This window comes from Passer domesticus, chromosome 4 (assembly GCF_036417665.1).
Source record: "Passer domesticus isolate bPasDom1 chromosome 4, bPasDom1.hap1, whole genome shotgun sequence".
In the NCBI taxonomy this organism is placed as follows: domain Eukaryota; kingdom Metazoa; phylum Chordata; class Aves; order Passeriformes; family Passeridae; genus Passer; species Passer domesticus.
This window is the reverse complement of record NC_087477.1, coordinates 62,886,916-63,031,094: the sequence shown is the minus strand read 5'-3', so window position 1 is coordinate 63,031,094 and position 144,179 is coordinate 62,886,916. Positions and strand designations below refer to the sequence as shown.

Below are 144,179 nucleotides of genomic sequence, written 5' to 3'. Positions count from 1 at the left end.
GTCCCCACAGTGTCTTTTCAGAAACATTGATCTCTGTAGCTCTTGCTGACTTTGCTTTCCATCTAAATACTGATTCTCTCCTTTGCATTTCCTCTAGAATCTTGGTTTATCCCAAGTTTTCCCACCTCCATAGCTGTTACCTACCACACTGAGTCACTGCAGAGCTGGAGAAAGATGCAAATAAGCCTTTGTGCCAGCTTCCTCTTATCAGCTCAGCCAAAGTAAGGCTGAATGCCAGAAAAACAAGAAACAGGAGGCAAGCAGGATAAAAGACTGGAACTGTGGGCAGAATACTAAATATCTGAAGCCAAGAAGGTAGAGAAAAACTACAACTACCCACACCTTAATTTGTCTTTTCCCATTTTCTCATAGCCATTTGTATATTTTTTTAATTCCAATCTAATGAATGCTTTGTAACACTGGAGGACCCAAATAATGTGTTGCTCTTTTTTAGTTCTTTTTCTGCAACCCATAGGTCAGGAAAGAAAATATTATTGGGGATGAAGGAAAAAAAGGAACCTTGTTATATTATGCAGAAGCAAAACCAACAGGTGAAAGTTCAAGTACTTCATTATCAAAGCAATGATACAGACATCCTTCCATACTTTTGCTGCCTTTCCAGTATCCATGTCCATGGACAGAATTTTCTCTTATTCTGAACTCAAATTCAATTAGAACTGGAATGAATCTCGAGGTTTTTCTAGCTCCTAACCTCTGAACTCTTCAAATGAGGGACAAAGAGGCCCTACAAGCTAAGACTTTTTCTGCTGCCCTTAGGAGCAATGATCCATAACAGTTACATAGCAAGATCCATGCTTGCTCCTAACAACTCAATTTCATTGGAAATTTTATTTTATGAACTTTGTCTACATTTCTTCTCTTTCCCTGCATGGAACTCCTCATGCTGACAATAGCTCACTCCACTCAAAGCATCCAGCTGTTCATAAGAAACCCAATGGAAAAGACAAGGCTTTAGCTGCAACCTGGTGTCAATATGTGCTAGATTTATTCTTAGGCCTGATACAGAGGATACATGGAATTTGCATTGATGTGAATGGGAGCAGAAATTATTAAAAGTGGTTTTGTATATCTGTGAGAACATATTTCAAATAATAACTCAACTGTTATATTTTTTTTTACAAAGCAAAATTTAATTGAAGAAGACTATATCAACAAATTTTGTACAAAAGTATGCTAGACTACAAAAATATGTATTTATTATGTAAGATGAAAGCATGGCAAGAAATTCTTCTGAACAGCTTCATGTCAATAAAGTTCTGGTGCCTGTGTCCTTCCACAGCTGTCAGAACAGCAGAATTGCCCTGTCTCACACACAGAGACACACAGATTCCTTGTGGCACAGCATGCTTTAAAGGAATGTGACTTGGTGTACAGAGTGGAAAAGAGTCATGGGGTCAGAGTGGTAACAATTATTCTTTGACGAATCCTTGTTAATTTCAGATGCACTGCATCCCAGTCAGCTGCATTTTAGGAGAAAATCAGAAATGTGTTGGATATTTCCCAAGGCAGGTAAAAGGTTGAGTTCAGTTTTGTCTTGCTGAGGTACTGAAATTCACAGCGGTGCTGACAGGGATAAATGCTCTGCCTGGAAAATGACAGACCACACAGAGATGTATTTGCCATTAGAATTATCCAACTGATCATTTGTTAAGTGTGAAGTGTGCCCACCTACTTCTAAATATCAACAACACATTTATGAAAAATGGAAATGTGTCTGGTTTTATGTCAGTGTTTCATTTTCCATAGAGATTAGAGTAAACAGCACCATAAACACAAGTATCCTTTGCAGGGTTCATTGTTAGTAATTTAAGGTATGGCATCTAAAATTGTAGAAACTAGTGAAATATGATTAATATTATATAACTAGCAAAACTAGTTTCTGAAAGAGTAGTTTTCATTCTCTTCCAAAATAATAAACATATTTTGTATGTCCTTACATAGTTGTTTATTAAATTAAAAACACAGTGTGTGTGAAAATTTAATGGAGTGAGTAATTTTTTTCCCCTACTTGTAATGATTCATCATCAGGATCTAATAGAACACAACTTTCATCTCTCCCAGGAGATTTCTCACTCTTTACACTTGCAAATACCAGTATATTAAACTTCTCAATTGTGGAGGAGTGCAGGCTATGCTGTACAGGAACAAAAGGATTCCTGCCAGTTGTGACATGAGGATTTATCATATCACTTTCATAAGATGTAGTAAAAAAATCTTCAAGAAGAATAAAATGAGAGTAAAGGAACTTGTTTCTCCTCTGATTCCAGAGGCACAAAATTTCCACAAAACCTCTTTCTTCATTTTCCAAATAATAAAATACAAAAGCATGAGATTTTTGCAATACATCACAGAATTCTTACACTGGTGGCTTTTCAGTTATTTCTGAGACTTTCTGATCATGAAGTATCATGGGCAGGGGCATACAACACACAGGCTCTCTTGGTGTGTATTTGCTGTTGTAGATGAAAATTCAACAGCACTTTTGTACTATTGCCTCTTTCAGAGAGCCCTTTCATCTTCAGCCTCAATTCTGATATTTTCTGTTCCTGGCATATACCTGACACCCGTCTGGTGCACCTAAATCTTTTGTCAACAGTTTCTGTAGCGGGGAAGTATTCAGCCAAGTAGATGGCTGGGTTTTCTGGGGTTTTCAAAACTCTGCATTCCCCTTGCCCAGGGTAAGTACAATAGAATATGACCAGGTTTGCCACTCAATCCTCAGCTTCAAAAACAGCTTAAAAGTAACACTAGACTGTGACCTGCCCATCTGCAGTCAGCCCACGATAACTTTAAGATGTGAGTTGCTCTGGAGTGCTGGGATTGGCTTGGGCTTGGGCTTGGCTTGGACTGAAAACTGATGGAAAGATGGAAACAGAACTAAACATATTCTGCTTTTCTACATAGCTTCATAAAGTCTATTAGTTCCAGTGAAATGGAAGTTAAATGACATGGGGAACATGTTCTAACCACTAGAACGACTTTAGCTTTTAAAAACACACATTCCTCTCCACAGAGTTTATTTCAACAAAGAGATAATAATTTTCAGCTTTTTTGTAAAATAAGGAAACAATTGTAGTGGGTCCCTCACAGGGTCACAAGTCCTGCCAGCAAACCTGTTCCAGCATGGTCTCCTCTCTCCATGGGTCTGCAGCTCCCTGCCAGGACCCTGCTCCAGCAGAGGCTTCCCAGGGGTTCACAGCCTCCTCTCAAGCATCCACCTGCTCTGGCTTGGGTCTCCTCTGCGAGCTGCAGGTGGATCTCAGCTCCAGTGCCTGGAGCATCTCCTCCCCTCCTTCTGCACTAACCTCGGTGTCTGCAGAGTTGTTCTTCTCACGTATTCTCACCCTGCTCTACTCTGACTGCACTTAGTCCTGTGCAATAACATTTTTCTCCTTTATGAAAGAAGTGCTGTGACCATTTCTGATTGGCTCAGCCCTGGCCAGCAGCACATCCATGCTGGAGCTGTCTGGCATTGGTTCTGCTGGATACGGGGGAAGCTTTTGGCAGCTTCTCACAGAAGCCATCACTGTAATCAAAATCAAGTCATATAAACCCAGCACAACAATGAACTGGTGCAAGACAGTCGTATAATCTTGGAAAATTATCTTCTGTATTTAGAATTATATATTTTGCCTTTATCTGTTTCTTAATGATATGAACAAATCAATGAGGCAGTACTGTAATTTTCAATGTGGCAATTTTTACATAGTGCTAAAAGTAATATGATTATGTGGCTATATAACTGAACGTATTTATTGTATTCAATATATTTAAACTGAGAAGTAGAGTTAATTATGATTATAATTTTTGGACAATCATTCTTCCTGGTTCACATTTCTACTTTCCAAACAGAAACTACTTTTGAAATGAGCTTTTAAGGGACCTTTCAGATACTTCTCTATAAGAAGAAGCTTTGATAATTACAAAAGTTCTTGCATTGTAGTCATTATTTAAGTATTAACAGCAAAATATTTGACTTAATATTCATTCATACAACTTTTTTAAATGGTATGTTATGAATATCAAGTGGAAATTTAAATAATTTTCTTTAATACCAATTCTACAAATTGTTTATCTTAAACTAAACCACAAAAGACAACACATTAAGAAATCTTCACATCCTGCAGTCACCCTTAGAGGACTGATTTATCAGGAAAAGTTAATTTCTTATAGCTTATAGGTATACTAAACTTGTCTAGCTTTTCCCATCATGCTTTCCCTATATTACCTGCTTGGTTTGGGAGTAAAATATACTGTAATATGTCTTGCCAACACCTGTTGCCCATCTCTCTGTCTCCTCTTCAATATTATATGAAATTTAAAATAAATTAAAATCTATCAGTGTCTTTAACAACAATGCTATGGATTCTCATGATTACAAAAAATAACAAAGTCAAAACAGAAACCAGAAGCATAAAGGAAAACCAAAATAAAATGCATAATTGTTGAATTTCAAACATCCATCTGTAGAATATCTGTTATCTGTTATCAATCCTTTCTTTTATTTCAGATGTAAATTGATCAGAAGAGATCTACAGATGCAAATGTTTCTCATACCAGTAACACAGAAGTGACACCCAGCTATCTGGGGTTTCTTTCTTTTACTGTAAATTTTGGCTGCTTAATTCTGTTCAATCTTGAAAGAAATACAAATTTAAAAAACAAGGATATATATTTTTCTAAAATTTAAAAAATGTAGTTAGGTAAGAGAAAAAAAATTAAAAAGTAGGATTTATAGCTAATTCTTGTATTAGAGAAATAATAATCTCTGTTGCTAATTACAAAAAATCCCTCCCGATCAAAAATATATAATAAAAAAAACTTGTCAAAAATTATATCTTCATGTAAAGCTCCTGATTTTAGTGAATTTTCCTTTCATTATCAAAGTATTTTCTGATTTACATTAACCACTCATGCCTATGAGTTCTGCAAATGACCTGGCAAACAGAAAAGATGACCCTGAAAACTTGAAGCGAGCAAATCATTACACTACTATTACACAATTTCAAGCCTAACCAGATCTTTGAAAAAGGCATCGAAGTTGTGGGATATTTTGAAGATTCACCTGTTATTCTAAACTCCTAATGAAAATCCTTCAGAAGAAAAAAAGCCAACCTTAGCCAAACCCGATAATTTTTCTGTGTTAGACAGACACAAAAGCCATTTTTACTTCCACATGGATTAAAGCATGTTGGCTGCAGACTCCCTCTCTACCCCGTGACTGCTGTTGTGAAATGTGGGGGAATGGCAACCTTTGCTATCAGTTATTTGCAAACTAATACTGATACAGTAATACACTCTTAAATTGTTTTAATAATGTATTAAACTTGAACCACTTGTCCCTCCTGGAACTCTTTTTTTTCTTAAAATAATAATTACTGTAATGATATGGTGTTAGCATGCTTAGGGCTGGCAAGGCAACCTGTTTCTTTCATTTAAAAAAAAAAATCCTTGCTTCTGAAAGCTGAAAATATTGTTCATTAATGGGGAAACGAAAATCACCCAAGCCAGTAGTATTTGCAAACTATGTAGTGTTAGATGTAAATAGAGGCTTGGATAGCCAATAGCCCTACAGTCAGAACTCTCTCTAGATAAAACATACACTGACTTATGTCTCTGCTGTTCATAATTCAGAAGAGAAACAAGGCTGTGGGTTTCCTATCTCAATACTTTCACCATTTTGTATCATCAGTGATTGGGTCTTTTTCTCTGGAAATAAAATAATTCCACTTTAACATGTATTCTTCCAATTATGTTTTGCAAGATGGACATTTTAAGTTAAAAGCTACAATTGTAAATGTCTCTGCTGGTGTTAACACTATCTAGAGAGGCAATAACTGTTTTTAAATTCCATTTTATGAAAAAACCCCAGATGATATATGACCTAGGTATGCGTTGAATTTAATAAGATGACAAATTAACAAGGAATGAAGCTGCATTCACTAACAATCATGTTATTCCAACACTAGATTAAGACACTCTTGGAAGGTTGTATGTTTCATTTCTCCACTGCTGTGGACTATTATTTCAGGACATAGCAGAACTTATCTACAACTTCTTTGTCTAAAGGTTTAGAGTTTCATGTTTGCTTTAGTGCTCTGCTACTCTGTTCCTTTTTTTGTTCCCTATGATGGGGAATTTACAAAAGAAGGATGGTGGGTTTTTAAGCATCAGACATAATTAGAAAAATGAGGAAAATAGAATGCAAATCCTGCTCTTAACCTTTGCTAATTTGACAACTGAAGTTCAACTTCAATAATTTGTTGACTTCCACAACGTGGTATAACACATCTAAACAATACAAGATTTCATTTGGTAGCTCTGTCCTTTACTCTTTGCAAGGGAGTACGAAAGCCAAAGTCTTTTTGGCGCAAAGTCAATTTATGTTCATTTGGTCCAACAGTTATAGCAGCATGACTGCACCACACAAACATTGCTCACTTGCTCATCTACTCAGGAAACAGAAATAATACAACATGACATCTCTTCAATCACTGAGCTTGAAGGGTGACTGCTGAATATCCAACACATGCTAAAACCTACTGAAAATTCTCAAAAGTAAGGAAATTTAAAGGAGTCAATACAATTTTCTGGTAGCACATTCAAGTAAATCTCTATCTACTCATTCTAGAAATTATGAAATGAGATTAGAGGTCTCATTCCCTAACCTCAACAGCTCGTGTCTAGCCCTTTTGCCTCTCTTCGGTCCTGCTGAGGCTGAGCTAGCCTCAGAGTCTTTTAATACACTAAAATATCTGCATGGACAAAAGATTTTAGGGAAGCTCTCATACTTTCTTTTCGGTAAGAAACTTCTTTCTTAATTATCCTTTAGCCAATGAAGAACTCTATTGTTTCAGTAATTTATTAATATAAAACTTCCACACCTGCAGTGTAAATCTTGCCAAAATATTTCAAAATGGTAAAGTTTCAGCTTTCTCTCTTTAACTTAGAAGCTATAGTGCCTTTCTTCACAAGGGGAAAAAAAATGCATAACATGCATAAATTTCTTTTTTTCTTAAACCCATATTTTCTGCTCATAATCAGCCTGAGTCGTTCAATGTATTGTCTCACTTGATCTCTTAAAATAGTTTCTAAGCCTTTTTCCGCAACTGATGTTCAACATAGCACACAGAAATAGCCTAGCGTTCACATAAGTCTTATCTTCAGTTAATTCTATACACTGGTGTTTTTTGAATTCTTAGGACACATTCCTATCAGTGAATACCTGCAAGAATTCCTCTTAAAACCTTTTCAATATTACTTTTCATGTGTATTTTTGTTCAAAGGCTATTTTCGAGAGATATAACTTTTTATTGTGGATTCATTCCATGGTCAATTAGCAACATTCATAGACCATAAAAGAAAAGACAGCAACTTTGAGCCCACACTGTTTATACCCTGGATAATTCTCCTCCCCTTTTCAGTACTTGATGGTATGCTTTTGCTATCCGTTCTCTTTTCTAAATTTTTTTCTTATCTTCATGACACAGTTGGCAATGGCCAACTGTGTTATAAAACTGTTAAGAGCCTCTGGATAAGAGTGAAGGGCCAACAAATAATGTGAATGACATCATAGGAGTCTGCTGTAGACTCTTAGTCAGGACAATGACACCGATAAATTATTTCTGTTTGAGGAGCTAAGGGAAGCTTCGAAGCCAATTGCCCTTGTCCTAATGAAGGGCCTCAACTTGGCGAAAATTAACTGGGAATATCACATAGCTGGTGCAAACCAGGCCAGAAGATTGCCAAAAACCTGGATAACAACTTTATAGAACAGGTCCTAAGGGAGCCATCTCAGAAAGATGTTCTTCTTGAGCTGCTGCTTGTCAACAGAGAGGATTTTGTGATTGTCATTTTGTTCACAGCGATCTCAAAGTAAGTGAGTTTAAAATCTGTGTTGACAGGAGGAAAAGTGCAAGGAAAAACTTAATTCTGGACATGAGGAAAGCAGACTTCTCTTCATGTTTAAGCTAAATAAAGTCCCCAGGGAAAAAGTTTTTGCAGATGCTGAGATCCATTAGTACTGGTCACTTTTTAAGCATTACATTCCGGGGGAACAGAACCAAGGAACTCCCAAATGTCACAAGTCAGGCAGATGAGGCAGAAGGCTGCTCTGGCTGTACCTCTCTTGGAAATAAGGCAAAAGAGGATGGTGTATGCCCAATGGAAGCCAGATCAGGTGACACGGGAAGAATACAGGGATGCTGCTTGCCACTGTAGGGAGAAAATTCATGCATCCGAAGCTCAGCTGGAGTTGAAGTTGGCCAGAATTCTGGTGGACTTAAATAAAAAGGAGTTTTTCAAGTATATTAATGGCAACAGGCAGTGTAAAAATAACATCAGCCCATTACACGATGAGATTGATCACCTCACAAACACAGACAGGGACAAGGCAGAGGTAATTAATGCGTTCTTTACCCCTGCTGCAACACAGATGATGGACCAAAGGGGTCTCAGTACCCTGAACTGCAGGACCGTGACTGTGAGAATGACCAACTCCCAGCTGAACCTGAAACTGTGTGGGATCTGCTGTTTGAACTGGATCCCTAAAAATCTTTTAATTTCAACATGGGAAAATGCTGAATTCTGCACCTGGCATGCTGGATGTACCTGAATGTACAAGACAGACTGAGGAATGACATGCTGGAAAGCAGTGACATGGAAAGGGATCTGGGGGTCCTCATTGATGGCAAGTTGAACATGAGTCAGCAGTGGCCTGGCAGCCAGGAGGAACAACGCTGTCCAGGGGGACATCAGGCCCAGCCTCACCAGCCAGGCAAGGGAAGCGATTGTCCTGCTCTGGTCTGCACTGGTACAGCCTCACCTCAAGTGCTGGGGCCAGTTTTGGGCACTACAGTGTAAGGTCATAAAGCTGTTAGAGTGGCCAAAGGAGGGCAGCAAAGATGGTGAAGGGCCTTGAGGGGAAGCTGTATGAGAAGTGGCTGAGGTCACTTGGTCTGTTTGGCCTGGAGAAGAGGACACTGAGAGGAAACAGCACTGGAATCTACAACTTCCTTGTGAGGGGAGGAGGAGGGGCAGACACTGATCTCCCTCCCCTTCTTGGTGACCAGTTATAGGACCTGAGGGTGCAGCCTGAAGTTGTGTCAGGGGAGATTTAGGTTGGGTATTAGGGAAAGGTTCTTCACCTAGAGGGTATTTGGGCACTGGAACAGGCTCCCCTACGAAGTGGCCACAGCACCAAGCTTGAGTGTTGGAGAAGTATTTGGACAATGCTCTCAGACACATGGTGTGACCCTTGGGGATGGTGGTATGCAGGAGTTGGACTTGATGATCCTTGTGGATCCTTTCCAGTTAAGTTTATTCTGGGATTCTGGGATTCTCTGACATATTAGTATTTTACAGTTATAGAGTAATACTTCACTGGCAAAAAGGAAAACATTTTCTTCCAGCTCAACTTCAAACATTTTAAAAGCTGTTAATATATTATTTCTTATTACAAATATTCATCCAATATAGCTTTGAAAGAGTCATTTGGATACAGAACAAAAATAAGCTACAAGAAGTTAAATAGGTTCAAATAAATATTCACACTTTGTTATGCTTATCTAAATCAAACCTCCAAAGCCTTTCAAGTTTGCTCAACATAAATTTCACTCCTCCCTGTAAACTGCTTCCTAAATAGGTCTTTAAATTGCTTCAGATAATTTTGGTCATTCAAGACATTCTGCACAGTGGCATAAAATAAAAATAGCAGAAAATATGAGACTGACATATCTACAAAATCCTATTTATGTGTTCAGTAATTCTTATTCCAGTCAGTCGTTCTCACAGTAACTCCAATCTGTCAAAATCTATAATTTTTGTTACAGTTTATCAATATGTATTTTTCATTTGATTTCTCATCTTACATACATTTATGTGCTATTCCTCTCTTCCAGAAAGTGAGTTCAGAATCATAGCTGTCTTCATAGAACATGCCATTTTGTGGTCCATTTTTATTAAGCTTTTTATTTAGCTTTTTCTTTCTCATCTATGTTCAGTTCCAGTTACCTTTATTTAAGCTGTTTATATTTAGTGTTTTGGCAAGGTGAAGTCAAAGTCTTCATGATGCTTTCCCTCAGTTATCTGCCTTAACATATACTTCCACTTTTTTCTTCCATTTAAATCAGCATTTAATCAGTGCTTGCAAACTTGATTAATCACAGGCCTTAAGGTCGCTGTACCATAGAGGTCTATGGCCTAAGTATCCTTATAAAAATCTAAACAGGTTTAAATAATGCAGGAAAATACAAACTGAAACCAGGTTTTACCTCTGCACTATAGAGGAGTAGATTTTCTTGAACACCTGGGTTTTAAGAGAATGTCTCTGGGTCCATAACCCAGATGATAGTCTGGGATCATAACCATCGAACTAACTATCAGAGGCATGAATTCTGCTTGGAGATGAGTGTCTAGTAGTGTATCCTAGAGACCAGCACTGGGTCAAGTCCTGTTCCACATCTCCATTAATGATCTGAATAATAGGGTAGAGCACACTATCAGCAGATTTGGGAACAACACAAAACTGGGATGAGTGGCTGATACACCAGAGGGACATGCTGCCTTGTCAGGCTGGAGAAATGGGCTGACAGAAACCTTTTGAAGTTCAGCAAAGGGAGGTGCAAATTCCTTCACCTGTGTACAAATAGCATCATGCATGGTACACACTGGGGACCAAGGAGCTAGAAAGTAGCTTGGCAAAATAGTTTAGGGGACCCTGGTAGACACAAAGTTTGACATGAGCCAGCTATGTGTCCTGCAAGTAAAGAAGGGAATGATATTCTGAGCTGCATAAGGAGGAATGTTGCCAACAGCTAGAGGGAGGATTTTCCTGCTTACAACTTAAAGCAGCTTTTGTTAATAAGGGAATTGCTTTGGTGAATCCCATTCTTAAAAGTTTTGCTTGTCTTCCTGTATAGTGTATCAAGGGTATAGATTCCACCAGGACATACATATTTGAAAGTGCCTTTTTGAGATCTACACTGTTTGATCATATTGTTTGTTTTCATTTCTGATCCCTTACAGTTATAATATCTTTGAAAAAAACAGTACTTTTCTTGAAATAAAATGAAAATGTCTTTGTAGTAAGTCTCCTTTCTAATGTGAGAGCCAGGAATTAAATTTTTTACATTTTGTGTTAAACTTGACAATTAACAAAGAGAATGAGTCACATACTAATAAATGAATTCTCTTATTAATCTGGAAGTCTAAATTAAAGACTGTCTCTGACTATGTAATTTGTATTTCTACAAATATGAAATAAAATTTTTAGGTTTATTTTTCATGAAGAACAATTGATATGATTCAGATTTTCTCATATGATTTAGTCTTTTTAAATGGTAGTTTTTAATTAGATGTTCCAATTAATGCATCAATGTTTTCAAGCATTTATCCTAGCACATACTGTGGTTCTTTTAAACTATCATTTTATTGTTCTGCTAGTGAACATCTTTCTCTCTAAAAAATATTTCACTTTTTTTTTTAACTCTTAAAGCTGTGGGAAATTATGAAAAGCACTTTCTACTTTCCATAGTTAGATTATAAAGAAATCTTATGTCAGGCTTTAGAATTTGTTAACCCTTTGTCATAGTCAGTGAATAATCTTGTATTGCCATGTCACTGAATATTTTGGAAAGATATTTCATAATCTCTTTCACAATGTTTTCATACCAATGAATTATTACCAGTATGTATTTCAAAGCAAGTAATTTGATTCTTTTCTATCTTACAAAATGTTGTAAAAATAGAGAGGATATGGTGAAAAAACATTGCTGGACTCTGCTTGCACAATAAATCTTTAAAGTCACAACTGCAATGATAACATCTATTTTTATTTATTTTTAAAAATTACACATTGGGATTTTTTTTTCAACTATTTTGCTGAAGCTGCAGCTGGTTTGGCATCTGTATCCTTTATTTGGTTTGCAAACCACAAAAAGTTATCTCAAAATACCTTTTAATTTTGCAGCAAAACATGGAGTTAAAAGGACACCAGAAACTGCAGGAATTTCTGGGTACAGAAGGACATCTCAGATCCATTGATTCAAGCCATTAATCTGACTGAAGAGAGCTCTACCCTAACATCAATTTCTCCTGTAAGAGTCACCTTCCTTGTCACTCCTCAGCTTCACCTTTATCCAGTTACTCAATGGAGTAACAGTGAAGTGAAAATACAATGTTAAGAGTGAGGGATAAACTCTTAACCTTGATATTTCTATAACTGCTCTAAAGGAAAACAACCCCAGGCCATTTTGCAAAGGGTGAGTTATTTGCACTGACTTTAAGGTTACTTAAATATTTAGTTTCATATTGTTCACCTACATGATATGAAAGTAAATAATGATTTACAAGTAGAAAGAGAAATCCTGATTTCTTGTTGTAAAACTAAGTAGTAGTACAATAACAGAGAGCATCTATACAAAATTAGCACAAATATTGGCTGTCTTGATATGTGAATTAAGATCGGCATCCTGTTTCTATGGGCAGAAACAAGAAAAAGACAATCAATAGGTAAAAAGAAAATAAAATACATACTTAGGGTAGCAAGGACAGCCTTACAGGCTCCTTGCATACCCTGCTACAAATCAGTAGCATACACATGGTACACAGGCAAAAATACAGACAGAGACATTTTGTTCACCCCCTTTTATCGGCACTGTTGTCACAGAAAAACTGCTTGCCTGTTCACCTCTGCTGTAGGAATTCATGTGTATCTGAGAATGTAATACGCTTGTCAAGGTGACAACAATCTTGTATTTGGTGCTTCAACATCTGAACAAAAAGCTAGTGGAAAATGTGAGAAATGTGTTTAAAAAAGCCATTTGGATGTTAAAGAAAAAATCCATCTGGGCTTTAAAAATAGCAGGTGGTCAGTAACTAAAAAGCTTTGATGTTTTAAGATTCTTGAATAATTGTTGGTAACATCAGATATGATCTATTGACCTGAATTTGATATTACAGCCAGCTAAATAATTTCCATATTTAACTAAAACTAAGTGCAATACTTGCTGCAAAGTAATAGTGCACGCTGCAAAGAGTTTTCTTGTCAGACATACTGGTCCAAATCCTAACCAGATACAAATTAAAATAAGTGAAAATATGCCAATCATGCCAGTACTACTTGCCCACCATCTTTGTTTCATCATTGCCACGCAGTACTTAAGCAGAAGACTTTTTTTAAAATGTTTTTATTTTCTTTTAAATTTTTTTACAGAAAGATTTATCAAATACTTTTCTTCGTATCTCTCCCAATAACACTTCCATCTGAGAGTTGGGATATATGCCCAGGACAGCTATAAATTGCTAAAACAAATGTCAACTGCAAAAATAATTAACTTGAAAGCAAGACATCCAAAGAAAAACCTGTTAAGTAGGGAATATGGAGCTGACACAAATACATGAGAATAGCTTGTTAGAAAGATCCAGTTGCTGTAGGTCTTCTGCCAAATGTGAACTGTAATGGCAGGAAGAGTCATTATAACCTTAGCTAAAATGATGATGGCTCTTTTGGGCCAACACAATACCAGCTATCATTAGCTTTTGGCAAGTAAAACTTTGTCAGCTACTAAGCCTGTGTAGGACACTGGGAACTGGAAGGAAATTGACTTAGAATAATTTTGTTGCTGCATCTTTTGACATTTCTCAGTAAGATATGAAAACAGTAGGTGGTTACAACATCCATATTACTCAAACAATTCATTAATCACTTTCTGTCTTACAGTAATAGGAAGGGTTTGTTGTTTTTTTTTAATAATGACTTCCATTTTCCTTCTGCAAAGTGCCTTTGGTTAAGTAGCTAGAACAATGTTCTCTAGTTTTGGGCCAAATGTTTTTCTTGTATAAATTCACTGATATGGTACAAAATCTCCTTGTTACAGGAGGAATATCATCCAAGTAATAAAATTCAGCACTCATGAAGGGATAGGAAAGTTAAGTCTGCTACGTTTCCCAGTATAGCATCAGGCTGTATTACTTCAATCTCCTATTTCAGTGGCAGGAACTATATTTTTATTCATCTGTTTCTGTGGTAAATATGAACCATATCACACAAGACTTATTAGTAAAGGACTTCAACCCTGCCAGGAGATTAAGGTGTTCCATTTCGATTATTAACCACTAAAATTACAGAAAAGGGAAGGAAATTAATTGCAAAGGATGAGGTGAAATGCACTGGAGGTAAAGATATCATAGATTCCAATGTTTTGTGGATTTTTTTCTGCCAGTTTTCTGCTTGGATGGTATACAAAACTGGATGATGACCATGCTTTGCTGTGGACACTACGATTTGCATTGCTACCACTTTCATTTTACTTACACAGAGGGGTTTTTGTGCTGTACTCTCATTAGAGAGAAAAGCTGTTGAAATTCTTTCCTTATTTTTATTAATCATTTTAATATAAAGAACACTTCAGCTTTTGAATCTTCTGAAAATATAACCACTTCTCACTGGTTTTTTTGAAAGCTCTCAGTCTGCAAGCAGCACTACCATAAATATGCTGATAATAGAAAGAATAAGAAATAAAAGCAGATGCTGAAGGCTGTTATTATAAGACTGAGCATTGCTTCTTCTTCTTCTTTGTGGAGTTTGTCAATGAAAAATAATGCATTAGCTACAAAAAAAAAAAAAGCTTAACCCTTCGCATTCCATTCTTGTAGCCTACATAATATACTGATGAATTTGAAATTGAGTGGTCTGTCTTACTGCTCCAGTGAAAACTATTCAGCCATTAGCATAAGCATACTAGTAGATACAGAGGAATCTTCTTAGATCATGAATTAAAATTTGCCCTTTTATTCTGCTGCACTTGGACACAGAATTGGGATGACAACCACATGGACCACTTAAGTCAGAAGCAAGTGCCTGAACCTGGCCTCTATACTCCTAGTAGAACTACATGAACAAAGTCAGACAACTGAATTAACTGCTTTGCAATCTGAATTCCTTTTCAGATCTTAGTCTGCAGATGGTTTCTATCTGATAAGCATTTTTCCTACATGTTTCCAACTTTAGACACATTTTATATTCCTGGATGCTCCCCAGCATTCATCCATCCTGTCTCTTAAGCTACTGCAGAAATACGGGACAGCTACCTTGCTGTTACTTACAGAGAACCTTCTATTTGGAATATATATGACTCCAGTTTCTAGGGCTGGCAAAATAGAAAATTTAATAAACAACACATTTAATCAGGGGTTTTGTTTTTAATAAATTCCACCTTCTGAAGTTTTTTTAAGCTTTGATCTTCTCAGTGTTGACTCACCAGGAATTAAAGAATTGTACTCATAACACAGGACTTCAATGGACTCTGGAGATTGATAGTCAAATTCTAAATTTCTTTTAATCCCAAAGCAATTTGTTTTATTAATGTATTTCCAAAAATTATAACAAGAAAAAAAGTATATTTTTGCCCTTTAAAGAGAGCTGAGGTTGTCTCTGTGTTCTAGAATTGAATAAAATCTGACAAATTTAGCAAGGAAACTTCTGAGTTTTCAATTGATCCACATACAACAGTTGATTGGTCTTCAGGAACACATCCAATTACACTTCAGAATTTTCCTGCACCTCCATTGTTACAGCAGTTCAACATACAACCAGATGAACAAAATACAGAGGAAAAGTGGGAAGAAAGGGTAAATATTTATTTCAGGTTCTTCTTAGAATATCATTGGACATATCTTACATGGTACAATAATGTATTTCAAAATTTTTTGGTAGGTGGGAAGCAACTAAAAACTAGCAACAGTTTGCGATCTTTAAACATTTGATCTTTCAAGCCTCTTGTAAAATGAAGCAAAGGTTTAGAGCAAATAAAGTGACTTTTTCCACTTGGCTGTAAACTACTAAATTCGTTGATAGATAATACTGACTAGGAAATGGAAAACTTGTGTATGTTATATTATCAGTAAATATATGTCCAGGAAACATATGAATCATAAGAAAGCATAGTGTATATAAAATTTAAAAATTGACTTCACAATAATATTGATCATAGATGAGGGCTAAATTTTGCAAATGATAACATGTGTTTTGAGTGAATGTAAGTATCTAAGTAAGTGTTAGCATTTTCAGACATAAGCAGGATATAAATTTTGGACTGTCTCTCTAAACCAACTATCTAGTAAGTGTTGCTATTCTGAGCAGCAGGAGTTATCAAGTATTCTGAAGAGTGCAGCAGAGACTTGGTTTAACCATGAAAAACACTTGGGAATGAATCTGTAATCCCTTATTATCTGATCTAGCAAAATCAAATCTGAACAAGTGCTTCAGAAATAGGGAAATTAGCAGAGTCCCACACTGAAATTGAGAATTGTCCATTAAGATATAGGGAGCTTTCTGTCCTGCCAGTATTATTAAGTGAGGAAACCCACTAAATACTAAATTATTGTAAGGGATTCCTATAAGAATGACCTTAGTGAAGCTGATGCCTAATTAAATAGCCACTCATGCATCTTGTATTTTTCCCGTGTGCCCAGAAAAACATTTACTCTTTTATGCAAGAGACTTTGTTTCAGTCCTTACTCATAGAATCACAGAATCAGAATTTGTGTTTGTGTTGGAAGCAACCTTGGAGATCTGGTTCCAACCACCCTGCCATGGGAAGGGTCACCTTCCACTAGACAAGGTTGATCCAAGCTCCATCCAACCATGCCTTGAAAACATCCAGGGATGGGACATGCACATCTTCTCTGGGCAACATGATCTTGTGTCATACCACCCTCAGAGTAAAGAATTTCTCCCTAGAGGTGTAGAATTACCTCCCTCCAGCTGTCTCTACCATGTTTCATTAAATGCAGTCCAGGATGTTGTGGGCTTTCTGGGCTGCAAGCAAACATTGCTGGGTCAATCATTCTAATATATCTATTAACTGTCTTTACACCTGATATCTGTTTGCACACACACAAAGCTACTATTTCAGTTAGTCAGTAATGTGAAATAAAGATCACCTGCTAAAATTTAAAATGTATTACTAGTCTGAGACTTGCCCTTCTAAAGCATTTTGTTGGTATTGCTTTTTAGCTGGAGGAAGTTCCAAAGCTCAGCAACTTGATATGCCCAAGATGTTTAATGGATTCACCATTACATGAAATTTTTATATCATACATTATAAATTGACTTCTGGTCACTGTTTATATAAAATATTGAATTAATTGGGTATTCAATGGAATGCACCAATTGTATTCTCCCAGACTGATAAAATTTGCTGTTGCTGTTCTTAATGGTTCATTATATCTGCTACTTATATTTGAAAATGGGATTAAAATTTATTTCAAGAATATCTAATTTATACAGGGAAAAGTTTATGTAAAACAGCTGTATTATCTAAAGCCCTTTGAAGAACCTGATTCATTAATGACTTAGTACAAACCTATTCAACTTTCAGGTTGTCTGATTTTGCTCTTTCTAAGGATAACCCACCCAAACACACATTTTAAAGATCTATATCCTTCTAATCAAAACCTGCCCTATTTTTCTTTGACATATTGCCTATCTTTTCTAACTTTCCAGAAGTTCTCCCTTAGAATCCAGCAACATTTTTTATAGGGAAAAGGACAGACAAAGACAACTGCCATTACTAAGGAGCTAACAAAATAAAATGTACTAATTACCAACAAATCAGACCTCAAACCATTAAATCCTAGAGATGCATGATACAGGTAAGAGTTGAAGAGCAATGTTTTGTAGGCAACTATCCACTAACATACAATATACAGTCTATGATTCTGCACTTAGAACAAGATAAATTGCATGCAGTGCATCTATTCAGTGATCATGAAAACTGTTGCCCATGGGATAGGATCACACTGGAGAAGTTCATGGAGAACTGTCTCCTGTGGGAGGGTCCCCATGCTGGAGCAGGGGAAGGACACTTCTCCCTGAGCAGTGGAAGGAACATGAAATGAACTGACCATAATCCCCATTCCCTGTCTCCCTGTGCTGCTGTAGGAGAAGGTAGAGCTGGGAAGGAGGGAGCAATGGAGGTAAATTTTTTTTTTTACCTTATTTTTCTTCTCATTATTCTGCTTTGATTTTGCTAGTAATAAACCACTATCTCTAATTTGAGTCCTTTTTGCCCATGACAGTATTTGATGACTGATCTTTCTCTGGTCTTGTGTCTGCTCATGAACCTTTTGTTATATTTTCTCTCCCCTATCCATCTGTGGCGTGGTAGAGAGTCATCCAGGCAAGGTCAGCCCTCTACACATTGTGGTGCCCAAGAGAGTACACAGCACTCAGGGTGAAGCTACACCAATATAGAGCAGGACAGGTTGATCACCTGTCAAAACACTGTATTTTACACATGAGCACAAATGCTTTAAATTGAAATCTGATCAAATGTCTCCACCTACAGACTTGTCTCTTTGAACAAAAGGTATTATGCACAGTTGGGTTTTTTTTTATTTCTTTGCAGCAAACCCACTTCTAAGTTAACATAATCATATCTGTCTCAAAATGAGAATTAAAAATGGAACATACATACTTAGACTTGCTTGACAGCACCTTATAAATTATAGTTTTCATTATGAATAGAAGAAACAGTACAGGTCATGATCTTTTATATTGCACCTTCACATGGAAGAGATCAAAAGGTATCACAAGAATTGCTGTCTCCTGGCAGATCTCTTAGCAAAAGACTATATAGTGTCCATATTTCACCTATGAAACACTGAAAAGTAATTTAAGGGTGGATGACATTTTAAAAAGCAGTGAGTAAGTGGAACACTGTGGTTTAGATCTTTACTGAGCAAGGGCTCTTGTGCTTATGTTCACACTTGGATTACAAATGTAGACTGAATAGAAGTCCTTTTACATGAGTCTACTATTTAAATTCTTTGGCAATTAAAGAAAGGAAAACACACTCCCATTTACTTCTTATTATTTCTTATATTGCTTTTTCATATGTTCTTGTGGTTTTGATCTCCAGATGGATAAAATGGAATCACAATCAATGAAAGAGGTGACCTCTGTACCACAAGAAAGTCAGGGCCAGAGTTATCAGTTATTAAGAAAAAATTTATTGCTTTTTAATAAACACTCCTTCTGTATCATGAGAAAGTCTTCTATAAGCAACATCTCAACTGAATAGCATCATAAGATACTTTGTAACAAACAGGAATATAAATATACAGCAGTGATAATAAAATAATTTGAAATAATTTAATTTGACAATTACACCTATAATACTGTTTGTCTTCAAAAAGATGAGCTTTCATTAAACTGTGCTTATATTGTTACTCTTTTTTTGTAAGCATATTCTTCTTTCATCAGAATTTTCTGGATAAGGCCAGATAATGACTTTTGCTAAAGCAGAGGGGTTGAAACAAGATCTGTAATGTTCCTTCCAAACCAAACCATTCTACAATTCTGTAATTCATTCTATAATATATCAGGTGATGAATGATGACATTATAATATATATTCTCCTACTGGTATAACATTATAGACTACAGTGCTATACAATAATGAAATTTCATACTGCTTAAATATACTGTCAAATCAATTTCTTGCCAAACTCATGTGATGGAATTTCTGTTTATGGAATATTCACCAGACACTTGGATAAGTAAAAATTATTTGATGTTATGTTTCTAATTTTACCTTCTGGCTGTTATGGGGTAAAACATTACTAGTTTTTGGGTTTTAGGAAGAGAGGCAACTATGTACTTGTATTTTATCAGCTAATTATATCAGCTATATAAAAATATATAAATATTCTTTATAATTATAAATTATAAAGAAATGCAAAATCACAGTTGATCTGAAGGAACACTACAGCAAAGGCACCCACCTTTATCTCCATGTCTGGACGGTGCTTTTAAGTAAGTTATCAGATTTTATATAAAAAACAATTTTGTGTTCTTGTTTTGCTTTATTATGTTGGAAAACACTACAAGAAACAGTAGAAATGTCACTGTAAGTAGTAAATTTCTAGAAAGTATGTAGAAGTATGCTTGTGTATATACCTGAATACACAAATACACAGAGACAAAATGAAATTTTTTATTTGGGAACAGTAATCTTTATCTGTGACATATTCAAAATTTTTCTAAAGCTACAAATGTTTAAAGTAGCTTTCCCTAGAAAAACTAATGCGACCCAATGCAACCTCCCAAATTGCCTGTAGAAATGGTGCCACTGTTGGCAACGGAAACTGAAACATTGTGGGTTAATTGACATGACAACAACATAATCAGCATGAAGGTGTTCATCTTTTTTATGACAGGATTCCTAGTTGGTTCAGAGCTTTGATTCCTACCTTCTGATCTGACTCAAACTCATCAGTTTGGGCTTATGAGTTCCACACTCATTAGGTTGTTCGTTTTTATAATGAAAAATTATATTCAAATGCTACCCTGATCTTCTTCAGAATAGTGCAAGCTTTAACAGAGCAAGTTATATTGAAACATGAGGTAACACCTATTATAATGATTCCATTCATGAAAGTTGCCAGGTGGCAGCTGCACAGCTGGTGTTCCAGAAACCAGGCATGATACATGCTAACACTACAAATGTAGAGAATATTCCTCCACCATGTCTCTCTCACCAGAGATCCAAGTGCTTTCAGACTTCAATATAGTCAATATTTGATCACTTAGTCTATAAAGAAAACAGTTGTGTTGATTTACCTCCTTTATGCTTTCCTTCCTACTCCTTGGGTGTGGGGTGGCTGCTTTCTTCTTTTTTTCCCAAAGGCTCAAAAATTTTCAAATGTCCTTGGCTTAAACTCTTCCTAAATTCCATGAAATCTTCAATTCATATAAAAAGTATAGCTCCAAATTATATCACCCCTGGAAATGAATTGTGTGGAGTAAAGCTAATTCAGTCTTTGGTTATCTACTAAATGTTTGTTTTTCCATGCAGTTGAATAAAATTATGCCCTTAAAATCATTTTACCAGGTTTTTTAAGTTACTCACTGGCACAGTTTCCAATTCTATATGAAATTTGTACAACTTCAAAATAAGAAGGAGATCAACAGGCAAAATGACATCTCCTTAAAGTCAATTAGACATTAAAAAAAAACAACCTGTTGGATATATTCAGTCTCTAACTAAATGGATAAATAAAATTTGGTTTTGTTCAAATATAAAACCAACAGTAAGCCAGTGATTTAGGAGAGAAATAGAGAACATGTCATTTAGAATTTTCATTATCTTGCTACTTTTGGCCAGTACTTGAGGCATCCTTGGAAATTGTAGCTTTCTTGAAACATTTTAGTTGGTTTCTTCATTTTGTTGTTTGGAAGCTATGAAGAATGTCAGGCTTGAAAAAAAAGAAAAAATCTTACTGAGACAAAAATTCAGATTTATTCCATAATTTCCCAAGAATTATTTAGGGTTAACAGGAATCAGGCAAGTTATTTTATGCACATCTCAAAAGCTTTAATTGCATCTTTTATCATTCAAAAATTGAAGCTGGCAAAAAGGTATCAACATTAAGAGAATATACAGTTTCCCATAGGAATTTTATTACCAGCATCATGGAACACCTGCCACACAGTGGTCAATGTCACCATAAGCATCTCCAAGCAACACAATAAAAAGTTTGCTTGGGGTAAAAAGTGAATTTCCCTTTTGTTATGTGAAGATTTGTTGTAGAGCACAAGTGCTGCACTAAACTTTTATGAAAGCTTGCCAAAGGAAAAGCTTTTATGAATATAAAGGTTTTAGACTATAATGAGGACTCAAATCACAGTTATTAGTTTAAGTAAGCATGCTTTTAAAGAAATATGCTGAAAGGAACAAAAGAAATAGAAAGAAAAAATAACAGTGGTATTCCAAATGCACTGTAAATGAGCCGAATCTTGCTAACCCTCTGGTAGGGCTGTAAGTGCTGTACTGTTGTTTCAGTAGTTTCTATAATCTCAATTCCAGCTAGGGGTTGCAGTGAGGAATATGGGCATACATGATTTGTAGAGGAGTTTAGGGAATTTCTAACAGGGCACAATCTCAGAAACAAAGTTTTGGTCAGATGACTGACTTTGCTGGAGTAAATGGGCTTACACCCTATAGATAGAAAATTCTTTATAGTCATGGTGAATATGAAACACAGCACTATAAACCACCACAAATCATATAAAAGGAAAATGAAAATAATAAATCGTGAACATGATAAAATTTTCTCTCTTGATTACTGTCTTTCCCTTCTGGTTTTTGGTTGGGTTTTTTTGTTTGTTTGTTTGGGAGTTTTTGGGTTTTTTGTTTTGGTTTGGGTTTTTTTGCGTGGTTTTTTTTTTTTTTTTTTTTTTTTTTTTTTTTGGTTTTTTTAATATATTAGATGTATTTCTCTTTATTAAAAAGGTGTTGGGAAAAGAATTAAGGTAATTTTTTCTTTTTAACTGATAGCTATAGCAGCTATATATCATCTGATGCTAAGGCTTCCAAGTCACTTTAAATTCTTCTCTCCATTATAAAATTTTGTTAAATTTTTGCTCACTCCACTCAGTGGCTTTTTTTCCAAAACTGGAGAATCCTTGCCTACTTAATGATGTGATTACACTAGCATATAGTACAGTGGAAGAAGAGAAGAAGAAAATGATTGATGCCAAGGGCCTGACATCCTCAATTTTATTTTGTAGAATACATGAACATTTCAAATGCAGCAAGAGAAACTTATCAATCTCTTTCAACAATATCAACAACTTCTCTGTTTAGTAACAGAAATTATTATCTGCAAGGTCTTAGCTTGCTACCTCTGATACCAGATTTCTATTTTCACTTTAACAAAGAATTCTAATTTACGTTTTAACACCTATGCCATCCACAAGTTTTGTGACTTAAGATCAGCTGTCCTCAACTTCGGCTTCCAGAAGCAATGAGCAGAATTCTGCAGCCCCAAGACCTCAGAGAATGACAGGGTTCTGTGAAATTCACTGCAGGACTTGAAATGTCTGGAAATATTGCTTCATTTGAAGGAAGAAAATAAGGACATTGGAGCAAAACATGAACACTGCAGCCCAGCTGCTTTGGCTTACGAGACTTACAAGAGAAAGTGATGGTCATGTATTTTTTTTCTATTCATAGTAACAACTGTATCCTTAACATTTTGAAATATTATCAAAATCCTACCAAAATATTATTTTGGTATATTGTCAGCCTCAGTATCTGCAACACCATAGCTGAGAAGGCACTATTACTTACATCAGCACTGTAGTTCTGCAGATGAGAAAAGATTAAATGAAACCAAATGTCTCCTAGGAAAGAAAAGCTAAAGGGAAAAAGAAAACAAGCCCACAAACTTCAAGATTTTGCAAAGAAATAAAAGTCTATGGCAAAGTGGTGGGATATTGTCCAGAAGCTATGCATCACTTTCCATGCAATGTGTGTCTCTTACAGAAGAATATTCTCAGCAAATACTGGGAGCTTTTTCAATGAGGTGTCTGATAGTCTGAGAAAATCTTCTGGTAAAGGGTGTCCACTGAGCCACTTTAGTTTACAGATAGTACAATACATAAGATCTGATTGAGGAATCTAGAGAGCTTTACATTTGCTCAGTACCTACAAATTATCTACCTTTCAAATCATTAGAAAACTATGGAGCCAGAGGTTTTAATGTTATTTAAAGCTGATACGTGAGAAGACTGAGTAGGAAAAAAAGAACAAAATCAAAACAAAAGCCTGACTGTCAAGGTTCTTCTTCTTTTTTTCTCTTTTATAAAATTTATTCTATTTCATTTTGCTTTTCAGAATTCTTTAATCAGCTTGCCTAGAGAGCAAGGTCAAAGAAATGGAAAATATGAAAAGTGTCAAAGGAAAATTGGTAAATTTCAAATATTTTTTTTAATATAGAAAGATTCAAATCTAAATTAATTAATATCTATGAGGTACTTTCATTGTTAAAAAATATTCTCATACATTACCGAGGTATCTTTTCCTTGTCTTATTTTTATCAGTATTTTCTGACAAAAATTATTTCTGAATGGTAAAACAGTGATAAATCTACATCATTCAGGATTTCACATAACACTGATAGGTGAATAAAAATCTATAACATATGCAATACAGATATTTTGTTTGTCCAACTAAAGAGAGTAGGAGTCTGTACTGAATACAGTGAGGTTTAAGATTATTCTGTAGATAATGTGCTTACAGTAGAAAAAGGCAAATTGCATGTCTGTGTAAATTACTGATAGCATCATCAAAATCTTTAAAATAATTAAAAGACCATTTCTTCTGACTCTGGCAAGTATTTAGATATGTCACAATTAATCCCAGCCTGAGTGTTCTAAGGTATTGTGTTCACTAGCCTCCATGCAATTATTAATTATCCATCATGAACATTCAGTTGTATAGATGGGTTTTTAAAATTATTTTGTATAGTTCTTGAAAGTCTGCAGCACCAAAATGTTAATTGAAAACACTTACAAGGTTACACTTAATTGTCCCATGGTTCTTCAAGGCATGAAATTTCAAAAATGCTGTGAGTTACTTGAAAAAAAGAAGAGGTGTTTAACCCAATTATTTCTAATGAGATTACAGCATGTACTTTTTTCTTTTCCTTGAGATTCAACACATAGAGAAAAGAATGCACAGAGAAGAAAAAAAAATGACAGCACAGTTGTTCTGAAGATTATGTGATCAATCCCCTTCCTGTGCTTCTGAAAGTCACTAAACTCAAGACTCTAAAAAGCCTTGTGCAGAAAAGAGTTGGAATAACTTTTTTAATTATGGAGCTGGGGACAGAGTCAAGCATTACTCAGTAAGCCTAAAATGACAGTGTGTAACAGATATCATTAAAGCTCTTTGTCATGTAATATTTTAGTTTAAGAATATTTGAGTTCATTCTAATTTAATTCTGTTCAGGTTTTCCAGTATAGAGGTCTACCTTACCAAATAAAACACAGGCACCACCAACTGCATATAGAAGTACCAAATTTTTGAAGTAATGCTTTTTGTAAGATTTTTTTTTTTTAATTGATAAAAATGCAGCTGCTTTAGGTTCCTTTTCAGTGGTTTTTATAGATACAAATCTTCAACTCTGTCTTTATGTATAAAAATCAGAAAATTTTTATTTTTGCAAAATAAATATAAGGTTTTTTTGTACATATGAACATTATTTTGTGTTCTGCTAATGGGAAAGCATGTTTTTCTTCTAGTTTCTTTGTTTTACATGACCAGTGAATTAGTTTGCTATGTCTAAAGGAGCAGAACTGATATGTTGAGTACTTTTCCTTAACCTTTTGATGATATCTAAGCTACTCCCAGCTCTTCATATGGATTCAATATCATCAGGCTTTCCTAATACAAAAAAATGAGGGAATGATAACATTTTTCTTGGATTCAGCAAAAACTAGGATTCTTCATTCTTGCAACAGAATTAGAAAAATTGCATTGGGAAATTAATACATTTCAAGATGAATCCTACCTTATATTTCTGCATCGTAAAGTGCACTACTATGTGGACAGCCTGAAAAGGCTTTTCTACAGTGGATCTTATGCTTCTTTGTATATAATTAGAATAGCTTTGTGCTGCCATTAGAACTCATAGGATGAGGCATTCATAAATGGAGGTCTATAATGGGAGGTATGTCCAGCCTCACAAAACTCAGGGGTCACTTTCATTCTGAAGGTTTTGATAATAGGCTGAGGTTTCATCTGGTCTTCTAAAAGAATGAGTACAAGTAAATAGTGAAGTTGTACTCTATTCTACACCCTTTTCCCTTCAGATAAGCAATGGGATATGCCAGTAAATTTCCCAAACAAATCAATACTGCATGAGTCTGATCTAGGCTTTTGGTCTGCTGGCACATCTTTTTCTTTTTATAAATTTTCTCTAAGTCAGAAGTTATAATTTTTGAGGAAAAATGAAAACTTTACTTAAAAATAAACAAAAATTTTAATATTGTTTTTACATAAGAATAGAGTACCCTAGGAGTCCAAAGGCTTCTGATGACCTTTGCACATAAAATTATGATTCATTAAATAAAACGACAAAAAATCATTACATAACAAGCTACAGAGAAGTTGTTTGTTAATGTGGCTCTGTAACCCTGTGGCTAAATCTCCTGTGTCCTTCCTGATTTATTTTTGAAGGTTATTCTTGATTAAAGCCATTATTTATCTTTCTGTTTAGAAAAATAAGTGTGTAATCACCCTAATTTTAGAGCACCTTTGATATCAAGAAGTTGTTTTGCAGTAAGCAGTGGGGCTTTTTATTCATGTGTTGATTACAAAGCACACATCTTACAGGTCATTTCATTACTAATCCACTGCCTGAAGATCATTCTAAGAGAAAATTGCATTCTTAACAAAAATCTCTTCTAGTTACAAGTACTAAGGCTGATATCCCTTAGTAGCATTGTTAAACAGTCCAGAAGAAAAACAATAAATTCTTACATAGGGAAGCAGTACTATGAAAGTATTCAGTATATTTACATTACATATTTAATGGAAAAAAAATAAGTAAAAAATAAGGAAAACTCAGGAGTAAAATGGACGAACCACAACACAGACCAATATGTTTAAAATACATTTTTAAATATATTCTATTTAATTTAAATTAAATAAGTGCATATCACTCCTGTAGCTGTTGAATCTCAGGTTTTAAAGATAAAAATATATTTTTTTCAGGAACAAAATGAGGACAAATTTAGTGACTTTGGCCTGCAGAAATGAGTTCAGATGAGGACCATGAACATGATCAAAGTGCTGGAGAACCATTCTAATGAAGATAGGCTGAGAAAGCTGGGATTGTTCAGCATGGACAACAGAATGTTCCTGGGAGACCTTCTAACAGCCTTCCACTACCTAAAGAGGACCTAAAATAAAGTTGGAGAGGGGCTTTTCCAAAGGGAATGAAGTGGTAGGACAAGGGGGAATGGCTTCAAACTGAAATTCTGGTTTAAATTGGGTATTAGAAAAAGGGTGGTGAGGCACTAGAAGAGGTTTCCCATAAAAACTGTGAATTCCCTATCCCTGGGGTGTACAAAGCCAAGGTGGATGGAGCTTTGAGAACCTGGTTTAGCAGAAAGCGTTCCTGCCCCCAGCACAGCAGGTGGAACTAGATGTTCTTTGATGTCCCTTCCCTCCCAAACCATTCTATGATTCTGTGAAAATACAGGCAATATTGTCTTCACTGAAGCTGGTACTGCAAAATCCAATCTTCTGAGCATTAAATTAGTCTTCTTGCAAAATCCTTAAACTTTTATTTTAAAAAATATTCTACCACTATATTTCAGTGTAAATAAAAAGATATAAACAAGCTCAAGTGGACTCAAAAGACCGAATATATATTCCATTTTAAACATTCTTGGTAAATTACTAGAATAATTAAATTGGTCTTTTTTATTCAGTGCTCTTAATAAAGTAGAAAAATTATTTCTAAGCCAGAGAAACAAACACCAATTAGTCATCAAACACTTGGTTTTAGATTTAAAGCAAATCTTTTTTTCACAAAATATTTTCTCACATACTTTGATAAAAACACACATCATAAGTCCCATCCCACTTTGGGCACCATGAAGCAGAATATGAAATATTTGTGTGCAAACGATCACATTTTTCTGATTCATTTTCAAGATCTGTGGTATTTACATATGACCTTTCCATTTTTATTAACAGTATATTGGATTTTTGCATTCTGGCCAGCAGAAGAGAAAGGTAATTTACACAGAGATTTGACAGTTATACACACAGCTATAAACTTCAGTCCATTAACTTATTTCTCATGTAACCTTTATAAGACTACCCAGACACCCAAATAAGCACTATATCTTGTTTTTCTTTAATTTAAAAAGCCCTCATCTTAAGTCCCTACTTATAGAACATCAAGTGCAAGTAAAGCTGTGCACAGTCTTTTATCACAACTTCCTCTGCCTCTTAGTACATATAGATGTCAATTTAAGTTATATTACTCAAGATCGAGTTGTTTATGTACCGCTAAGGTTTGTGTCTTGAATTAGCAAAAGACAGCAACATTTTTATTCTTTTTTTTAAAATACAGGTGGTTACTCTGATTGAACTCTTGCACAGAAATTTAAAAAATCACACAAAATTGAACAAATGTACAATTTTGCCTGTGAATGTCATCAGCTATTACACAAACACAGGAAGGGCAGCACAGAAATTCTAGTGTGGTCAGTCCAGATATGGCATAGAAGACATTCTACACAATTTTCTGACTTTATCTCCAGAATATGGATATCTGTCAGCAAAACATTCCTACAGATAAGTGTATCTTTGATGCACAATGTGATGATGTGAAAGACAAGTCATTGCTTACATCTTACCTGTTTCCAGGAAGTTTCCTTGCAACGTACTTAAAAATGTAAGGGTGGAATCTATGACAAAAATGTTTCTTCCAGAAGATGAAAAATTTCTTACTATTTTACAGCCCAAAAATAAATTTATTTTTAAAAAGGAAAAAATTTCTTATCAGGCTCCTGCGGGGAGAATTTTCCTTTAACTTTATTGCCAAACTTTTTTTTTTCCTTAGCAATGGTAAATTCATATCTCACAAGGGTAAGTCAGATTACAAAGACAATTTTGACTGACTTTGAGGTGCCAAATCTTGGATATACACCAAATAACTTGGGTTGGCCCTAATAACCAGTTTAAATGAAGGCTGACATTTCTTTTAAATAGAAAATCCATTTCAAATACAAAGACACCAAGATATCAGAAATGCTCTATTTCCTAAACAAAATGTGAATCTCATTTTATGTTTAATGTAATTAATGCCAACATCTAACCATCACAGTCACTTCAGATCAGTCTTAGTCAAATATTAAAGTCTTCTTAAAATAGCTTTAAACAAGAACTATTTTACTGCTTCATGAATAAGCTGAACAGGTAGAGTTTTTAAACAAAACAAGAAAGAAAAATACTACATTTTTCCTGCTACTTGAATTCTGGGAAGTGAAGGCAAATGAATGAATGATTATTACAGAAAATTAAAATTTAACTCATGGAAAAAAAAAAATAAATTTACTAACATAGCTGTAAGGTAAAAAATAAGTTTGTTGTTTAAATCTACTTTGTATTCATCCAGTCAGGAAACATATGCTAGATACTGTCATTATCAGGGAAAAAATTCTAAATTTTAAGATATTTCTAAAACACAGCAATGAATTTCAAAGAGAAAAATATAAAGAGATATATTCTGTTGTCTTTGCAGATTCCAACAGTAAAAGATTCATCCTTTATAAAGACCAGGAGTCTTCCAAAGGCAACTGAGATTCAAATCTTTTAATGATCACTTTGAACAGTATATGTACTTCCTTCTTGATTTAACTGATAAAGGTGACAAGTAACAATTCTTTAATCCTCAGAGACTATGCAGGGCACAAGAGTGGTACAGTGGAGGCTGAGCAAATGTCCTGATTTGACTTGAAACTTTAAAGGCAATTCACTCTTCTGCAAATGTCCATCATCCAGCGAGTGTAAAATGAAATGACAGATACCTATAGAGATTAGACATCTCCAACATTTCAGTTCACCCTTTTTGGTAATGCACATTGGGGTTCACTGTCCTCATTAAGCTAAAGTGGTGAAGTCACAGAGTGTGCCACCTGGGTGGATACAAGGAATGGACATGATTCATTAAAACAAAAAGCAGCAGTAGTGACTAATTTTAGCAGAATAATAATTTTAAGCAGTGTTAAGCAAACCTTATCAAGTCTCTTTTTGAGTGATATAATGTAGCACTGTACAGAGAAGAGAATTTCAGTCAGGACTACAAGGAAATCACTTTTAGATTATGTACATTTTTTGTTATTAAAGAACACATTTTTTATTATTAAAGAAACACTTTGGTCTACCCTCTGTTGTTGCCAGGGTTCTGTGAAGGCACAGTAAGAATAGAATGGCTCATGTTATACTTTATCAAAATCTCGATAAATATGCTTTGCCTTTGGAAAAACTGCTAAATTCATCTACAATAAATAAAAAAAAAAGGAAGAATAAAGAAAATCAATTTCTTTCAGAGGAAAACTCCTAGAAAGGATATTTGAATTCTGGGCAGTTCTAGGCTCAGGAATGAAATAAATATTCCAAGGAGTGAATTCAATTGCAGCCAAGGAGAAACCAAGATTCAGAATATTTTGTATTCTAAATTAGGTGGAGGTGGATACTATCTCATCATTACAGGTATACAAAAATTAAACTTCTGGATTTTGATGCTTAGGTTGCACCTCATCCACTGAGACCAAATACCTTAGATGGCTAATTCTTTTGAATACATAACAATGCCTCTAAAACAGAGTAAGCTATTTATTTATTTTCTTTCTCTGTGAATAACAAGATAAATCTAACTATTTCTTTTGTATGCTTAATTTTTAGATGGTTAAAATTCTGAGCATTCTGCTAAATGAGATAAAATTTTTGAAGAAGCAGTGATTGATGCCTTGTAAAACAAGATAAATAAAAATACAGCTGAAGTTGTTAAATAGTTAAAAAGAAAAAATAAACAAACAATCAAAAAGAAAAATAACTTTGAGCCACAAGGTAATGTAAATTGCTACTGTAAACTTACAGTAAAGTACTATTTATAGGAAAAGAGAATGATAATTGCATTAAACATAAAAGGTACATAAAACACTGAGCTTGAATGTAAGTCTCCAAAGGAGTGGATACTCCTGCTAGCCTGAAATAACCTGGTATGGCACCAGTTTGGCCAGCAGAGTTACCAACCCAAGCATGAGGAACACTTTAGCCACACTCTGTTTCTCTTGATGGCTTAGTAAGAGATTTGGGTGTCTCTGTAAAACACCAAATTGCACAAGAGAGACTTACCTGGAAGTTCACACATAAATTGTCCCAGTACTATTTTAAGTGCATTGCTGTCCAATCATGTGCTCCCCTGCTGTATTTAATACTGCTTGGTCACTATGCCATGCTGCTCACACAGAGGATTTTTAGATCAGTATAAAGTTGGCAGTATCCCTAACATCTCGTTCTTGCTCTCAAAGGACAGTGCCAATTTTATATCTTTATTTTTTAATATACTTCTCTTTTTTTCTGAAAAAAACCCTGAATAATACGTGTCCTTGCCAGCGAAAAAAATGCACGTGAAATCTGACTTATTCTCCTCTCTAATTCCCCAGTTACTTGAGTTTTATACACATTTATCGTCACTTATGAAAAATCATACTAGATATCCCACAATCAACCTTTCACTCTGTTGCAGCTGTTATATTTCTGGAAGAGGTAAGACCATAAGATAGAACCAGAATGTATGTCTAATGCACTGCAGAGCTAGCTTTTCTGGAGAGAAGCATGATGGATTTACTGTGGTAACGTACCTGCTGAAAAGTAAGCTAAAGGCAGGCCTAGTTCCTACCTCAGCTATGAAAAAACTAATTTCTAATCCTGTAAGACAAATATGAGAGAAATAATCGAGATGCTCAGAACTTGTACTGTTACTTCTCAACAATACTACAAAAATATCTATTTTAACCTATTTTGTTTGTTGAATTTTGAAGTTTATTTATTAATTTCAAATCCATTTTAAAGGCCTTTACATACCATAGCCTAAAGAGAGAGAAGGAAACAGTACTTAGGAAACCCTCTCAGCAATGATAATCTTGAAACTTTTCAACTTCCTCTGAATCAGTTATCAGTTATATCTGTAGTGTTAAATATATGTCCATTCCAATCTCCATGGAAATTGTTAGGAGAAGGAAAAGATATTTTGTCTACAATAAAATGAACAATTAATTTAAGACAGGCAAAGGAAAACTCAGTGGGAAGGACCAAGCTGATGATGCTGAGCTTGTACCACCCCAGGATACTGTTGGTCATTTGGGCTGCCAGGACACACACTTGTTGATATTTATAACTAAATCTTTGTTGTCTCTTTTGACCTTAAAATAGACTCCACCAATACTAACATCTTAAGAACTTGGAAAGAGACTGAGAAAAAATATAATTTTCAGAGGTATTTTGTTTTCTATGAAAATGTGACTGTAATAGCACAGTTGAATTCTGTAAGTTTGAGATACATAATAAAACTCTGTATGCTAAAGTAGTTTCACCTGAAGTTCAGCCAGCCCGTAAAGTCTGAGATAGAAGTCATCAAGTAAACACAGAAAAGTATAAATGATCACCAGGGGGAAGTGACTATGTAGAATGAGAGTTGAAAGAAATTTCACATATATTAATGGCAAAATGTCTGTTCCACAAAGTAAATTACATACCAGCACTAGAATGATTGACTGCCTTGGGAAAGTACAGAACAGTACATGGCAGAAAGGGGGAAATAACATTGAGAACTTCCTTCAGAATTAATGCAGGAAAGATAATTCAGAGTAAGAAACAAAGTAATATATTAGCCCAGATTTCATATGCCAATACTCTAAAAAGAATTGAGATAAATGCTGATTTAAAAATGGCAAAGTCTTTCTATCGTAATTTTATTTAGGTTAGGCATCCTTAAAAAACTTGAGAATAGCAGTTAAAAGCTTAAATTACCACCTAAATTAAAAATAATGCTACAGACTGCAAGGCAACTGCTGAGTAATATTAACCAAATCAGGTAGCTGTCTACAAGGACCAGTAAACAGAGATGATTCCACAAACACTCTGAAAAATGGGAAATTCTTTTGAGAATTATACTACTTCAAACCTTCATTTCATTTTGTGTGCTCAAGACATCTATTTTTTTCTGCTCTGTATGAATGAGCCAGATTGCCAAAATAAACAGCTGTCTTAACATCACCAAACTAAATACATGCAGCTGCTTCTGTAATCCAATATGGATTAGAAATAAAATTTAAAACATAACTAATCAAATTATTAAGCATTACAGAATATGGTAAAATTAATATGTACAATTGAAGCATCATATGGAATTTGGGGTTAATGATTAAGTAGAATGAATTTAGATGCCTTATGATGGATAACTTATGTCTAACCTGACCAAACTCAGAGTTTGGTCAGGTTAGACAGAAAATTCAGAACTAATGATCAGGGAGAGAGAATAAAACAAAGCAGGAAAGATTTAGGCTGCATGAGTTCTCTTGAGATGCTGAAATCCAATAAAAGCTATAGAGGATACCATAAAAAAGGTTGAGAGAGAGAAAAGAAGCAGGTAATTTTCTATAGATTTCTCACTATAGTATAGTAACTAATTTTTGCCATTACTAATAAAATGCCAGAGATGTTGCACTAACATGACAGTACAGATTCCCTGGGCTTTGCTTGGCTTGGGTTTTTCTCAGTTTCTCTGAGCAGCAGGTTGGTGGCCAAGTGTCCACTGTCTCACCAGCTTCTGCTGAAGCTCTGTCAATGAAAATCATGGCCAAGTCTGACCAGAAAACAGGTCCTGGCACAAGGAACAATTGCCCTTGCTGTCAGCTGTGGCTGGGGAGGCCCAGTGAAACTTTGAGTCTTGAGATGGACACCAAAGAGAAGGAAACAAATTGTGACAGAAAATCATAAGCAATCCTAAGAAGAACCAGAACTGAGGGAGAGGAAACACATGCTAAGAACATCAGCCTCCCAGTGAGAACTCTCGAGCTGTTGTCACAACTTATTGCAGACAGACACACACCCCTTTCTTCTTGAGGAAAATTGAATCTGTCAATCGTGGGATCAAGAAGTACATTGAGAAGATGAGGATAAAATCAGAGAAAAGGCTAGAAGCTAAAAAAGGAGGAGAGTGTGGCTGGGCTTTCATTTTATTAGTAACTCTTATTAATGGATCTTTTCTGCATTAATCAGACAAATTAGAGCATTAAACTGCTCCATTGGACTAAAAACAAATTCTTATCTTCATTTATAGTGTGTGTTCTTTTTCCCAGTTTAACTGTAAGATTTCTTCCAACATCTGAAAGCTCCAGAAGGTCAGTAAGTGGAATGAGTTTGACAGAGAGAAGCTGTAGAGGGTTATGAGCAGCACAAGCATGTCTCATGTCAACAAAGATTAGACTGGGTGATGGTGGCTCAGAACAAAGGAGAGTTTCACAACTGTAAGGTGCTACCAAAAAAGACAGAAGTTCTAACGTTGTCCAAAATACTAAGCAAATAAACATTCCTTTCAGGGAGTTTCTTAATATTCAAAGAAAAAAGAAACACCAACATCAGAAACAAAAAGCTTCTAAATGGTTGTTTTGACCATGACATTTGTGTTGCTTAAAGAAGCAAGTAAGAAAGAAATGTCAGAAGAGACAATTTTGACAAAAACTACTCTAAGGCATTGCTAAATATTATATAAAGCATGTAAGTAGCTGATGAACAGAAATTAAGCAGGGGAAAACTTAGAGTAAACTTCAGAATGGACTATTTTTGAAGCATTATAAATTAATATTTGCAAAAATAAGAATCTAATTATTTTTCTCACCACATTCTGCTATATTCTGCTTTAATCTTCCTTCTTTGATCTTGTAGTCAAGTCAATATTTTTGTCAATATGCTGCTTCTTCTTATAGATGTCTAAGATAGCTAACTAAAACTGCAATGATAAGAAATCAAATTAAAAACAGCAGCTCTATTCTGAAACACTTTACAGAATAGAGCTGCTTCAGAAGAGATTGCTTGTTAAAATAGCTAACCCCCTTATAAAACTAACAGCCATTTGTGCAATGTCAGCAATCACTTTTTAGTGGATTTGCTTTTCTCAGCTTCCATTTAATTTCATTAAAGACAAATGTTGGTGATTTTGTGTGGTTTTAATTAGATACATGGCTATGGATTTTGGAACTGGGTCTTTAAATTTCACTTCTCAGATGTTTGGGTTTTACACTACAAAAGAAAATTAGTTAACAGTGAAAATAATCTTCAAAGGATTTAGTTATTTCTGCCTGTGTTTCTGCTTTATATTTTTTTTTCCTTAATGTGTAATTGAATAGAGAACAGCTAATTACTTCATTGTATAGTTGAGAATGAGACAGGGACGTTTTGTTGAAATACAGAAACCAGTTTTCCATCTCAGCATTTTAAAAATTGGACTGTCTGTTGTGCTTTACTATCTGTTAGACAAAAAAAGTGCATGACAAAACTCCAAAACTAGTGACTAAATCTTCTATTTCTTCCAGGATCATGCACAGCTTTAAACATATGGTAGTCTCCAGTCAGGGAAGTTTGGCTGGAAGAAGGCTGATAATGACTTTTTCTACTAAAAACTCTATAATTTATTTTTTCAGCATGATTTTTCTAGTCTTTCCCCATCACATGACTTCTATATTGAATGAAATAAAAAAAAATTAAAAATTATGGTAAAGTGATACTATGCCTAGCCATAATAAATCTTCTGTTTTCTAATCAAGTAATTTATAATGAGGTTTGTCTAGTTTGTTTTACATGTTTTATAATCCTATTTTAATGCATATTGTCTCAAATATCAGTGTCTTTAGATACCATCCATCATAGATCTATTAATGTTTCCTCTTTGCTCTGCCCTTCTGAACATTTAATCCTTGCTGCAAATTTATTTATTTAGAATACAGTTTTCTAGCTTCTGAAATATTCCAAAAATATCCTTTGTTTTTTTCCCTCAAAAAAGAGAATTCATAAAATTTTAGAGGGATTTAAAGGATCGTCTAGCTCCACCCCCCTACCATGGACAGGGACACTTTTCACTGGAGCAGGTTGCTCAAAGCTCCATGCAACCCGGCCTTGGACACTTCCAGGGATTTGGCATCCACAGCTTCTCTGGGCAACCTATTCAAGGGCCTCACCACGCTGACAGGAATTTTTTTTTTTCCTAATATCCAATCTAGATCTACGGTCTTCAGTTTGAAGTCATTTCCCCTTGTCCTGCCCCCCACTTTTTAACATGCCCTAGTAAAAAGTTGCTCTGCATTTTTCCTGTGGTCTCCCTTCAGGTACTGGAAGGCTGCAATTAGGTCACCTCAAGCCTTTTCTTTTCCAGGCTGAATAACCCTAATTCTCTCAGCCTTTCCTCACAGGACAGGTGCCCATCCCTCCAATCAGCTTGGTGGCCCTCCTCTAACAGGCCCATTTCCTTCCTGTGCTGGGCCCCAGAGCTGCTGCAGCCCTGCAGGTGGGGTCTCACCAGAGCAGAGCAGAGCAGAGCAGAGGGGCAGAATCCCCTCCTTCCCCTGCTGCCCACAGTGCTCTGGATGCAGCCCAGGACACGTTTGGCTCTCTGGGTTGTGAGTGGTCATGGCTGGGTCATGTCCAGCCTCTCACCCACCAGCACCCCCAGGTTCTTCTTTTATTTTACAGAAATGAAGGCTACCACTACAAAATAGTTTACTTATATTTCTTTTCATATTTAATATTTTTATTAAAATCTGAATAAAAGAGAGAGGCTAGTCACTTGTTAACCGTGTATAATGTGACAGCCTTAATAAAGTTGGGAAATTTAATTTTTAAATATTTTTATGTTTCTTTCAATTTGAGATCATGTAACATTAACTCTAGTGGATCATCACAGACTATCAGAAAACATCCACTGAATAGTATGATCCACTGTAGATTTAAATTTCCAAAGCATAAACCTGTCATACAGATTCTTATTAGAAATACAGGAATAAAACCAGAAACTTTACCCATTGAATGTGGTGCAACATAAAATTGAAAAAAATAATTACTTTTACACTTTTGTCATTTGTTCTATGGAAAGCAATGTGTTGTTGTATGCAAAGCCTTTTCATACACAGTACCTATAAGTTTATAACTTTGTGACTTTATTACCATGAAATTTTACTGAATTAGGAAATATACTATTTTTATGGGCTTTTTTCACCAGGGAGAACAGATTAAACCACTCATGCATACAATCAATCTGTTAAGGAAAAGAAGAGATTACTGTAACCAAGAGATTTTCCCATGTCTGCTAGTAAACTGATAAAAGTGCAGAGAACAGCTTATTCTGCATGTTCCAAACCATGCTCCCTATTAAATTTATATTGAAGTCTGCTTAAATTAAATGTGACTAAATAAATATCCTTTTCTCTCTGTGAAGTTTTCAGATCTATCACAAACAAGCTAGCTCACTGGAGATACGATGAAGCGCAGACCATCAGGAAGGCATCCAGCTACATGATAGGAATAGGTCCAGAAAAACTCCAGCTGTTTATGCAAATGGAGATACTGAGTGGCTGGCACCTTATCAAGGACCAGAGGATCAGTGGCATATTGGTGTACTCTTTTAATGTCTAATGGATGTTTACTGCATCAAACAGGATAAATAAACAAAAATTCCCAGCAAAGTTTAAAAGATTTGCTGAACTGGGACATTAAACAGTGCATCATCTAGTCGTAATCAATTAAATTTGCCCAGAGGTTATACTTCTCTATTGCAGTTCTGTATCTCTTCGGGCTCAAAGTATTTTCTTTTTGTCAAAGCAGTTTCTGAAATGCAGCCACTTATCAGGTGCATGCTGCCAACAGATCTCCCATTTCATTATGTTTTTTAATTCAATTTGGCATCTGAATATTTTTCCATGTATCTATGTTATGGTTTTATTTTGTTACTTCTGAAGAGAATGAATTATTCTATTTGATTAACTGAAAATTAATGCAATTTATTTTTGTAATATTAGCTTAGTTGTAAGAATAGATCTAAAAACATGTACATGAAACAATGAGTGTCTGGATCTAAAATGTTTCTAGCTCAAAAATTATCTCATAAAGCACTTAATCATTGTCCAAGCATTTAACGTTCTCTCAAGCACATGGAAACCAAGACATTAAAATCTGTAGAATGAAAATGTGTTTTTCTATGCGTCTCAGCTGTGCCTTGTCACACATACCAGGAGCAAACCATACTGACTGACTCACATAAGAATTTACAAAGGCTGCTGCTTTCATTTAAAGTCATAGTAGGAAATTAGAAGTGTTCAGGCAGATAACATTCCCTTGCTGTAGAGATAAAGATGTATGAGGAATTTTATTTGCTGTAGAAATAAGGGTCTTATTTTCCTTCCAAATGTCTTCTCCCTGTCCATGCCTGTGATGTACACTGAGATATGCATTCAGATCCCTTACTCAGCATGAAATTTCATCACAGACTTTTGGGAACACGCTTTCACTAAATTTACTTATCCACAGTGGATATCTAAACACTGGTGAATCTCAGAAGGCTTCAGTATTTTTAAAAATCTGGACACTAAAATATTTAAATTTTCAAGTAAAGTGATAAAATAGAATTAAAGAGCAGGATGGAAATTTCACACCAGGTGTTGCTTGTTCATCTGGTATAACTAGACTTCAGTTCCTCACCAAGACATCCAGTACAATACAGCATTCTTTTCATCTGGTAGAAAAACAAGGAAGAAAACAGAAGCATTTATTTTCATGTCAGTTTAAGACATTCTTGACTGGCCTTGTACATGATCAAAATCAAGCTTGTAACATGTTTTTCATCTTCCAGAAGAACCTGACAACATTTGCTTTTAAAGTTTCATTTTCCAAAAGAAAAATATACTACAAACAAAGGTCTCATGTTTCCTTCTGGGGTTATTTGGGTTTTCTTTAGTGTTGTCTTACTTGTGGTTCTTGCTTATTCTTTTCAAACTCTGTTTGTTTCTTTCACTTTATAGTGGTTACCTGACACATTATATGGGTCTGGAAATGACTGAGGGATATGGAAATTGTCGTTAGCTGCTCGCTCATGTTCTTAGATGCATTACTTAGAGCTCTTACAAGTTACAGTGGAGGCTTCTGGCTTTTTTGTGATACCCATGTCTTATAGACTTGCAGGTTGAAATTAACTAGGTGGTAATGGAAAGGACAAAGTTTTGGTCTCAACAGAGGACAGCTACCAGAATTCATGCACATTCGTTCGTGATTTGGATGTGATCATTTTGGATGTGATTCATTAGCATCAATTCTCAGAGGGAAAGCACTTCTGCCTGCACTGGTACTGAGCACCATGGCCTTAGACTAGTGACTGACAAATATATAACTATTGATATGAAGGAATAAAAATAATTTTTTTCTTGTGACACTCCTGTACCATCCCAAAAAGATTTATTAGTTACATATGATAATGTTCTCAGGAAGAGTAAAGCACTTTGATATGTGAAACTAAAAATGAAAAAAATTGCACACTCCCTTTTATCCCAACTTCCTGCTATATAATCACTGTGTGGGGGAAAAATTTGCAGTGTGCAACTTTTAGTCATATGACAACTGAATAAGGTTAGTAGCGCACAATGATGTAAAAATATGTATATAGAAGAGTTCTAAGTTCTTTCTGACTCTCCCTCAAGAAATGAACATTTTTTACAGTCTCAGTAAATTACCTTTGCTCTTTTAAGGCCTTCAGGGAGATATTGGCTTATCTCTCTGAGTTTTTGATTTCATGGCTGACTAGTTATGAATTTAATTTTAATATACAAAAAAAAAAATCCCAATGTTTTCGCCTCCAAATCCCTCTCTGGTCCCTCATGCTCTGATTAATGTGTAAAGCAGTAATACTTAAAACTTGTAATCAGTCCATCACTTTCTGCTCAGATTTTTCATTGATATTTAACATCCAGGTCATACTATTTTCATTATATCCCTACAACATAGCCTTTCCTCTGCTCTCTGGTAAATCTTCGGCCTAAGCTTTTATTTTCCTGGATATCTGCATGATTTAACACATGCAATATTTCTGCTCCTAAAAGAGAGCAGTTAATGTACAAGTATTAAATCATCAGATAAATACATCTTCTAAAATATTTCATTCACAAGTTTGTTTTAAATAACTGTCATGATTGGCCTTTAAAAAGCTGACAGTGTTAGTGAAGAGTATGAGATCCTCAAAAATTGCAAATTCTTACTACTGTGTTAAAAACCTGACCAAAAAATAATGTGCTTCATTAGAACACAGTGCTACTTACACTGTGGATAAAGGGTAGTAAGGACGAATACTCATGTTAGGAACTTCTTTAGTTGTCACCTGATTTGAAGGTAGACAAGGAGTGCATAGAAAGAGCTCAGAAAAGCACTAATTACTCACATGCAAAGCTTAACTCTGAGTTCACTTGATTTGGGAGCCCACATGCCAGTTTTGCTAGTAAATTGTGTAAGATTAACTGGTAAACAAATCTTATGATTGCTCAAAAATAATAAAAAATAAAGAAAAATAAAGATGAACATAAAATTATCAAGATACAATTCTCCCTATACTTATTTTTTATTAGATTATTGCAAAGAATACCAATGAAACAGTTATGTTAATAGAAGGACATTTTTGCCTAAAGTTAATGGAGATTAATAAAACCATAGATTTACAATTCACCCACCCATGATTGTGAATAAAACATTTTGTGTGGTTTAGAATAATTTGTCTTTAAAATTATTATTTCTACTAAGGAAAAATCGAGCTGGAATAACTTGTTCTTGTTTACAGATCTTCCTGCTCTTTCAATGTACTGACTTTAATTGAAGCTTCTTGACCCAAAGGAATCCCAGCTCACTGCTTAGACTTCTGATCCAAGTTGATTACAGATTCATAGGAGCTATGCAATTTTTGGTTTTGGTTGGTTTGGATATTTTGTCAGTATGTGATTCCATGAAACCAAGATTAAAAAAAAAAATATATATAAAGGGATTGAGTGTTGTTTGAGAGTGAGGAAAGGACAGGACTCGTTTTGTTGAGCTTCAATACACAGTCCCATTTTCTTTTTTATACTTGTTCAGAGAAGTCCAGGAATTTAACTTTGAACAAGATTGATACTGTATAGAACTTTAAACTAATTCAGCATCTGACACAGTTTCAACATACAATTTTGCAAAGCCCAAGTGTGAAGTGAGTGTCTTAATTCCCTCAGATATTTGGGACATTTCTGTCTTATTTTTCCACTCCTGAAAACTTATGATTACAAGAACAAATTACATTTTCAAAAGTTAAAACTTTGTTGCAGGTAGAATATTTTGACATTAGGAACTGAAATCCATTACTGGCTCAGAGAAATATTTAAAGGTCAGCCATGGCTAGGAATTTCAAACGATTATTAGATTAAGCCTGTTGCACTTCTGCCACACCACCGAATGACAGAGCCCTGTTTAGTACTTGCGCTGAAGCAACAGAATGGTTTGACGTTTCAACAGATCAGACACTGACCTGCAACAAGCCTTGTGAACTACCTAAACTGTGTTCAAGTCTGGCCAAGAATTCTATCCCTGTTCCACATTATACATTTGATGCTTACGGAATATATAGTATATTTCTCTTTAGTTCTCTGGAACTAAAGGAAGTATTCAACAAAAGAAAACTTTCTTTATGTAAATCAGTGTTCCTAATGTTATTCTCTTTGTTTGTGTGATTTCTGTAAAATGGGGTGCTGGATCTTCTGTGGGTATAAGTGAAACAGCAATTAATGTAACTGGCATTTCTTTCTCTCCTTCTCTGCCTTAATATTTTTAAACTATTTAAAAGTGGTTTTAGACCACTTTTTTATAGACAGTCTCTATTTTTATAGTGCTTATATGGCTCAGCCTACAAAGCTGAAGCGAAAATGACACTGCTTTCCTCCTCTTAGAAACAATTATATTCTCTGACAGTGACACTTATGCGCTGCTCTGTGCAGTTCTATGATAAGAGTATGTATGTGTGCTTTCCTTAGTTTGAAACAAAATGCTCATTCATATGTTCATGAAGTCACTATGGAAGCATGAAATACCCAACAGGCCCCTTGTTTAGAAACCCAAGTTAAGAAAAGGGATTCACATACTGTTTTTCTTCACTCTATCCTAGAAAGTAATTTCCAGATTTTCATTAAGATGGGGCATCAAACTCTCCTTTAACAGTTCAGGACAAAACAAGGATTTGATACCCACTAATGTCTGAGAAAATAGAGATACAGACATTTTGTGTGCAAAATCCCTCTTTGCCTCTCCTCCCATTCTTTCCTTGTGAAGCAGGGAGGATTTCCCTTTCCATAGAGCTCACTTTCTTATGGATACATACAATGAAACATGGACTGCTCCTTTTCACTATTTCTTGCATTCATTTTGTATATGTTAGCCCTGTTAGTGACCAAGGACAGGAAAACAGTGAGAAAGATGGCATTTTTATATTCATCAAGAGGGTGACTGAGCACAGAAAATGAGGGTTTACTAAGCACAATGTTATTCTGAGCAACTTTATTACTCTCTATCCTATGGTGCTGCATACTCTCTCACAGTTTAGCATCAAACTAGCATTAAAGTTTGCAGACAACACCAATTTGAGTGAGACAGTCAATATGCTGTACCTCAGGGCTGTTTTTCACAGGAACTTTGACAGAGTGGAGAAATAGACATACACTCACAGAGTTCCAAGAAAGGAAATGCAGAGTCCTGCATCTAGGATGAGAAAACCCCTTCCACAACCTGTGGACTGACTGTACAGGAAGCAGATCTTCAGACAAGCACCTAGAGATCTGGCTTGGCAACAAGCTGAATGTGAGTCAATAGTCTGCTCTTGCAGCAGAGAAATCCAACAAAGAGCATAGCCAGCCAGTCCAGGAAAAGGGATGTTTCCTCTCTATCCAGCACTTGTGACAATGCAGCTGTAGCAATGTGTCCAATTGTGAGCTCTCCAGTAAAAGAAGGATTTTAATATGCAGGAAGGAATCAAAAGGATTGACACCAAGATGGTCAAGGACTGTAGCAGTGTGTGCATTGGCAGACAATGAGGGAACTGATCAGTTCAACAAGGAGAATAAAAGACTTTATTGCTGAGTACAAATACTTGACCAGGATTACAGTGGAGACAATCAGACCCTTCCCAAAGCATCAGACTCTTCTACAGCAACAGACTAGGAATCAAGGAACACAGTTGGGTATATGAAAAGAATTTTTCTTGTAGCATAAGGATGTTCAAATTTTGTAAAATGTTGCCGGGAGAGGCTGTGTAATCTCCGTCTTTGAGGTGTTCAGGATTTGATCAAACAGGACTGAGTAACCTGATCTGCTTAAACCTATCTGAGACGGAGATTGGACTAGATGACCTCTAAACATCACATCCAAACAAAATCATTCCTATCAGGAATCAGCTCACTAAAGGCAATGCAGATAATACACTTGGAAACCTGCAAAATAGAAAAGCACGCAAGAACACACTCAGTGTTTCCATGGCCACACCATTTAGAAAGCAAAAAAAAAACCAAAAAACAACCCAACCCTTTAGACGCATTATTTTATGCCTCAGTACTTTTGGTTCAAAGAAAGTCTAGGTTTAAGATCAAAGCCTGTAAGGTTGAGGTATTTTCCAAACAAATCAAAATGACTGCATTCGTACTCAATTTAAAATCCCAATTTCATGTGACTAATTCAGGCAAATGCCTAGAATTTTTTTTGTTGTTATTTGAGTTTGTTGGTTGGGTGCTTTTTTGAAGGGGAGGTGATTTTGGGGTTTTTTTTTTTTCAGTTGGGTTTTAATTTTTTTTTTCTTTTTGAGGTTTGTTGCTATTTTAACCCATCTATTTTTCTACAGAGTTACAACCAATTTCCATAGAGGCACCTATGGTTTTTGTTTATTTCTGTATCTCTGACTTGTGGTTTTAAGGGATTATTTTCAGGAGAATTGTCGGTTAGCAAGTGTGTGCAACTCTTAAAAGACAGGCGTGCTTTTATTGCAGTCACACGTCTTTAGAAATGTGGTTTCATAAGCAAGAGTTGTAAGAAGGCTATTTAGTTTACCAAGTATGCATCAGAACAGAGTGCATTCCAGGAATTAACATACTGTAGTGCAGAAGGAAAGAAGGGAGCTAACTGCTTCAGTGATACCCACAGCAGCAGGCTATAACAACAATAGCAGTATCAGCAGCAAAATATCTTTTATTTTCTCTCCACTGTTTATAAATGAGATTGAGCATATGGATACGTAATTAGGGTTATTTCATTAGATCAGACTAGAGCTCTCCAAACAATCATAAAAAGGGTTCTCCATGCATAATGGTTTATACAGGCTTCTTGAAACACCTGCTAATACATTAAAGAGCACATATTCATCTTGGTGTAAAAAATCTTAGGCCCGCAGATTTTGCTGAGGATTTTTTTATTATGATCAGAGTGACTTCCATAATTTAATGTACAGCTGCATTATTTAATATCTATTCCTGTTCTGCTGTTTTCTCCTGTTCTTTCCTCAATTTCTGAACAATTTACTAATTATTCCCTTTTAGGTATTAATCTAATTTGGGTGATTCCCTTCCACTAAAGGTGTTTCATGAAGCCAATTTTCTTTTAGTTCACATATCAAAACACTTTGCCCAATTTTTCTTTTTCTACCCAGTTTCCAGGTTATGTCCTGTCTCCTAAGCAGACCTTTTAAACTTTCCTCCTTATCTTTTCAGTCAGTCTCCCAGGTGCCCAGTTAAACCAGTTCCAACTTGCCTCCTCTCATTTTACAGTCATTATCTTTCTGCAAAAATAGCTTTTCATCTCCCACATTTTGATATTTGTCAGCTCTATTATTTTCCCAGCTGTTCTGATAGATTCAGAAGCTTAGATACTTCCAAGACTAAGGTGACAAAGGAACTAAAATGAAAGTTTTATTTGTTTTTGTGTGCCAAGACAACTTTGAGTTCCATAAAGGTTCACAACTTTTATTGCATGTTGTCTTAAATTTTTAAACATTAGAAACATAGCTGCATGTCACTAGAGACAATAATATTTCAAAATCAAAATTCCACAGTGGGTGAAACAGGACATCCTTAAAACAGTATAATAACTGAAGAATACACAGCAGGCTTGCTTTCTGAGAGGTTTTCTTTAGATTTTTAAAAGCTTTTCAATAGCTTATATCTTGCTATGGAAATCTGGAGTGGAATACTAATTATCAAAGATTATGAGAAACCATGTGTGGAATTATTTTCTTTTATTAATCTCCACATACTTAATTCTGTCCAGGAAAAGCTGAATGATCTATGTGCCATGTTACGTGTTTCAAGAATATACTGATGGAATTTCTAGAGGAGATATGAAGAATGCAATTTAATGTAATAAAATAATATAAGTGCACTAGTTATAAAGGGAAATGAAAAATGCGAATTTTATTTGAAGTACCCATATTTCTAATATGTGGACATTTGGAAATCATAAAAAAATTAATATATGGATTAACTGAAAAGACTGAATTAGCAAGGAGACAGCATTAATACCACAAAATAAGGATGAAGTAAAAAATATAATTGAGAGAAAGAAAGCATGAGAAGATAATATTATTTTAACTGAAGTTAGTTGTAAAAAAATAGATAAAAATAGATATGGTTGCAACCTAACACTCGAGGTGGGGTCTAAATATTCTGACTGAGGCTGCAGTTAACAGTTCTTAAAGGCTTCTAATTTCAGAGACAGGATCCTGATTATCAATTACCAAAGCCAAGAAGCCTCAAAGCTGTGGAATCTCTGGGATTCTCTGGAAATCTAAAAATCACTTTGTCTACATCAGGAATTCAAACACTAACCCATTTCCAGAAAAATGCTTTTACTTGAATACATGGAATTTTCAATTAAACATTGTTTTATCAAAAATTCAAACAGTTTTATAACAATATTTCTTCCTTTAATGTTTCCTTCAAAATAAAATCAACACTATAAAGTAAAAATTGGTAGGAATTCCATTTAACTTAATAAAGTGTCACCAAATTATTAAACACAGAGAAGAATTTGAATTTTCTCTATTAACTTCAGTTCTACAAAGCCTTAGGCAAATGCAACATGCCTACCATTACACATTTATGACCCATTATTGATTTCTTCATATGATTTCAGTAACTTTGAAGTGGCAGAAATTAGGCTTTTTGTAACATTCATTTCCATTGTAATTCAGTAATAAATTTGCTCTAAAGAATCCAGTACCTCCTATAATTTTTTTTTCTTTTTTACAAATGTTTTACTTCCTTATACCACAGGGGAATGAATAAGTCCCTTTGTTGGGGATTAATGTCCTCCTTGTTGTTCTAGATTTTCATAATAGAGCAGGGCAGGGTCAGACGTGGCAGAAGGAAACTGAAATTACCTGTTCTTTCAGATGCATCCATGTTACCAACTTGGAACATTCCATTTTGGATGCATATACATTATATGTTTTCCAAAGTGGAAAAACTGGCTGAAGAAAAATGTGTCTTTTCTGTAGGCTTTGGTTTTATGCATTGTTTATCATTTGTGCCAACACATGCTGGTATATGGTTAATTATCTGAACTAGGTCCACTGAAGTGATTTATGCAGAAAATAAGGACACATTATTTTAGATTAACTTCTACTTTTCAGTCTCTCCTGTAATTGAGATTATTACATGGTTTCATCAACAGTTGTCACTGTACAACTACACGGGAGGAAACACAAAATGCAATTCAGAAGCAATACAGGGTCTGAAATATTTTACGCTGTGTCTGTCAAAAAACCCCTAAACTTGTAATGTTATACTTCAACATAGTTTGATGACTGGGAAGAAAACTGTTATGTAATTACAGAAAAGGAACGGGAAATGAGAGTGTCCCAGATAAAATGACAATGCCAATAAAAATAAAATTCTTATTTCGGGATATAAATAATATGACGTAACTATATACAGTACAAACCAAAAATAAATACTGCAGAAGAGAAGGGTGAAAACTTCCAAGGAAATTTTGTTGATATTTTACCATTCCACCCACATGTCTTTTTTATTGTCTTTGAATGTGTTATGTTAATTATCTTTATTTTATTATCTTTGAAAGAATGTTCTGTTAAAGTACATCATCATCCATATAGCTTTACAGATCAACTGTAAATGTATTAATTTAAAGTATTTTGATTTTGTGAAAGCACCAACTTTGCCCAATTTCTTCTCATGAAGAAATAAGAAACAAATAAATAAGAAGCAATTCTGAAATGTATTTGAAGTCAAACTCAAGAAAGATTGAAGCAAAAACATAAAGCTCAACATTTGCTTTAAACTTCCTTCAAAAATACATAAAGTCTTGGCTTTTTGTCACTTTTTAAGTTTTAAAAATAATCATGGCATCTCTATTCTTCTAGAAACAATGTCTACTTGGATCAAATTTAATTCTGAAGAATATAAAGTACATAGTTTTATATACTATTTTATGAGGATTGTATTTTTTCTTCTTTGTCTCAATTATTAGGATTACAAATTAAAACCTGTATCCTAGAAACTGTTCCTTATAGAAAACTCTATGTGCATATTCCCAGCGTTTTAAATTTACATGACAATACAGATATGCATGGGGACTCTAGTTTTTCCTATTTCAAAACTAGTAAGATGTTTGTTTCACCTCCACAGAGACGTAAAAGAAATGATAATGAAAAACTTCTGCCCCAGGAAATAAGCTGGTTTATTGCCTGGTTTATTCAAGGTAATCAGTCACTGACTCAGAATAATCTGTGATTCTGTAAAGGTGATAGTAGAAACTTCCTGTTTTCCCATCTCAAGGGATTATATTAACACATTTTCTTCTTTCTTATGCTTGAAAAATAGTGAAAACATGTACATAAATAAATGAGTTCTCTCCAAACACCATGATTCGTACAACTAATATACTTCTTGTGGTTTTACCGTCTCAATCTTTTCCAAATATAACACCTTATAATCAATAAAGTAAGAATATCTGAGGGTTGCTCTCTTAATTAACTGCTGAATTAATAAAATCAGAACTTACAACTGTTACTAAAGTGGGGAAGATATTTGGAGTCAGATAAAATCTTGAATTTTCCAATTCTTCCTCTCTATACTGTTTTTATTCAGTAATTTCCAAACAGACTGCTAGTATGTAAAATATGATAATTTATTTCACCACCCAAGATTATATATATAGAACATAGATTCTGGACAATGTGAAGGTTTTCCTTTAATAACTTTTTTTGTTAGTGAGCCACTTCCTTTTCCTAGATAAGGGATTATGTCTAGAAAGATTCTTCATATTGACACCAGATGACATGTCAGAGTCTCACAAGAATTAGTGGGAGAACATCTCTGTCTCCGAGGTTGCAGACGTTTAATCATTTCTTCACTATTCTGGGCAGCTGCACACTGACCTCATACCCATCACCTACTTCTAGGCTGTCAGCCTCAGTATTTGGTAACAGAAGGGCTACTTTGCATGCTGCTTTACCAAGAAGAAATGCCACTAACTGTGACAACAATCCTAATTAGTTGTTAAAATACCATTGTGAAGATCTGTCACCAGTGATTACTCATCTCTTTAATGGTTCCTCCAAACAGAAGCTCTGTTTCAGCTATTTAGAAAATGGCCAATATCATTATCATTCCCTGAGGGGCTTATCTAAGCACTCTGAAGGATTACTGTCCAATTTTACTTTTATGCAACGTTGCAAAACTCATGAAAATAGACAGTTTTTAGGGGAAAAATAAAACATCTTCACAGCAAGAATTTCAGCTGCAGGAGGTTGGGCACAGTTACATACCTCTAGGCAAATACAGCAATTATAAGGAAAGAATACTCTGAAGGACAGAGAGGGAACAAGATTTTAAAAGAATGAGATCACTAGGGGATGAGTAAGAAAAGTATTAGATCCAAAACTAGAAACCACACATTTGATTTCCAAAACTTCCCCTTATTATCACGACTTCAAATTATACCACAAGGCAGATGTGGCCTGATTCATTGCAGGTCAGTAAGATAAAAGTCTGTTGTCACAGTAAAACCACAGACAGCTATTTCTGTTAATAAATAATTGCTTAAAAAATGGATCATTAAAAATTTAGAATATACTATTATTAAATATTATATATTAGAAAGATATTCCCATGCCAAATATTTTTTCCCAAATCTGTTTATTTTGTCAGACCTTCCACTCTGGTTCTATTCTGTACTCCTCTTGATTCTTCTTTGTAATTCCCAAATTCTCACCTTGCTTCCAGTTCCTGCCTTTACCTGCGTGATCTCTCTCCTTTTCACCTCGTCTATCTCTCTCCTAGTCCACACTACCTGCCTGAAGTAACCTTCCTGACATCCCTCAAGTCAGCTTCCCCCTCCTCCCTACCTCCACAGTGGTTCATCCTCTTCCCTAACTTCTCTTTGTCTCTAGCACAGCAAATTTCCAGTTTTCCCCATCCCAAAACCTTGATCTTTTGGTCTCCATCCTCAACACTGTTCCTCAGGTTACTTCTTTAGCCAATCTCTAGTTATTCTTCCTAAAATCACAACCAGAGCCTTCTTATGATCAGAGCATACAGGTATCAGCAAAGAGTTCATTGAAGACATCAGGTTTCTTTTGTGATTTAAATCTGGCCTGTAGCACTCAGGTGTTGGAGTCACAGGGCAAGTAGTCCTGCCTTGCCACCAGGATTCATTCCTGCAGTAGGGAATGAGCAATGCATCCAAGCTCTGCTGTCTAAACCCTCTATATAAGATGTTTAAACTGAGGGTTTGACCAGATGTGGAAAAGCACAGCCCTGATTGTTCCTTTTAAGGATTTCAAGCTCTTCCTTAAAGCAAGAAAGTTATGCAGATCTTCAATAACTTACCCATGCTTAAATTAGAAAAAGACAAAATAATGTATTTTCATGATATCCTGTTTTTAGAAAGAGAATCTCTATTCTCATTGAAATGTTTGACTGAATCTTCTGCAAGGAATATTTGGGCATATCCTAAAGGATTATTCTCTAAGAAATGCTTAGAAAACCTGGAAAGGGGCTGCCCCTTATTCTCATGTCACTTCTTTTCTGAAAGCTAAAATATAGGAATATGCATTGGAATGTGATTTATATTGTAACATAAATTTAAATCATGACAGCTAAGCCTGAAGTAAACAAAAAAACAATCCTAGTAAAAAAACCTTCAGGTTAATACAAGATGTGTGGCTTCACCCACTTAAAGAACTAGGAGATTTAAAGAAAATTTGTCCAGCCAGTGATATCTGACACTAGCAAAGAGCTCTCCAGTTACAGGAATGAAGGAGGAAAAATGGATATTGACATAGCAGAAAGTACCAGCTGGGGAACTGCTGAGGACTGTTATCATGTAAGCCTACTGCCAAGAGTGATTGAAGTGTTATTTTCCAACTATCTAGTATATCACTAGTATCAACCCCTGTAAATTTATTATGTCTGGTAGTAGCTCACACTACATAAAAACATCCATTTCTGCAACATTATCATTACATGAAAAAGATTAAAATATTCTTGGAGTCATATTCTGATATTTTTGGTTTGATGACCATGGTTTGTTCACTTATTTTCTTTCAGAAATATGCTTTAACAAGATTGTCCAGGCTAACTTGGGGTTCTCCCATAAAATGAGCTAGCAACACAGTGCCTCCTACAGAATATGCAGTAAATCCTGACAGATAAGAGGTCTAAGGCATTCCTATGACCAAGTTTGATGAGAAAATACTTCCCTGCAAAATACCCTAAGCCAAATAATACACCACCATATCAGGTCGATGAATGGCAAAGACAAACACTGACAAGCTTAAAGCAACTCCCCATTTTTTATATGACAAGACTCCAGCAATAAAACTTGATCTGAAGTGCCACTTTATTAGTATTGTTTAAGCCATAAAAGTAACAACCCCACTTACTATTTAAAAAGGCAAATAAACCCTATAATTTTTCAGAATTCTTGCTACCTATAATATTTTTCAATTTCATTGGCTGATACATGTAACATTTGATATTAATTTGTTTATGATTCTTATACTCCAAATATGTGACTTTACACAGGGCACACAGGACATTTTAGCTAATGGCCTTAAACACCTCTTTCTAATGTTTCTTCTTTCTCCATTAATTTCAGACAGTTCATGTATCTCTCTCGTGAAACATTATGCATTACAAAATATATTCATTACAAAAATATAACCATTTTTAAGGAAAACAGTCCAATATAAATAATGTATAGATGTACTTGTGAAATAACTTGTATAACATATAAATTATTGATTTATTCAAGTTCTTGTGAAACATCCCCAAAGGAATTGTGAAGGAAATAAAATTTGACTTTTGAAAAGAAGCTTGAAGGATAAGGTGATATAAAATAGAATGAAATATCTACTCTTACACAGAGATCACATTCAGTAAGTAAAACCAGGAGAGATACCTGTAGGGTTGAGATAACATATAGGAGGTTTCGATCAGATTAGCATTGAGTGAAGCACTGAAGGATCACAGCAGAGACATAAAGCCAACAAGAACAGGCAGGTAGCAGATCCTTTTTTAATAGCTGCTTGCCTCTCATTTCAAGATACCCAAATCACACAATTTGTAAATCCAGTTGTCAGGGCATGAAAATTTTGAGACTCCTGAAGCAGAAGTCACTTAGCCATCTGGCAGGCAGGAATGAATGCTGCAGAATAAAGCTCCCCTGTTTCATTTCAGCAGCATTACATAAAACAGGGACGCTGTGGCATATAAAGCAAGGAGTATATTAAAAAAAAAGTCATATAATTTAGCAAGTGTATGAGGAGCAGCTCTCCCAATGACAGCTACAACAAAAGAATAATCCTGTAATGGCTCTTTGACAGTTTATTTTCAGTGCATATGCTTAGGCACTACACACTGTTTATTCTCTAAGCAGCTTAGCAGATAGGAGGTAAGTAGGATGATGACTATAATTCAATATAAAATACATTTAAATAAAGTTGGGGGGTCTGACTTAAACCCTTAAAAGTCAAAATATATAAGATAAGTCTCCAGCAACATCCTTAGCTCAGCTGCTATCCTTATTTTCTAAATGTGGAACACTCTCTTATCACAGGCTGCCACACCGCTGGACAATGTAGAATTGGTATGAGGGAAGAATTAGTTCCAGTAGCTCCTGAAGAATGAGATTCCACACCACAGGCAATTTGACACAGCTTGTAAGATGCTGTTTTCCACGTTTGGTTTTTTTTTGGTCACAATTGAAAAAAATGTTTATACTTTTGTTTGTTTTTCAACTATCTATTCTCTCATATCTACCTGATCCAACTTATTAAAACTCAGGGGATAGGTATCTAAGTAAAATAGCATTATCTTTCATTTATATAGACTTGACACAGAAGAATTATGTAGTTTGTTTAATCTTACCTCAAATGTCAGTGCCACAATATGGCATCTTACCCGTCTTATGAATTCCAAGTAAACCCTTCCAATCACTTTAAGCTTTTTGGTGTTATCAAAAATTGGTGTTTCATAGAACAGATATAGAAACCTGCCACTAGAGAATTTAAAGGAAAGATGAAAAGAAAAAGATCCTCTCCAGAATTAAGTATTCCAGTTTATTATTCCATTTCCATTAAATTATAAGCTAATAATGCATGCCACATTCAAGGAAAATACAGCATCATATTTCAGTTACAGAAGGTGGAAGCTGGGCTTTGGCAGATTTGATAAATTATGATGCTTGTTTGTGCGTCTGTCACTGCAAATATTAATTTAGGTATGAAATATCTCAATTAGACATCCAAGAATTACATCATAAGTCTGCCACAATAGGAAAAAAAAGAGGCAGGTTAATTAATGCAATTCATTAATATTTTTTAAATTGATTTTAACAGTTTAGTTAGCCAAGGGCCAGAATGCCTCCAGGTACAGACCTTAAAGATAGAAGGATGGGAGAAAACATAAAAGCAGAATACAAAATAGAAAATGGGGGAAGACTGGATTTTGTTAGGCATATGTATGATGTGTTAAATAAATGAATATTTCCAAGAACCTGGAGTAAAAATAAGAGCTTATTAAAAAAAAATCAAAATCAATACCACATCCTCTGCCTGTCCATAGGTTGAACACTCCTAGGACATTCATTTAGAAAAGTAAGTGGAAGATCTGAGAAACTGAGGCTCAGGAAACACTGGAACTGCATATTTTTATCACTGAGAATGCACACCAATAAAATCTGTGTGCTTGCTTTACTCTTATGCTGTGGGCTTCTCTCTGCATCTGTTGCTACACAGCATATTGGTCTTCATATGCATTTGATTTCTAACATGCTTCTTTTTACACTATGTTCAGGGGTTAGAATAAAATTAGAAAAAAACATGAAGAAAAATGATGAATTTTTAACTCTGATCAATACACTCAGATCTCATCTGAAGGCCCTAATTTTAAGAAACCTATATTATAGGGAGGAAGGGGGGGTGCTGTTTTTTTGTGGTTGGTTTTGTTTGGTTGGGGTTTTTTTAAGAACACACCAATTAGGACTTTTTTTAACAGCCTCCATTTTTTGTCTTGCTGCAAATTTTGTGGCAATACCTTGACCTAAAGTTATGATTGTTATAAGCTCAAGATTCAGGATATCATATCACCTCATGTGCGTGACATCAGTGTGTGAGACTGAGATATGAATTGTTAGCAAAAGACACAAAATGCTACTCAGCATGAATAAGTTCTCTGTAAAGAAAGGCTAGAAAATACAGTACCTCTCTAATACTTGACTGTTCTTGTAAGGTCCACTCAACAGTCCTGCTACGGAGTGTAATACTCAAATGAGATAATGAATAGCATCAAAATACTGTCTTAAACCCAAGCAAGATTCTTCCACTTCTGAACAATATATTTGATCTGACAAACTAACAGTCAAAATAAATTATATAGAATTCTTTTTCTTTCCAGTATTACACTAAATCTTTAAAGGTTCTCAAATTCACTTCCAGCAGCTAAATTATATTAATCCTAAATGGCTTTTCCCTGTTACAGTATTGTTCTTCTAAGTGCAGACAGATTTTTGTTTGCATTTTTTAATTCGTCTTTCCAAGTTTTAGGACTGCCTGAACTTACTGTTGCAATTGGGCATGGTAGCAGTCTAACTGCTGAAGTTCTCTCTGCTGGAGGCAAATTAATTTGTAAATAGAGAACTTTATTTTACATTTCATACCCCTGAACTCAGGGTAAGTTTCAATAGTCTGCTTTCCTCAAAAGATAATATGAGGAACTTTTTGCGAAGGGGTAAATATTCAGTGGGGAGAGTCCAATCAGTGAACAGCCATATTGTGTGGAAACTTGAGATTTTTTGCAGATATCCTTGATATCTGCTGAATTTCACTTTAAATTAATTATTATATCTTAATATTTTTAACAATTCTCTCATTTTTAAGAACATTTGCTCATGGAAATGCAGGTCTTCCACACCATTAAGATTGTGATTTACTGTCCTGAATGTGGCAAAATACAAATGGTCAGGGTGATAGCTTCACTGATGTATTTATTTTCAGAAGCATCTCTTTCCATCAGGTGAAAAATTATTACGGTGATGAGTACTTCTTTAAAATACATAGCTACAGAAAACATGTGCTACAAGGAACAGTTATGGGGAAGTTGCATGAGGGGGACATAGTGATTTACAGTTTCCTTTCCCTCCTTCTGATTATTTAGTATCTGTTACCCGAGATATTTCACCCAAGAAGAACATAAGGTAGAGCTTTCACTTACAGCAATGTAAAGTGACACAATCATGAAAGAGAATTGGAACAGTCATAACTTAGCTCAGCAAAACCTTAAAACCTTGACTCCTTAATACACTTTAAATTAAATTTAGAGTATGTCAGGTATGCATTCAGGGAGAAATTCTTTTTCTCAGATAATTCAATGCAGAGAGGCTCACTAGCACTCAACCACTGCAAGTTTTTCCCACCTTTTCTGCCACTCCTTGCAGGACTATAGATTTATCCAACACAGACAGACCAAAGCTGACTTCACATGTATTTCCCAGAACCAGGGTGTAACAGAGCACACTACAGAGTCTATCAAGCTGGCTAAACTTCTGTTAACTGAGATCCTGAGGAACACCTAGCCCTATAAGCCTAGGAACACTGATTGCTGAACTCTGCCTGATGATTAAGCTACCTGACATGATAACATGGTCTAGCTGTGCTTCATTTAGACATCAGTATTGAAAACAAAGGGTGCTCTCTTCTGCTGATAAACCTAACTGGAGTTTCTTGCTCAGGTGTCTTTATAGTACATTTCATTAGTTGTTTTGTTTCTGAAATAAAAATCCTGGTCTACTACAAGTCCCTTGTATAAATTTAGTTACGACCAAAACAATTCTTCAGCTTTGATATACTCAGACTGAAATATATGTACTCTGAAGAAAACTGTCTGAGTGAAACTCTGACCTCCATTTTATGATTCAGAATAGAAGTGGAAGAGTGGCTGGCTGGCCATCCCATCCAGTCCCATCCAGTCCCCTCCTGTCCCATCCTCACCCCCTCTGCCTCCCTCTTGTTCCACATGATGCATTGAAAGCAGCCCTAATTCAGCATGGCAGCTCTGTAACCTTTGCTCCTGGTGCTTATATCCCTTACTTCCCTTTCACAGACACTTAATGTGTCATGGTTCCATTTTCTACATAGCATCTAGCCAGAGCACACCATGCTTATAATACCATCCCAAGAGGGAGCTGGAAAGGGCATTCCTCAAACAGTGAAATTGATTCCCTGTCCTTAAGTATGGAAGCAATATGAAATGTGTTACGTCTTTGGGAAGGTTACAAACTATTTTTTTCAGTGTGATTTTTCAGTTAGTTCCCTGTTTTCAAATCCATGGGTTTTTATTTTATTCCTGAAATCCTTTCACATTTTCAAATCCTAGCAATCACAGGATCAAAAAAGGCATTAATTTCTTTTTTTTTCCTTCTCTAAGGATTTGTAGTAGGTACACAGTGCCTAAGAAAGCAAATGCTCTTTCAGAATTTGGTTTATTTATAATAAAAGGTTACTAATTAGACCAGAACACTCTTGGAAACAATAAAACTTTTCTTATAGTGGCTCCATAAATCCTAGTCATTGTCATCAGTTACCATATTAATTAAATAATAAAATCTTTTTATACTATCACCTTACAAACCATAGCAGGGAAATTAATTTTCTAAAATTAAAAAGTTTTTATTAAGAAAATTGAATGTTTGACCACATTGTTTTTGTGAATTACTGAATTTTACCTTAATAGTAAAACCAGTTTTCCTCTGTGCAAGGGGAATTTATTGAACACCACTAGCTTTACTTCAAAAGCACTGCTAACTCAACTAAAGCTCAATGTTAATTGAAAGTGTCTTACTAAACCCAAACAACATTAATGCAAAGTTACATTTCACTTATCAGCAAATCCTATCACCTTACTCTCTCACCTTCAGTAACTTCTGAATAATATTCCTCAAAGAATAGCAGTCTTTGTGCAAGCAAGTAGAATGGAGAACACTTTCTGTCTACAGGCAGAGGACCCACCACAATCACTTCTATTAATTATAAGCCATAGGGAATCCAAGCAATCTGTCCAGTTAATTTGTCTGGGGGAGGGAGGGAGGTGAGGGTGAAATGCTGGTTTAAAAAAAAGTTTATTTGAACAGAATTATCTTTAATATTGTCATTTCTGTCATTATATCATTTTAGATACACAAAAACTAATAAGATAAAACTAGATATCTCCAGATAATGTTTGTCTTCACAGAAGATTGTGATAATTTTTTGATTGCTCTTAATCTGGATAAAAGCATGCCTAGATGAACCAGTTTTCTTTAATTTTCACTGAACTTATCTCTAACTTAACCTTAGTTGAGGAGAAATCCTCTTGATATGTGCTATCAAAAACATCACCCAAAACATTATTATCCAGCTATTGGAAAGATATGCAAATCCTGCTGTAAAGCATGAAATATAAGAGGTAGAGATACTCAGATGTTTGAGGAAATGTGGCTTGACAGAACCAGTTGTATTGCACATAAAAAGCTATAGTGGTACAGCCCCAGTACCAGGAGAAAACAGTGACTGCCAATAAGTAAATGGGCATGTATATGCAAAGAGGAATTTAGTTGCAAAAGAGATCTGTTAAGAGTATTACCTTTAAATCCTTACACTAAACCACCTACAGTTCCAGAAGGACTTTCTCTTTTGCCTTGGAGTCCTTTGCATTTTTATTTAGATGAGGTTCTCTGTTGCCTGTAGTTAAACTACTTGGTTAAATGCAGGGTTACACTGAAAACAAGCCATTAAAGAAAGCAAATCCTAAGCTGGTGCTGCAGCACTCATTTTTAAATTACATAAAATATAAAATACACATCAGAAAGAATTGGGATTCTTCACTGACACCTCATACATGCAGCTGATCACAGGCCTTAGCATATCCTCACAAGGAATTTATCTCCTCAGTTGTATATAATTGTGGCCTCAGTATCTTGTCATATTTTATGACATTTAATTACACTTGTCTGTTTAAGAAACTAAACAGGTAGATTTTAGAACTACTTAGAATTTTAAAATTACTTTCAAGGGAGTATATACAATTTTTTCAAAAAGTTTTTATTGAGAATAGTAATTGGAAATTTCTGGTATTCTCTCTACTTTCTTTTTTTCCCCATCACTATTCCTCATTTAGTTTTGTCAAACACTCTGCTTAGTCATTTTGAAAAGTGAGGCATTGCCAAAAGTGTTCAAAATTTATTTCCTTAGCAGATGAAAGAATTGCATAATATTTAAAGGCACAATAACCAGTGACATTCACTGTCCTATTCCTCAGTGGTTAAAATATCCATGAACTACTTTTGAAAAAAGAATACAAAGTAATTAAAAAAATCAATTAAATAAGCTATATGTGGACACAGAATTGCATATATATATATATATACATCTATACCCGTGTGTGTGTATATATATATCATTTATAGAACTAGTTTATATTTCTGCATTGTGTGTTATTAAGGAAAATAATAGAAAAATATATGTTATATCCATCTGTCAAGACAGAAAACAATTATTTAACAGAGAAGTAAAGAAGAAAGTATCCTTAGATATCAAGAGAGTTTTTAGAAGGAGAATGCCAATATTTTCAAATTTTGGTTCAGACAATATTCTGAGATAATGCGTTGTGGTATAAGACCTGCTTCTAATTGAGTAAAAGGATTTATTCAGAGAGAGTAAAAAGTACCTTCAAGTCTGGCTAGATCATGGAATAACACAGCAAAGAATAAAACTTTTATGGCTATCAATGTTGTTGTAACAAGCTCCTAGAGCACGAATAAGCTAGAATTTGTAGCACCAGGAGAGGCCTTACCCTTTGCCACCCCTACTCTGAGCTGCTTTTTCCTACCACTGTGAATCTCTTCCTCTGAGTGCCACTGCCTGGTGTTTGCAAAGCTGCACGATGAACTGGAATAGCGTAATAACACACATTGAGAAATAACCTCTTCAAAAGAGTTTTAACCCAAATCTGTTCCCAGGGTAGTACATGGCTGAATGAAGACCTGTGTCAGCACAAGGGAGATGTCATCAGTGAAATGCTGGGAGGGAGTGAAAAGACCTGCAGTAGAATAAATTTATGCCCATTTAGGCTACAGTAGTATGATGTCATTAATCACTAGTGCACTTGACAGAGATGGTAAGAGACTTATTTGATTGTCACTGAAATCTACAAAACCTTCTATTTATCTGTCCCTGTAATTTATTTATCTAATAGTGTTTATTTTATAAATCTGATCAAGAATTAAGATTTTATCTATGGATATGCTTATGACAAGGCTAAAAAACCCTCCAGCTTATGAAATGAGGATCATCTAAATCCCCATCACACCTTTGAGATGCTGATGTTATTTGTCTGTAGAACTTTATACACAAAACAGCCTTCAATTTCAGTGCAATTTCCTTACATTAAACTTGTATTTCCTGCTCTGTTCTGCAGGTTTACGGTATTCCAGAAACTATGCCAAGTTCAGCTGAATGAAAGGGAATACAGTCCCACTAACTTAGAGTTTTTGCCACAGGTGACCATGAACCTCGGTATTTCACTAAAGTGACTGCTTTCCCTTTTAAATAAATAAATAAATATACAACTAAATATATAGATAACTAGTACAGCTCCTTTCAACATATAAAGATCAGTTATGAACTAGGTAGAGAAATCAATGTCTTCACAGATGAAATATTAGGAACCATTCTCTAGGGAGAGTGCATTTCAACTACTTATAATCCATTCAAAACAGCTGTCCAGATGAAAAGATTGTGCAATAAAACTACTACAATCTATGCACTTTCAGTAGTACCACAATAGACTGCAGGTGTCTGGAAAAATTAAAACTATATTACTGAAAGCATTTTTTTTATTTTTTTTTTGCTATACAAAACCTACTTTTCATACTGTTCTTGATTACTTCTGTTGGAATGTATGCACTTAGCATATGGTCATTTTAAATGCAAATATTAAGGGTATGAAAAGGCACACACTGAATTTTGGATGCATCCCAGGAAAGACAGCGGCTTGATAATAAGTAAAATCTTATTAGTTCCCAAGAACAAATTTGCCTTGGCCACCCAAATGAGGAAACACATTTGGCAAAATATTATGAAACATGAATGGGGACTTATGAGAAGGATTTTGGCCACTGTCCCTGGAAGAGGAAAGTGAATGAAGAATTGACAAGTTTTAAATGATTAATGGATTGACACAGCAAAATTACTAATAGCATGTGACACTGATTACTTTTGAAAGCAAAAGGTAATAGAAATTTTCCAGAAAGTTTCTCTGGTCATGAATAATGTAAAATCATTTGACTCAACCAACCATCTTACATTTCAACAGAGCTGAAAGAAATGGAAAAAAAATAAAGAAAAAAAATGCAATTTTTTTTTCTGTGGAATTTGATGAATCAGAATACAAGAGAAATAAACTGAATAATGGAAAGTTGAGTGATAATAAACAAAATTGAGAACACTGAACACAATTGTTGTCATTGAAATCTCAAAGCAAAAACATCAGACCATGAATCTCTAAAATAGCCAAACTCCTTGTTTATCTCAGGTTGCCCCAGGGCTGGGGAAGAATTACCTACCTGTGTCTGAGTTCCTGCTTCCAGCTCTGAGTTTCAAGGCCCTCACTTTTGTGAGCATTCCCTGCCTGTACCTAAAGTTCATGTGAAGTCCTTGGGGATGCACCAAGTACTTTTCATATCAAGACCCTTTTTCTTCAGTACCTTTCACGAGAACAAGAAGAGTCCTTTCACCATTTAAATTTTAACAATTTTGCACTTCTAGAATTATAGAAAAGGAAGAATGTTTGTTGATATCTTTCATTTTACATTGTTTCGTTCTATTTTTTTCTCTACATCTTTAAAAAGCATCCTTTTCTCACTGATTGCTGTAATCATAATAATACACCTTTAAATGTATATTTCCATAAATATAAAGTCATCATCAACTGTAAACAGTTGAAAGGTTGATCCAGATTTTAAAAATACTATTAGGTTTCTTAAGTTCTGACTTTTTAAATTTAGGTTTTGCTAAAAAAGTAATGTTATACAATGAAACATTAGAACATAATTACATTTTTTGCTCTGCCTTCCACATTACTTAGCTCTCACAGTCATGCACACCCTATAAATCAAAGTAAGATTTCAATTTATTGCATTTCTGTTGGACCTTTTTGTATGAAATTATTTAAAGTATATTTACAGCAGATAGAAGAACATTCCTTGATTGCAGGAAGACAGTTTCAACTCGAATATTGGAAAACCAAACATGTATTTTTTAAAAGACATGTATTTTCATGCATGTATGCTCATACACAAACAACACATGTATAAGTAAATGCAGAGATTTAATTTGGATTTATGGCACATTGGTGTTTATAATATCATGACTTCTATGTGCTTTCTGTGTTTTAAGCTATTAAGATATATTCAAGTCATATTTTCACAAATTTCATAAATATATACAACAATTTTCTACCTGTTATCAATAATTAAGCTTTCTGTTTCAGGAATCTGAGACTTGAGAAAAACTTAAAACACAAAATTAATCTAGGATCTCAGGAATTAGAATATATTCAGAGAGAAATAGAAGCATGAGAAGAAGATACATCTCATTATACAAGCCTTCACAAGTTTTACATACTCTGTTGTATGAAACCTGGGAACTTGGCATAGGTGGGGATGTTGCAGGATGCTCTGCCCTGGACTGTGGTCAGAGAACTTGGACAAAGCCCTTTTTGCAAGGCTACCAGCAGCAGAATGACAGGGGGCATCATATGCTGGGTTTGGTGTTAAATTGTACTAACGTCAGTCTGCTCACTAACTCCAAATTAACATCCTGATAAATTTGACAGACTCTGAATCACTTTATCGTATAAAATTCAGTCCGCTCTTATAGGATTAGGTTCTTCTAGTGTATTCTTCCATGGAGTGTGTGGAGATTTCTCTCCTGGGGAGGGGGTAGCCCCCAAGGATGCTCCTCAAGGCTAAGTAAAAGAGATCTGCCCACTGCCATTGAAACTGTGGAGATAAAAGAAACTCTCTAACACCATCTTTTAAGTGTTAGAGAATCTCTTCATTCTGGCCAAGATGTGCAATGGAAATCATTGCAAGGATGTGCAGTAGAAAACATACATGGGTTTTTACCAGATTTTTTACATATTTATACATTAAAAAAACAACAACAACAAAAAATACCCCATTCATCAATTCCTAGTATTTGATCTCCAATTGGTTATTATCCCTTCACCTTCAATTAATGCTACTTTGGTCTTCAATGTTTGGTTCTGTTATCAATCTTTTCACAGGCTGGGTATCTCTGACTCCTTAGCTGTCTTTGGTGTAACAGCATGTTACATCATGTTGCAGACTAATTCTACATATTTGCTGTGATCTGAAATAGTCAGGGACTAAGCTGTCTTGAATGATTTCTATTCCTTTTGCTATGCCTTTCAAAATGATAAAGTTCAGCATGACCAGCATACGTGGACAGTTCTACTGGTTTGAGTAGTTCTGAATTTATATTTTCATAATCACTTTACTATATAATAAATACTATATGCTGTTCAGTTGTATATCCTTAATTGCTAACAGAAATAGAACTTAAAGTCATTGATGGGGTTCTTTTACCAGTGTGTCATTAAAGGTATGTTTTTTTCAGAAAGAGCAATTTCAGAGGGAAAAAGGAAGACACACAAGTAAATTTTAGGAGTGGGTCAGAAGAGAATAGAAAAGGCCATGCAGAGCAGAGAGAAGAATAGGTGAAAGCTAAGGTTTCAGGTAAAATAATGCTGCTGCAGTCAAGAGTGACCAAGTGTCTGAATAAGCCTAGCTGTCTCCCATACTTCTGTGGTGAAGACATCAGCTCTTACTGTTGATGGTGTTACTGACTCCTCTCAAGGACAGAGATGAGCTGTAATCTCCTTCAGTCACCCAGGAGTGTCCTGCCATGCTGACTGTTTAAGCAAGGTCATCTAAGTTACAGTGTAAAAGCAAACTTGAGGAATTCACCCTTTGTGTGTTTGCTAGAGAAAATTCATTCTCCCTCCCATTACTTTTCAAGTCCTCATGAGATAAGTGTCTCCTCTCAGTCTCCCAGTTTTAAAAGGTAGAGGTATTTAAAGTATTAACTGCCTTACCTAGAAACTGAATTAACTTGTATATTTGCGTACTTCAGATAAGAATTGAGTCCAAAATATTCAATGCTGGGAGCCAATTAAGGCTTTAATTAGAAATAAAACAGGAAAGGAATAAGAAACTCACACATTATTGGTAGTTTCAAAGCTCAAAATTACATTTGCAGGGACATCTTTGTTCTACATGAAAGCAAAAGAACTATGCTGAAACATTTTTCTCACAGTAGGAGCCTTTTGTCAATTTGCTGAAGAAATTATGCTAAAAACTACACAAAAGCAAGTTTTCTTACTCTTCCACTTGTCTAAAAACCAAAACTAGACAGAATTAGATAAAACGAAAGGAAACTTTCACCTGAGAAAATCACTGACTTCCATTAAGGACCTCATCAATGCACATTATAGCAGATTAAAAAAATTCTGTTAGCCAGGGGGACAAAGAGACTACATACTAATTATTCCTTTTGATCTTCACTTGCTGGAAGACATCTGACAACTGTCAGAGATAAAGCTTACAATTAGGCAGCTTTTTTAAATAATTAAGTACAGGAACTGAAGCTTTCCCTAGACTTGCCTTTTTTTTCTTTTTTTTTTACTACCTCTGGCTGTATTATTGCCAAGGCAGCTGAGAAGTCACATACAGCCATTTTCTCCCTTTGCCCACATACAATCAAATTGAAAATCTGTGAATGAAACTGCAGTTTACCTCAGTAACTAAGGTGACTGAGTTTCTGCCTCCATGCTAAGCAGTCATTTAGCAGAAATTAATAAGAACTGACCCTTTTAATGAGTCACTAAAAAAATTCACATTTTGTTTTCATTTCTGAAAGCTACACAGTCTATTCAAACCCTAAAATCTCTGCTAATACTATTTACAACTAGAGATAAAAAACTGAAACAACCATCAACAGCTAAAACTGAAGGGAAAATACAAAAAACTAAGATGACCTTGAGAAGGTGTTTTATTGCTCAATTAATCCCAGTACATAGTTCTTAGCTGTATTTGATCTGCTCTGCATACAATCCACATCTAATAAAATATTTCGCTTTAATCTATATAATAGAAACAAGCCAACAAGCACTAGAAGTTAAGTGGTGTCTATTTCAAGAGCAGTCTTAATGACATAAAGAGGACTTACAAAGTGTGGAGAGTGCTATAGCAGTGATTTGCTGTGCTGAAGAGCACCCCTAACTAACACTTTGCTTGTGCTCTCCAGATCTACTACGTCAATAGAAATCAAAGCTAGTTATCTGCCAAATTTTTGATTTATCTGGAATATTACTCGTTTAAAAGATGCCGATGTAAAAATTGCATTATATATAGAAATATATATATATATGCCTAAACATGTATTATTTTCTAAATATTGATTACATAATAAGTTTTCTTACATATAAATCTACTTAAAGAAATATAACTTCCAGATGCTTACATTAATCATAATATGAAAAAAAACCCTCAGAAATTGTGAACCTCTTGCGGGTTCCCTATTGTGCAAAAATAGCATATATTTAACAAGAATTTACCTTCTGAATTAGTGAAGGAGTCCATAATGGGAATGTGAGGAGTCATCAACAGTATGCAGCTATTTCAACTAATTAGCTGTAACGTGTTATCACTTCTTTTTCTTGCTTTCCTGAACCAGCTTTATGCAGCTTACGATTGCAAGCCAATGATTCTAATAAAACTGATCTTCCACAAATTCATCTATCTAATCCAATCCAATCTAATCTGCTGAAATCTAATCTAATCTTTTACACCAGATGAAAATTGGGTTTATTCCAATATAACACCAATTGAAGTAATTGAACATTTTTTCCTGTTTTGAACGTTTTGGATAAGATCCCATAAATACAATCTTATTGCAAAGATTTTGTAATATAAAAAACTAATTTAAAGGTCTTTAAAGTTCAGGGTTATGTTTACAGAAAACCCCAGACATACCAAATTATTCTTTCCAGATTAATATCCAGGAAAACATGATAGTAAACTGGCAATCAGGAATATTAAGAAATCTTATTATAATTGTGAGTACTATTTATTCCTTTCTTGATTTTATGTTGGGTTTGGCTTTACTCTCTGAGAGAAGTGGTTATTTGGTTGGTTGTCTACATTTTGAGAAAGATTCCAAAATCCTGACTTTAATAACAGTTAGTTTAACTGAAGTGATTTATAAACCATTCAACTGCAAAATACTTCCTCTTTGAGTTTTATTGTTACAACTACAAAAGGCTTGCAAACAAGAAGGTGTTGCCAAGCACAAAACTACTTTTCTTCCAGTCATAATGAATTCTGAATATGGTACATGTCCTCTTCTTTTGTACTGAGGAAAGAGACTTGAACATATTTGAGAAATAAGATTAAAAATGTCTAGTTAATTCCATGCTAGCAGACCAAATTTCCAGCTTCAAAGGGAACACTACTTTTCACTTGCAAAGATCAGTCCTATTTGGATACCTTGTCCATACTGTAAAAAAAATTAAAATAATCATTTTATGAGAAGGAGCTGCATCTGATTTCTTTCTAACAGCTCAATTTCTCATTAAATCCCCCAAAGTAGTGCTGATGTTCTATTTCTCTAAAAATAATTTTTATGACACATTCTCTGGCCACAGGACAAGTGATACCGATTTCCTCATGCCTCAGCTTTCCACTTCCCAAAAGAAGGGATTAACAAGAAGTAGAAATAATCCCTTGCTGAGAATTAGGAATTCTCAGGAATCACTTGCAAAAAATATGTCTGAACCTTGCTAGAAAGCAGGTCAAGAATCACATACCACTTTTCAAGCCTGTGCCATAGTCTGTTGTAAATCCATTAGTACAGACAGGAGCAAATCAGCTATATTGCAAGAAATGGGTTTTATAAATTTATTACATGAGTTATAATGACACATTACCCAACTAGCCTCTGATTTGTTTTGTTTTGTTTTGTTTAGTTTTGTTTCTTTTTTTGTTTCTTCTGGTGATTGAGAATTTTCAGGGATCTTGAAATAATAAGATATCTTTTAGAAGTTATTTTCTCCCAAGAAGAGCCCCTGAGGGAAAGGAATTGTGAACTGTGGTGCTTTTCCCACTGTGCTCTGTGCACTCTCCCTTGAAGGTGATATTTCAAAGTCAAATTTTTTTTATTCCTATGGTACATATTGTACCTTAATATATGCAAAAGAATACCAAATGTATTATCACCACTGCTATTCTCCTTCATGTTCTTTGGAGGTAGAAAAGAAAGAAAAGAAGTCAATCAGAGATTTCTGTGCTTAAGCAGCTCACAAGCTTTAGTTCAATAACTTGAATCAATTAATAACTTTGAAGAGGTTCTTTTGGTTTTTTTTTTTTGTCATGGGCTTTAGAAAGAAGACTTTGCAACTTGAACAAAAATAAAGTTTTCTTTTACAAGCTTAGCTTTATGAGTTTTATCACCGTTTGAAACAGCCACATTCAGTGCCTCAGGGAAAAAAAAAGTTATATAATTCCACAGAACAGGTAAAAGCTTTTGGATATTGTTTAGATGTCAGTGATTTTTCTCCCAAGCACATCGTTAATTGCTTAAGAAGGATTATTAATTGCTATTATAGACTGTTCAGCAACTTTAACGGCTTATTGATGAAATCTTATCTTCTTGAGGCTCTTGTTTTCATTTACCATGTTATCTCTATGGCTCATTCTTTATCATATCAATCTTAGCCCAATTTAATCAAATAATTTTTTCCTGTTTCAAATTACACTCTTCCCTCTACAAACATAACATAGTACACCCATCTCTTTGTGCTTTTCAAAACATAACAGGTTTGTGCATTTGTTCCTGTCCTGAACTTAAAATTCATTGATATACAACAGTGCTTCTTTCAAGATTTGTTTACTTTGCTTTGTACCTTGTGCTAGGGAAAGTCCAGGTTGTCCAACCCTGCCTCAAGACTGCCCACCTGCCTGTATACCTTAACTACATATGCTTCAGTGTGTGAAGAATATTGCTGTGTTCAGACATACAGAGTACTACTGGCAGTAAAACCAGAAGAGGTCAGAAAAGATGTTACTCAGTTGAAGTGAAGATAAAGCTGTGTAAGTAATTGCTAAGCACAGCCACAATACAAAAGGATCATGCTAGTAATATTTCCACTCCCTTTAGCTCACAGCCTTTAGAATATTTCAATTGCATCTAGAGAGTATGAAGTTCAGCTTGAGTAATGCAAGGACCAAAAAAGAATACGATAACAAGAGCACAGAAAATTATCAAATCCGAAATATTTTAAGCAGAGTGAAGATTTGTCATTATCCTGCAGAAAGCTAGGATGCACAGATCAGTAATGTGTAAGGAAAATTTGTGACTGATTAGTATATTCACATTTCAGTGAAAAAATATGACATGTTTGTAATTTATTAAAAATATATTTTAAAATAATAAATATGAATAAATAACATCTAATTAATGGATCAAGTAAAACTCCTTCAGATTTAAGATAAGATAAATTGAAGTTTGGAGACTAAAATTTTATTGGTTTTGGTTAAAGTCCATATATTAGCAATGTTATTAATCTTGTTCAGCTCTGAGATATGCTTCCTAGAGCAGTGCAATCTAGGATGGATACCAATGAACAAAACTACTGATTTGTTAAAAGACTGGCATCAAAATTATCATGCAAACTGTCAGTTTTTTTCAAATTAAATCTGAACCTATAAAAGTAGAGAGTAGAGATAAAAAGGCAGGATTTAAGTTATAATGATGACTTCTAAATATCTGACACTTTGCAGTGGCACATTTGAACCTCCAAAATTGCTTAAAAGAAATTATTGATAAGCCTAACACAATGGGATGAACTGATTGCCATGCAAATAATATGCACTTTTACCAGTCCCTCACTACCACCTATCAAGTTCTTTCATAGATGGTAAATTTAAAAGAATAATTTTAAATTACTTATACATTTAATAAAAATAAATAATCTCTTGGTGTAGGCATGTTCAGGTAACAAAGTATGCGGCTAAAAACATCCAAGCCAAAACAAAAACTTGAAGAGGATATGTGGTGCTATAATGCTAACAAATATATTGTGGGGCATTTTACCCTATCCATCCTTATGTCTTAACCTCATTCAGAGCTTTCAACAAAAAATACAACAAAATACAATGAAGGATCCATGTTCTGTGTAGAAAGTTGCCAAACTCCATGGAGATTCAAAAGAAATAACATGTCTAGAAATTATATCTGTGGTTTTTTTTCTATAACGAATATTTTTGTATTTGAGAGATTCATCCCTCATGTATCAAAAAGATAAGCATTTATAATCTGGTTACTAAAAAACAAAGGCAAAAACATCAGGGGCTTTCAAAATGATTGTACGTGAATTTGATCAGCCGAATGTTATTAACACTGCAAGATGAAAAACAAACAGGATGGAAACTTGCAGCATTTGGAGACATAATTATATTCTATTTTTGAAGAACAGAAGCAAATAAATATTTGTTTAAGATTCTGATCACGCTCAGCTCACAGATATTAAGTTAGAAAATTTTTAATTCCCTGCAAATACACAGGATAAAGGATTTGTTAGAGGAATATAAAGTTATAGAGCTCACTGCACTTGAATCATATATTTCATTTGGATTTGATAGAATTTTATATATGAGATTCTCACCTAACACAGGGAGCATTGCTAACTGTCTGGCAGCAAAACTGAAAGATTTTGATAGTTTTGCACACATATGTTTCAGTTAGTGCTGCTACCTCTCTCACAAAAATACCTGCAGGAAAATTATTAGTCCTTCAGACATTCAATATTTTAAACCTTTTTAAGATTTCTCTGATGTGAAAACTTATGCTGAGCATTTACAGTTGCTAGGTGATATCCAAGCAGTGGTCAGTAATTGTGATTGAAGACATGGATTTCACGGCAAATTTCCATTTCATGATTGGTGTTCAAGAAAAATGAAAGGCAAATTTTGGTAGCAGCAGGGCAAGGTTTAGTCACCATCAACGGACGACAAAGATATAATGAATGTTCATGTTGTTATAATTCAGTATTGATTAGTTAAATCAAGCATAAAAAACAAGAAAGGCATGCTGTTGAAACAGATGAGTGAAATATCACATTTCAGTAAATATTTTCCAATAACTCTCTTGATATATTTCTCAGTTTTATACATTAATAATGTTCTATCTCTATGAACCTCATTGTTAGAAGGATAATAATATTCTAAAACTAGTCTACACTCTATACATTTTGCACTCTTGTAAAGGCAAACGTATTCTTGCAATCCTCCTTAAGCATGTGTACATATTTATGTTTGCAATTAAGCTACATAGTTTGATAGTGAAACTCCTATCAAAGGTAGAAAAAACATTATATGAGACTATATGTTCTTGTTGAAATTTCCTGGCACTAATTTTTTTGTGCACAGAAAATGGAATATGGTTCATTTCCTTCAATCTCCCTCTCCTTTTGAACAAACTACTACCCTTTTCAAGATTTCTTTTAGGCAGAATGCATCCACGCTAAAAGGTGTTAAGATTGACCTGGAGTTAGGGCTACATCTAATGACATGAAGCCTTTTGCAATTCTGCAGAAAACTACATTGCAGGAAGAAAACAGTATCAAGGTTTTGAGAAAATGAGAGATGCAAATAAATGCAAATCTTCAGTCCAGATTCATCAGCTGATTTGGACAAGCACCTTTCTGTATCCAGTGATTGATCAGTAGATGGGAATTACTCCATCAGGAATGACAAAACAAACATTTCAGGAATGACACCCAATTACACAGAGTGCTTGAAATAGACAGAAAAAAAAAGTACAAACTTTCAGTGTTTTGCTGGTCAACTTTAAAAGGAAGAGTAATAGTCTGTGGTTTTACAATGAAAGGGAATAAGGTGTGATTAGAAAAGAGGGAAGCCGTAAACAAAGGGACAAAAACCTCACAGACAAATGATAAGGCAGGCAATAAAGAGAACCAAGCCTGGTCAAGTCAAACTAATCATTATTGTTTCTGTACTACCTGATCTAGGACATTGCCAAATGGGATACTAAGGAAAAGAGAAAAGCCATAAACAAAATACATGGTGACACGAACCTGACAGACAAACATAAATGAGACAATGATTCAAAACCAATATGGTCAAGTCACGCTAACTGATGCACTACCAAGGAACTGCAGGAAAATGAGGAGCTTGCTGCTGATAAGCATGCAAACCTGAAGGTCCAGGATCTTGCCAGGGTCTTGGAGCTATGCAAACAGAGGGTGGAATGTGCACTGGAAAGGGAACAGGGAGGAAGAAAGTTGGAATAGACACACGAGTGTGAAAGAGATTAGTCACTTGTAAAACAGATGGTGAATGTGCTTGTCTCACTGAGCTCTGCACCTCCTCACCACAGTCTCTTTTGTCTTCATGTAAAATCTCTTCTTGACTATCTCTCTGCAATCTCCCATGCTCTCTCTCTCTCTCTGTGTGTGTGTGTGTGTGTGTGTGTGTGCGTGCGTGCTGCAGGCTCCAGGTGCTGCCAGGACCAGTGTGAATGGATGTGGGATCAGCCACTGGAGACAGGTCAGAGGTGTAGGCTGTGATCTGGTTGGGGGTGGGCTGGACAGAAGGGGCCATGTCAGTGATGTGCATATCTGCATAAATCAAGAGTGTGCTGAGTGTGTGCTGTCAGTACTGAAATTCATCCTCTACCAGAGGAGGGGTGGAGTTGTCTGTGCAAGTGTTCGTGTCAGTCCTGCAAGCAGATGATGTTGAAGGCAGCTCCTTGTCTGTGGCAGCCGCTGTCACCATCCTGTGTGTGTCTGTGCACATCCCTTTTAGTTTCAAGCACATAACAGGTTTCTTGTTATTTTCTCTGTTCATTGATTTCTTTTGATGGCTAATTTAGTGTTAGGTTATCTGACACCTGAAATATAATTGAGATACAACAAAGAAAGCATGTTAATAAATTTTTCAAATTATCAGAGTTGTCTCAGTCACCTCACTGGAAAAGGCCATCTCTGCTCACACAATTGTTAACTTAAATCAGAAAGAGAACTGACAAAATCATTAAATACTTTCAACATACTGAATATCCAACTTGATTTCCCCAGGCTTAAAAAGTCAGAAATTTAGAGCTAACTGATTAATCATTAGCAAGATGGCCAGAAAGGTTAGCAATTATTCAATTCACAATTTATCAATAGTTTATTTGTCTTCTCATTACCACTCTCTGCTTCCAATTTGGATGTCAAATATGCTTTAATTTATGTCACTAACAAACAGCATCCCATTAAAATGGAGTGTCATGTATATACTTGCTTTTGGAAGTTATGACAGCCTCCCGAAAACCATATAGTTCTAGTCACAGTTTCACAGAACTTGACCTAAATTACTCACCACACTGTCACATTAGGAACCCAGGTGACCCTGTTAAGGGCTGTAAATGTTCTATGGCAGTGGTATTCTTCAGCTGCCTTACCTTGCAATCTACAGAAACCAACCGAAAAAAAAAAATACAATACCTCTTCGTAGTCTGAAACTTGGCAATTCAGTCAGTGGAATGCAAATAGAATATCCTTTTTTTTTTTTACATGAAACTTGAAAAGGAGGAAGGGTGTAACAAAGTACTAGTTTTTCCCTAAGCTTAAAGACAAGTAAAAATGCAACTGGTTAGGTTTTGGTTCTTTCAGTCACTAAAAGAAAAAAAAAAATAGAAAACTAATGTCATACCTGAATAAAACCTCTTAAAATTTGAGTAGCACCATTAAGGAGCTGTAGCACAGTTACTGCTTATTACAGGTAAGAAGACTGAAGCATTCTTTCTTCAAGGAAAAGAAGGAAAGAAAAGTAAACTTAGAATATTGATTGCGTTACCTTTTAATTTCCTACTGGGTAGAGAAATCCAAGTGAGAATTTACAGGATTGACAACCTTTTATAAATTAACAAACAAGTACAGATCAATGAGGTTCAACTCTTTGTGTTAAACAGAAATAAAGAATAAAGAATGAACTTCCATTATCTTATATCAGTGTAATAATACATGAATGAAAAGGTACTGCAACTGCACAGGGATAAGCTGACTAATTCTCAAGGTCACCAGATGGTTTGGATGTGAAATTTTATTTTTCAAATGTAGCTGAGGAGCCCAATTGGACAAATTTATGGGGAATTTATTTTTAAGTCACTCCTCCATTATCTTTAAAATAAGACCTGGAATACTTTGGAAATATCTGGTGACTTAAGAATGTGAAAATTAAAATACTGATCCTCTCAAAAATACAGACACCTAAACAAAACTACATCCTTAACAGGGAAGGAAAGGTAATCAAATTTATCAAATATATATATGTATATGTATAAACATTTCCTGGGAGCCTTAAGAGGACCAGAGATCCTGATGATGCTATTCTCTTCATCTGCAATCTAGGCCTTTATAAACTATGCTGGAATAGATTTTGCTGATGGACATTTTAAAGATTAAAACAGTGGACAACATCTATAATTTTCACCACAATGGAAAGTTCATGGTCTCCAGCAGTAAAACAGCTCAGATGAACTGCAATAATAACCTCTCAAATCAATACATCTTTTAGATAGAGTATTTTGCAATGTTGACCTCTACCATCTGATGCTCTGAATGTATTTTTCTTTCTTGTTACAAATGAATCATTCTAGAATTCCATTAAGGTTGTTACTGTACAGAAAGTAACTATGGCACTAAGTTATTAGTCATCAGAATCTAAACAAATGTGATGAATTGCAACATAGATTTTGGCTTGGGTATGATTTCACTTTATACAAAATCCCTGAAAGCAATATGCCCTTGATTGATGGAATATGTTTGTTCTGTTCTAATAAAACAAGCTTGCTCTGTCCTTATGCTGAAAAACAGTTGATGAGCAACACAGTAATACTGCAATATTGCTGCCAAGAAAGTCATAACAGCCACATTTTACCTGAAAGGCCACTACAGTCCCTGAGATTACCTTGTTGGAGCATGGTGCTGAAAACACCAAGATTTGCTTTTTCCTCCTATGGTTTATTCACTTAAGGGATGGATTCCATGGGTGTCCTTTCCAACTCAGATTGTCCTGGGATCCTGTAAAAATTTAGGACCATGACACCTGTTGCACATACATAGAAAGGAAATCTTGCCCTCAAATTCTTGTCTTTTGACTTTTTTTGTCCTTTTCTTTTCCAGAATTTCATGACTGTAAATGTTAATCTTTAATTCCCATTTAAAGAATATTCAGGCACAGAAATTAATGGTGTTGACAAATCCAACCTTCTGAAAAGTTTCAAGTTGTTTGGGTGGAGAATGATTTTTTAGAGAGTGTCTGATTCCAGTTGGTTGTGTATTGCTAGCAAACAAGTACCAGACAGAACGGAAGACATACGGAGCTGAATTTTCCCTATTGTATTATTCAGTGTGCTTTCCATGAGGACATGTTTTGTCAAAGATCTTATTGATTCAAGTGTTATGAAGTAGTACAAGTTCAGCCTCTAACACCTCACGCCATCTGTGAAGTCCTAAGTACAGGCTTGTTGAATGATACATTTAGGACTAAAGACACAAACGCCAGTGGCACAGGGACCACATTAGAAGGCGAGTAAGAAGACCTGCAGTGTCTCTTCACACGCACACAAAAAAAAAAATTTAAAGCTTCCTTATGGGAAGAGATCTTGGAAATGGCACAATTTTTTCCCCCTAAACTATAAACAAAATTATGTGAGGACTTTCATCCTGATTAAATATCATTTATGGATTTTATATTACATTGCTGTAAAAAATAATGTCAGAAACTCAGGAATTCGGTTAAACAACCAGCTTCAGATGAATACTGAAGTAAGCAAACCCCAGTATTACATATACTCTTCCTTTTTTATTTTTGTCTTTTTAATCTCCCTATCACTTTTCTCTTCTACTTTACATATAAACAGAAACTGAATAAGAAGGGGGCAGAAAGTCTCTGTTCAGGAAGGACACTAGATTTAGTTGGAAAAATACCCAATCATGGCTTCTGATGTGTATCTTCTATTAACTACAGTTAGGGTCATTCATGTAGATGTTCTGGATTACCATTATTTACAGTGAAATGCTTATCTTACCCCACATAATTTTTAAAAACATGTGACACATTTTTGAACTAGAATCTGTAACACATACATCCATCTGTTGAATTTAGCCTCTCTGTCATTCCAAAGCCATGGTACACATAGCACATGAAATTCTCTAACTATTTTATATTTAAAATTGCTTCCTAAGATACAAGGTTTGTTTTTTCTCCTTTAATTTAAAGGTTATGAGACTTTCTGAACAATGCAAGTAGAAATTTTCCACATTATATTAATTCTGTTCCCTAAAGGAGGGATAACAAAATTCAAGTATTTTACCTAAGTATTATTTCTCATTATTTTGCACAGAACAGCAGTCGTCCACCAAATGACTCATGATACAGTAGACATGGGATAGGTTTACACAGATAACACAAGCTATTTTCAATCAGAGTACACATTATGAATGATTTACTTGCACAGCTCTGTATCTGAATTAAACTTTTATACTTTAATAATTAAACAGTGTTGTCTTCACAGCCTTTTAATACTAGCATAGAAACACAGCATGCAGTTTACATATTCTACTTTCTCTCCAAGGTTATCAAGGTATATAGTGGCATAGTTATTTGATTTCATTATCACAGAGGCAAAAATTGATTTTACCACCCTAGAAAGATTTAATTCATTTTAAAAGCATGTCAAGGAATAAAATTTGTCAAGAAAGTGCATCAGTGTGACACAAATAACTTAGTTTCAAATTTGTAATAAAATATTAAGCATCTTTTAAATCACTGATATGTAGTTTAACAAGCAGACTTTACATTCACTTTTTTAAAGTTTGGGATCAATTCTCATTTATACTAAACTGTGGTTTGAATAAGAGGTAGCCTAACAAATATTCCTTTTTGCAATTCACATAAAAAGACAGTTGAATTAACAGTGAAAGACGGACACATTACTTCAGCATAATAAAGATGCATTAGCTTAAATGAAAGGCAAAGCCTTTTATTTTACTGAATAGAACTAAAATATCAAGAAAGGAAATGTTAAAATTCAAATCCACCTGAATGCCCCATGTGACACGATGAGGTACAAAGCTTGAAAAAGTTAATATGTGAAGATACTGAAGTTAACAATGTGCTTCAGCAACAGTTTCCAGAACAGGAGATACTTAGATACTTTTTTTTTTTTTTTAGACTTACAGAACCAATTAGGAATTTTCATCAATTCAGGAGCATAAGACAAATAAAAAATATTTCTGTAGTTATTGTATTTCCCTGTTCTCTATGGCAGCTATCATAGCATCTCCGATATGTATAACTAGAACAAGTAGAACAAGTTTCCAGAATAAAAAAATCCATGGTAAATCAATTTCTTATAAATGAATATTTAAGGTAGATATTTGAAAATTGCACTTGCATTTCTAATATTGATCAGAGAGTTCAAAAATACATATTGAGTTTCTAATACTGTCACTTTCTGACTGACCCCTCCTCTAAGCAAGATTTTCATGAATACTGAAGCGTAGCTTTTTGTAAAAAACAAACAAATAACTAAAGGGGAAGAGATGTGTGAGAATGTCTGCAGTCAGCTGGAGACAAAAAGATAAGACCCTGAGAACTGTTAATTTTAGTGATCATTTTCTCGCTCTATAAGATCTCACAAAAGTCTTTATTACACTGATTTCCTAAAAATCATAATGAATGTTTGACATTTGGATACATTTTAGAAGGCTGAGAAAGATGCTTGCTTTTTATCTTCTGTTAATCTGGAATAGGCGTGGACAAATGCAGAATAAAATTAATCAACAAAACTTTCCAGTTGAGCAAGCTCTATGGAAAAATATAGGTCACATACCCCTATAGAAAAAAAAAAAGCTTTTAGTTACTTTCAGCTACAACTTGGCAGACTAAGAAAATAATTACTTACAAGATTATACACTTTATAAAATACTATACATATAAACTTTTACACAGAAACAATATTAAGTTATTAGAGGGGAACAGAATTCTAATTATCATATTAGAAAAAAAATGGAATCTACCCTAGGTATGTAGCAGCATGATTAAAACCAAAATAAGCCTACCCTGTGAAAGCAATACTGCACTATTTCATCTTCCTGTGTGTATACTGGTTTAACAAATGTCTCCATTCATACTTCCACTTCTTAGTAGGATCAGCCTAACTACAGTGTGTTTGGTGCTGCAGTGTAATCCTTCTAACTCAAAATCACTCTGCAAAACAATCTTTTCTTACTGGCATTATATCATTTATTGTATCACCAGAGAGGACAGAGCTGTTTTATTAATTTTCAGCACTGCAGGTTCAAAAGTTCATTTCAAATTTTGATGGAATTTTCGTATCTGCTCATCAGAGACTGGGAGTTCTGGAGAGGACAGAAAAACATAATTGGAATAAATGTTATTTTTGGTATTTTTGATAGACAGATGGATATTTTCTCATGCTTTTTTTTTTCCCTCTGTAATCCAAAAGATTATTCTTTACCTAGAGATTAAAAGTTTCTTTTAAATATAATCTGCTTAGGAAGGAAAGTGAAAACAAAAAACCTTCAGACTAAGGGGAAAGAATCCATACATTAACACAAAAAAAAAACCAAACAAACAAACAAACAAAAAAAAACAAAAACAAAAACACCCACCTATCAGATAGTATCTGATTTGACTTTTCCATAAAGAATGAATTTTGAACTGCACAGGAGAGCCGATGCACAGGCTGTCTCCATCTGGTGATTAAACAAAGTGTGATTTATTTCAGATCCAGTAATGAGGGATTAGGAGGGGATGAGGCAGAGAATTTTCTGCCTCAGCGTATGATAAGATTTCTATATGCACAGGCATAACAAAGAATGGAACAGAGGAGAGAGAAAGACAGAAGAGCTCCAAACACAGGAAACTGTGAATACTCAGTGCAGCATTCCTCCAAACGAAGCATCTGGTGATGCATGTACACACAAATCAGTTAGGAAACCCAAAAAAAATTACACTGGCCAGGAATATTTACCTTTATGTAAATTATCTTATTATTATATATTATTATATTATTACATTTTTTACTATAGGAAAGAATAGGAAAACTGTTTATTTACTACTGTCATGAAGAACTGTTCCTGCATGCTCTCACCCTGACGGTGTCCTGCTGTCAGGTGGGCACTTGTTATAGGTGCAAAAAGACTGGTCACCATGCGGGGCACCTGATACCTCTACTTTCATTGTAGCAGTGGCTTAATTGGTTTTCTCTGTCCCTTTGACCTCCTATGCCCCACACCCACAATATTTCTGTTATGTCACCTACGTTAAATTACCTCAGGCTACCCTTTGAGTAGGTGGAGATTCCAGTCATGTGAACAGGAATGATTAATCCAGAAAAATTAGGTTGTCAAATGTGTGGTAAAAATACATCTAGTAACTTTCAGTGTATCGCCATGCTTGGATATTATCACATTGGTAGACTAACAGAGACTTTAGAAGAACAGAGGTCAGCAGGAAAGAAAATAGCTTTGCTCAAACCCCTTGTTTTGAGAAGTTTTAAATCCTTCTCAAACTTGAGGAAAAAAAAGGTTGGAGTAAAGTGAAACAAAACTGGTAAGTTGTGTCTCATTTTCCTTAAAATCTGTGTTCAGAGGATTTGTGACAAAGATTTTTCAACAAATCTCTGCTCTCTGTGCAGGTACTTTTTTCTAAACACAGACAAACCACACAACTTCTTTAAGCATCACCTGCCACTCATGACAGGTACAACATCTTCTGCTGCTCATTCAGACTCATTATTATTTTCTAATTTGTTTCCCCCACTGTCAAAACAGTCTAACGTCTCTTTAACTGTTGTTTAATAACTAATAGCAGCTTCACATATTTTAAAGGACCAAGAAAGACTCTTTATTTTATTACTTCCTCAAAGATTAGCTCAGTGAATAATCATGACTAAAGGTAATGAATATTATCAGAAATAGTGAGCTACATTTCTCCAGTTGTCCCCAACTCCTGGGATTCTCATTAAAAAATCTGTAATTTTACTGTGAAAATAGGAGCAATAACCTGTTGTATCATTTAAAAGACAAATGCGTACTCTTGCTATTAAAAGTCACACCACAAGTGTAAGTCTATTGACATAGTCTCCAATCTATTTCAAAGAAAATAATAAATCATCACAAAAGTCCTGGCAACTTCACAATCACTTTAACATCACCTAATGCCTTTTAAATTTGATTCTCTTAAAATGCAGTCATAGAACGTCATAACTGAAGTCTTCTTGCAGGATTAAATCAACAACCCCATCCTGGTGTGGAAAAAAAAAAGAAACTATTTAACAATGGGGAAAAAAATCTTTGTCTCACACATCAAAAATAACAGCAGCACAGAGCATTCTTTTTGTAGCATTGTCTCCAGTCACCTTCCCTCAGCTGCAATTTTCCAATTATAAGTCCTAGTCTATATTCTTCTAGAAATAAAAATTACTTTACATTTTAATTAGAAGCCTGGGAAAAAACTGTTAAGAATTTACTTTCTCTTTAAGAAAGTGACAAGAATCATAACAATCTTTCTCTTAAGAAAGGTGACAAGAACCATAGCCTATAAGCTAGTGAGATATTATGCACATCTGCAATCCCTCTAATGTAAAATTACATTATCAAATTAAATTGGATATGTAGAGTAAGATTACTGCTTTTTCCTTTTAATAACTTTTAATAAGAGAACACATCAATAGTATCACAGTTCATATTGAATCTACTAAAAAAAAAGAAGAGAAAATCATGTTACAGAATGCCTAAAGAAATGTCACATATGTTGCATGCTGTAAGAAATGTCACCTCATGTAATTGCTGTGCAATTTTAGATAACTATTTCTGATGTTCTCTCCACACTTCATCTGCAGTGCCACTGAAGAAATCAGGAAATGTTAAATTAAATACACCTTTGAAAATCAGGGAACAGTCACAGTAGGCACCTCAGGCACCATCTTGGGACAGTAAAACTGTGGCCTTATTTGTCATAGCAGTACCAAAAGAAATAGAAAAAAAATATTATCCTGTTGAGTCATGAACTTTCCAGACACTGTTTCAACATCAGGACACTTAATTATTTGTGTGACAAGCCACTACCTGTTGTCCCATGGCATAGGCCTTTCTTATAATCTTTGAATCTAGGTGATACAATAGTAGTTTGTGAGCATTTCATTATTGAATACTCCTGTTCACACAATAGTATTCATGCTGTACATGCACACATTTTTGTGACTGTAAGAATGTTGACATGAAGAAATATTTCTCAGAAAAATCAAGTTAATAAATCACATCATCACATTTGTTGATTAATAAAATATCAAATGGTCACTTTCCTTCTTTAAAAAAGAAACTGGTATAGCAAATCTTCTTCATCTCAGAAAGCATTTTATAAAATAACAATGTTTGGTCACTATTGGAATGCTACCTTAAGCATTCAATTAAAACCATATTTAAAAACAACAGAAAAGAGAAGTGCTGAACAATTTTAATATAAACTAATTATTTTACCATCTTGTAAAGAGTTTTTCCACCTTCCTCTTTTGCCCATAAGAAGATCTGAGTGTACCAGAGGTCCTTTCCAGCCACAAATCTCATGACTACGCCTTACTGTATTTGCAGGAACCCTCGTGGCAGGGAGGAATAATGAATCTGACTCCATGTTCTCAGAAGGCTAATTTATTACTTTATTATACTATATTATATTAAAGAATACTATACTATACTATGCTAAAGAATACAAAAAGGATACTTACTGAATGAAACAATCATCTGTGGGAAAACAATCTCCAAACACATTCCATATATGACCACAACACAGGAAAAGCAAATGAGATAAGAACTGTTTTCCTTTTCTCTGAGACTTCTCAGCTTCCCAGGAGAAAAATCCTGTGTGAAGAGATTTTTTTCAGAGAATGTGAATGCCACAAAGCCTTCTCCACCAAACACTTTCACATGTCTCACTGAAAACACAGGCATTCAGGGGTATAAAGCATATTTGCATTGGAGGGTTGAGGAAACAGACACACACAAGAGTTCTGCATAAATTTCCCTGTTTTCTTAAACCAAAGTCCATTCAGACGGTGAATGAGGAATGCCTTTGTCAGCTCCAGTTTCTTCAAGCAGGTGACTCCTTACAACACAAATATAGACACCCTACCTATACCAAGAGAGTACTAGGATTACTACTTTCATACCCATGTAAATATCCACTTGTAGCATAAAAGGGAAGACATGTAAAAGTAGGCAACACTTAAGAGCAAAAAAAGTACAGCAGAGATAATACTATTTTTGTGACTGATAACAATACATATGATTAATTTTCTCATTATTAGAACAAATTAATTTCTCTTCACTTAGTATACAGAAACAGGGAGAATAGGACTGTCCTTTCCCTTTTAGTATATTTTTGAGTTTATTTTTTCTTGATATATATGTTCATCTACGTATAAAGGTCTTTCCCAACTCATATTAAGTGGACTATATTTTCTTCTCAGAACCTGCTAAATCTGCTTGTTTGTCTGAAAGCCGTTTAATGGCTTTCTGCTTTCTTTAAGTTTTACTTGCTTGCTTGAAATAATAGGATTTTTCCCTACCATTCAATATATTGAACCAAAACAAACAAGATAAGAAAGATCTCAGAACTCGGTATACAGGTTAATACTAATTTCATTCGTGACATTTCATGCACAACTATTCAGTTACTACCAGAGATGTTAAAACAGTTGTCAAATGTTAGTTGGCAACTATTAGTTGATTCAGTAGTTACTCACCAAAATACAGTACTTGGACTGTGAAATAACCAATGATAATCACTAAATAAGCTTATTAACTCATGAGGTTTTATGAGCTTCACTGGTACTTAAAACCAGTTTTATGAGCTTTATTGATGCCACTGAAAATACTCTTGAACAAATATCTTGATAAAAATACTGTGTTTGAGGCAATAAATGTCTAGACTGTTTGGAAATGAACAGCTTCTTTAGAGAATATTCCTCCAGATACCATAGAAAATATGCTGTTCAACACCACTGAAAGAGTATAGAAAATAAATTGACACCCAGAAGTCACTCAAGACATAAAGAGACTATTTGAGAACAAAAAATAAACTGTAATGGCTCAACTCTAAAAGGGATTACATTGAAGTAACTTTATTCTGTAGGAAACTCTTTAAACAACACTTCAAGCAACTAACTTGAAGAATCACAGTATGCAGACCGTAAAAGTTAACTTTGAATAATAAAATGAACACTATATATTGCTCCCACCGTGTCCTTGGATATATTGAGTGAATATATGATCTTTAATGTGATGTAAAACTTCCCTAGATGTCTGTTACTGAAAACTAAAAGGTGGAAAAGCCATGAAAATAGCAGATGCCATGGTACCAGTGGCACAACAAACTATAGCACAGAATCTTCTCATAAGTAAAAATAAATCCCTTGTGCAACATCACAGGCTGTTGCATTTGTAGATGAGTATTTCCAGTTTGGTTGGTGTATCCCATGTGAATAGGCAGTGAAAAAGTAGCATCATTTCAGCTAATTAAAAAATGTTCAAACTTAAATTGGCTTTAGTACCACAAAATATGACAAAAATAGTTTACATATTGCTTGAAAATTGCTAAGTGTTCTATGATGAAGCTCAGACAGTAGGTGTAGAAGTTCCAGCTTCATTAAAAAATAATTAAAATCTAAGAATTCAACTGAAAATGTCAGAGATAAACATACCATGTTAAACATAGGCTACTAAAAGCTATGAAATACAAAATGGTCATAGGTACCTCCAAATGGAAAGGGCAGTATAAATGCACAAATGCAAGGCCTTGGAAACAGTTAGAGTCTTGTTACCCTGTGTCCAATATCATGAAAACTTTTTGATCTGTACCGTCAGTGCCATCAAGGAATTTACATGGACTCATCCACTTTAGAAACAGCTGAACTTCGTTCAGTTGCATGGCACCTGTGTTACCAGGAAGGTAGTGCTCGGTGCCATAGCAAGAACTTTATAAATAGTAAAACTTTTGTGGAATCAAAAATATTAACCAAAGCTGATCAGGCTTCAAATTTGATTTAAGAGAAATTTAATACTACTATTTTTAAAAATGTTGTCAACATTCTAGAATTATTTTATGTGTACCAAAAATATAGAATTCTGTTTCAAATTAGCAATCTGCCAGCCATACATAAGAAAATAAATATGTCTGCAACAAATATTCTTGAGCAGCGTTCTGAGAAGTGTTTATTGAAAAGGAAGGTAAGTGTTCCTGCCAAGGGCGGACAGAGAAGGGAGCAAAGAGGAGAGAAGAGACACAGAGATAAGCAGGGTGCAGCAACCCGCGGTGCCGCGGGCGCAGCTCGGCAGGCGGAGCTGCGCGGAGTCTGCGCGGCTCCCGGGCCGGGCCGGGCGCGATCGCCGAGCAGCGGCGGCTGCGGGTCCCTCCTGCGGCCACAAAATCACCCCGCGCTGGGGCCCTGCCTCCGCTGGCTCTATGTGCTGAAGCTCCTCGCACGGCCCGATTTCCCGGGCATTTCCCCCGGGCACAGGGGATCTCCCCGCCGGCAAGGGGGGTCGCTGGCAGCCCGGCCGCGGCAGCTTTCTGTGCCCGCTCGGCTGCCAGGCGGAGCCTGCCCGGGACAGCGCTCCCAGCACGGGCACAGCCCTGCGGCCCTTTGTCACCGCGCGTGTCACACGTGGGGAGGCGTAAAGAAAAAGCAGATTGGTCCCTCTCAGCAAATCTCTTTCAATACCCATAATTAGAACTGTTTCACACAGGAACAATTCTGAAGCCAAATTCAGGTACTTTAGGTAAAATGTGCATTTCTCCCAAACACATCCGCAAAATATCAGACCCATCCAATTTTCTTATTTACTGAAAATACCTTCAGGGCAAAGGGCACATAATTATCCAGAAGCAAATTTGTTCAGTCATGATTTATTGTCTCTGTACCAACACATGCCAACACATGGATACTGCACTAATTAATGGAAATTTTTTCCCTGTATCATAGGTTATCCTTTGAAGTCGATTCCAGAATGGTATTTGGGGGGTTAGGTTACAGCTTTTTCTCATATAATGTAATTCCAGAGTCCCATGTTTAGTAGCCTAGATGGGTCCTAATTTTACAGATTCACAGAATATTCTGGGTTGGAAGGGACCCACAAGGATCATTGAGTCCAACTCTTAAGTAAATGGCCCATATGGGGGTTGAACCCACACACTGGCCTTATGAGCAGTATGGTCTGAACAATTGAGCTCATGGTAGGGTGATATAGTATTATTTATGATGTCAGATCCATGTGCTTTGATTCTCCAAGCAACAAAACAAATGAAGAAAATCTGTAGTTTAATTTAGAATTCCTGAAAGAATAAAGTGTCTGGAGAAATTAAGCCTTTGTAGCCCAGAGGATATTTATGTCAAAGCATCAAAGCTTCTATCACATTAAGTGAACAAGAAAATAGAAAAAGGACAGTTATTTCACCTGCTCTTTCTTCTGTTGGAAAGGAGTCATGATATAAGGATTCATTCAAAGAGAATGAGTGGTATTGATGACTAGTACTGATGAAGTCTGATATCATATCTAAACAGCAGAAAAATAATTACAGCTCTACAAAAATTAAGATTCCCCTGTATTATGAACCATGTGTTGCCTAAGAGCGAAAAAAAATTCTCTTTATATAAAAAACATTAAAAAAAATGGAAAACATTTACTGCACCTTCTGTAAGGTCTCAAGACTATTTTTCATTCACTAACTAGTAGAAAATAACAGTGATAGTAATGATGTCTGCACAGGCAGTAATTCTATTTTTTCAAATGTATTTTCCAATATGCATGCAGTATTGACCTGTTGGTCCGGAAAAAAAGATTTTTGCTTCTTTGGTTACTATTCACCATCAAAGTAATGCAGAAACAGGCCTGTTACAGGAGTAAATCCTTCAGAACAAATGTCTATGGAGCCAAGAATTCCCCGTGCTGGAAACTTCAAATCACTCTCTGTCATTTGTTTTAGTCAAACTTAGTGTTGAATAAGGAGCTGCAGGGGCAGTCAGAATACAAAATTATTTCAGTGAGACTGAAAGCAAAATTAATGTTGAAACATGCCATGGACCACACAATATAGTTCTTTTTATGTAGAGAAAGTTGATCGTCCACACAACTCCTAAATTCATTATTTGATGAGAGCTGTGGAAATTACAGAACTAATTTGGTTTTGATCCTTTTTTGGAAGAGAATAAAAAAGTGGAAAATTGTCTTCTTTGAATTTTTATGTTTTACTTTCTTTTTTTCTTCCCCCTTTGCCCACACCCATTAGAAATAAACCATTCAAGTGTGATGCTGTGAAAAGAATGAGGTGAGACCATAAGTAAACTGTCAGAAGAGGCTTCCTCTGTCTGGCAAATATTTTATATTAGTCAAGCATACAGTACATGCATAAGAATGGCACATGATTTAAAAAAATGCATGTATTACGAGCATACTTGTACTACAGGAATGTAGGATAAAAGGAAGATAGAAACTGCAATTCATCATACAGCTCTTCCATTTCATCTTCTTCGTAAAGCTAATGGGACTGCTCAGTAGAATAAAGGCAATAGATTGAGAAAGGAAAAAATGAGCTTTTTTTTCCATACAGGTATGGGGAGACAAGATTTCCACCAATATTGTAATTGCACAAAGAATGGGGAAAAATTTTTATCAGTGAAGGAAAAGAAATATGAAATATGAAGCTTTATATTGCTTCTTTATACTTACACCACAAAGCTGCTGTGAGACCCCTTTTTAGTGAATGAAGTGAATTCACATGGGATCTCTAATGCTGGATTGTAAGAGCTGGAGAGGACAGTTGTAAGAAGGGAATGGGGGAGCTGCAAGAAAGATTCAGATCATTGTATCAACCATTAGCAAATTATTAACCAGCCATGTAATAAAATACACACATCAGCTTTACTCGCTGGATTTGCCTGATGTCCTTGTTTTTTTTCTTTAGTATCCTCTCTGCACAATTTCTATATTTTACTGGGCGTTATTTTACAAGGATATATATGCTGTGTCTACTGAGTTAACAATATTAGAGACATAAGATACAATATCTGAGACAAAGATACATGCTGAAGACAAAACAAAATCTTTTCTGTCATGTTCCTAACCCAACGGATTAACAGCTGCCATTTAATTTCTTTTTTTTTCTGCCATATGGTACAGCACACTTTTGGAATTGTTGCTGTAAAGCACCGAATTAATGAAGCTCTCTGCATTTTTTTAATTTTCATGATCCATTAGTTAGGCATTATGGTTCTAGCCACAACTCCTAAAATCCAGTCTGGGAAATGATAACAAATATCAATGGAAATTTCAGTATAGATTTTCAGAAATGCAGTTTCAGTTATGATTCCTACCCACAGTGTATCAGCTAAGAAGAGTTTGCTAACATGCTATAGTTTCACTCTAAAATATGTGGACAATTACTAGGAAAAATTAAACCACATTGTGCCTAAAACTGATTTTAATGTAATAATTACTATTATTTTAATGCAATACTTATACAATAAATCAATGAAATTTGGGCTGAGGGAACTAAAAATATATGACCTAATATAAAGGAACTCGGATGACACTAATCATGTTAAAGGTCCAGACTAAAAAGATATTCAGTATTTAAAATTCAAGAGAGGCAAAATGCCCTCAGGCAGTTAGAAATAAACTTAGGATTCAAACATGGACAATTTAGTGTAAACTGCACTTTTTCTGTTTCTCAAATGTGAGTACACATGCATACACAGGTAGGTATGTTTGTCATTTTTTTAATCTAAAGTTATTGCCCAAGAAATTCATAAATCCATGTACAAAAATAACTAAATGTTGGGTAAGGGGCATCATTTAACTTTAATCTCCTGTCAAGGGCCTACTTATCTATCACAGACAGGTGGAATACAAATTTAATTAAAAAGAAAGCAGCTCTGGGAAATATTATCATTTCTTCTTATCTCATAAGTGTGCTTCAGATCAGAATAAAATCTCACTGTCGACAGAATATGTATGTAAAAAATGATTTTAAAAAAATCACGTAAAAGGCCATTCCTATATGGAATGTATTCCTGTTTTCATTCCCAGATTTATTATCAAGCTATTTTTTCCTCAAAGAGCTCTGTAAACACATAGCTTGGTTCAATAAATTTTGGGTCAAGCTAAATTTTAGCTTGACTAAATAAGTTTTAAGCTCAAAGGCATATTTTTATATAATTTTATCTCCAGAAACTTTCACTATAATTATTATTTTAGTAACTAGGACAATGTTTTCAGTGAAGTGTTCCTAAGGGGAATGGTTTTTTTTATTTAGTCAGTGTGTCTAGGCTCCATGCATTAATCACTTTCAAAGACAGACAAATCAGTTTAAAATAAATGGCTGAAAATGTAAATGGGATGGAAAAATCTTCAAAGTGTCTTTAAGACCATATTAGTGCAGCTATACCAAATATTTTTTAAAAATAAAAACCATTTTCTTAATCTAAAGTTTCTTCATTTTGTCTTAATCCTGACCTCAAATTAAATTAGGCTAATGGCATAGTTCTCTCATTAAATCTGGCTGTTGTCTTGTGTTAAACTTGGTACCCATTAATTAATTTGAACATGAAGAATTTTTTGGCAACAATCTAGAACTCTCGGGGGCACTATATGCTAAAATAACCTTGCACAACCCATAGCAAAGGGTAGGTTTCTGTTTGCCATTATTTATTATAATACATGTTCTAATTTATATTCAAAGAGACATGAGGACAAGTACTTTTCACTATCTGTGAATTTGCAAAAAATATACAGATCCTTACTGTATTCTGACTGCATAAACATGAGATAGAAAAAAGATTAATTTCATTTCTGCTGAAGTTATCCCTGCTTTATTTTACAGAAAAATTAACTAATCTTTAGTTCAGCAGTTTCAGACTTTTTAAAAAATGACAAAAAATCTCTTTCATCTTTCTTGAAAAAAAGTAGATTTTTTTAAGTATTGTAGTTTTCAGCAGTTTAACTAGCATAAATTTGAATTATTAACATAATAGGCAAAACAATTTCACAAAAATATGACAAACCCAACTATATACAACTTCCCATTCTGCTGCACTAGGTCTTACTGTTTGTGTAACTTCTATTTAGATGTTGAAATTGTCACTGACCACTGAATGTAGCAGGAATTTCTAAGTCAAATTTTAAAGGTATCATAGCAACCCTTTAATATCATTCTTCTCTTAAACTGTTTGGTTAATTCTTTTTAAATCTCTCTTTTTCATTGATGTTACAATTTTAATGTGATAGAGCTGATGACTCCACTTTCTTATTTATACTGCTACATGTTTACAGTATATAAACAAGTATATATACAAGTATATAAACAAGTTAAAAATATTAAATATTACTCAATTAACATGCTAGATATTCTTCCTTTTTTTTTTTTTTTTTTTTTTTACTCTTCCAGTGATTAGTTGACTTTTTCTAGAATTGACTTCAGAGGCATATATATATACTGCAGGAGACTTCTTCTGTCACTTTTTCCTGTGATTGTTTCTTAAATAGGTACATAAAGTGGAAGCCTGTGGTATGAGTAGGGTAGGCATATGTGCAGATGTGCTCAAATTTGTCATCTGACAATGATTTGGGTTGGAGTATTAAGTTTCTTAAGAGAACTAATCCTCAGAAAACTTTTTAGATTAAAGTAATGTAGAGCTGATTTTTTTGAAGAACAGAGGGAAAACAAAACATAAGCTTTATAAAGACCTTTTTTACTGTCCCATGAAAATAGTAAAAAGAAACCATTTACAGCACAATTTCTGTAAGAGTTCATACTAAATGTAATAATGAAACAAAAAAGAAGCTTACAGTGGATGTAAAAATAAGGAAAGGTAGCCTGGAAGAGAAAGAGAGAAATTGTCCAAGCAGCCAGGGATCAAGTTAGGAAAGCTAAAGCCCTGGCAGAATTAAATCTGGCCAGGGACATAAAGGGAAACAACAAAAGCTTCTGTAGGCACATCAGTGATATAAGATCAGAAAAAAGGTGGGTGCTCTCTGGAAGGAAATATGAGTCCTGGTAACAGAGTGAAAGCTGAAATAATTAATGGTTTTTTTTGTCTCAGTCTCCACCAGCAAATGTTTCAACCACAGTGCCTGAGTTGTAGAAGGTAAATGTGGGGGGCTGGGAGAACGAAGAGGCTCCCACTGTAGGAGCAGTACAGGTTTGAGACAATTAAAGAAAACTGAAGGTGAGCAACTATATGGGACCTGATGAGACACATCTGCAGGTCCTGACAGAACTGGTGAAGGAAGTGGATAAGCCACTATCCATTGTATTTGAGCAGTCATGGCAGTCCAGTGAAGTTCCCATGGACTGGAAAAGAGGACACATACACTTAAAAAACATTTTAAAAAAGGTAAAAAGGAAAGACTTGGGGAACTACAGGCCAGTCAGTCTTATCTCAGTACCTGAGAAGACAATGGAACAGACTTTCCTGGAAACTATGCTAGGACATGGAAAATGAGCAGGTGATTTGTGATAGCCAACAGGGCTTCACTATGGGCAAATCATGCCTGAAAACTTCAGTGGCTCTGTGATGGGGTTACAGCATTGGTGGATAATGGAAGAGCGACTGATGTCATCTACTTGGACTTGTGTAAGTAGATGTTGTCTCATACAACAACCTTCTCTAAACTAGAGAGGTGTGGATCTAACAGATGGACTACTTGATGGGAAAGGAATTACTTGGATGATTCCATCAAAGAACTATTGTCAAGGTCTTGATGCCCAAGTATTGACCAGTCAATCTCTGGATTTGGTATTAGGTCTGGCAGTCTTTAACATCTGTCAGTGCCATAGACAATAGGATAGAATGTACCCTCAGAAGTTTGCCAAACACACCAAACTATGTAGTGAAGTCCATATTCTGGAAGAAAGTGATGCTATCCAGATGGACCCTGACAGGCTTGGCAGGTGTGCCTGTGCAATGCTCATGAATTTCAACTACGCCATGTTTAAGAAACTGCACCTGAGTCAGAGTAATTCTAACAACAAATACAGGCTGGGTGGAAAATGGATTGAATGCAGCCCTGAGGAGATTACTTGGGGGTGCTGATGGATGAAAGGTTGGAAATGAGGAAGCAATATGCACTTGCAGCCAAGAAAGCTAATCCTGTTCTGGGCTCATCAAAAGAGTGACCAGCAGGTTGAGGGAGGTGATTCTGCCCCTCTGCTTTGCTCTCATCAGACCCCACCTGGAGTGCTGTGTCCAGTTCTGGGGCACCCAACATAAGAAGGAGATGGACCCATTGAAGCAAGTTCGGAGGAGGACCACGAAGATGAGAAGAGGTCTGGAGCACCACTCCCATGAAGACAGGCTGGGAGAGTTGGGATTGATCAGTCTGGAGAAAAGAAGGCTCTGGGGAGACCTTTTAGTAGCCTTCCAGTAACTTAAAGATGCATACAAGAAAGACAGAGAGGGACTTTTACAAGAGTATTATGGTGATAGAACGAGAGGGAGCGGCTATAAACTGGAAGAAGGTAGGTTTAGATAAGATAATTAGAAAGAAATTATTTACTGTAAAGGTAATGAGGTACTAGAGGAGGTTGCCAAAAGAAGTTATGGATGCCCCATCCCTGGAAGTTCAAGGCCACTTTGGATGAGACTCTGAACAACCCAGTCTAGTGAAAGATGTTCCTGTCCATGGTGGGGTGAGGGAGGGGGACAAAACAGGAGGACACCAGATGATCTTTAGAAGTCCCTTCCAACCCAAACCATTCTATAATTCTACGTACATTATTTGAAAAGAATGAAGAGGAGATAATTTTATGATCTTTGAGAAGGACTGATAAACACTACCTGTGAGACAGAACTTGAAGTTATATTAAAGTTATGTAAAAAACAAACAAACAAACAAACAAAAACCCAAACTCAATGCAGATTAGCTAGGGAATAATGTGAAAGCATACCAAATGGGAGAATAAAGAAATACATTAAAAATTGATTGAAATAAAAGGAAAAATTACATTAGAGCTAAAAATGTGATAGAAACCATTTGAAAAATAAAGCTTCTTTTTAAGGTTTTTAATTTAATCTTTTATTGCTTTATTTTGGTTCAATACTTTTTCCACTCAATAATCTTTTTTCTTCAAAATATGAGTGGCTATATAGAAATTAAGAATATAGAAACTTTATAGTTTCTATATATATAAAGTTATATATATAAAAACTATATATATATAAACTATATATATAGTTTATATATATATATATAAACTCTCCTTTAGTATCAAAAATGGGAACCTTTTATTCTGTTTTAAAGTCAGTGCTGCTTTAAAGTACTTCTTAATATGCTTGGTTTACATTAATGTGAATTGGATGTAACCACATATGAGCAAGGTGTTCAAAATATTTTAAGATGAGTAGAGAGAGGGAAATCTAGTCTGCCAATTGAAAGATGAAAGTCAATGACACTTTCACATTACTGCAATGATACCACAATGCTACCTATGTCATTTTGCTTGACATATGATTAACTTTCATTATTTAACTGAAATATCCATTTTATTTGAGTATTTAAGAAAAGAACATATCCAGCCCTGGACACACAATCTGAGAGACCTCTGAGAATGTTCTCTTTTAAAATTCTGACAGAGGCTGATGACCTTTCCAAACAGACTGGTAGTCCCAGTTCATCTTGGGTGAATTATTCATAGCATTGAAACCCAAAAAGAAAACCTCAAACAGCTTGGAGTTGGATTTAATTATTTTTAGAAGAAGCATGCATGCTGAAATGATCTCTGTCTTCAAATGCTGCTTTTCAGGATGTCAAGAGTTAGTGGAGAAAATACCTCTTTTACAGGAAAAACCTGAAGCTTTAGAGGTCAGGGCTCTTTACAGACTCAAAAAGCAGTGTATTTAAAGAAATACTACTTTCATTCACAACTGCCATTATGATTTTTTTCAGATGTTGAGATTCTGCTTTTAAGAATGACCCTTACTGGTCAGAAGCTTCACTCAACGGTGCCAAATGATGAGCATGTCTCTTTCAAACAACACCTTGGCAAAGTTTTATTTTCTGAACAAGATATTAAACAAAAACATACAAGACTAATGTTTCTTTGTTCACCATATTTTCCTGAACAGAAATTGAAAAAAAAAAATCACATTTGGTAGAAATTATATCAAGTGTTAGTATGAAATTATGTACACAAATATGATATTTAGTTTTAACTTTTAGTTATTAAACTGAAGCACAAATGTATGCTGGTATTTACTGTTATTTATTTTGATTATTTAGAGAAGGCTTTTAATTCAAAGGCTCTTAATATAAATTTTTCAATTTCAATTTTTCCCAAATAGATGTAAAAATATTCAAAATACTATCAATATGTAAACATCAAGCATGAAGTAGTTTCATCTTTTGATAAGGCATCCATTTAAATTTGTTCAAAAAGCACATGAATTCACTGTTGATTCTAATGGGCCCCAGTTTGGCAAGATACTAAATTTAAGCACTATTAGACTACATGAAATGATCCGAGACAGCCGAATTTCATGATTATTCAGTGGAGCAATTCAGTAGTTGTTAATTGCTATCAGGGGATATGGAGACCATGCCTCTCAAATGGGCAAGCTCTCCTGGGGAGAAATACTGCTAGCATAAGGTCTTTTCTGCTCACACACTGATTAAATGAGCCAATTAATTAAGTACTCACATGTGAATTACCATGTGCCCAGAGTTTGGGGGAGCATTCAGTTAGAGTAGCAAATCGCGGAGGCAATTGCAAGTCAGGAAAAGAGCCATGGCAGGTGTCAGAGCCTTTCACCACCAGGAAAGCTAATTTCCTCCATCATATCCTTTTGCTCTGCTGACCAAAGTCAAAGTTAATGAGCCTGCTAGTCTCTGTATTACATACAAATAAGTAACAAGTAAGTACTCCTCTTCGAGTGGATTCATGGAAATAATCATCCTGTCATTGATAATTACTTAGTTACCAAGTCAGAAATAAACTCCTGCATCTGTCTTTAAACATCTATGCTTCTCTGAAAAACTATTCTTCAACCCTAACTCATTTATTTGTCGTGACCAGTATATTTAGCTCCAAAACAGCTTTTTTTTTCTCCCCATTTTTCCTTCACTCACCAGAGCATCTGAAAAAGTTAATCGTCAATTTGTCCAAAGTCTATTTATATGCCAGAACTGTTCTCTGAAACATTCCTCTTTAAATGTATCTTTCAGCTTCTCCTTTCTTCTGTGAAGATTTTTTTAAATCCATCTGTCTGTGTATGAATATGAAAATAATGATTTTCCATATTCTTGGTCAGTGAAGATCCTAGAGAGAGGTTGGGGCCAAATCCTTGGTTAATGTAATTTTCCACACAGAAATTAGGAATAAAAAATCCCAACCACCTCCTACCACAGACCTAGCTAAAAAGTTGTACTTCCATTACAGCACTAGATCTTACAGATAGCTGGATCCGAAAAAATCTGAAATTCATAAAGATTCACTTTATCTAGGTTATTTGTTTTGGTGACTTCTTTTGCTTATTTGAGCAGGCCAAACCAGAGCATCACAGCTCTGATTGCTTTTGGCCTTTAAAATGCCAAACAGTTTCACCCAGAGACAGTTAATATGCATCTGTTCATACCCAAGCAAAACACATGGACTTAATGGCTAGTACTGATACTTACCTTCCTACATCTATTATAAATATAAATATTATACCTTCTATATAATCACCTTCCTAAAGTGATTATAAGGAATGAATCATCCCTCCTCTCAGAATTATTTTAAGGGTTAAGAGATGAGATATTTCAGTAATATCTCTTTGAACCTATTAACAAATAAATATATGTATTTTGGAAACAAGATTATCAAAACAATTCTTAATATTACAATAAGGTTTCTGTACTGGTTTGTGGATTTCTTTGTCTCTTCTAGAAATATATTAGCTAACATATCCTTGGATTGCATTGCATTGGAGACCTATAGCCATCCTGTGATTGACTACTTCCCCTCAGCTGATCAGCTCCTACCTTATTGCAAAAATGATTGTTATTACCCCCTAGTGCATGACCTTTCATGCTGTGCTATTGAATTTCATCCCATTTCTATTACCAGAGTCTTTGGGGTCATCCACTATACCCCTTGGCTATTTCACTCAACTAATGATCCCAGACAAATACCTCTTTCATATTTTTCTCTTAGTTCCATTTTGTGACTTCCTTCTGTCCACCACTTTCTGACTCAGAAGACTTTCTTTATAGTAAGGCTCAACATTTGTAATTCATATCTGTTTTTATGCTAGAAAATTTCCAGAATATATATTGATACCTCACCTACTTTTAGGAATTGGTAGGGGGGAATAGTGAAGAAAATGCATGTTACATGGAGACTAAATTTTTTATTGTTCTCAGAGAAACAGAATTTCAAAAACAGATGACAAGCTGTTGGAGTGTGGCAAACCATTTGTCATTTTAAGTGCACTCACTGATGATAGCTAGATGATTAGTTTTCAATGCAACATTTTTTATTTAAGAGCAAAAATATGTTAAGAGTTTTACACTGGGAAGTCAAAGTCATACATACAAGACATACACAGATCAATAGTCTTACTTTTATTATCTGTCAGGAAACTAAGACAGTAAGACAGGTAACTAAGACAGTAAGAAGTTATGATTATTATGTTTCTTTGCCTGAAAAGAACTTAGGTAGGTAAATATTTGTGCATTGAATTTTCCTAATTCCAAACACAGCATATTCTTAGTTTGCCAGTGCTCAAATATTCCTAATTAGAAAATACTTATACAATTAAACAATTTAAAATAATCTGTTGTACTACTAAAAAACTCCACAGTCTGTGATTGGCAACTAGGTCCTCCTCTCAACTAAGGACATTTCCTTTTTTTTCTTTCTTGTTCTGAAGAGACAGTCTTGTGAAATTTTAATAACATCACAAACCAGGTGCAATTCTCTACAAGACACAGAATCTGAAAACCATTCCAAAAACTGTGTCTAGCCCATGACACATCAATGAATTTAGAACACCCTTCTATGTTACTTCCTTTCTTACCTATTATTTACAGTCATTATGCAGGTATCCAAAGTATTCCTGCTAATGTAAAACAGTGAGAAATATGTGGAATCATAGGATAGAATAATTCAGATTGGGAAATACCTTAAGATAATTAAGTCATCAAGTCCAAACACTAACATAAACTACCAGGTCTACCATTAAACCATGTCCCAAAGTGCCACATCTACAGGTATTTGAAATACCTCCGGGGTGGTGGCTCAACCACTTCCCTAGGCAGCAAGGGTCCATGCTTGACAACACTTCTGGTGAAGAAATTTTCCCTAATATCCAGTCTAAACCTCCCCTAGTACAACCTGAGTCCATTTCCTCTTGTCCTATTGCTTGTTACTGGGGAGAAGAGACCAACCCACAATTCGCTACTGTCTCCTCTCAAAAAAACAATAAGATCTGCCCTGAGCCTCCTTTTCTCCAGGCTAAACCCACAGCTCCCTCAGCCACTCCTCATCAGACTTGTGCTCTAGATCCTTCACTAGCTCTGTTACCCTTCTCTAGACTTGTTCCAGCACTTCAATGACTTTTTGTCAGGCAGTGCCCAAAACTGAAGTGTGGCCTCAACCACATGTGGGCATGATCACTGCCCTGATCCTGCTGATGACAAAGAGCATTCAAATATTATTTTTTTAAAGTGCATAGCACACCATTTAAATAGTTAGTGAGTAATCAGCTTAAGTGAAGTTCATGACATAAATTGCAACAAAAAGTAATAATTAAAGCCCAGTTAAAGATTAATACAGAGGCATCAATTCAGCTCTGTGTCAAAACACTCCCTATTTAAGATGAATTCCTTCACTGTATTAAATAAATTAGAATAGCTATAGTGCCTAGAGGTCTTGATCTCCTGTCAAAACTTACTGTTCTATGAATAAATATAATGAGAAAACAGTTGCTTTTACTTCAAGTTGCTACTGTTTTCTCTTGGGAGTAGAGATGGCTTCATGTTTTTGACACTATGTTCATAATTCATCCTAAATTTAATATTTTTCAAACAGACAAAGAATGAACTAGAAAAACTCTCTTTTCTAACATCATACAGGTCACAACAGTTTTTTCTTTGTTTCAGACTAAGTTTCTTTAGCAAAGTTGAACAATTTTGCCTCACCTAAACCTAGCTTCATGCCGTATTTCAAAATCATATGCATACCTTAACTCAGGAAACACATCCTAAATTTTAAAGCATGACGCCAGACAGTTTATGTAACCTTCCCATAAATCTAGAAGAAGCTATGTTATCTAGCACATCTTACAGGTTGTCCAAACTAGATGATTTACCTACCAAAGTTCCTTTTTCCAACAAATGTGGGCATGCCAATCAGGTTAAGTGGGATGTAGCTTATAGATTTGCATTTTTTTTCCTCTTTGTCTCTCTGTCACACTTTATCTTATTTCTTTCTCCTTCCTTCTATCTCAAAAAATCTCAGTGAATTCTTATTCTTCTCATTCAAGAAATTACCAATTCCCAGAAGGGTTGCTCATTTTGAATGTAAATGTGAATATCACTTATTACAATGTACCTATCCAAAGTCTCACCAAGGAAAACATAATCTCCTTTGTATTTCTGAAAAAGACACACAAATAGTCTAGTTTGTCCAAGATTACATGCCACAAGCGCCTAAAAGAAGTAAAATTTAGCCTCATTCTGAGTGAGGAATCTGGTATTTTTAGGATTAGTAACTAACAAGACAGAATTTGAGTATGCTACAAATCACAAAGGGAAAAAAATGCATTTTATTAGAACAACCAACCTCTTTATTATAAACTCTCCTACAGTTTTCCTATATAAATTTTATTTCAAAAGACATGATAAATCTTCATCTTCTCAATGCACTTGCTTTTAATCCTAGCTGGTTTGGGGGTTGTTTTTTTGGGTTTTATTTGAAATAGCTAAAAATATTAATGTACTACTACAAAGGAGTAAAGATCACTATAACCTTAACTACAACTACTTAAGCAGTCAGACTAGTTGACCTCCAGTGGTTCCTTCCAACCTTAGCCACTCTGTGAAGCATAAAAAGACTAGACACAGCTGGGTGACACTGCTGTCCCAGAGAAAAGCTTAGTCAATGAACTGGAAGGTAATGCTTCCCCCAGGTGCTTTGGAAAATGTCATGATCTCTTCAACATGATGAAGCTAACAGGATTACAGAGATCAGGGTAAAAGCCAGTTATGGAGTTAAAAGCTACAGCCATCACAGTTTGAACTTTTAATCTTGAAGAAGTTGCAATTTTCTCTCCTCATGGCTGCCAAAGACACGTTTGAATTCAGCTTCATATTATTCAATTTAAACTAGTGAAGAAAACCTTAAGGTCACTTGATAACAAGCAGAACCATTTTACAAGCTGAGAAATCCAGCATTCAATGACTTCTGATGCAAGGGTCTAGGACTGTAAGTATTAGAGTTCTAAATATGCCAGGAGAAATCTCACCACCACAGAGGGGAGGGTGACTCTTGCTCAGTCTTCTGTATCACTCCCAAGTGACAAATATTACAGTGCTACCACACCCAACCTCAGGTACATTCAAGGTATTTGTCTAAGATGTCAGGGTAAAATTCCACATTTCTTCATGGCACAGATGAAACCACACCTGGATAAACTTATGATTTTGTTGTTGCGAAGCAGTGTTTACACTAAGTCAAAGAGTTCCTAGTTTCTTACATGATCCCACCAGCACACAGGCTGAGGGAACAAGAAGTTGAGAGGTCACACAAACAGAAACTAGCCAAAGGGATATTCCATACCATAGGGATTGTGCCCAGAATGTAATCTAGGGGGGAAGCTAGATGGGAGCCACTGCTTGGGAGCTGCCTGGACATTGGTCACCAGTTGGTGAGCAATTGCATTGTGAATCACGTGTATACTCTCTGTCCTTAAGATTATTATAATGGGGGAGTGGAGAGAGCATCTTCCCCATGGACTCTGAAGAGAAAAGGTAAAAGTTAGCATAACACTAAATCATGTTCATAGTTAAGGACTTTTTTGGATTGCTCTGTTCCTAATTCATTCTCTGTTGTTGCTAGCTTTTTCAATTGTGCTCCAAGTCATAATTATCACAGCTGTCAAGTAGCCATAGACCCTTTTTCTTTAAAATGCTTACACCTAGAGCTCCAGTGGACTGTGACCAGTGCACAGACAAGATCCTCACAGACTATGTCTCCTTTCTTCCTCTTTCAATCTGAATTTTAAGAAAAAGACACCTATATCAGTTTACTTCCATGTTCACATTGACACTGTTGATATCTTACAGAAACAATAGTGTATAAGGTCAGGCTTTCTCTACAAAGAAACACATCAAACTGACAACAGTTCTGGGAAGTCAGGTCTCACCGAGCATTTTCTGTTTGCTTTAGATGTTACTTGAAATATCAGAAAGCATCAGTACTTTAGTATCAGGCACCACTACCATCATTCTGCAATTGAATTATACTAATCATGATCACATTCTTATGAAGGAACATATTTCCCAGGTCAATTGTTTTGACAACTTCTTGCAATATTCCATGCAAGTCAGTACTGAAAATGAGCAAAAGATAAAATCCTATTTGATAGGTATGTGTTCTGTTGCTACACTATTAACTTACAGTATAGAGCTAAAAGGCAACTAGTAATTATCTTCAGACAAAGTATCTGTAATGGCTTGCATAATGGCTTGCATTATTAAAGTTTCACTGAAAAGTTTAGATTTATGCAATACATAGTGTTGTAAAGAAGTTTATGTAAAAATATAGCAGAAGCCTGGATTTGTTGTGTCTTGGAAAAGATAAATATACCTGGTAAAAAGAGTCTCACACTGGTGCTAAATCAAGTGTTGGAAATATAAAGTTAGTTACAAGGAAATGGAAGGTTAGCAGAGAGTGAATTTAACCACTGGAAGAGTAAGAAAGTAGAAAATAGTTGAATTAAAACTAAATACATGAAGTCTGACAACTGTGCAGCCATTTATCTTTATACTTACAAGCTAAGAAAGGTATAAAAATTGATATTCTGAGGTTGACCCAGTATATAGCCTTGTGCAAATCAGTTAAGTGCTGTTAGTTCTCTAAGGAGGACAATGTGTCAGGCAACTACCTGGAGTAGCACATATCCTTGAGCAGGATTCCACTTCTCAAATCAAGCTGAGTATGTAAGAGGCCCACCCACCACCAACACTGGTCTTAGTCAGCTTTTCACTCTTCAGAAATATTACACCCATTCTGGATAAATATCTGCCCACAGAGATATATGTATGCTGATCATTTCCAAACTGCATGTTTTTTGAACAAATCTGCAATGCACACATAAATATTTCCATTTTCTGAAATTAATATAACACACACTCAGATGTATCTATCTATCTATCTGTCTATCTAGATATATGGACATGTACAAAAACACACACAGTAGTATATAAATATATTTTAGGTAGCATGTAAAAAAAATAGAAATTAAACAAGAACATTTAACAAAAAGCAAGTTACTTGCCTCTGAAGAGTTTTTTAAAACTTATTTTCTTCCCAAACTAGACAAGGTCTAATCATCATGGGTCATTTGTGAAGCACGCATTCAGTAAAGGTAGCTATCCTGGAATAAATAGAACAAACAATGTCTATTTCTAAAACTTTTATATAAATGTATCATTATAATGGCGTTTTAAAAGTGAAATTCTTTTTCTTCCTTCTCAGCACAAGTTTGCCACCATGTGTAGCTGTTCCTGACGAATACTTCCTCTAATATTTGGTACTTTCTGTCTCAAAGCCCTTTCTGATCTCCAGCTCTATGCACACATGTCTCAAATTCCCTGATGAGACATGGTGCTGACTCCAGAGCTCAGAAGTACTTTTACTTCTGAAATCGACTGATTTCAAGAAAAGTTCTATTTGAATTATTAATTAAAAGGGTTGAATCACAAATCACACACTGTAAAAAAGTAAATCAGCTAGTAGGCAGCAGTCCTATGTGCTAAAGAGAGTTTTAACTAAAATATTAATTGTTTTTAAGCGTTTTGCAGGGTTGAGGCCTAAATACATCCCCACTGAATTGAATAACCATGAACACGGATCAGAGCTGGAGAAGGGAAAATAAAAACATTAAATTTGATTTATTTTATTCTTCCTCAATAGTATTTGTATATTAATTACTAGGTAGTTCAATTTGTGTGAAAGCAGTTTTAAGGCATTTAAAACTAGATGGCATGTTAAAATCACACTAGTCAATTCATTTAGGGGAATTTTTCATGATGTGAGCTCAGAGTTTGTCTAGTTCTCCTTAAAATTTAAAAAAATACATTTATTCTGTAGCTTCATGGAATATCTGTCAGTTGGGAAAACAGGATATATTAGTTTCTCCAAGAAAAGTAAGCAAGGAATCAAAAATGCAGTATAGAATGGAATTTAATTCCCTCTTCCTAATTTAAAGACTACAAAGATCCCAAATAAAATAGAAATGAAAGATCACATATGAAGTTGTTTATTATTATTATTTTTGGTTTCTGTGCATACACACACTCATATTCATAAATTTGTAAAAAAGAACTTGGAAAGTATTTTTACTTTAAAAAATTACTTAAAATTATGCATTTTATTTCCCTGGCTAATCCAAACCAAACAAGAAAAAAATGTTAACAATAAAGCCTATGTAAAAAGTAATATAAAGTATATACTGTATGTATTAGGTCTGTCTGAGATGGCCTTTTGCTTATGGAGGCACAAGTTTGGGTGTTGTTTTGTTTTGTTTTTTCTTCAATAAAGTTCCTTCTCTCAATCTACTGTTTCTTGATTATCTTATTTTCTTTCCTCTGTGCTGGTGGATTGGGAAGTGATAGAGAGGCCTGATGGGTCTCTGGTGTCGAGCCAAGGTCAAACCACTACACTATAGTACATGTGTTTAATTAATAAAATAGAGCATTCTGAGAGTACCTAGCCAGAAATACCCTCAGAGGCACTGTGTGGGGAGTAAGGAAATGACTTCCCTGCCAGAGAATAAAGTCTGATGTTGCTTCTTATTTAAAGTGTTACAGAAATTAGCAGATTATTAGAGTGAGAGAGAATAGAAAATTTTCCGTGAGGATGACTACTTCTCTATGAGCCTTCCAGGATGCTGAGACAATTTTTTTGTGGAAGCAAGGATGGGGAAACTGTGTACTTCTTAGCCAGAACATCAGCACTTCCCACTGGATATACTTCACATCCTTTCCACATACTATTCTGTAGTTAAAAATAGAGTTTTCTCAGACATAACTTCTTCAGATATAACTTTAAGTTCTGATGAGTATGGTCAAGATACATGGAAGCATTGTCCAGGCTGAAGTTTAACTAACCAAACCAAAACTACAATTACCTTGCTGATTTTTGAGAGTATGTACACAACCAGCCAAAATCTTCAACTGAGTAAAAAGCCTGCTCATCTAAAAAGTGCCGACTCTAAATAAGTAAAAAAAATTGAAATAGTATGCTGTTGACATCAGTTTTTGTAAATTTTATTTCATTTTAGTTGCTATTATCCTGAAGTGCTTTAAATAAGTATTTCTTCAGGGCCTTTTGAGAACTATCATGGTGATTTAATGTGTCAGATTATACCAGGTCTGCTCTTGAAATGATCTCTAGGTTTTGTAATTGGTTGTAAAATACTGCAATAATTTTACTTTCTCTACAGTCAATTTTTTCTTCCTAAAATATTTCCAGTATGATAACAATGAATTAATTTTATGAAAGCCTATCCTTTTTTACTTGTGTGGAGAAAAAAAGTGAAAATGAAGTGAAGTTACTGTAAAGGAAATATTTTTCTTTCTATTACATACATTCTATAAGTTACCTGACATAGTTACCTTTTAAGTAACCCTTAATGCTTTAATCACACCTAAGATTATGAATGGCTAATCATCAATACAACTTTGCACAATGAGTTCTTCCTCGCTCCTTCCATTCATATTTAATTATTTTAATCATTTATTTCAGGGTTGATTTCTCTCAAGAAAAAAATGTAAAATTTCTCAAAAGGCTAAAAGTCTAAGAGTCTAGACCTAAAGCTTCCTCTCCTCCATAGATGTTAAAACAATTCCCATGGAAATAAATAAATCTTGTGAAACCAGACAATTGCTTCCATTAGCTTTCATTGCAACCAGATATTTGTGATATTAACTTACTCACTTTGTGATTAGATAAGGCAATAGAAAACTGGGCAAAAATTATTCTGCTAGAGTGAAGGATAGCATGAGGGGAGGGGTAACAAAGAAGAAAAAGATTAGTTAAATAGGAGTGAATTTTCTCTGTTTAAGAAAGAAGAATTTATTAAATGACTTTTTAATGGAAGATGGAAATATAAGTACAGCTTAAAAGAATCTCACTTCTTTATCTTGTGTTTCAAGGCTATGCAATAGCACAACTTGAGCTAAAGAGTAAGTTGACACTATCCTAAAAGTTATTAAAAACAACCTAAAGCTTCTACTTTTTGTGTAATTCTATAGCCAGTGGAACATTTTATATAAAAAGTACATTTAGGAAAATGGAATGTTGTTCACAGTTATCTGAAGAAGTGGATTATTTGTATCAAATGAAAAGAAATGTCTGCCTGGAGTCCTAAGTCAGATGAAAGACTTCAGAGTGCACTTCAGAACCAAGCAAGTATTGACTAGATGTATGTAGTTCATATTTACAGTGAAGGGTTTTTCTAATATTATTTGAAGATACCTAACTCTTCTGATTTTATGAGACGGGAGATCTTTAGCATTTGTGTCAGAGCTCTATTTAGAAAACAAGAGACAGAAAGCTAAATTCAGCAGCACTTCTTTTTTATTCAGGTACAATTTCTAATCTCAGTAACATGGACATGTCGCAGAGCCACAGCATAGTTAAAGCAGTCTTTTAAATGCATTGTCCTTCCATTTTCACTCCAACATCTAGAAGTCTGGATTATTTATTTGCTCTTTGAACAAAGGTCGGGGTTGTATGAAAGTCTTGCATAGTATCCACTATTCAGAACAAAAGAAAAAGCAGACATAAATAAACAGGGAGGAAAAACTTTAACAATTTAACAAGAAAAAAAACAAACATATGTTATGCCAGGCAAGAGTATGAGGTTTTTCTGGAGACTTTGTTTTTCCATCTGAGTGAAAGAAAAATACAAATCCACCTTTTCACCTGTCAAAGTGAATTAGTTTTTCTTCCTGGACAAAGACAGCAAAGACTAACTAAAAGAGTAACTGATCTGTTCCACTAGTCTTTAATGTTCAAGCACAGTTTGATTGAAGTGCTGCACAAATGAATTCCTAAGAGTAAATGAACCATTAACACAGAGGTGTAGTTTAGATCTTTCAGTTGATTACTCTAAATAAAAAAAAAACACCCAGCTATTCAGTCTTTCCTCCCTTGTATATCACATTGTTCCTGAGAATACAGATAATAGCGAGTGTAGGTTGTAACTGCTCCTACATACTGACAAATACATTGACAGGCTGTTGTTGAAGTACACAAAGCTGTGATTCCTGTAAGAACAGAAATGTGGTTTCTGAATACTTGCAATGATAACATTACTCTGTCTTTTTGAGACTTTTCATTCCCCTGTATAAAGAAGAAATATTACCAATTTTTCACTCACATGACTGAGCACTGCATTTAAATAAACCATACTATAGGCTGTGCTCTGTCAGTTATCATTTTAACAGCCAAGCTTTGCCCTTTTCTGGGGAACATTTTTAACAGCTCAGTTCTGAAGATCTTGCGTGTGAAGGATTGATTTTTATATCCAGTATAGCCTTCTTTAATTAATAATGCCATCTGCAAATTATTCTTCCAATTTGTTATTACATTGCTTTTCTCTAATCTTGAACACATGGGGTTTACATTTGCCTTGAGGAAAAGATCTATCAGACAAGTGTTCTAAAAAGAAAAGTTGACAAATACTACATGAATGAGTCACAAATGATTTTTTTGCATTTTGAAAACTGTGAGACTGTTCTAAGCAAAGGATGGCAGTGAGCTGGAAGTGAACTGATTTTTGCAAACTTGATGCGTTTTTCCAAATGGAGACAAATTTAAGAGGAGACAATGAGAACAGATGCCTGGGAAGTAGTCAAAATGCAAAGAGAATGACTGGAAGAATGGCAAAGAATGATGGACACTAAGTGATTGCCAAAATCTCAAGAATGATGTTTTCAGGAGAAGCCTGAGGCAGCATGTGTCAGAAAAAATATGTCTCTGAAATAACTCACTGAAGTTATTAGGTTGTTATTCAGCAGTGGTTGAGCAGATGAAAGACAGAAAATGCTTATGAAAGGTCTATAAGAGGGTCAACTTAAATGAAGTAATTTCTAGAGAACAAATTGACTTTCAGGGTTTTTTTGCTTACTCTTTAGTATTTTAATCTTCCCCCATGTAGTATGGGAATATAAACAATAAGGTATTTTGTTATGTATTCTTACCACTTTCTTATCTATGGCATAAGAGAAAAAAGAAAAACAATCTGAAAAGAAAAAAAGTAGATCAGTAGAAATGAAATAATTAATCCCATATTATTATTTTACCTCTCATAAATTAATCCATAGAAACCACTTCTCAATAAAGTCTCTCTACAGAAATTTTCAAGACCAATTACATACCTAACACTGTGTTTTCAAAGGTTCATTCCAAGAGTGCACTTCTAAAAGAATTAATCATTTAATATACCTCCATGACTGAACCTTTTGAAATAAGAAAGATTAAGAAAATACAAAGTTTTAACTGAGGAAAAGTTGTATGTATATAAGAATTCACACTTAAGTAGCTTCTAGTAAATTGAATTTAAATTGATTATGTCCCTATTGTCTGACCATATTTTTTCCCTTTCTTTTTGGTTGGCTGCATTTTCAGGCACCACATGCTACAAACTCAGTGCCAAAAGTTTCCTGTATTCTATGCTATAAATACCTACCCATCCTGTTTATCTTTTTTTACCTATTCTACATTTATTTCTCTATTGCATTTGTAACTAATGTCAGTCTTTTTGTGTATGTATGTTTATAAATACAGTCCAGTTCTCAAGTCAGTCTAAATCAGTACAGCTAAATTCATCCTAGTAAAGGATCAGTGCCCTAACAGCCTGCAGAACACTCCCCACATACTCTGTTAAATGTGTATATCCAATACAGATCCAGGTCTTTGCCTAGAGGAGAGGCCTGTTCGGTCATTTGCTGGACATATGACTTTTCCTTGTATTTTTAAGCTGTTCGGTGGTCCCCTATTCAACATCATTGCATGTAGTCTGCATTATGAAAAATCCTCCGTTGGTAAGTCACTTGATGACATATTTGGGCAGCTGTGTACTTCTGATTTCTCTGGTTTTCTGGGCAGGAGTTTAAAAAGATTTGAAAAGGGCAGAGTTGTGTTTGGCATGAGCTTTTATAGGTACAGCATGGCTACTGCTGTCCTGGAAAAAATAGAATGAAACATAAAGTGATAAACCTTTGAAAACAAACCTTTTCCCTGCTCCTCACTATTTCTTTATTTCCTCTTCAGCTCTTTATTAGCAGAACTAATATGCGATAAAGTAATAAAGAACTGCAAAAATCTAGTGAATTAATAATAAATCCACCTTACCTCTTTCTTAGACAGATGTTTAAATCTGGAATTTACTGCAGAATGCTTCAGGCAGATGCTCAGTCAGACTGCATGCTGTCATCCCAGAATTTCTTTTTCTGTGATATGTCTGGCTAATATTCAGCATATGTCAAAATAAAGTTATAATCTCCACTTCAAATTAATACCCTTATACCATATCAGTCTTCATGAGTGTTCTTTTTATTAACTGAAGTAATCCTAATTGCTTCAGACTGCGTCCAAACCCAATTTGACATACAATATGTTACTGGTTTGGTTTGGTTTTTTAAAAATTTTTATTTCTTCACAGCTCTTTAAATGTAAATTGTGAGTAGCCTCTGGATATCAGGAACAGTTTGGAAATCTGACTGTCTTTTTATATAAAGTGTGTCATTCGAGTAATGGCGGTACTATCCAGTGATTCAAAATACAGTGATATAATTTGTACCTCCGCTAGAAATAGTCCAGCAGTGAACGTATTTTAGGAGATAGCTATCATTTCAGACAAAAATACTAGTAATTCTTAATAGTAAGAGACATAAAAAATACATTTCTTTTATTTCCTCATTTTATTTCTTATTTACAATCAAAAATTTAAATAAGTACCTCTAAATAAATCCACAGTGTTTGTCAGGTTTTTCTCCATGTAGGAAAATATCATTTCAGATGTCTCTCAGACAGTTGTAAACCTTCAAATAGCATACAAAATCCTTTCAAGAGATTCACATTAATTTTAGCTCACTGAAGTCTGAGTATTGTTATCAATATATAATGGAACCAGAACTTCCCATTTACCAAATGTTTCAGCTGTTGTGAACATACATTCTGAGATATCAAACTTAAAATGATCAGTTAATAAAAATAGGATTCAAATATATTATAATAGCCATTTTTTTCGTGCATGTTTGGAAAGTAACAGCAGAATGTAACCCTTGGTAAGAAATCTAAGGGTCTGTCTTTGTGGCAGAGGTAAGCGAGTAAACTAAAGAGAGAGAAAAAAAAAAAACGTAAAGTATGTCCTGAGTTTAATTAATAGTGTTTTTGTATAATATAAAAAACCAAACCAGGAACAAGCAGTTCATACAACACATCTGAAAGGAACAGTTCCTGCCAAAGGGAACTACAATTGTGTAATTGCATAATCTGCCTGTGTAAAAAGTCCCTCTCCTTTCTTGTAAGGCCCCTTTAAGGTACTAAAAGGCCTGAATAAGTCTCCCTGCAGCCTTCTCTTCTCCAGGCTGAAAAATCCCAGCTTTCTTAGCCTGACTTTGTAGGAGAGCTAGAGATCCAGCCTCTGATCATTTTTGTGGTCCTCCTCTGAACTTGCCTCGATGGGTCCTTCTTATGTCTGGAGACCCAGAGCTGGACACAGCATTGTCCAGATGGGGTCTCACAAGGGCAGATTAGAGGGGCAGAATCATCTCCCTCCACCTGCTGGCCATGCACCACTAAAATACACCATTATGGGTGTATTTTAGCTCCAAAAGATAGACATGGTGGAGGCAATTTAATAAGCCAAATCTTCCCAAGGTATAGGGCTCATGTAACTCCAGGCTTTATTTGAACACCTGCCCAAAATTATAATGTGAAAATTGAAGTCCCATTTATGTTTGGTTTTTTATTAATACCAACCTCATTTACTAGATTCACTAATGCTTATGTCTCATTATTTGCAAATGCTGACACAACACTGATGGTAGCTGTGAAAGATATTCTTTGTATTTAAATCAGGAGCTTAAAGCAGATCACTACATCAAAAAATACCATCTTCCCAGGATCCATTTCCCAGATTTCCAGGGCATAATCACAACTTACTTACTTTCCTCATTAAATATCAGACTAACTTGTGAAGCAAATAGCATCAGGCAACTTCATTGTAGTAGTATGGCATGTAAGAGACTTTATTCAAATATATTTCTCTTTGCAAGAAGAAATCTACACCTACATTCCAGGCTGGTTACTTAAAGACCTTCAGATGAATAACTGTCTCATGTTTTGTGAGTGTAAGCAAAGGGATTTAAAAATGTTTATACAGAATCTGCACATCAAGTTTGCAAATACGCCAGAGTTTGCAAATACAAGGTTTGGGTTTATTAGGGATGTAATATGATTTTCTTTAAATCAGGTAGGCAACATTTGGGTCAAAAACCTCATAATTTTTACCTATATTATTTCATCTAAGTCCAGATATTTTTACAAGTGGCTATTAGAAATCTATTGATATTTTATAACTTTTAAAAACCTTAAATGAACTGTCTTTTCTTTCAAGTTATGATTGTGCATAGCAATATGTTAGACATAGATGAAAACTGAAAAGGATTCTGTGAAACCTACTGTGTCCATATGGCCTCAGAAATTTCTACATGAACAATGTTAGACTAAAAGCTCTCAGGACAGATAAGAGCCTTCAGAGGTTTTTCGAATTTCCAGATAAAAAAAGATGTATTTTATTTTTCCAACTCAAAAGAGAAGGAAGGACTAATTAGTCAACTAGCTTTAAAGCAATAAAACCAAAACAACACAATCAATAATATAAAAGATTTGCTATTTATACAAGGCAATAAAAAATATTTTCCAGTATTTTTCATAAAAGTTCTCACTATGGATAAAGAAGAATGACAAAATTGTAGATCCTGTTCCCATCCCATGTTTTCCCTTAATAATTCTCTCAATCATAATTCTTTTCCATATAAACTTTCTACTATTATTCACACCAGACGGAACACCGAACACACAAAAAACCCCCCAAACAAATAAAATTAAGTTACATGGACTGCTTCAAAAGCCTTAGTGATGCACACTTTTGTTATCAATCAGTCAGAACTAAACATTTAAGCATTGGTCAAAACTAGGTCAAAAAATAAAATAAGGAAAAAATATTGAAATCATTGTAAGTAACTGAATTTTCATACATGCTCATTTTCACTTTGAAATAATTTTTTAAAACACATCCAGAATACTGAAGCAAAGGGAGGAAAAAAGCCCCATTGTCATTTCCAAGGCTTCTTATAAGTAATTTTCAGCACTTCAGAGGCAACCAAAACTATCATTCTAAACCAGAAAAAATATAGAGGAAATGGAAACTGGAAATAAACCTTTACAATATTTAAATACTTACTTTAAAAAAGCTTTTAAAGCTGGTTTTAAAGTTGCATTTTGGGACCCCTGTTGACTTCTTTTGTGAAAGCATTCACATAATTGAGAAAGCAGAAAACTCCCTGCTCTTTTTTTAGAAAAAGCCCAACTCTTTCTTTATTCTTTTGTTCAGATGAACACCTGGCCTATAAAATCCATGACAGAACTTTCCCTAGGGTGCCATTTTTGTAGAAAGCTAACAAAACTTTAAAAAGTATATATTTTTTGCCTCACTGGAGCTTACACAGCTTTATTTTACACTTTTTCCATCTGTTTCTCTGGCTCCACTGTGGGAACTACTGTGTTTAATGGAAGCTGTATCACTTGTCCAAGAGAAGCCAGAAGTCAGCAGGTTCCCGCCTACTTCTGGCTGGCAATCCAGCCAAAATATTCCAGGGAGATGAAGACAGGAGGGAAGGAAGGAAGAGATGGGAAGAGAAGAAAAGAAAGTTTCTCATTTCTTCTACAAAGACTGCACTTGTAAATATCTTCAGGGATTAACGGAAGGGAGTCTCTTACTGCTTGGTGGGGAGCCTGAATTAATTAATATGAAAATAACACCCAGGAATACTTATAATTTCTTTTTAGTTGGGATGACAGCTGGTCTAAGATCTTGTTCTGCCTTCCATCTACACCAGGTTCTGGTCTTTCCTCTCACCAACCTCATGCCTTGGTTTTAGAAGACTAAAAAAGCAAAGAAAGAAGAATACATGCCAAAGAAGCCCTGGACACCCTCAAAACTTTAAGGAGTGATAAATTATTTAAAATTATTTGCATCAGTGCTGCTTAAATTTAATTCTATTTCTTAAAATTGCATTATTGAAAATAAAGTGGAATTCAAATATTACCAAAGATTGAAGATATTTATGTTTTAAATTCAATAACTTGCATGTTGTAAAGTACTGCAGGAGTAGATGTGAAGAATGTAGATGAGTATTTCCTTTGGATTTTCTCTTAGCCATTACATGCCATATAAGCAAGATTTTAAAAAATAATTAAAAAAAAATATATATATATATACACTCAGCATTTTGTGTCAATTAAAGAAGAAAATGGCAGATCTTAGATGCTAACTTTTATCTACAGGCATAATACAACCACAGCAATGTGCATTTCCACACAACTTCCTAATAGCTCAGTGATAGGTTTCATTTTGTTTGGGATTTCGATGCCACCCTTTCCAGTGTCTGTCTGCACTGCATTAGACAAAACCAAACCCTAACAGCTGTCATGTGCAATTCATTCTCCCTCTCAGCCTGTCCCTGAGGGAAGAATTGTGTGCACTGGAGTGTTTTCTTTTTGATAGGCTTCTGCATCTTTTTTGAATGTGCATGTTTTTCTCCATTTGTATCACAGAAAAGAAAGCCAAGAGAATGTGCCTCCTACATGAAGAGAAGTAATGAATGTGGAAAGATTTAGGAAAGGTAAACAGACCTGACCATGCACAGACTTGATAGGCTGTACTAACCTATTGCTTTTAGTAAATGTGCATCCTACATCAGCACAGAAATATCCATAGCACCACATATGGGATTCATTCTATTTCATGGAAGATTTTTTTTAGAAACTAGTTAATGAAAAGAGCTATCTTTCCAGCTAAGTTGAAAGGACTGAGAATAAAGCAGTGTTCTCCTCTAGGTAACATAACAGTACTTGGTTCACCTAACATCTGTTACAGTTTCAGAGGCACGTCAAGAATAGGCTTCTACATTAGCCATAAACTAAACCAAAAAAGATCGTGATTTTAGGAGGTTTTATCATTAATGTGTGTTCAGTGAGGAGAAAAATAAAGAACTCAGTCCAGTATTTTCCCCTTGGCCTGCTCTATGGAGTATGAATGATTTTACAGAGAGGTCAAGGTATCATCATTACACTAATTTCTCATAAGCATGTGACAAATATACAGGGAAATTCAAATGCAGAAGGATTTTCAGAATTCTGAAACATTTTAAGCTGGATATTTTTACCCTGAGCACATAATTTGGAAAGTTTATTTTAAGAAATAAGAATACACTACTCCTACCTAGTCAGACTAAGCTGAAGATAATTTCTACTTTAAAATTAAATTGTTTCATTACAAAACAATTAGTACAAATGCTTTGAGAATTGGCTTCAGCAATTCCCTCTATTCCCCAATTCCTTGTCTGCACAATAGAAATGTTTCCATTTGTTTTCTCCAGTATCTGCACTTCACAAGAACAGCTATTGTATATATCAGCTAAGTTGAAAGCTTTTTAAGCAAATTCCACTACTGTGTCATCTTCCTTTCTGCAGCAGTACCACGAGGCACATCAGATATATTGATTTTGTATATCAATTTTGCTTCTAGATGCTGTAATCTTTTCTGCTTTTTTTAGTACTTTGTCTGATCGAGGTTCAAAGCTGGTATTTTATCATGCTTCTTGGCAGACTGCAGAAGATTCTTAACAAGAATGTATTCAGCACTAAATATATTGAAAATATTAGTTTAGGTAGCAAAATAGTATTCAGGAAAAAATGAAGTGAAAAAGCATATTTCAGACTGTACTAGGTGGTTAAACCACAAATAGGAGTGTATGCTCCACAGAGCTCCATTTTAGAACCACTCTGCTTCAACATCTTCATAAGCTATTTGAATGCAGGACAAGAAGGTATACTGAATAAACTTGCTGACAACATCAAATTGGGAGGAACTGTTGACCTGCTTGAAGGCAGTGAGGCCCTGTAGAGAGAGCTTAACAAATTACAGGGCTAGGCTATCACCAGCTGTATGAAGTTGAACAAGGGGAAGTGCCAGATCCTACAGGAGGAACAGGACAACCATGAATGTATATCCAGACTGGGGAACGAGGGGCTGGAGAGCAGACCTGCAGACAGAGATCTGTGTGTCCTGGTCAATGGAAAGCTGAACATGAGCCAGCAGTGCCCTGGCAGCCAAAGGCCCAGCTCTGTCCTATGGGGCATCAGGCACAGCATCACCAGCCTGGAAAGGGAGGGGATTGTCCCACTCTGCTGTGTGCTGGGATGACCTCACCTTAAATATTGTGTGCAGTTTTGGGTGCCATAGTATAAGGAGATTATAGAGCTATTAGAAAGCATCCAAAGGAGGGCTAAAAAGTTGATTAATGGTCCAGAAGAGAAGCCATTCAAGGACTGCCTGAGATGACTCAGTCTCTTCAGCCTGGAAAAGAGGCTAAGGGGAAACAGCGCTGCAGTCTACAGCTTCCTCATGAGGGAATCAGGGTGGGGGGACAATGATCTCCTCTGTGTTGACCAGTGACAGGACCTGAGGGAGTGACTTGCAGTTGTGTCAGGGAAGTTTAGGTTGGATATTAGAGAAAGGTTCTTCACACAGAGTTTGGGCACTGGAACAGGCTCCCCAAGGAAGTGGTCACAGCTCCAACCCTGACAGAGTTCAAGAAGATTTTGGATGATACTCTCAGGCACATGGTGTGACTCTTGAGGTCATCCTGTGCTGGACTCAGTGACCCTTGTGGGTGTCTTCCAACTCAGGATATTCTATGATTGTGCTACCACTGCTGCTATTAACTAAGTCCAGTTTCAGTTTTCATTGCTGTTGCATTCATGCTTCTAGTCAGATTGTAGATAATTCTATGTTAGGTAATTAATCAGAACAAAATATATTCTACATAAAATTCAGGCTTTCCACTACCTTCCTCAGAAGTAGACCTAAAAAAATTGAGAACATTTTTTCAATACAAAATCTAAAGTACAAAAACTAAAGTATCTTGACATTATGGGTTGAATGACTTGTCAAAACAGAAAGAAAGCACAACAAGGAAAAAACATAAGCCTCAAATGCATGGTGAGATTATCCATATGGAATGTAAGGTATTCAATCCTGTTTCAATCCCTTGCTTTGAAAAGTTTTATAACTCCATGCTACTACCTAGTTTATTCTACTGCTTTAAATTAATAAGTAAATATTTCTTCTAGTTAATCTGAAGATTTCTCAGTTTCATCCTAGTGAAAAAAAAAGAATAAAATTATTCTTGAATCTGTCAGAGTCACACTGCTGTTTTCCAGCTCTGACTAATAGGTATAGGTCATTGCCTTGGAATCTGTTTTCCTAATAAAAAACAACTGCTTTAACAGTGCTGCTTCTACAATGTGTCACAGAGTATTTACCTCATTCTCTTAAGTATGGCTTAAATAACAAGATATTACTGACTTCTGGGGGAAGGAATGAACTTTCATCTTCATTTCTCTATATGGCATTCTTCATTCTACTTTTGAAGAAGTGGGAACAATACAGTTAAAAGCACATTTTTATCTTTACCTGTATCTCATCATCTGCACTATGGATTTACAGCTTTTATGAAAGGCCAGCATCTCCCACACATAACGCTTCTATCTCCTGCAAGGCTAATATTTACCACATCTCTCCAAGACTCAGAATATTCATTTCAGTCACTCAAAGAGCAGTAGGTCAAATGCATACAGGAGCATTAATATTATTTCCTAAGCCCAAGGAACATTAATATTATTTCCTAAACCCAAGTCACAGATCTCAACAAGATGATATGTGGAAGTAACAAATATAAGAGGATGCCTAAAATGACTGCCTTATATGTTTTTTGCATTTTAGTGTCCTTTCCTAAGAATTGTCAGTCCGGAAGAAAATGCACAGTGAAACAAGTCTCCTAAGCACAGTGAAACAAGGCTTTCCATGAACTCCCTAAAATACTTCAGTACTGTTAGCACAAGGTGTATGACATATGCTTGAAGAGCTGCTTTTCTCCTCTTCTGTCCCCGAGTCTACCCAGATGAGTTTCTATACTGCAGTTCTATGCTTTAAATATCCATTTTTACTCCATAAGATGAGGATAACATTTTTAATGTTTTACAGTGGTCTCAAAAATTCACATTATTTAACTTTTTAATTAAAATAGCTAATTTTACCTGTTACAATTTTAGTCCTTTAAATTGTAAAATACTTTACAAACAAAGCCATAGTCTGTATTTTTCAATATAGGAAAATAAAAAGAAAACACCTTTCATTTTTATAATCCAAACCAGATACAGGAAACATCACAACTTAAAGAGACTGATTACAGATGAATTGTCAGAATTTCTTGTCTGCATTTGCTCTTTGTTAACAATAGTGATGTTTGTTGTCAACCTATTTATTGCAATAATGTAATTTTTTCTGGGTTTAAGTATTTATACAGATTATTTGCTTCCATTTTCCACAAAGCTAATCAGTATTATTGGGGGAAGGAGGGTGCCTGTGGGGGGAGAGAATTCATTCAAACCAGAACCAACAAACACTCAGTTGGCTGGGGCTGTGATAGTATATCTTAGATAAATGCACTGTCATCACTTTATGTCCATGCATGTTAGAGGTTTATATACAAGTGATGTTAAAATTTTGGTCCACACTCAGTTGTTAGAATTCTTCATATTATTGAAGGGGAAAAAATAAATAGAAAAAGAAAATTATGAAGAGAAGTTTTTTTGAGTTGCATGACTCTCAACTTGTTGCATCACTTCACAGACAATCTATATTTATATTGACTCAGGTGGGTTTTTGCAAAATATCAGCTGTTCTTTTAAAGGCATGTAAGAATTATCAACATACTTAATCAAATAAAATATCACACAGAAGCAAAGTAACACATCTTTGTCAGATTTATGGTAATGGTACACTTGAGGAAATTACAGCAGTTGCTCTATGTCATTTTTAACGTTCTGAAATGTGCAATGTAAAGTCTCATATGAATTTAACTACACATTCCTATTACACTATAAACACTTTTTGTAAGCACAGGGGATTATAGAATAATCAGTCCTCTTAGACTGACCTCAAATCAAGTAGTCCTACATCACAGAAGAAATGTGAATGAATAACAATACAAAAGAAAAAAATCTAACTAAACAAAACACACAAACAGTATAACCCTAAGCTGCTCATCTAACCAGAATAATATGGCTGAGCTATGCAAGTACAAAACTGCTAAACCACGAGCATCACCTTCAAATTCTTTTTAGAGCGGCAGGTCTGTTTTAGGTAACAATTTTGGCAGAATCTGGATACATGCTAGGATTTTAAGTAACAAGTAACTTAGTCTGCTCCTTTGCAAGTAATATAATGGGATATTACCAAACATGAACGAAGTTCAGCCATGAGGAAAAAAAACAGATTAAACAGCAAACTGCAAGTATTTATCCAAGCTAGCTCTCTCGTTGGCAAACATCTAATTGAGGAGGACCTCACAAAACAACAATTCCTGCAATATCTGTATGAAATTTTCTATAATTGCAGAGGACTATCCAGATGGCTAATATAAGAGGGTCTATAGATGTCTCCCAGCAGATTCTTCAAAGCAGGATGGAAAAAACCTTTTAGTGGCAGTTTAGTAATGTCTAAGAAAAACTTCCTGAAGCAGATGAGAAGTAAATAACTGTATTGATTTTTATACTTCAACAATATCTACCTCACAGATTTTATGCTCTATTTATTACAGTTAGATTAGTTTGATATATTTCATCAAATGCTGTTATATTAAAATCTTGTTAACATGCGTTTAGGATGATCACATTATAAATTGTAGAGCATTAATAGAGCTGGAGAGCTCTATTCCCTATGCTGTTTAAGGTTTCAGTGCAAATAAGACTGGAAGGGCCAGAGCTGCATGTTGGACTGAATCACTGCTGAGAAGGCTAATCTAAGGAAAAGCACACACAAGTTAGAGGTCATTGGGTTCACTACCCTGCTCAAGTACAGTCACCTACATCTGGCTACACAAGACCATCTACAGATGTCTTTTGAATATATTCAAGGTTGCAAAATCCAAAAAACTCCCCGGACAACCTGTGGCAATGCTCAGTTACCTTCGCAGTAATTCCTGATGTTCATAGAGCATCTCATGTGCATGAGCTTGTGCCCTTTGCCTCTGGTCCTGTGACTGCATATGACTGAAAAGATCCTGGTATTCACATACACAGATCTCCTTGAACTTTTTCTTCTCCAAGAGGAACAGCCCCAGCTCTCTCATCATGCCTTCATACAGAGGATGCTACAATCCCTTCAGCATCTTAGTGAGTCTTTGCTGGACTCTCAGCAGTAGTTCTGAGTCTCTCTTGTACCAGGTAGCCCAGAAGTGGACACAATATTCCAGATATTTAGGATAAGTAATTGCATATAGGCCTGTATATCTATTTACAGATACATAGGATGTGTTGGATGATTAAAACTCAAGAAACTCAGAACTAGAAAGTTCCAAAATGTGTATTTGCCCAAGCCAATAAGCCCTGTTTTGAGGCAGGACTTACTAATGAAAGAACATGGTTGTTCTGATGTAACCATGACCATGTCTTTTGCATTTTAGTAGTCTTCTGCCCATCCCTCTGAAGAGCAAACAGACAAAATTACATAGGGTTACAGGAGACCTGTCCATCTGTTTCTAATTATGTCTATATATGGCTTCTTTTATGCAATACTTAACAGACTAATTTAATATTCAGTTATATTATGGAGCCTACAAATTTCTCTAGCAGAACTTGTTATATTTAAGTCAACTTTTCTACCTAATTTCTGTGAAAATTTTTAGTGTAGATGTTTTAATAATCCAAGACAAAAAATTAAGCAGTTCCAGTGCAATCAATGTTTAGTTCCCAGTAGAACACATACAAATTTCATTAGAATTTGTAGTTTTGGCACACATAGTATGTGACCAGTGTTATCTTCCCAGAAGAGAATTGTACTCAGCATTTCTGCTTACATATGAGATTCCATACCCCACATCATAACTTAAAAATTAATTTTAAAAACTCCACAAACAAATAAAAAGCAATTAAGGAAAGTAAAACAAAAGAAACACACCTAGTGAACCAGTAGAGAATTTAAAGTGACCACAAAAAGAATTAACCATATGCTCTTCCCTTGCTGTACAACACTGGGGAAATCTTTCAAGGAATTTTTTTGCCTTTGTGACGTAGTTTTCTGCCTTTGTTTTGTTCTCTGCATAGAAGAATGCCAGCGAAACTTTAGAAAAAAGCAAGAAGGTTTTCCACATGTTTCTGTCTTTCCTCCACTTTTCCACCTTCCAAATATCAAGGTACAGTTAAGAAATACAGATGAGAGTTTGGGATGAGATATTCTAAAGTTGTCATGGAAATCTATCAAACATTGGACAATGTCTGATTTGGCTGTAATCAGACTAGATGCAATCTACATGGTCAAATTTGCCTGAGAATAGACTGGGTGTAAAATGTTTTTATCATTACAGCTCTGAAATTTTTATGCATTTCAAATTGTATGGGAAAAAAATGGGTCTTTTTCAGAAGCTATTAATCTAAAAATGTGTAAACACTTCTGAGTTAGAATAGCATCATATTCTACCTCATGTAATGTTTCATTTGCCATTGGACACAGAAACCTTAATTTTTCTGTTAGAGTTTCTCACATTTTTGATTGCCTATTATAATCCTTATTGAGGACTTTTTTTTATACTCCACAGAGGATTCTATAGACAAAATAAAACTGATCTCTGTAAACTATCATTTACTCATTACCATAAAAGTATCTGACAAAAGCATTAGGATAAATTCAAAAGCAACATTTTAAAATATACTTGCTTTATTAAACTTGCAGAAGATTTTAGCCTTCAGTGTGAAACTGCAGTTTTAAACATATGCATATTCTGCTTAGCTTTTGCTTTTACAGGCATTGAGAATTCAAATAGCCACATTTTAAAACGTGAACATATAGTTGCTTATGAATACCAACAAATTGAAACTGAAATTGTATAAATTCTACATTATTTTATCCCTGTTTTGATATTTTTCACTCAAATTACTATTGATTGACTTGGGTGAAAGTTTAATAAACCCATATGTAGATCTGTGGTGAGATGACCTTGGCTGAATGCCAGTAGATCACCAAGCCACTCTTTCACTCCCCTCTTCAGCAGGACTAGGGTGAAGAACAGAAGATGAAAAAAAGCCCTCATAGGTCAAGATAAAGATATTTTACTAAAGCAACAGCAAAGGTCGAGTTTAGACAAGCATACTAAACAAAGATTTATTCTATACTTTCCATCAGCAAAATATTTCCAGCCACTTCCCAGGAAGCAGAGCTTTAGTACTATAGTGGTTTCTCTAGAAGGCAAAAATTGTAAATAACAAATGCTCATTTATTTCCTCCTCCTTTTCTTAGTTTTTATATCTGATCTGACAACATGTGTTATGAAACACCTGTCTGCTCATTTTGGGCCAGGAGTCCTGGTTGTGCCCCTCACAAAACTTTGCCCAAGCCCAGTCTACTGGTTCAGGGGTGGAATTTTGGGGAGAGAGCACCAGTGCTGTGCTGGAGCTGCTCAGCAGTAGCCAAAATGCTAACACCAAACCTTTCCAGCTACCAGTGCAGAGCATAGTGCTATGGCAGCTTCTGTGGGGGACAATTAACTCAAACTCAGCTAGACCTAACACAAAATCGTAACACAAGACTAAAAAGAAATATGCATGACTCAGCTGAAATTACCTAACTCAGCTCTTCATATTATAAGAAAAAAAAAAAATTAAAAAACTACAGAAGAATATGAACCCTAACCTTCATTATGCAAAATTATGTAAGTAAAGCAAAGAAGTAAAGAAAAATCATTCTGCAAATATAGATCCCAAGTTATTATGAAGCAATTAAGCTGCTACATAACCCTCAGTAAAAATGGGACATGAGATGATTAGAAATGCTAATGTTAAGAAAATTTGGACTTCGTTCACATTTAAACTGTTAATTGCTGCAATTAAAAATGAGGATTTTGCTTTAATTTTTGTTATGGAAAGTTCAGAACTGAAACGTATTTTGAAGCTGTCACTGCTGAAAATGAATGCTGAACCATAAATCTGGATATGCAAAATACTCTCTTAGGTTCATTACTATTTGTTTTTCAAGGAGAAATCATACCCTTGGACAAAAAAACCGCCACTTCTTTTAATTGAAGAAATAAAATTTCAAATGACAAAGTCATTAAAGTTCACTATTACAGTATTATATTATTCATATGGTGTTATTGTATGAGTGGGTCAAATACAAAATCAGAGTTAATCACTACTGAATGGGAAATGGGACGGAGAGAGGCACACAGTACAAAAAACCGACACAAAAACCCAGATAGATGAATCCAATAATCATGTACAGCTAGACTTCCCATCAATTTTATGAGACTTTGGGTATCTGATTAGTAGGAGTAAAGGGAGGGTAGAGCAAGTGCATTTCTAGAAGAGCCTCCATGCAGCACACACTACATACATGACTAAAAACCCAGTAATAAGTTACAGGTTATCAGGAGTTAGAGCACTGTTGCTTACCAATTCATGTAAAAAGGTGTGTTGATGTTGTGACTACCAAAGTAATTTCCATTTTTAACTAGCTTAGTAACATTCTGTCACTAAATTTTTGAAAATACATTAAGAAACTAACCCAGTTTTCTACATCTTCTATTACAAGGTTTAAAATTTGTGATTTAGAGAGTATTGTTTTAAAAAGTATACACTGTAATTTTTCTTTCCTTTTAATGGGGCTAGACACAGAATATTATGTCACTGTAAAATTATTATCTGGAACTATTTCAAGGAAAAAAAATCAACCTATAATATTGAAATGAAAGTAAAATGAGATATTATTTTGTTTGGTAGCTGAATTATTTGAAAAATAATTTTGAGATGTCACTTTGGTTTGTAGTATAATGGAGAAAGAAATAGAAAAAACAGGCTAAGTCAGCCCTAATTATTTTATTTCACTCAGAAATGAAAGTTTGTTTTAATTTTGAAGTAATTAGTCATCTTAAAAAAAAGTTCAAACCCAGTAATTTAATTTGAAAATTAAAATGTTCAAAATTAACATACACATTTTCAAATCCAATAAATACTTTTAGGATAAGCATCCTAATAACTGCAGAAATAAAAAGCTGCCTTTAAAATAAATTGAAAGTAATGGAAAAACTTTTTAATTATTTCCTGTAGGTTTCTACTTCTGCATATTTATAAACTTTGTTAATGAATTATCATAGTACCCAAATGTAATTCTGGAACCTGAACTAGCTGTTATTAACTACACACTTTGATAGTTTAAGTGAAATTAAGCTATCTGCAAGGCTTACTTTTTGACCGAAAAAACAGAATGCTTTCAAAAAACATAACAATAAATTAACAATAAATATACTATTTACATTATTGCAGAGCAGATTGATTGAAATTGATGGTCTAATTTTAATCAAATAAATATCTAGATTTCAAACTATCTAGAAAGATAGTTATCTATTAACAGAGCAATAGCATAACTATGTTGAAATACTGTTTTTATTTAAATCACACATCATTAGAAAAGTTAGCAATGTGCCCCAGTCTCCACTTACTTTTAAACCTTTCTCTCTCCCTTCCCTTAGAAAAGTCAAGCCTATCTATCCAAGAGAAACAATTGACATCCAAGGATTGTTTTTCCACTCAACAGCTCTAAGCTGCTTTTCATTGTTTGAAGGAATTATTGAAGAGACTCAACACAGAATTTCAATCAGATGCACAGTTTCTGGTTCATTGATTGGCTGATTCTTCTTTAGGTGAAGAAAGGTAACAAAAGTCCTTTTTAAATCTAGTGTTCTCAGAGAGGTTGCATTTGTGCTTTCTTTAAGCTACTCTTGATGCTGTGGTGTCAGCGAATTTCTACCCACCCACACACTCTGCTGTCCTGGACTGCAAACAAGTTTCTCTCAGCTGTTCTTCAGACAAAGTCTGAAGTGTTCAACCTTCCTGGAAGTAAAGTTTAGCAGAGATGGAGTCTTGCAAATGTCTCAGGATCCCTAACTATGAGAGGTCAGACTGTCTCCAAAACTGATTCACTCTGTGAAAATGATCAATGATACAAATCTAACTTTGCAAGTGTTAGCTCCTTTGACCTCAGTAAATTTTGATCCTTTAGTTCTTACACATTTCAGTTCTGATCTTGTTTATTTGGTTCCTCCTAAGATACTTAAGCTGATGGATAAAGATTAAATCAATCTATGGTCTTCTTTTAGCTTGCAATCTCAGAGAACCTTAATATATATATAAATAAAATAAATGTTTCAGCTTCCTATTTTTTTATCCTGAGTGCTTTGTATCTAATGTAGATTTGAAATAACTTCTTAATTGAGTAATTTCTTCTCCCTGAACACATTACCAGAAGTGAAAACAGGAGCAAAGTTCTGGCACCATCATAATGCTAAATCTCTCCCACATACTGTGGGGACTAATGCTAGACAACTGCCAGGCATTTAAAACAGGCAGCCCTGTTCCTATTCTGTTATTATTGCTTCTTTCCCCTTCTGGAGTTTCTAGAGCAAAACCACAAGAATACTTTATGTTGGCATTACTGTCACAGTGTAAGTAAGCACTCATTACATTTATGACTCCACAAACAGAAGAGACATTTGATACTGAGCACCATGTTACAGCTGTGAGTTTGAAAATATAACAATTTTAGCAAAGAGAAAAAAATTGCTAAAGTATATTCAGCTGAATAAAAAATACAATCTGTGTAGCCAGCCAAGTTAGAAAATATTCAAATTATGCTAGAATACTTTTTAAGCAAGTTTAATGAATGCTGACATAATTCACTCAAATTTTGATACAATGTTAACAGTATTTCCAGGGTCTTCAGCCTGAAGCACAAACCTTGTCATTTAATAGACACCCGTGGGACTCTACTGTGTCAACTCAAAACAGAGCAGTCTCCAGGGAATCTCTGCATGGACTCCAGCTTGTAATGGGACTGAAGAACTGGGAATCTGACTGTGCCGAATTGGACCTCATCTCACATACTTTCAGGAGATATGAAGAAGTCACTCATCACTGTGTAGGTGTGATCTAAAATCCACTGGAGTTAAGCAGTTCTATTTTGGCAGTGTTTACTGACTTTAGCTCTGTTGTACTGTGTCTGGGTTTAGCTGGGATAAAGTTGATTTTCTTTCTACTAGCTGCTACAGTGATATATTTGGATTTAGGATGAGAATAATGTTGATAACACACTAATGTTTCAGTTTTTGCTAAGCACTGTTTACACTAAGTCAAAGACTTCTCAGTGTCTCACACCATCCTACCAGTAAGTTGGCTGGAGGGCACAAGAAGCAGGGAGCAGACACAGTTGGGACAGCTGCACCAAACTGGCCAAAGGGGTATTCTTTACCATATGGTGTCACACTCAGTATTTAAACTAGGAGGAAAATTGGCTGGGAGCTGCTGCTCCAGAACTGGCTGGGCATCTGTTGGTGGGTGGGGAGAAATTCCATTGTGTATAATCTTTTTTGTGTATTTGAATTATATTATTATTATTATTATTATTATTATTATTATTATTATTATTATTGTTATTATTATTATTATTATCCTTTCTTTTTTTGTCTTATTAATTTATCTGCATGTCAACCCATCCTTTTTTACCCCCACAACTCTCTCCCCTATCTGTATGAGGCAGAGAGTAGTGAGAAAGCTTCTGTGTGGTGTTAACTGCCTGTCACATTAAACTATGTCCTTTTTACAAACCAACATCAGGTTTGAAGGTTTGAGATAACAACAGAGTGGACTAGAGTGTATTAAAACAATTTTTTTATATGCATTAATTATATTAGTTTCGTAGTCACTGGTAACAATGTTGATTTATTTGCTCTCAGAGCTTTTGCACGTGTTCTTAGTTGTGTCATGTAACACATTTGTAGTATGTGTTCCCTGTTGCATTGTTCATCATCTCTGGGGGGGGGCTGGGTTTAGGTTATCATGTTGTTGTACTTTGTAACACTGACTTATGAGATGATAAAACTGTTGGTCGTGACACTAATCTCATATTTGTACTCAGTATTGCCATCAACTCTGTACTTCAGGAGCCATCTATTGGGAACTATTAATAATTACACCTTTTACCTTTTCTCCTCAGAGAGCTAATCTATGGGGGAGATACCTTATCCATCTTCTCCTCCAAAATTAAAATAGTTCTTGAGGATTTCAAATATTGATAGGATTTTGAAACTATCATGTTCCTATTTCTATGGCTCCTGAATGTGCTTCTGGTCTTGTTTAAGGTGCAAGCAACTATATAAGAATAACATCCAGAGATCTACCCTGAGCCTGGATAGCTATGAGTGGCAGGGTGTGTGAGGTAGTATGGGCAAGAGCCTAGAACAGTTCCAGCCTTTTGGAATTGCCCTTGAATAAGTGCAGAATCTGAAAAACTACATAAATATTTGAAAAAATATACTGTCCGTTTGCAAATCCAGAGACACAAATCACCACAATGCGCTGAGGCCTGGCCCAGGCCTACTGAGTGCTGTTCTATTTAGTAACTTCAAGGGCAAGGGGAGCACAATGAACACAATGACAAAACAACATGTGGCTATTCCAACCCTGGTGACAGGAAGCAGGTTATTCCAACCTCAGTGATAGGCATCGTCGCTATGCAAATCCCAGGGAGAGGCACTGCAGATGAACCAAAGACCAATCCATGCCAGTATCAGTCCTCCCTTGTGGAGGTCCTGAAGGTTGAAGAATGGCTGCCAATCACTACCACAACAGTGCTGTGACAGCAGCAGCACACCAAGATTTCCTGATTCTCATCCATATGATGCCTCCTGAACTGGAGATCTAAGGAGTGATCAGCAAGGCTCGCTCACCTTTCAACAGTCCCATATGATCAGTGCAAAAGGCCAACGGAGAGTGGAGACTAATGGTAGACTACTGTGGCCTGGATGAAGTCACACCACCTGCAAGCGCTGCTGTTTTGGACATGCTGGAACTTAAATACAAACTGCAGTCAAAGGAAGCCAAGCAATAAGCCAAAAATGATATTTCTAATGCAGTTTTGTCTGTTCCTTGGGCAGCAGGAGGATGCTGTTAGCTTCCATTTGGAAGGAAATCCAGAAGACCTGGAACTGACTGTCCAGGGGTGGAAGCACAGCCCTACCATCAAACATGGACTGATCCAGACTGCAACAGTGTGAAGCTATATGCTGTCATTGTGTGTGACAATACAACAGAAGTTTTTGAGAAAGGGAAGAAAATAGACCAAATCCTTCTGAAAGCCAGTTTTTCCGTAAAATAAAGTAAGGTCAAGGGACCCGAACAAGACATTCAGTTTTTAGGAATAAAAGAGCAAGATAGAAATTGTCAAATTCCAATGGTTGTGATCAACAAAATAACAGCAATGTCTAAACCAATTAGCAAAAAATTACACATTGTGTAATTTTTTAATTTTTCTTTGACATTGTGGGTTTTTGTAGAATGTACATTCCAGATTACAGCCTGATTGTCAGCCCTCCCCATCAAGCAACACAGAAAAATTATTTCAAATAGGTTTCTGATTTATGACAAGCCATTGAACAAATCAAACAGGAGATAGTCCATGCAGTACATCTCAGGCCACTCTAGAGATTCAAGCACATGCTCTACACTGCTGCTAGGGAGAAAGGCCTTGCCTGGAGGCTCTTGCAGAAAGCACCAGAAAAGACTAGAGTTCAACCTCCAGGTTTTTGATGTCTGGTGTACAGAGCATCTGAAGCCCACTATACTCCAGTTGAAAAAGTGATACTGGCATCTTTTGAAGGGGTTTGAGCTGTTGTGGAAGTCACTGGTACTGAAGTATAGCTTCTTCTGGCATCCCATTTGCTGGTGCTAGCCTGGGCGTTCAGCAGGAGGATCTCCTCTATACATCATGCAACTCATTCTGCATGGAGTAAGTGGGTCACACTGAACTCACAATGGGCTCAAACAGGAAACCCAAGTCACACAGGAATTTTGGAAGTGATCATGGATTGAATAAAGAGAAAACTAAGGTTTCAGAATATTGCCAGAGAAGGACACACTATACAAAGACCTACGAGAAAAAGGGAAACAATATACCCTTTTCACTGATGGATTCTTTAGTAATATAGGAGAATCATTCAAGGTGGAATGCTGCTATGCAGAGCCCCGCACAACAAGTCACAGGAACTGCTGAAAGTGAAGGTGAATTGAGTCAGTTTGCAGAGGAGAAAGTTATCCAACTGGCTTTAGATTCTATAATAGCTGAATGAAAAAAATGGCCAATACTTTACTTCCATAGTGTCTCAAGGATGGTTGCCAATGCCTTGTGGATGTGGCCGCAGCAATGGAAGAAGACAAGCTGGCAGCAAAGAGGTAAAGCCACCTGGGCTGTTGAACTGTGGCATGATTTTAGCATCTGGGTGGAGAGAACCTCATAGACCGTCACATGCAATACATCTAATTTGCAATTTGCACTGGGACGGTGATACACAATCACCTATTTTTCCCCCAGTGAATGTTTTATTTTATTAATTTCTTTTAAAAATGCTATTTACAAAATAGCCTATTAATTTAAAAACTAAGTCAAGTTATCTTAAAGTTAATATTTTAAAATGCATATCCAGCATAGAACAAGAGACACAGAATGGTTATTGATATGGAGAAAATATTTAACAGACAATATCAATATTCTTCCCTCTAGTTTTATTAGCATAGTGGTTTTGTAGAAAGGGAAATCCAATACTATTTGAAAAATGGCATGACATGTTGAAATTTTAAATAGAAATTAAAGCAGTTTTTCAAGCAGAGTCTGAAATGTTTTCCTAATTTCCTCTTTTGTTGCATTTTCCATCTTCTGCAAGGTTGTGCAAACAATCGTGCAACTACAAACTCTGATCTCCAATGGTTTATCTCTAAAATCCATTCAGAATGACTGTGTTCTCATGCATAAAAGTTTGAAAGATTAGGGACAGAAACTCTGATTTTCAAATTCAATGTTTATGCTTTATAAGAATTCTTTGGCTTCATAAATTTCCAAAGAACAATGTGACCATGTGCTTCAGTTACAAAGGAGGAACTCTTTATGGCCTCCAGGGTCATGAGCTAGATTGAGTCTGTAACTGATGGAGGTGTCAATAAATATATAATCCTCTAAGCACAGCCAGGCTTGGAGCACTCTGCTGTACCCAGGAAGAAAAGGGAAATGATTTTAAGACTTAGTTTTCCTTTAGTTCACTTAATGGCATCTTTAAAATTAGACACTTCCTGCTTGAAAAAAATCCATGACAGATATCTAAATTAAAGGAATCACCAAAAGTCTGTACTAACTAGAAAACAGAGAGGGTCATTAATATTGCTTGTTTTTTTCTTTGAAATAAAGGCACAGATAATCCTCATGCGATTTTTTTAAGATTCTAGTCTTTTATACATCAAAGTTGTGTTGTAGTTTTATGTTATCATTCTGATGCAAATTAATTAATCTGATACAGTGATTTTTCTCTTACCTATGAGAAATGAGAAATTTCCAGACGTGCCTGTAAAAAAAGTATTTTGAAAAATTTATCAGTCTGTGCTTCTTAGTGATGGAGTGAAATGACTTCATTAACTTTCTTGCCAATATGCCAAGTCTCAGTCTAACTATTTAGTTCTTTCAGGATATCTTTTTCTTTCAGTTATCAAATACAACTAAGTATTTTCAACTGCTAGCTTCATTGTTCTTCTGGCATACTGCTCTGCGAATTTAAAAATGGCAACAAATGTGCAAGCCTATTAAGTCAGAGTTCCCAAGAATGCCAGATAAATGGAAACCTAAACATCAGACAGAGCAAGAATCAGGTAATTTGTTAGCTCAAAATAGCAACTAATTTTCAGTTAGCTGCAAGTTTGTCATAACTACAGAATATGATCCAGATACTAAGATGGAAACCCTGTAGGCAGATTTGGTAAGTATATGTAGAAGCATGGATTTAGTTTTTAATGACTGGTTTGGCACTACAACATTCACTCACTCATCATAAACTAAATCCAAATAATTACTTTAAGTATAAGTTGTAGAATTAATGGGAATATTTTAGCTTTAAAATTTGTATTCACTAGTAATATTCTCTGTAAACATAAAAGATCAAAGAAAAACTTGTTATAAATTATGTAGGACAATCGCTTCCATTGAGAATTGAAGATAACCTAATCTTATTTAACTTTTCATCTCATTCAGGTCATTTACTTTAAGTCAAAGTAATTTTCTAGGAGTTTGAAATTAAATGTAAACCTGTTTTTATTAGAGATATTTTACTAGGATAGGAATTATGACCATAAACCTTGATTTGTTTCCTTCCTTGTACCATATGTAACTTTGATTTTCTTGGGCAAATTCTCATTAAATGGCAAATATACTTCAAATGTCACATCATGAACATTTTCTGGACTTGATTCAGCCTTCTATTCTTTCATTTAAGTGTAATTGTATCCTTATTTCTTCCAACAGGAAAGTTCAAATCTTCAATAATCCAGACTAATTAAAAACAGTTTCAGAAAGTGGTTACACCAAGGCTGGAAGAATAATAAATGTCATTCTGTGTCTTCCAGATGTAAATAGTCTATGTTTTGTTAGGTCTCTGACAAATACTTTCAAAATAATATGTACAAATGTCTAGGATACTTTAGGGAGCCCTAGGTAGACCTAGATACCTAAAAACAACAATCTACGACTACCTCTACGTACACTACATAGGTCAGGACATCTAGCTGATAATGCTTCTCTCATTTATACCCCATTTCCATTTGTTACAGGAGCTAGCTTTATATTGACATCAACCTTTCAGAAGAAATGAAAGGTATTAAAAATTAAAGACTACAGAATATGCTTTTGGCATATTTTTTTTCTTTTCCTTTCATTTTCTTTTCCCCTTTCTTTTCTGCATTCCCTTCCTGCTTCAGTATTCAAAAACAACAGATATACTCTAGGCATCCACATGCTAACATGTGTATTTTGGTCCTGACAGGTTACTCAGAAGCCTAGGAAAGTATTCATGAAGCAGATACTAGTGAAGAGAGCTAGATTATTGGTTTTTGTCCATTGATTCTAAACTGGTACTGCTGTAGGAAACCTCTTTCAAGACAGTTACTGAATACTCAGGTCTCAGACCCTGGATGATGTCATTGGGAATTACGACTGAGAAGAATTTCCACATTTGTTAGATTGGAAAGAGGCTACTTTGAGCCTATGGGAAAGGGCTTTGTTTGTAGGGCAGAGACAGCAGGAGTGGTGGGAGGTTATGGAAAGTCAGGAAAGGGCAGAGAGAAAAAAGAACAATGGCAGAAGGGTGTGAGTCTGCCCAGTTTCTTTGTCAGGTGTTCACCAGCTCTGCTGCCCAAGACATCACAGAAGCAGCCTGAGAGACTACTACAGGTTTAGGGTATCTGTGAGCCACCAGTTCCCTAGCAAAACTTAAAGTACAGGGGAAGATTCTAGGAGACAGAAAAACTAATCATATTTTTCCAATACTTGGAGGAAATCAGAGAAAATCTTCAGGTTAGTGCAGCCTGCATTTTAGATATTCTATTCATTTAATTCTATCATAGAATTACTTGGTTGAGAACAACAAGATAAGCATATCATTAATGCCACTGAACAGGAGAACAAGAACAGCAAAGGTTCTCCAAAGAAACCTAATTTTAGAATGAATATAGAGACATAATGGAAATTTCATATATTCATCAGTCATCAAAATGTAGATATAAAACAGTTGTGAAATTGTTGTTGATTTACAGCAAATTTAGAGAGGCACAGAATCTGAAGAGCTATTTGGCTGGCAGACAGAATGTTTCACCAAGGGCATTTGAAACAAAAATGTATTTTATTACCAAATCTGAAGTACATGTGCAGAAACAATGAACAGAAAGTTTTTGTGTTGTATCTAAATATTTCAAAGCAGTAGAGAGATTTGGTTTGGTTTAGTCTTTGTGCAGGACAAATATCCTTTAAAATAGCTGTTTACAGGCTTCATAAGAAGCTAATCAAGGCAAGGCAATGTATCAAATTCTGCATCCCTCTTCAGAGTGTGCAGAGGGACATACCTACATTTTATTATCTGGTGGAGGCCTGTGGTCTGAAAAATCTACTGTCAAACAGCAGCTGTACACAAAATGAATGAGAAGTCATTTTAAATCATTCACTTTTCCAACTGCATTTTATTATTTCTCTACATAATTTATGGTTTATAAAGTCTATCCACAATAGTATCCCTTTAGTTTAAACAAACTGATCACCGAAAGCCTTGGGAAAGTTCAAGTGCAGTCAATTAGTATCACTGACACTAAAGGTAGCATTACTTTTCTGTCAAGAAAATTGTCCTACTTTTCCTTTTAAGTCTCGTGTGCTTTCAAACTTTCAAATAACTGTAAGTTTACAATCATATGTCAGTTTTTTGCTGCTAAAGGAATACACAAAAACAGACTTCAAAGCCATCTTTGTTCTGCACATGCATATCAAAGAAAACATCTATTTTATTTTGCTGCATCAAAGGCTATTAAGTACTATTTTAACATTTGGGAAATAACACAATTTGACATTTAATGAACTTAATGTTCATCATGTGCCTTCATTAATTCCTTTGCTAGATTTTAACTTTTTGAAGTCACATCAAAAGTTCAGAAATTATATACACTAAAAATCATATATACACATATACACACATATGTATGTATTCATATACTTATATATAAACATGTTTTTATAATGGACCATTTTTATTTAGAAAAATATTAAAGTTTATGATTGTAATTTTGTTAGAATTTTGTAACAGACAGTAATTCTATTAATTATTGGTTTGTTGTTAATTTATACAATCACCTCATAGCTGTTATGGTTTCCTGATTCTTTTCTGCTTTGATGCATTTATGGAAATCTTACGTCTTCTTGAAAAGTTCCAACTCTGAAGTATTTTAAGCTCTTGTTGAGGTTAATCAAAGTCACTTAAAAGCAAACTGTAAAGCTCTTTCACTACATAAAAAATGAAATTTTCTTCATAAATGCATTTTAGAATAGTGACATGGATTTAGAGTCTCAAATAAAGTATGACTCTGATGCTTATCAGTGAAGAGAGAAGTTATACTTGTGAAACTGCCTGTGGTTTTCAGGATAGAAAGTTTTATGTTTTAAAATAAACTTTTCTGCTTGACTGGTCTCTTCTAGTACTATGGAGCATAAGAATTCCCATTTATTTTTTGTTAATTTCTTTGTGCCATGGAATAGCTAAAGTTTGTATCATTTTGGTGTTTGTTTTTGTTGTTTGGTTTTTTCAACAACTTTGCTTACCAGGATATGTGATAATGTAAGATATACAGTTCAATGTTCACACTTGGATATACAAAGTACAGCTAGAACTAATTATTGTTTAAGGCAGTCTCACCAGATGAAAGAAGATCAATTAGCCTGGAACTTATGACCCATTATTGAGTCATTTTATTCTTTGCTAAATAAAGTACAGCGTTAAGCATAGATAATCAATGGCATTATAACCATTCTTGATTTTTTCTGCAGATGTTCCAAAACTTTTATGTATTAAAATAACAAGGATTTTTAAAGAAAGAACAAACAAAGGACAGAAAACAGAACTGGAGAATACTAAGATTATTCATTCAAGTAGAGCTAAGAAAAAACAAATAAATTTGCAAAAGTAATGGTAAATTGAAATTTGTCCAATTTACCCCTGACAAGACCTCAGACTTACCTGATTTTTGTTTCAAAAATTTCTGTAATAAATATTTTGAAAAATGTTCAGCTGAAAGAAAAAGACTTTATCATGCTATGCCTTCATCTACTGTTTCTTTGCTTATTTCTTTGCTTTCTTTGATTGCCATTCCTAAGTCTTCCCTCTTACATCCAGTGTACAGGTTTCAGAGAATGATAGAATGATTTAGGACTGAAATTTAATCCAGAAATTAACTGTGCCAATTCTCTGGTCAAAGCAAGTCTACAGCAGACCAGGTTACTCACAGCCATGGCCAGTCAAATCTGGACACAACATACAAATTTTACAGCATCTGATCATCACTATAATAAAAAAGATAAATATCACAGAATGTTCTGAGTTGGAAGGCACCCACAAGGATCATCAATTTCAGCACTGTGGTGACTGGCCCATATGAGTAACAAGCCTGCGACTTTGGTGTTTGTTATTCACACCATGCTCCAACCAACTATATTCCAGCATTTAATTAGAATTTCCTACATTTCCACTTAAATCCATTTCTTTTGTCCTATCACTGTACACCTCTGTGAGGAGTCTGGCATCAGCTCCTCTGGATCCTCCAGTGAGATACCAATAGGCAGCAACAAAGTCTACTGTGAGCCTTCTTTCCTCAATACTGAACAAATCCAGTTCTCCAACTCGCGCCTATACCCTATGCTCCAGACCTCAGCCATCTTGGTGACTGTTACTGGAGTTAGTCCAAAACATAAATATCCTTCTTGCAGCAGGAGCCCAAAAGCTGAATGCAGTACTCCAGAAAAGGTCTTGCGAATGCCAAGCAGAGGGAGCATGTCCTTGGTCCTGCTGACTACAGTCTTGCCAACACAGCCCAGGATGTATCTGGTCTCCTTGGCTGCAAGAGCATGCTCCCAACATACATTCAACTTGTCTGAGCAGTCAGGGTCAGGAAAGCTAAAGGCCTGGTAGAATTAAATCTGACTGGGGATGTCAAAGGCAACAAGAGAAGCTTCTATATGTACCTCAGTGATAAAAAGGAAGACTAGGGAAAATGTGGGCCCTCTTCAAAACAAAATGGGAGACCTGGATGCCAGGACATGGAAAAGGCTGAGATACTCAAGGACATTTTCATGTCAATCTTCATCAGCACAGTGTTCCAGCCACACTTCCCAAGTCTCAGAAGACAAAGGCAGGTACAGGGAAAATTAAGAACCTTCTGACACAGGAGCAGTACAAGTTTGAGAAAATTTAAGGAACTTGAAGGTGAACAAGTACCTGAGACCTGATGAGATGTGCAACCACGAGTCCTGATGGACCTGGCAGATGAAGTGGCTAAGCCACTACCCATCATACTTGAAGAGTCCTGGTGGTCCAGTGACCCACTGACTCAAAAAGGAGCAATATAATGCCCACTTTTAAAGGTAGAAGCAAAGAAGACCTGGGGAAATACAGGCCAGTCAGTCTCACCTCTGGGCCCAGAAAGATCATAGAATCATAGAATCATTTAGGCTGGAAAAGGTCCCCAGGATAATCAAATCTAGCTGGGCTTTGATCTTTGTTATTTCATTTCTAAATGAGTTGCCAATGTCTGTGTGTCCATTCCATGAAGACTGTTTCTGCTGCCACTACCTGTATATCTCCTTTTCATGTCTGAGCTCAATCAGGAACTCCATGTTTATCCACACTTGCTTTCTGCTTTGCCTCTTTGTGAGGAAGGGACAATTCTCACGCTCTGAAAAGGTATGCTTAAAGATCAGTCAGTTCCCCTGGACCCCTTTGAACTCCGGCACAGTTTCCCATGGGATATGCCACACAGCTACCAGAACAGTCTGAAATGTGCTCTTCTGAAGTCCAGAGAGGTAATTCTGGAATTGTCTTTCTCAATCCTCTCAGGACCTCATATTCCACAGCCTCTGCCATGCAAACTGCCTACTTGTTTGTTTGCAGGCACTGCATGCAGTGCTAAAGAGCAATGAAACTGCTAATAGCAATTGTATTCAGGGGCCTGCCACTTTGTGGTGAGGCATACTCCACCAGATCTCATGAAACTAAAACTTTACCAGAGCATCCCCCAAAAAAAGTCACACACCTTGTGGCCAACCACATGCTCCTGACACCTGCTCTGCCTTTGCAGCCAGTAGAATTGTACACAGGTATCTGCACAAGCACACAAAAAAGCACTGATTGCCACCTCTCACAGGAAAAGATGCTTAACCCTGTCTTTTTAATCAAAACAGGGCTGAAGAAGTTTATTTTAGATTTCATGACAAGAAATAGTTAATAAGATATTCAGGAGCAGGTCAGGGAAAGACAATGGGGTGTGTGTAGGTATCCCTAACTACTAAATTAGAGAAAACCACTATAAGACAAAAAAATGTAATAAAAATGCCTAGTTTTTAGAAATTTTCTCCACTGAAATTCTCATACTTCCTTTTCCTTTCAAACCTACCCACAATATCTAAGTTAGGCAAAAAATAAGAGGAATAAGTAAACTGCCAGTGGGTTAACTTGATAGGTAAAATAAATTCAAAGCCATGAGCCTTCTCTAACTGCTTTGCAGTCCAACTCCTTTGGACTACATGAACTGTGAAGACCCTTTCCAACACACAAGACTCTGTAATTCTAAATATATATTTAGATAGGACAGAAATATATAGTTTACAGACACAATCATATGGCAATTTGAATATTTCTTGTTGATTGCAGGTTTATTAAAACTATTTTTAAAGGATTAGATGTTCCTTGTGCCGTCAATTACATTAATATTGAATTTATTTTCATAGCAATTATATTCTCCATATACCTAATTTACAGCTATTATATGTGGTTTCATTATCACTGCTTGTCACTACCAAATGCAGCTGAATTAATGTCTATAGGATTAAGGTCCAAAGGATGCATTTGTATTAACTAACTAAATAAAGGTGTGGTGCAAAATCACTGGAGTAAAAAAGTTGGCAGGCCTTAACTGAACAGCCCTCTAGAAGAGTTTACGGAGAAAAAAAAATCTTTTGTTACCTTTACTTAGATATGAATTCACAGGAAAATAGAACACATTAGAAGAAGACTTAGAAGTGATGTATTTCTGTGATTTGATTTGTTGTCTTTCAGTGCTATGCACCAGTTCACACTTCTGAATAGACTATCAGATCTGACTGGTCAGCAATGTGCATGGGATTAAGTTAACTCCTGCCTGAAATATACAATAAATTCAAGTATTATTGCAGCATGAGCTGCTAATAGACTATGTTGACTGAAAAACTCTGGAACTCCATATGATTCTGAACCTGTATAATGCTTTAAATCAGCAGTTTCAGCTATGCCTAACCCACCTGACAGCACTCCAGTGAAGCCTGTGTGTATGGCAAAGTAGCTACTCTGCTCTGAAGGAAAAGACATGAATTAGAGTTGGGGGGGGGCGGGGGGGGGGGAGAGGGGAAATCCTTGCTTATTATTCTTGAAGTGTAATGTACCATTTGAATCTGTGAATGTGAACATAGGTCTCTCCATTTCACTCTGTTCATACCTTAGATGAACATATCATACTTAAGACTAAGCCTTAGTACTCTAATATCCCAGAGAGACTCCTGCTGCTGAAGTGATTTGTAAATAATAGATAGTTCTAAAATAGATTAATCTTAGGGTAGCATTCAATAAACATCAACTTTTGCCTCTGTAACCAGAGTTCAAACAATTCTCCCACAATCAGGGATTAAAAAACCTTTTGGTTCTCTATTGGTCAATACTAAGATGAGTATTTTAACCTCTGATGAAATGATTCCATGGTTTATATCTTTATATGAAATATAATTTATTCTTACAACTCCAAGACAGCAATCAATTTCCTATACTTCTAAATATATAAAGAACTCATAGATCTCACTTTCTCAGATTCATACACAATAGCAAAATATTACCTCAAAGCAATTCTTAAAATCACATTGCCTCTAGTATGACACCAGACTACCTTCCAATAATAGTGTAGTCTTTAAAAACTTAACTATACTTTATATAAATTCCAGATACAGTTTGATAATGTGATCTAGGGAATGTAACTGTGTGGTTTCTGTTTTTATATGAGTCTCTTAGAAAACATTTTTACCTGTTTAAAATTGGATTCAATATTTGTTTGTTGCATATGAAAAGACTGGATTAGAGAATGGCTCACCTTAAATTCATAACTGCTTTTTCTCTAGAGACTATAACTTCTTCAAAAAGAAATCAAACTATCTGCCAAACAATAAGCAGCTCATATCAAGTAGAAACTTAATAGCTTGAGACGAATGTATCAGTCACCCAAAGAACAGGTGTATGACGCAAATCTTAAACCAGTCTTAACTCTTGAGCAAACAATTACTACAGTTCAAGAAAATTGTAATGTTCTGTGCAATTTTTACGTGACTAAATACCTTTATAAGCTTATTCTATAAACACAAATAGTTTATTATTCTCTGTACATCATATTGATTTGAAGAAGATACTGTAAATAGGTGTCAGAGACTGAAATGTTATAATTTAAGCCTTAAACATTTTCATGAAGGACCTTTGCCTATTAAAGCAAAACTGTATTACAAAAGCTGCAGAGAAGACCACCATGCTCTGAAGTATTCTTGATGGAGATGAGATAGTGACTCAGGTCTGGGCTGGGGGACAAAAATACACTCACAGAGGGATCAAGCTTAGCGCCTTCAAGATGGAGAGCACAGCCCCAGGGCTTCAGGGCTTTCAGCTGCCAGGCTCCTCAGACCCTCACACCACAGCTTGGGGGACGAGAGGTTTTGGGTATGTGGAGACAAAGCCTCTGGTCTGGTCAGAAGCTCAGTGAACACCCATCCTGTGCTGAGCAGAGCTCAGCTGAGGGGCCCTTCACCCCAGAACAGCACAGGGGGTGACATGGCCCTCAAAGGCCCCCCAGGGGGTCCCCAGACTCTGCACCTGACCACGATGCAACAGATCCACAGTGTGGCAAGGGACAGTGTCAAACCTGGCCCCCTCAGGAGGCACCTGGACATTCCCACGTGGCCCAAAATGTATATTAATCCACTGGAGTCTGTACTTTCTGATGTGGTGCAGCAGCAGGAGAGAGACTCTCACCAGCAGACCAGATGGAGAGGAGAAATGAGATGGCATTGGGACCCTCAGATGGGTGGTTTGCTTCTACCTAATCTCTTTCCCCCTACCCCCATGCACACTTCTTTTTTTTATTTTCCCCTCTTTCTCTTTCTTTCTTTCTTTATCTTTCTTTCCCTTTGCCTCTTTTACCATTAAATGAAATATAGCAATTTTTTTTGGCACCAGCATACAAGTTTGTTTGGTTTTAATAATGTTTCTTGGGTGTATTTTCAACCTTTCTGTGTTCCGATCCATTTTATTCACAGAGGTATAGCGTCCTTTGGTCTTCTATGTTAAACCAGTTCATAACAATAGAAAAGCTGAAATAAAGTACATGAAAGCTGAGAAAAACAAGTGTGATGAGACTGTCTTTACATAATACAGCTATATTTCTATTTATTAACATGTCACCTATAAAAAAAAATTAATACCAAGTAGTAAGAATAGGCAAGAAGAAGAAAGCAGTAGTTTAGGAAGCAGTTAAGTAGATAAGGTACTCAGTCTTACAGTTTGTATAAAGTGGGAGTCTTTATCAACTGCCTTTAGCAATTGGAGAAATGTTAATGGTATTTGACATTTCAGAAAACAAATGTGGAAACATACTTCTCTTCTTTAAAAGGGAAGAAACCAAGTGTTTATATTTGTAGACTTTTTGACTGCAATGATAAAACTAGAATAAACTCCTTTAACTACATGGAGAAACAGAAAGAGATAAGAAGTCATCATGGATTTATCATGAATACATTCTGTCAACCATTTTAATCACCCTGTCTGACATGTTAGGAGACCCTAAAAAGAGAGGAAAAGCAGCAGATGCCATAACTTCCCTTTCCTAGGTCTTTTGATGTGACATTCTGATAAACAAGCTAGAAAAGCATGATGCAGATAAAAGGGGTGTAAACGAGCAGAAAAATTGTACTTGGAAAGTTGTTATAAGTGGTTCCCTGTCAGAATGAAGCACTCTATCAAGAGTTGTTTTGCAAGAGAATGATTTCTTTCTACTCTTACTTTTATGAATGATAGAAAAAAGGGAACATTTATGAAAGTGGCACATGAAATGAAGCCCTGGGGACCACTAGGAAAAAGGACTAGAATAAAGAGTCCAAGACAGATCAGACAGTGGAGTGGCAAGTAAGAAGGAAACACTGCAGAACTCCTGTACAACACACCATGCCTCAGAAAAATAAATGTGACATACAGTGAGGAGTAACCAGCCAGGCAGCAATAGTTCAGAGGCAACCTGGGAATTTCATACATACAAACTGAGCAGAAGTTTAAATGTCATATTGCACAGGAGGGACATCTCATGCTGTTTGCAACATAAAAAGTAATCTTTTTCTCTCACATTAATAAGCCTTGTTTTGAGAGCTGCACTGAGTTTTGTGCATAAGCTGGAGGTAATCAGGGGACAGAAACATGAGTGATCGGAGGCTTAGAAAGACATCGACATTGATAAAAGACTGAATGACTGATGTCTGCTAAGCTTGGGGTGAAGAATGAGGAAATATCATGATGAACTTTCAAGAGAAAGTGAATAAACTGCTTCCAAGCCCACGGAGAGACAAATAGGTTTAACAAAGGAACATAAAAGCACATAATCTCAGAGAAGCTATGATTTTCCAGAGCTATGTAAATCAATCCTAAAAAAACCTTATAATTTTTTCTAATCTGCACTGATGAAGATAGAGTTGATTCTGCCTTAGGTAAGCAAATAATTTGAATAAGCTCTATTTTCCCTCCATTTTCTGTGCCTGGACATCTGAAAACACATCTAATATCTTCATACATGCATAATGGAGAAGGTAAAAAATATGTGCATTACTACTTCCAAGGAGTCTATGAATTCATTCCTTGCTAGTCAGTTGAAACATTCAGTTTATACTGATTAATTGTTTTCATTATGTGGAAAAAACTTGTGGAACTAATGATAATGCTAATTTTTGCATTTGAATGCTTTGAAATGACAATAGCATGGTAATTATGAGCCTCATTACTTTGTGCATTTTATACAAGCCATAGAACATGTACAAAACATTTTTCTGATACAAGTCAGCCAGAAAATAAAGTTACTCCCTGTGCAAACTACATGTTTTGGTCCATTTATGTCTGTCAGCCTGTTTTCACATTATTTGTGACAAATACAGAGTGAGATAACTTGATATAGTTAAAAATGTAAATTCATGTTTAACTCAGCACAAACTAATGAAGAACAACTAGATAACAGTCACACAGATGCTATTGATTAAGTTTTCTCTAATGATCATGGAAGTATCTGAATACGAATTCACAAATATACTCATGGATGAAGTGAATTTCCTTTTTTAGTGACAGGTGTAGTTTCCAAATATTTTCTTCTAGGACTACTAGATATGTGTCCAGACAGGGTTAAAAAAAATGTATCTAAAATGAATCTAAAAAATGGTATCAGATTATCAGAACAGACCACTATGTTGTTCATTTAAAGAGAAAAAAACAAAGCAATAAATAGTGTTTCTTGACATTAAAAGAACTAGTTTCATCTATTGTCACAATTTTTACGGCCCTCAGGTTCCCCTGGAGATCATGCATGCTTGCTTACTGTGCCAAGTCCTGCTTCACTTGGCAGATATGGTAACAACCTGAGGAGTTGCATGAAAAGATCTATTAACTGTTTTATTCAGTCTCTGGGTATTCAGGATACAAACAACATTTTAAGCATAACATGAAGAATGAAATGTATCCCTCTATTTTCTCTTTCACTGCAGCCTAAAACATTTAACCTCTTCTTATTTCACAGAATAAAGTTGTGACAAATCAGTAGGTAATCCTGGTTGCTAAAGTAGTTTTATTTTTGATAAAAATGCCTGAATTACTTTGTGATTTAAAATCCCTGATCTCCTATACAAGAATCTATCTCATAATTTTGAAGTAGTCACTGTATACAGTTTTTTAAATGCTTTAAAATTCCACTTTTATTATTTCATTAATAGCAAAGGAACATAGTAAAATAAAAAATTTATCATGATACCAACTGGGATTATATTTGCGTATTTATTGATAAAAGAAAAGTCATGAAGTACAGGCTTGTACTGTCAAGAACATTTGTGAATGGGTTGTACACAACAGCTGGCATACATGTCTACAAATGCTGTATGTGTTACTCTTTTATTGACAGTGTAAGAATTATGCTTTTTCTGGCTCTTAATAACAAATGTGAAGGATATATATCCTTCAGCACACTACTAATGACTTCATTCTTTAAATAGTGTGCCTGCCAGATGACATAATGCTGACTCTATCAATCAATAGCATTTTACTAGCAGATCTGCCAGCTATGTTCTTAAAAGCCATTGGAGAGTAGCTTTTGCCCCTGCCATACTGCAGCACTGGTTTTTATCAGCTTATGCTGATCAAAAGCAAGCATCTGATATACTGCAGCAATCATATCAGAACAGTACCTATTTCTGAAGTCATTAGAAGAGTTGTGCATGCTTGTAACCTAATTTCAGACTTGGACAGTATGTCCTGTGTTGGATTTTCTTTTTCCACAAATGCAATTTGATGTGCTTTAAAAACTAACACATTCTCCAATATATTTGTCAAGTTAGTCCTTGATTAGAAAAGTTTGATATTTATTGTAGAGCACAAAGTATAGAAATATCAGAAAATAAGGAAATGTGGAGCCATGAAAGCAGCTGGAATGAATCTCAGGTTCTAGTTCTCTGGTTCTGCTGCAATCACACTCTGAAATTATTGAAAAGCAAGATTTAAAATGAGTTAGCATTTTGAGAGGTTTTTCCTTTTTCTTCCTTGCCTTCCCCTAGCAAGACAGAATGACTTGAAAGATTCAGCATGAGGGAAAATATTGAATTACAGCTTTATTTACCCTATTTCTCTGGAATATCCCCCTTCACACTCACTTGCATAAATGGAAAGTGGTTGAACAGGATTGTTCTCTCTCAGAAGTGAGATTATTGCTGCTGAAAAGTCATATCACCTTCTGTAAAAACTGAGGTCTTTCAAGCTTTATAGACTAACCCCATCATGACAAGCCCTTTAAAAGTAGATTTTGCTCTTCTCTAAAGGCTGTCACCCTAATCAGCTATTTATTTTGGAAGTGCCCTGAGTTTGATCTGTGTGCAGAAAAGTTTATTGAGATCATTACAACGGTCATTACCATTCTGACGACAGCCATCACCCTTTCAGCTCTTAAAGGGGACTTATATAATAATAGTGCTTTTTAAACTGACAGTGTTGGGATAAAGTGGGAACAGATTTAAGCTAAAAGAGGAGAGCTTTAGCTTAGATTTGAGGAAGAAATTCCTTAGTCAGAGGGCAGTGAAGCACTTGAACATGTTGCCCAGAGAATTTCAGTCATAGCAATGGTGAGCATGGGAATCTCTGCAATTACTATCACTGTTAAATCAAGTCAGTAAGAACAAGATATTTTGCTTTTGTTAGAAGGATAATCACCTGTGAATGATGAACCAACATAAATATTAAGTTATAAATAATTAAAATTAAGTAAAAATTTCATATAATTTAATGGCCTATATTGACACTGTGCCCCTCCAATATATAATAGACTAGAATATTTTCTTTCTGATTCATCATGGGAAAGCACATCCAGAAACTCAGTGCCACTGGAAAAAAAAATAAATTAAAAAAACCTAAAAAAAACCAAAAACCAAACAACAAAAAAAAGAGAAAAACCCCAAAAAACAAAAAAAAGAAACTAAGGGTTTTTAAATCTTTAAGCATAAAATATTTTCTCTTGCACTGCTTAGCCTCCAAAATTCTTCAACTCTTATACTATGCCAATAAAATTGTCTTATTGGATAGCTGATATTGAATACAAATCCTTCCTAATGGGAAAAATGCCATCATCTCTACTATAAAGAAATAGATTTTGCAAGATGCTAAGATATTATTACTTCAGTACTTCATAATACTATTAAAAGTCTACATGTCATCATTTACACCACTTCTCAAAATCAAATACATTTCAAAACAACAAACTTATATACTCTTATGAATTAATATCATGAATAAAAGTTTGCTTTGGTGAGGTAGCTGATTAAAAGAGAAAGAAATAAACATATTTTTAAATTTCACTCCAAGTGTCTCTTAAATATTCTTAATTATCTTTGTCCAGCAGCTGGGATACCAGGGTTACCAGTCATTGCAAAAATAGTGAAACAGTTCCCAGGGAGCTGATTAACCTTAGAATAGTAGTCAAATTTAAAGTACAATTACTAGCTACCTCCCTACTATACATATATTCTTGAAACCAAGGCTTGCTTCTTAGTACTATTCTTAAATTTTGTATTGGCTGTAATTAATTTGTAAGGCAGGCAGGGCACCTGTGCTTTGTTCTAGTACCTTAGTAATTGTGAGACTTATCAATCATTACTTTCAAAGTCCATTGAGATACTTGGGTGAAAGGCAGTGTTGTCACAGAAATTTGTATTGCTCATTCTTATTCTCACATAATGTAGACAGAAGAATTAAGGAATTCACCAATGAAATAAATAAAAAAGTACCTGATTATGTCCTTATAGTAAAATTTTGTAGTGTTTTGGTGGCTCGATTCCTTCTTGTTCAGATTTTTTCCATAGTAATTGGAATCCCAGTGTAGAGTGAAGTAATTCTCATGAGTTTACTTAGCAGGATTTGTGTTCACAGCCACATACTGTAGTTTTCATTAAAAGGATAATGACAAAAGTAATATGTAATCTTGAGTTTTGAATATAATAGAGTGTCACAAATCCCATTACTCAAGCAATATCTACCCTTGGTCCCTTAATCAAAATCTCCCATATCATTCTCTTCCTGCAAATCTTCAAAGCACAGCAGCTTGTGACTGTTCTGGGGGAATAGAGTATTCCCTTAGGTAACCAGGTAATTTAAGACCCCTTCATAATCAATTAATTGCTAAATATCTGCTGTTTTGTTGTATGTGTCTCTCTTGAGTCAGAAGCTACCAAGCAGTAAGAGGTCACCAAAAAAGAAAGACAGTAAAGATAGAAAATACAAAACAACACAGATGATGTAAATGTCTTTTGCTTGCCAAATTATGAACCAAAGAACTGTCCAGGAGAATTAGCTAGTGCTGACTAAAAAGTATTCAAAATATTAGCTAGCAGCAGGCAAGTAGACAGAGGAAGGGGAGTTTGTAGGACTCCACTGGTTGTCAGATTCACACTAGTGGTGGTCAAAACCACAAAACATAACCAGAAATTAAAATAAATGCATAATGAAAGAAAACTCCATCTAATGTCTAGAATGCCTATGAGAGAATGAGGCAGTCTTTTACAGGGAATAGATGATACTCCAGTTATGAATCATGAATACTGTCACAATTTTTTGGTTTCAGTAAAATGCCAACATTGAGCTCTGTTAAAGAATTTAAATGAACAATGATGAAATATTTTTAGTTAAGCAGTATATTTAGCATTCTAATACAATAGTAATTTTAATCTGGAATAAGATGTCAATCTAAACATTTAGTTATGTTATCATAAAATATCTTGCCTGCCTTATCCCGCAGCGTTGTATATACAGACAATTTAATAAATGTTTTCTCAAATAGATGTGCAACCTAACCTAAGTAATATGAGTAGTAATGAAAATGAATGTGTGACTTTCAAATATGCTAACCATCAGAGTAAAATAATTCCAGAGAAATATAGTACATATACAACTGGCTAATATACATTAATGATGATAACACTCTATCCTCGCTGCTTGAACTTAAAATAATTGCATATTTACTGAGAAGACCCTTTTAAGCCCTGGTAGTGCTGAGTAACTGGCCAATATTATAGTCTAGTTTTGGTACAGTTTCTAGGGCTGCACAGTAAAAAAGCTTCACTCTGATCTCATTTAAATGTGATACTGTAATCCAGCCATAGTAAAATGCATAAAAGCATGGATGTATGCACATGTAAGTATGAACTGTGTTACGGCCATATATCGGGTCTGACTGAGATAGAGTTAGTTTTTCCTTAGAGGTGCTGTGCTTTGCACAGGTAGCTAGAAGGATGATGACTGTCCCGTCCCGTAAAGGGGGAGTGGGGAGGATTGTTTTCGATAGATTTCTCGGGAAAAAAAAAAATCGCAAACGCGGCAATATTATATCTGAGAAGCGTTTATTGAAAAGGAAGATAAGTGTTCCTACCAACTTATAGAGAGAGAAGGGAGCAAAGAGGAGAGAAGAGAGACAGCGGAGCTGCGCGGAGTCTGCGCGGCTCCCGGGCCGGGCCGGGCGCGATCGCCGAGCAGCGGCGGCTGCGGGTCCCTCCTGCGGCCACAAAATCACCCCGGGCTGGGGCCCTGCCTCCGCTGGCTTTGTGTGCTGAAGCTCCTCGCACGGCCCGATTTCCCGGGCATTTCCCCCGGGCACAGGGGATCTCCCCGCCGGCAAGGGGGGTCGCTGGCAGCCCGGCCGCGGCAGCTTTCTGTGCCCGCTCGGCTGCCAGGCGGAGCCTGCCCGGGACAGCGCTCCCAGCACGGGCACAGCCCTGCGGCCCTTTGTCACCGCGCGTGTCACACGTGGGGAGGCGTAAAGAAAAATCAGACTGGTCCCCTTCAATGACACACAAGTGTTTTTGTTATTGCTGAATAGTGCTGTCTCTCTAACATGCTTTCTCTCCTCCCTTACCAAGGGGCTTGGACTGTGCAAGATCCTGGAGGGGACACGGCCAGGCCAGCTGTCCTAAATTAACCAAAGGGATATTCCATACCACATCGTGTAAGCTCAGATATAAAAACTAAGGGAGACAGGATGAATTAGGGTATTTGGTTTTCTACGATTTTCGGCTTCTGGAGCAACTACTGTATGTGCTGAAGCCCTGCTTCCCTCTGAATGTTGCTTGACAATGAAACGTAAAGAGTAACTTTTCCCTTTGCTTATGTGCATGCAAACTTTTGCTTGTCGTTTTTTTTGGTTTAGCAAATTGCCTTGACTCAACCTACTAGTTATCTTTTCATCTTACATTCTCCCCCGTCCCTCTGAGAGGGAAGTTGTAAATCAGCTTTGTAGGTGCCTGACACCAAGCTGAGTTTAAAACACTACAGGGTGGGTTTTTTTCCTTTTTTTCTGCTCTGGACAATAAAAAAGTTTTCACAATGAGTGAAACAGTGGAACAGGTTGTACAGAGTTGTCAAATCTCCCTTCTTAGATATATTCAAAAGTTCAAAAGCCCTCTCTTCTACTGTAGGATCCCTACCTAAAGTCCCTATACCTGTATGATACTACCAGGGATGTTGCCTTCCATCCACTTCCATATAACCTAGTTTCAAACAGTTTGAGAATTATCCAGGAGCCATTGATTCTGAGTACTACTTTTTAAAGTCAAATTGTTCTTTATTATGGAATGCCAGATTAAATCCTGTTGGACTCTGCATTCCTTAGCACCAAATTTCGACTCTGCTCCCTGCTAATTCCTTGAAAAGAATGTGTTACTTTTTTCTGGATGAGTATGTGGATGTTCATGCAAATATATGTGTAGCTGTTCCATCTTAAATTGTTTTATCCTATATCTGTAATTGGATTTCTAGTCTAAATCTGAAGTGCTGTATATGCACTATTTCTTATAAAAGTACCCCTCAATTAAGCTCTGTGTTCTCATATTCATCACTGTCTTGTTTTCAGATGTACTCTGTCATCGTAGAGTGATGTGATCCAAAAGCTCAAATACTAATTTGCTTCTCTATTCTCCATTACAAGACAGTCTAACAGTTTGAGTTGATAATTTCCAAAGGTATTTTATAATCCCTGGTGTTCGAACATAATTATGTGTAATACCATAGTATTTTAGTAACATAGCATATGTATATTGGGGTTTTTTTTAATATAAAATGTATAAAATATTTTGAAATAAGAAAGATTTGCAAAAATGGATATGTTGAACATATGCTGGACTATATTTAATACAGTGTAATAAACCAGATTGGTATAATGCTATATTATAGTAGAGCTGTGAATTTCTGAAAATTCCTTGGCAATACCAAAACAAATTCTAAAAATATTTTTTAATTATATTTGAGAAATACAAACTTTAAAAAATCAACCATTCATATGTTATATTGTATTTACAGTATTTGGTTTAACAACATTCTTGCTGTTCATTTACATATAATTCTGTGGCTATTATTTTTTGATTTTAGTTTAATTTGTTTGAATTATTCCATACCACTGTTTCCAGACTTCCACAGAATGAGTTTTCTCATCTCAAAAGAAACATAACCACTAATTAGAAGAATTAGAAGGCAAAGTCAATCAGTTCTATAGTAGGTTTTTATTCTAAAAATGGTGCAGATTTACACAGATATGCATGTAGAGCCTAAAAGCAAAATCCTGTGGTTGATTTTGTTGTATCAAAACAATTCTGTTTCAGAACAAATCTGAAATACCCTCACCACCACTTAGTTTAACACATCTAGAACTGAACCATCAATGAAGCAATTTGTTAAAATACAAAATATGATCCTCCACATTGGAAGACAGTTTTTTCCTGAACAAAACAATTCCACAGCAGCAAGCTGTCTAGAAAATAGCTGCACCTCAGGGTCTCTTTCTTCATGCTTTTTCTCTTTTTCAGGCTAAAGATTACCCAAAGCCCTGATGTGATTTCTTTGACAGATGTACAGCTCTGGGTGGCAGTTGCACAAAACCTCAGCACTTTAGCTTCATTCCTGCTGAAAACCACACAGAAAACCCACATGGCATTTTAGTTTATACTACAATTTGTACTTATTTTCCATAAATAATATTTAAAGGTGATTGGAAATAATTTTTTTTTCAGGTAATTTTCTTTGGCTATGAATAATGGAATTCATAAGTGTGACTCAAATGAGCACATAAGCTTAAAGTACAAGGACATCCATAAACATTGTTTCCAGCTCTATTTTAACTATTTATGTCTACAGGAAAATTCAATGTACTGCTACCATAGATGGAGCACCTAGATTTCAAAGGTATTGTGCAATAACACTTCAGTATGATATATAGATTAAAAAGAGCAATTCAGTCTTTAATGGTGTGAATTAAGTATTGTAACAATGAATCCATGGTGACCATTCAAAATGAATTTCAAGAAAAAGAACAGTTTATTTGCTTCATAAAAACCTGTGAAGCATTCAGACTGAATAACGTAAGCAGAATCCTGAAATATAAATCTTCTTAATTTACATCCAGGGTTTCATTATGCATATTTTATAGCACTCCACAGAACTTTAATTTACAGATTTTTGGAACTTTACCAACCCCAAAGAAGTGCTAAACATGCCTGTTGGAGCATTTAACCAAAGTAAGTCACAGGAGATTTCCTTAATGAGTGCAGAATTATCATTTATTTGCATTCTTAGTAGATTTAGAGCAGTAAGGCCTATTAACAAGATAATGGTAAATGCTATTTGAATGTTAGTCTTCAGCAAACTATTCACTAAAATGAATAACTCAAAGTACAAATTTCATAGTATGTAACTAAATTGAGCCAGCATTTGCTCAGCTCATTTAGGTAGGTAATTTGACTCAAAATGGCCAGTTACTGAACAATGTGCAGCTGAACAGACTCAGGCAAATAACTCAAATAAAACTCTAGAATGCATCTCTAGTCTTCGTTGACCTTTACTGTTAA

General features: G+C 35.3%; 3 long non-coding RNA genes across 5 annotated transcripts in view; 2 read left to right on the top strand and 1 right to left on the bottom strand.

Annotated features, from left to right (window-relative positions):
- The window catches only part of LOC135300044 (uncharacterized), a 19,532-nt gene extending 17,097 nt beyond the window's left edge, over positions 1-2,435 (top strand). Inside the window, exon 6 of one of the 2 annotated variants that reach the window (XR_010361911.1) lies at positions 98-2,435. This is a non-coding gene — a long non-coding RNA (uncharacterized LOC135300044). The other variant, XR_010361910.1, reaches the window with a different exon arrangement.
- A 71,946-nt stretch (positions 2,436-74,381) lies between these two features.
- Positions 74,382-121,894, bottom strand: LOC135299416 (uncharacterized). The gene is made up of 3 exons (XR_010361400.1): positions 121,609-121,894; positions 78,942-79,074; positions 74,382-75,025 (listed from the first exon to the last, which is right to left on the bottom strand). It is a non-coding gene; the product is annotated as an uncharacterized LOC135299416 (long non-coding RNA).
- On the top strand, positions 120,687-131,836 carry LOC135299415 (uncharacterized). Of its 2 annotated transcripts, none has more exons than XR_010361398.1 (3): positions 120,687-123,109; positions 124,408-124,570; positions 125,220-131,836. It is a non-coding gene; the product is annotated as an uncharacterized LOC135299415 (long non-coding RNA). The 2 variants fall into 2 exon arrangements; XR_010361399.1 differs by having other exon boundaries at positions 124,390-124,570.
- The last annotated feature ends 12,343 nt before the right edge of the window (positions 131,837-144,179 follow it).